Source organism: Prosopis cineraria, unplaced genomic scaffold, assembly GCF_029017545.1.
Source record: "Prosopis cineraria cultivar Desert tree isolate PC_DT_omini unplaced genomic scaffold, ASM2901754v1 PC3, whole genome shotgun sequence".
Taxonomy (NCBI): domain Eukaryota; kingdom Viridiplantae; phylum Streptophyta; class Magnoliopsida; order Fabales; family Fabaceae; genus Prosopis; species Prosopis cineraria.
This window is the reverse complement of record NW_026555334.1, coordinates 47,533,429-47,672,788: the sequence shown is the minus strand read 5'-3', so window position 1 is coordinate 47,672,788 and position 139,360 is coordinate 47,533,429. Positions and strand designations below refer to the sequence as shown.

General features: G+C 34.9%; 16 protein-coding genes, 1 long non-coding RNA gene and 1 pseudogene across 51 annotated transcripts in view; 7 read left to right on the top strand and 11 right to left on the bottom strand.

Annotated features, from left to right (window-relative positions):
- The window catches only part of LOC129306091 (cell division cycle 5-like protein), a 5,716-nt gene extending 3,128 nt beyond the window's left edge, over positions 1–2,588 (bottom strand). Inside the window, exons 1-2 of the mRNA XM_054946440.1 lie at positions 2,038–2,588; positions 1–1,123 (exon numbers count right to left, since the gene is read on the bottom strand). The exon at positions 1–1,123 is cut by the window's left edge and continues 596 nt beyond it. Of these exons, the coding sequence (XP_054802415.1) occupies positions 1–1,123; positions 2,038–2,214 (1,300 nt within the window). The 5' untranslated portion in view covers positions 2,215–2,588. The remainder of the gene's footprint in view (positions 1,124–2,037) is intronic.
- Positions 2,589–5,233: 2,645 nt separating this feature from the next.
- On the bottom strand, positions 5,234–10,493 carry LOC129307309 (uncharacterized protein At5g08430-like). Of its 2 annotated transcripts, XM_054948230.1 has the most exons (9): positions 9,784–10,493; positions 9,589–9,668; positions 8,778–8,965; positions 7,282–8,299; positions 7,053–7,138; positions 6,725–6,784; positions 6,372–6,422; positions 5,758–5,828; positions 5,234–5,619 (listed from the first exon to the last, which is right to left on the bottom strand). In XM_054948230.1, the coding sequence occupies exons 1-9, from the start codon at positions 9,882–9,884 to the stop codon at positions 5,469–5,471; spliced, it is 1,806 nt and encodes a 601-aa protein (XP_054804205.1). In that variant the 5' UTR covers positions 9,885–10,493; the 3' UTR covers positions 5,234–5,468. The 2 variants fall into 2 exon arrangements, with proteins under 2 accessions (XP_054804205.1, XP_054804207.1); XM_054948232.1 differs by lacking the exon at positions 9,589–9,668.
- A 2,936-nt stretch (positions 10,494–13,429) lies between these two features.
- Positions 13,430–18,529, bottom strand: LOC129306997 (peroxisome biogenesis protein 12). 3 transcript variants are annotated; one of them, XR_008592284.1, is made up of 11 exons: positions 18,162–18,529; positions 17,958–18,063; positions 17,332–17,480; positions 17,002–17,248; positions 16,598–16,707; positions 15,460–15,534; positions 15,137–15,223; positions 14,871–14,957; positions 14,448–14,585; positions 13,873–14,018; positions 13,430–13,657 (listed from the first exon to the last, which is right to left on the bottom strand). XR_008592284.1 is itself a non-coding variant. In XM_054947839.1 (10 exons), the coding sequence occupies exons 1-10, from the start codon at positions 18,267–18,269 to the stop codon at positions 13,947–13,949; spliced, it is 1,179 nt and encodes a 392-aa protein (XP_054803814.1). In that variant the 5' UTR covers positions 18,270–18,528; the 3' UTR covers positions 13,671–13,946. The 3 variants fall into 3 exon arrangements, 1 of the variants encoding a protein (XP_054803814.1); XR_008592283.1 differs by having other exon boundaries at positions 13,743–14,018; positions 18,162–18,528; XM_054947839.1 differs by lacking the exon at positions 13,430–13,657 and having other exon boundaries at positions 13,671–14,018; positions 18,162–18,528.
- Positions 18,530–21,514: 2,985 nt separating this feature from the next.
- Positions 21,515–33,720, bottom strand: LOC129305668 (protein PHR1-LIKE 1-like; annotated as a pseudogene).
- Positions 33,721–37,141: 3,421 nt separating this feature from the next.
- Positions 37,142–38,706, top strand: LOC129306553 (peroxygenase-like). Its single transcript, XM_054947216.1, has 6 exons — positions 37,142–37,356; positions 37,448–37,597; positions 37,746–37,831; positions 37,938–38,032; positions 38,103–38,228; positions 38,303–38,706. The coding sequence occupies exons 1-6, from the start codon at positions 37,242–37,244 to the stop codon at positions 38,457–38,459; spliced, it is 729 nt and encodes a 242-aa protein (XP_054803191.1). The 5' UTR covers positions 37,142–37,241; the 3' UTR covers positions 38,460–38,706.
- A 1,925-nt stretch (positions 38,707–40,631) lies between these two features.
- LOC129306915 (histone-lysine N-methyltransferase SUVR4-like) lies at positions 40,632–50,449 on the bottom strand. Of its 5 annotated transcripts, XM_054947726.1 has the most exons (12): positions 50,343–50,449; positions 47,358–47,638; positions 46,637–47,105; positions 45,088–46,013; positions 44,376–44,641; positions 43,985–44,051; positions 43,770–43,820; positions 43,529–43,622; positions 43,255–43,359; positions 42,809–42,866; positions 41,516–41,727; positions 40,632–40,901 (listed from the first exon to the last, which is right to left on the bottom strand). In XM_054947726.1, exons 2-9 carry the CDS (start codon positions 47,550–47,552, stop codon positions 43,331–43,333), a joined length of 2,097 nt encoding a protein of 698 aa, XP_054803701.1. In that variant the 5' UTR covers positions 47,553–47,638; positions 50,343–50,449; the 3' UTR covers positions 40,632–40,901; positions 41,516–41,727; positions 42,809–42,866; positions 43,255–43,330. The 5 variants fall into 5 exon arrangements, with proteins under 5 accessions (XP_054803701.1, XP_054803699.1, XP_054803702.1 ...); XM_054947724.1 differs by lacking the exon at positions 42,809–42,866; XM_054947727.1 differs by lacking the exon at positions 42,809–42,866 and having other exon boundaries at positions 40,632–40,898.
- A 5,203-nt stretch (positions 50,450–55,652) lies between these two features.
- On the top strand, positions 55,653–56,759 carry LOC129305667 (uncharacterized). Its single transcript, XM_054945637.1, has one exon. It carries the CDS (start codon positions 55,653–55,655, stop codon positions 56,757–56,759), a length of 1,107 nt encoding a protein of 368 aa, XP_054801612.1.
- A 1,828-nt stretch (positions 56,760–58,587) lies between these two features.
- Positions 58,588–62,033, top strand: LOC129305137 (hypothetical protein At1g04090-like). The gene is made up of 2 exons (XM_054945085.1): positions 58,588–59,129; positions 60,073–62,033. The coding sequence occupies exons 1-2, from the start codon at positions 59,027–59,029 to the stop codon at positions 61,668–61,670; spliced, it is 1,701 nt and encodes a 566-aa protein (XP_054801060.1). The 5' UTR covers positions 58,588–59,026; the 3' UTR covers positions 61,671–62,033.
- Positions 62,034–63,645: 1,612 nt separating this feature from the next.
- Positions 63,646–67,614, top strand: LOC129305138 (inositol phosphorylceramide glucuronosyltransferase 1). Its single transcript, XM_054945086.1, has 10 exons — positions 63,646–64,304; positions 64,741–64,861; positions 65,235–65,420; positions 65,557–65,720; positions 65,791–65,898; positions 66,006–66,143; positions 66,231–66,365; positions 66,448–66,727; positions 66,861–66,984; positions 67,256–67,614. Exons 1-10 carry the CDS (start codon positions 64,074–64,076, stop codon positions 67,395–67,397), a joined length of 1,629 nt encoding a protein of 542 aa, XP_054801061.1. The 5' UTR covers positions 63,646–64,073; the 3' UTR covers positions 67,398–67,614.
- Positions 67,615–68,843: 1,229 nt separating this feature from the next.
- Positions 68,844–81,540, bottom strand: LOC129305839 (myosin-11). 2 transcript variants are annotated; one of them, XM_054945984.1, is made up of 38 exons: positions 81,383–81,540; positions 80,338–80,466; positions 79,607–79,750; positions 79,369–79,514; positions 79,130–79,286; positions 78,943–79,001; positions 78,506–78,665; positions 78,278–78,427; positions 78,040–78,176; positions 77,800–77,946; positions 77,563–77,664; positions 77,359–77,416; positions 77,171–77,272; positions 76,924–76,961; positions 76,581–76,707; positions 76,330–76,500; positions 76,029–76,160; positions 75,796–75,905; positions 75,609–75,669; positions 75,175–75,352; positions 74,807–75,012; positions 74,589–74,708; positions 73,778–73,876; positions 73,360–73,581; positions 72,444–72,583; positions 71,970–72,081; positions 71,834–71,884; positions 71,488–71,742; positions 71,242–71,397; positions 70,956–71,156; positions 70,726–70,866; positions 70,453–70,523; positions 70,277–70,376; positions 70,130–70,186; positions 69,978–70,034; positions 69,815–69,895; positions 69,635–69,717; positions 68,844–69,415 (listed from the first exon to the last, which is right to left on the bottom strand). In XM_054945984.1, exons 1-38 carry the CDS (start codon positions 81,383–81,385, stop codon positions 69,292–69,294), a joined length of 4,587 nt encoding a protein of 1,528 aa, XP_054801959.1. In that variant the 5' UTR covers positions 81,386–81,540; the 3' UTR covers positions 68,844–69,291. The 2 variants fall into 2 exon arrangements, with proteins under 2 accessions (XP_054801959.1, XP_054801958.1); XM_054945983.1 differs by lacking the exon at positions 81,383–81,540 and having other exon boundaries at positions 80,338–80,493.
- Positions 81,541–83,716: 2,176 nt separating this feature from the next.
- Positions 83,717–86,856, bottom strand: LOC129304785 (GRF1-interacting factor 1). Its single transcript, XM_054944575.1, has 4 exons — positions 86,483–86,856; positions 85,316–85,392; positions 84,517–84,601; positions 83,717–84,425 (listed from the first exon to the last, which is right to left on the bottom strand). The coding sequence occupies exons 1-4, from the start codon at positions 86,561–86,563 to the stop codon at positions 84,084–84,086; spliced, it is 585 nt and encodes a 194-aa protein (XP_054800550.1). The 5' UTR covers positions 86,564–86,856; the 3' UTR covers positions 83,717–84,083.
- Positions 86,857–94,720: 7,864 nt separating this feature from the next.
- LOC129304818 (phosphoribosylaminoimidazole carboxylase, chloroplastic-like) lies at positions 94,721–100,425 on the bottom strand. 3 transcript variants are annotated; one of them, XM_054944627.1, is made up of 16 exons: positions 100,132–100,421; positions 99,747–99,962; positions 99,540–99,651; positions 99,267–99,329; positions 99,028–99,166; positions 98,777–98,832; positions 98,606–98,679; positions 98,300–98,447; positions 97,965–98,138; positions 97,477–97,564; positions 97,225–97,341; positions 96,523–96,620; positions 96,290–96,407; positions 95,844–95,938; positions 95,215–95,321; positions 94,721–95,123 (listed from the first exon to the last, which is right to left on the bottom strand). In XM_054944627.1, exons 1-16 carry the CDS (start codon positions 100,323–100,325, stop codon positions 95,027–95,029), a joined length of 1,896 nt encoding a protein of 631 aa, XP_054800602.1. In that variant the 5' UTR covers positions 100,326–100,421; the 3' UTR covers positions 94,721–95,026. The 3 variants fall into 3 exon arrangements, 2 of the variants coding, with proteins under 2 accessions (XP_054800602.1, XP_054800601.1); XR_008591788.1 differs by lacking the exons at positions 94,721–95,123; positions 95,215–95,321 and having other exon boundaries at positions 96,290–96,414; positions 100,132–100,425; XM_054944626.1 differs by lacking the exons at positions 97,965–98,138; positions 98,300–98,447; positions 98,606–98,679; ... (4 more) ...; positions 99,747–99,962; positions 100,132–100,421 and having other exon boundaries at positions 97,225–97,364.
- Positions 100,426–111,358: 10,933 nt separating this feature from the next.
- On the top strand, positions 111,359–115,243 carry LOC129305689 (protein WVD2-like 1). 2 transcript variants are annotated; one of them, XM_054945668.1, is made up of 7 exons: positions 111,359–111,578; positions 112,578–113,070; positions 113,623–113,711; positions 113,926–114,019; positions 114,113–114,184; positions 114,330–114,440; positions 114,628–115,243. In XM_054945668.1, exons 2-7 carry the CDS (start codon positions 112,582–112,584, stop codon positions 114,901–114,903), a joined length of 1,131 nt encoding a protein of 376 aa, XP_054801643.1. In that variant the 5' UTR covers positions 111,359–111,578; positions 112,578–112,581; the 3' UTR covers positions 114,904–115,243. The 2 variants fall into 2 exon arrangements, with proteins under 2 accessions (XP_054801643.1, XP_054801644.1); XM_054945669.1 differs by having other exon boundaries at positions 111,362–111,578; positions 113,929–114,019.
- A 703-nt stretch (positions 115,244–115,946) lies between these two features.
- Positions 115,947–119,081, bottom strand: LOC129305688 (receptor-like protein kinase ANXUR1). The gene has a single exon (XM_054945667.1). The coding sequence runs from the start codon at positions 118,846–118,848 to the stop codon at positions 116,260–116,262; it is 2,589 nt and encodes an 862-aa protein (XP_054801642.1). The 5' UTR covers positions 118,849–119,081; the 3' UTR covers positions 115,947–116,259.
- A 43-nt stretch (positions 119,082–119,124) lies between these two features.
- LOC129305691 (uncharacterized) lies at positions 119,125–122,899 on the top strand. 4 transcript variants are annotated; one of them, XR_008592005.1, is made up of 3 exons: positions 119,125–120,352; positions 120,431–120,813; positions 122,238–122,899. XR_008592005.1 is itself a non-coding variant. In XM_054945670.1 (2 exons), the coding sequence occupies exons 1-2, from the start codon at positions 119,875–119,877 to the stop codon at positions 120,508–120,510; spliced, it is 558 nt and encodes a 185-aa protein (XP_054801645.1). In that variant the 5' UTR covers positions 119,125–119,874; the 3' UTR covers positions 120,511–120,996. The 4 variants fall into 4 exon arrangements, 1 of the variants encoding a protein (XP_054801645.1); XR_008592003.1 differs by having other exon boundaries at positions 122,137–122,899; XR_008592004.1 differs by having other exon boundaries at positions 122,066–122,899.
- A 785-nt stretch (positions 122,900–123,684) lies between these two features.
- LOC129307180 (uncharacterized) lies at positions 123,685–125,545 on the bottom strand. Its single transcript, XR_008592304.1, has 2 exons — positions 125,273–125,545; positions 123,685–124,338 (listed from the first exon to the last, which is right to left on the bottom strand). It is a non-coding gene; the product is annotated as an uncharacterized LOC129307180 (long non-coding RNA).
- Positions 125,546–127,094: 1,549 nt separating this feature from the next.
- Positions 127,095–131,959, top strand: LOC129305701 (PRA1 family protein E). Of its 21 annotated transcripts, none has more exons than XM_054945709.1 (4): positions 127,095–127,879; positions 129,267–129,378; positions 129,925–130,017; positions 131,212–131,959. In XM_054945709.1, the coding sequence occupies exon 1, from the start codon at positions 127,250–127,252 to the stop codon at positions 127,868–127,870; it is 621 nt and encodes a 206-aa protein (XP_054801684.1). In that variant the 5' UTR covers positions 127,095–127,249; the 3' UTR covers positions 127,871–127,879; positions 129,267–129,378; positions 129,925–130,017; positions 131,212–131,959. The 21 variants fall into 21 exon arrangements, with proteins under 21 accessions (XP_054801684.1, XP_054801679.1, XP_054801680.1 ...); XM_054945704.1 differs by having other exon boundaries at positions 127,095–128,252; XM_054945705.1 differs by having other exon boundaries at positions 127,095–128,252; positions 129,260–129,378.
- On the bottom strand, positions 131,801–133,455 carry LOC129305703 (probable prefoldin subunit 4). The gene is made up of 3 exons (XM_054945712.1): positions 133,323–133,455; positions 133,119–133,229; positions 131,801–132,224 (listed from the first exon to the last, which is right to left on the bottom strand). The coding sequence occupies exons 1-3, from the start codon at positions 133,449–133,451 to the stop codon at positions 131,964–131,966; spliced, it is 501 nt and encodes a 166-aa protein (XP_054801687.1). The 5' UTR covers positions 133,452–133,455; the 3' UTR covers positions 131,801–131,963.
- Positions 133,456–139,360: the final 5,905 nt, after the last annotated feature.

Sequence of the window (139,360 nt, the reverse complement as noted above, 5' to 3'; positions counted from 1 at the left end):
CATCCCTTGCTGGTGTCATACCACTTCTAGGGGTGAGGCCTGCACCTCCAGGGGTTGCAGAGGGAGTCAACATAGGATTTGGAGTCTGAATTTCTTTTTTCTTAGGAGTGACCCCAGAAAAGTCTGAAGGATGCAACTCCGGGTTATCTCCTCCCAACAATGGCGTTTGAGACTCCCTCAACCTTGCCAAATTCTCAGCTTCCATCATGATAGCATCTCCTTTACCAGCTGGTGTTCTCTGAGGAGTTCGCAAGGGAGTCATTCCCTGGCTAGGGGTCTGAGCATAATTAGCCAGAAGAGCACGTGTTGCACCACTACCTTCAGTAATTTCATCACTCCCCACAAGGTCACTAGCATAACCCATCTTTGCAATTTCTTCTAATTCATGGTCAGAAATTTGGGGTGGTGGAAGCATCAGTTTTGACCTTTTTCTAACTGTTTCTGGGTCATTGAGCTTGTTGGCATGCAGTATAGCAGAGGGGGCATCTTGCCTTTGAGCAATTTTATTCTTTGCAATGTCTTGCTTTCTTAACTGAGCTTCCACATCAACCCTTCTTTTTCCCTCAAGTTCTTCAATTGTGGTAGGGAACTTGGGCTGTTCCACTGGTCTATCTTCATCAGTAACATCAAAAAATCCTGGAGGAGGCCTTTTCTCGAATGGGATTTCTGCATTGTAGTCTATTCCTTTCCTTTTCCTCCTCCGCTGCCTGATATCAATTCCAGCAGCCTTCAACTCTCTCTTCTTTTGCAAAGATGCAAGTCTCCTGGCTTCTTCTAGTTGTTTCTCCCTGGCTTTCCGTTTTGCCTTCTTACCCTTGGTGTTGGCTAACCTAGCTCGTGCTTCAGACAACATTTCCTTCTCATCCTCATCCATATCAACAGGATCTGGCCGTGCAGGCTTTGACTCAGGGTTTGGGTCAATCTCACCAGGTCGCAATTTCCGTGGGTCATCACCAGGTTCATAGTTCTCATCCTTAACACAGGCTGCATCAAGGAGTTTCTCATACCGTTCAAGGCACTGGGAAGGGGTACGGCCTACAATTGGAGCAATTGTTCTCCATTGTGTGGGCATAAGCTTAGCAAGATGAAGAAGCTTTTCATCCTCTTCTCTTGTCCATTCAGTCTACCATGAGCACAAAATGAAAAGGCAATTTCATAAACAAAAGGCTTGGATCAACATGACAGAGAGCATAGTGTAAAAGAATCAGTTGAAAAAAGAAAAAATAGAAGGGAAAAGATAACATCAAATAGATTGCTCAAGCATGGCAGAAGAATTGTTTTTCTTAAGGAATAACAAATTTAAAAAGAGGTGTCAAATTATAACATGATTTTCACGTATAACAAAACCAATCATTATTTGTTCTAGCCCAAATAAACAAATCACTGACATCCATAACCAACAGGGGCAAAAAGCACAAATGAAATAGCCTAATAATGCCCATTTGTCCTCGACCTTCTATTTCCAGCTTTTATAACCTAATCACATGATAAGATGAAAATTATATACTCCACTTCCACTACTTACAAAGAAAACCACAAAGCACAAGGCCGAAAGGAAACAACTAATAATATGGGTTAGGTTCAGCATTATCCATTTGGAACCCAGCCACTCCACGGCATAAAATTCAATCAAAATTTATACTCTTCCAGAATTAGTTTCATTCACAGTTCAAAGCATCATTATAGCTAAGGTACCCGCTTATTTATATTAATTCTCATGAGTGAGACATTATATTAATAGATATTAATTTTAAAATCCAAATAATAACTAAACAGAAAAATGATTGAAGGCTTAAATCATGTACAAGAGCAACCTTTAGCTTCCGGAACAAGAAAAATCAAGAAACCACCGAACGTCGCCAATAATTGCATATGTAATTGTAGGGATGCAGAACACCAGCGACATTGAGTGGTTCAACGTTAGCCAAACACCCATCAGTTACAATTACTGTGATCACACTTGCCCGGACTTACTAATAGCCAAAGGGTTAAAGGAAACGGACACAATGCTTAAAATATAATCGGGAAAAAGGGCACCTTTTTAATGGAAGGATCAAGCCACTCGTACCATCGAGCCTTACATTGCTTGGCGGATTTGCGAACCAGAAGCGAAGATATTCGAGCCCACTGGTTTTTACCATATTTCATAACAGCCGCTTTGAGGATTTCATCCTCAGTGTTTTTCCAAACACCACCCTTTATCATAATCCTCATCTTGACCGCTTTTTGATCGCTCCTACTCGCTTCAAGCTTAAATTGTAGGGTTCTCGAAGTTCAAGCAAAAATGAAGCTCACGACACAAATACAAGACAATTTTTCCTTCCGATTATGAATTCTTCTCTCGCTAATCGGCGCGATTCGGTACCAGGAGGTCTATCCTTTTCCCTCTGCGTCGAGTAATTCTTTCCTTACAACCTCTGGACTCCGGTGTTTCCTTCAGCAGACGTCAAATGCTTTGGCTTCTATCTCAGCCCCAAAGGTTGTGAAGCTTGCTTTCTTTGTGAGGCTGAAGAAAATCATGTAGATAGAGAAGGGGAGAGATTCAATGGGCGACGGCAGTGTTTGAAGAAGGAACTCATTGCAATCGAATGGAAAGCCAAAAGCTTTGAAATCCCCTTTTTTGTTTTTCGGTACTTGAGAGGTGGAAAATAAATTTTACACCAGACCCTTTCTCAACCATAAGATCAATCTCATGGCTACTGTGAACCTGAATCCGTTTCCTTGTATCATTGCTGACATCACCGCTGACACTATCCCACATGGATCGGATTTTGCATTTTAAAGCTGGTTTGATTAGAGAAGAGAAAAAGTTTTAATATTATTTTATTTAGTTTTATTAAAGAGAAAGAATTTTTAATAATTCTTTGTTTAGTTTAAAAGAGATAGGTACAAGAGGTAATAACTAATTTATTATAATATTTTTTATAAATTAGTTTAAAAAAAATTTAATTGTTTCTCATAGAAAATAATTTTACACTTTAATTTGAATTGCATGATTTTTTTTAAATTTACTCTCATCCTGTCATATTGTCAATATGTGAATAAAAAATTTAAATCAATGATTATAATAATAACAATCTTTTATAAAAAATAAATAAGTCCCCTAAATATATTATAGAATATGATGAATTGTAATTTTTTAAAAAAATTCAATGAGGTTAGTCAAGGTCTAGGAGTAAAGCATAATCTAATATGAAGAAGAGCTTTTTTAACTATGAGTATACTTAAAATATTAAAAACAGCTAAAGGCAAAATAGTCAAAAAAAATTAATTCTCCTCCAGAAAACCTCAATTTGGAGGGGAGCAATATGATGAAAGGAGAGGGGTTATTTTGACTCCCCTCCCCTCCAAAACCCCCCAACTCAACACACCCTCAATATTTTCCTTCCACAAATGTGATTTTGGTTGGAGGTCAAGCCTACTTTTAGGCTTGGCCTTCTGTGAAAACCCATTCATATATATTATTATTTTACCATAGACTCATTCATAATTTTAATTGAGTGTTTAGCAGTTTATAAGCATATCATCATTCTTTTATTTATTTATTTTGCTCAAGCTAGAGCATATTTCAATTTAAATTTTAAAAAAAATATTAGCTGACCATTAAAGCTACTTTACATCAAAAAAGATGGTAAGATTGTAAAATTACATTGTAATCCTTTAATATTTAGCTAAAAATAAGTTTTCGTGAAAAATGATACAATACTCCTAAAATTTAAAATAATGATAAAATTATTGGTAAAAGTAGGTAAGAGAGGTTTGATTCTATTACCTTTTGACTATCTAGAAAGCCTAGTAGTCACTAAACTACCAAGTCCATTTAATTAAATATGGCAAAAAAATATATATGTAATAATTCAAGTTTCTAAATCACTCATATGTTATAATATAATAGTGTATTGTTAATTTTTAAATGGTACTTATTATTTTACTAACGTTACTTGTTAGTTTGACTTGATTAATTACAAATTTAAAACTTTAAAAATTCATATATTTTACAAGTTTTCATTTGTAAATTGAAATTTAAATGTTATTAAAATAACATGTTCATATAGGTAATAAATTTAATTTCAAACCACTTGTTTTTTTATAAGATAACGATATGTTGTTAATTTCTGAACAATACTTATTATTTTACTTATGTTACTTATTAATTACAAATAGATTGTTATCAAAACCGAAATGACTTATTGTTAATGTATGGTAAATACTTGTTCTATTAGACCTGTGCTGTCAATTTTTTATTCTATTAAAATCTAAATATATTGTCGTTAATCATGAATGAATTATTATCAAAACTCAAATAAATATTTATTGATGAAATACCAACACAAGTATAATTAAGTTCATCTTATTAATTTTTCTAACTTGTTAAATTTTGAAAGGATTATTAATTTTAGATGAGTTATTGTTAAAACTCAAATGGATACCTGTTGTTGATAACTAATAGTATAAGTTTGATGGAATAAATGTTCACCTATTATAGACAACAAGTTATTCAAATTTTAATAATAACTCATTGTAAATTGGCAACCACCCATTTAGGTTTTAACAAGTAGTTTGGAACTAAATTTATTACTTATATAAATATATTATTTTAATGATATTTAAATGTTAATTTATAAATGAAAACTTGTAAAATGTATGAATTTTTAAACCTTTTAATTTGTAATTGATCATATTAAATTAATAAGCAACATTAATAAAATAAAGAGCGCCATTCAAAAATTAACAATATATAGTCATAGCATAAAAATGATTTAAAAGCTTCGGCTGCTATATATATATATATATATATATATACTGCCACATACGATTAAATGGAGGGCCCACCTTTACTAATTATTCATTAATAAAATTATCACCAGCACCGAAGCTCCGGCAATCTCTGCTTTGATGACTATGACTAGTATTGATGACAATGGGGGTGATTTTTTTTATTATTATTTTAAACCTTAAAGGTATTGTCATATTTTTTTATAAAAAATTATTCAGTTAAGAACCAACAGGTTGTAATGCAATTTCAGAATCTTACAGTTCTCCTTTGATATAAAGTAGTTCCAGTGGTCCTCAACTGATATTTTTCCTTTATTTTTTAACTTAAGTTTTCCCTCCCGCTTTAAGAAGTTACCTAATGCACTGGGGTTTCATGAATTAATGAATTGAAAAATACATATCGTTTCATTTCAGAATGCTTAAACGCAAGTAAAAATACGAAATTGTGAGTCTCAATTTTGGTACATTTCTGAATTTCGTAATACAATCTGCTTTACCTTACAGCCAATTCATTTAACAAATAATAATTGGGATAGCTCAATCTAACCATTGGTTTCAACAGTCATGATTCTGGATTAGTCACGACTAAGCAGAAGCAGCAAATTTAGCTGGACAAGTTTGATACACCTACCAAGAAACAATAGTCGTCAATGGTTGCTTGCAACATGAAAAAGAAATAACGAGGTTCTTCATCATAGACCCTGTTCATCTGGTTCCCGGGTGTCATCAGGATCGTATTTTTCCTGGATAAGTTCTGGGGAAACTACTGGCACCTGTCGTAACAGTTCGTCTCTTCTCAAAGGCCGCTCAAGATCTAACTTCTCATCTATCAATGCATCTTTCGTATGCCACAACTGGTCAAGGATAATGACATCATCATCATTTAAAAGCAACAAAAGCACCAACAAGTCCTAGTCAGTAGTCAGAAAGTGATGAGCTACTAATTTATAAGATTTGCAATATATATAAAGCAAAGGATATTCTCTCTGTCTCCCCTTGTCATTTGCATATTCTATTCGCTTTTCCAGATACACCAGGCGCACTGCAATCCACTGCAACAACAATTCCATGCAACAAACAAGGTTCAGCAAAATAAAAATAAGCGTACAAATTGTCTGATAAATGTGAAAAATACCAAAATAAAAGACACTATGAGAGGGTTATTCCATGGATTTGATCTGATAATTGAGATTATGGCAGAAAAACAATAAAACGACAAGATTGTAAGACATTCGCAAATTCAATTCTATAACCATTCTTCTTATGTTTCTCCCTCCTTTTCGTTTGCAATAGAGCTTAGAGGACAAAATTGCAGAGGATCACCATGACCAAGATACTCCTAAACTCAGTTTGACAACAAATCTGCCAATCGCGAAGAGAGTTCACGTTTCTCTTTGTTCCTCTGCGAGCTCTGAACTCTTTCATTAGACTAATGGACAAATGTCTCTCTTTCATGCAACAAAATTGAAATATTTGATAGAAACCAGAGCATAGCCAAATTAAGTCATAATTTTGAAATCTTTGAACAAGTAGATAAGCAAATAAGAGAAGTATTTCCTAAGATTTTTAAGTAGCATTGAGTCAAGGATCCTTACATGCTTTGTTATATCTTCATGCAGGTATCTGGCCTTCGCTTCAAGCTCCTTCTGTCAAATCACAGTACTAGCTAGATGATGCTCATGTTAAAGTGTCAATGGGAAAAACAAGAACGCAAAGAATATTTAGTCACATTTAAGCAAAATTGATTCACATTTTATACGCTACATCAAAGAGTAGAAAATGAGTGCTAGTAAACTACACCCAGTTCATTTAAATGGCTGAACAGTAAAAGATACAATTTCCTAACGCTAGTTAGCACTGCTTCTTTAAGTTCTCTCTTGATGATGGCCATCCTTCAAATGATAACACAAATCTTCTTATCCGTTTTAAAAGCAAAATTTTAACTTACAACAGTCATCTTTGGGAGCAAGTTATCTTTCACTTTTTGCTGCAAGGTCTCACATTCTTGCTGGAAGAAAGAAATAAAACAAATAAGAAATCTTGTAATTGGAGAATAGAGTTAATTAAAATGTAATTGAACTCCACAATCATATAATTTCTCCTGTAGTCAATCCAAACAAAAATAAATAAATAAATAAATAAATTAAAAGGATTAAGTCTTTCTAACTAGAGATACATAGTTGGTTCCAGGAAATGATAGGTTCGTTGCAAATCAATCCCTCAATAAAAACACACATGCTATCAAATATATGAAAACTTCAAAACAATTTGGTTACCTCAGTAAAGTCATCATCAGAAAGCTCAGAAATAGCAATAGCTTTTGGCATGAAGGAAACTTGCAAGAGAAATTCATTATTCACACCTAAAATTAAACCAAGAGAAATAATAAATCAATCTAAGACACTTTCAACAGCCTTGAGAATTACACAATGACATGCGAGAACTAGCAAACAAAAGAGGGTTGGGGCAGAAGGGGCAGAAAACCTGATATTTGAAATTTCTTACCTAGGACTCTTGCAAGATGATAATGATTTCCTTGCCTATGATCAGTGGGATCCGCTCGAATTTTGACAAAGGTTCCAATAACCTTATCTTTAAAACTTTCAGGCTGTTTTGATAACTCTAGCACCAGGCTTTGTTTCAAGTATATTAGTTTAATATTTTCAGCATTAATGGATGCAAAACAGCTTGTTCGGGTTATATAATCCCCTTTCTTCAACAGAGATTTTCGCAACAAGCTTGAAAGATTGTTTTCGAAGCATGGCAGACCACTAAGAAGCTTGTAGGAAAAATTGTCTTTGTTTTCATCATCATTTTCCTCCTCCGTTATTTGCTGTGAGTTTTCAACAAAGTGGGGCTTCAGCAGAGAATATATTTTGCTTACTGATACAACTTTCTTTCCTAATAGGGGAATCAACTTTTCATCAGGAATGAACTTCTCTTTGAATTTGGGGTGACCAAGGTCTTTTACGGAAACATATTCATGGATGAGATAAGTTACTTCCCATCGTGTGAATGGTTTAATTATATCTTTTCCAATAGATGCAAGAAAATCAATGACAGATTTTGATCCCCATCCTATGAATTTCTGTGATTCGGACCCCTTTCTTTTGGTCCCTGCCTTATGTTTCCAGGTATGATCTACATCACTACTATATGATGTCAAATCTTCTTCACTATCACCAAATCTTCTTTGATGAAGAGAATTCTTATCCTTTTTATACTTGGTCTGAGGAGATTTTGACTCCCATCCTATGAACTCCTTTAGTTTGGACTTGTTCCTTTTGGCCCCAAGCTTACCGTTATCTCTATCGTATGGTATCCAGCCCTCCTCCTCATCCTCATCTTCCCCCTCCCCCTCCTCTTCAGTTTCACTATGATGAACAGAATTCTGATCCATTTTATAGTTGGTTAAAGCATCACAAACATCATCACTAGTCAAACCTTCCTTTACCTTAATGATTTCCCAATATTCCTTGAATAGAGCTTCATATGTCTCTCTGTCAACCAAGCTAATTTTATTCTGCAAAGGATAAGCAATATATAATCAACGTATTACATGTCAATATCTCACCATCCTACCCTTAAATAAATTGAAAAGAAACTAACGCCGCCCTATAAATTTACTTGACCACTAGTAGCAAGCCGATTGCATCAATTTAATTGTAAAAAACTATAAACCAGAATAAAGTTTACAATTTGGCATTCACATGCAAATAATTGTATGTGCAATTGTAAGAAACTATAAACCAGAATAAAGTTTACAATTTGGCATTCACATGCAAATAATTGTATGTTGCACAATATTATCTGCTGAGCAAACTCTATCACTGTCATCTTGTTGCCAAAGAAACTTTTTTCGGCTACCTCCGAATAGAGAAAAATTATACTTGTCATAATAACCTTACCCAACTTTCCAATCCATCGATCCGCGTATACTCAACAGCATCTAGAGGAAAATTGGTAGATATCATACAGTCTACATTTTTATTTGCACCTACCCCCTCAGAGTCGCGATCCAAATTTTTTTCTATGATGAAAACTAGCTCCAAACACTCGCTGCATAATACTTTGCCGCCTCCAAAAGTAGCAAATTCTGAAACAGCATAGCACTTATTGCATACAGCACGCGGACAGCCAAGGCAATAAAACCTTGCGGGGTTTTGGCAGTGGAAGCAATAATGCCGACCTGAAAATTAAAACATGGTATCATATTTTGAAACTTCTCTCTTTGGTCTTGCAACTCGGCGGTTTATTTATGTAAATGACTTCAGAGCCTGACAACTTCCAGAAAAGATAGAAGAAGAGAAAAAGAATACTGCAGAAAACATTAGACAAGATTATATCACGCTACAAAACATGTGGGAGCCTCCGCTGGGATCTCATCCCTGGGTTGCGCAACGGCAAAAATTAATGAAAACACGTATTATGGTTAGTGATAGGCCAAATTTGTTGCAATGATGGGAGACGTACGCGGGTGCGAGTGATACTTGGCATGTAACGAGTAATATGAGCAAAAATTTAAATGCCTGTTTGGCAATTGGGCACAGATTTCCATCCTTCAAAATAAAAAAAATCTATTTAATAATGTATTTTTAAAAAATATTTTAAAAATAAAAAATAAAATATTATTTTAAAGAATAAAAAATAAAATTTTTTTAAATGCTTTAAAATTATTATTTTAAAAAATAAGAGTGAATGAGAAAAATATTAATTTTTATTATTTTTTTAATTTTAAAACATATCTTATAAAATATCAATTTTAAAAACAAAAGAATAAAGGAAATTTCAAGCATGCCCTAAATTGCTCACCACAAATCCAAGATTCTCGACTTGTAAAAGAGGATTCTTCCTCCTGTACACATTTGACGTGGTAAACCTTCCCACAATTCCTGTTTATAAAAAAGCAATTTGTTTAACGTGGGGGAGGTAATTTGCAGTGTTGTGCTAAATAAGGAGGGAAATTTTTTTTTAAGAAAACGCGGACAAGAGGCGGAGAAAACTCACTCATGATCACAAACAAGAAGATCTCCACCATCCTTGCATTCAAAACACCAATCTTCTGGTTCATCGGCTTCGCAAAGCTTTCTCTTTCCCGTGTTAGTCATGTCTTCTGGCACTCGCACAGGCCTCTGACTCGCGCAAACCGTTTGATTTTTGGATCAGTTTCAGTTGCTTGAACCACAAGAACCACCCTCCCATGCGCCATAAAAACAAGAAACAAGAAAGAGAAGCTGAACGGTCAAGGTGACAGTATTACGTCACATGCTCAACAGTACAGAGGAAAATTAATGATGAGTGATAAAAAAAAATCCTGAATTTTATAATTATTTAAATTAATATTCGAAACCTTTTTTTTTTTAATTTTATCAAAACCTAATTACCATTAATTAACTTGTATAGTTAACGGTATGGTGTGGAAAACGGAACTAGAACGGCCGGTCAGGCCAGCGACCTGATGAACTATCTAATTGTCCGGTCATATTTTTCATTTAAACCGGATGAAAGTTAACTTGGATCAACTCAAGTGACCCGGAACAAACTCAAATTAATCCGTAAAATTCAAAACTAGTTACTTTGAAAAAAAAAAATCAAATGCAGAATATTGTCGTTTCTTCAACTTCATAGCTCATGTTATTTTGCTCCTGGAAGTCTTCAGCATCCATCAAAGAGAGTAGAGGAAGAAGAGAGGAGCATATAAAAAATAAGAAAAGAAAAAGAAGGATGAATAGGAAGAAAGAAGAATATACTAACCAGTAAAAGAGCATTGCAGCACTGGAAAAATGAAATCTAACGCAAGATGAAATAGAAAACTGGAAGAGAGAACATGAAACCAGAAAGGAAGGAGAGCACGCGAGGCGAGTTTGGGAAGTCTGCGAGTGTAAAAATAGAGGAAGGATGAAGTTAAAGATTGAATATGGTTGAGAGAGAAGTTGCTCCTAGTTTTGAGAAGAGAGAAGAGATGTCCTTGATTTGAAATTGGAAGGAAAAAAAATTTGGCAGACATTAAGAAACATGAGTGCAAAAAAAGGCCTTCTAGACTTCCAATAAGATGTGAAGATGTAGTCTGTGCATAAATTTTGTAATAAATGAAAAAAAAGGTGACAAAGAAAACTTTTTTTTTTGATATGGCATTGATATTTTAGTCAAAAAAATATTTTGTACATTTTAATTAAATTTGATTATTTTAATAAATATTAATTTGATTTTGATTTGAGCCTCAATTAAATCACTAAATCTCGAACGATTGCTCAGATTAATTCAAGATCTAATTTTTGGTGCCTTGGTTAACATCATCATCATCATATAGGTTAGGGGGCCGCTAGTGTCCAGATTGTCAACCTTTTTGGTTCTTTTCCCCCCAAATAATCTCCGTATCAACCTCCCTTCAGTTAGTTGGGAGAAGGCGTCTGCTTTCTTAAAAAAACAAAAAGAATTATTTGAATAAAAATATGTTTTAAGAGATTTTTCCACACTATAGATAATAATATCCAGGAATTCATAGACCATCTAATCTAAATCTAGATCTAAATATGTTATATTTTTTACTAGAGAACCTAATTTAAATAAACAGTAATCATGTACGCTTTTTTATACATGATGATGATGGGTCTCACTTTATTTTGATTATTTGATATTTGATATAATTTGAGTTTAGAAAATCGGTTTATTTTAATGTTTGAATTGAAGTAAAATGATTGTCTTAAAATTTTCAAATAAAATGAAATAAATTAAAAAATGGTTACTTTTATAATGAATGTTTATTGCAGTTTTTCCTTCTATATATTAGAGTAAAATATATTGACTATTCCTATATTATACTCTAATTAAACAAGTCACCCCTCTATTTTGAAAACACATATAAACCTTTTTAAAAATTTAAACATATGTTGCATAAACTTTTTCTGTATATTTAAAATTTTACTTTCATCCATCCAACCTTTAATTGATTGTTAAGTTTTATTTTTAAACTTTCAATTTGATCAAAATGATCCTCTTTAACATAAAAATTATTTAAAAATTTATATTTGCCAAAACATATATTTTTTGTATACAGATAAAAAAATATAATAACTACATTTTTTAATTTTTATTATAGTATAAAATTTATTAGCTTTTATCATATTATAATTTTAATTTTTATCAAAATTTGAAACTTATTTATTCATTTTTTTAAATTGCTAAAAACATATTTCAAACACATATTTTTGTTCATCGCATAACATAAAATAATATAAGTTTGAGATAGATTTTATAAATGATTAAAATTTAAAATTTGTAAACATGTTTTTAATCATAAAATGACGTAACTATCAAAATAATATAATTTAAAATTTATTGGAATAAGGGGTCAATTCAGTAAATAAAATATGTTTTAATACACATTTTAATTTAAAAATATTTTTTTAGAATCTTTTTGGAATACTTCTAATAGAGTTAACAGATTGAACTACATTATGTGTTTTTAAAAGAGAGAGAAATCTCTATAATTAAGGCATAATAGAAGGATAGTCAGAATATTTTACTCTAAATTTTAACAGATTCAACATGAAAAATAGGTTGAACTCAAAGGAGTTCAACAATTTTAACTGGGTTGGATATGACAAATTAAACTTGTTTGATGAGTTCAATTCAGCATATTATAAACCATTTAAGAGATTGGTTTGAAGGTTAATCATTAAATTTATTATAAATAAAATATTTTATTAAACTGATTAAATATTAATTTATTGATTCAAACAAATGGACTCAAATTTTTATATTATGGTTTAGACTCAGACAAAAGTTGCTAGGGAGCTCATGGGTGATGAAAGAGAAAATGACAGAGACAGTACATAAAGCATACCGGCCAAAAGTAAAGGTTGTTGACACTAAGGATTTACGGGGTTGACTGTCAAAAATACGTTTAAATCATATTTGATATATGCTTTAATCAAATTTAATAAATAATTGAATTCTTTAAATACATTTTTGTCATATATAAACTGAAAATTAAGAGACGCTGAAATAGCATTTCTGAGTTGAAGCAGCAGATGAACAGCCTCGTTGAAGCCGAAGCAGATTCATTCATAGCAGATTTACAGCTGGAAGTGCTGAGGTCAGCTCGTTGTTTTCCCCCGTTCCATAGTTCATATACTGCAATTTTTAGGGATAACTTTTACTTCATAGAGTTAGATCCAGACCCCTTTTCAACCAAACAATATTTTCGCTCCTTCTAAGACAACTTGATGAATAATAACTGTACATTGCAAAGTATCAATAATATAAATTCAATTGTGTATGTTGAATATTGATTATGCCTAAGTAGTAAGCATACAGATTTAAAATTATAACAATCATTATTTCCAAAGACTAAAATTTTGATCATATATTTATTAAAACAAACTAAATACGAATAATAACTGTTTAAAATCTTGCAACAACTTTAAGTATATTAATTCTTTCCTTCATAAAATGTTATAGAATTCAGTAATAACTTTAATTGACTCTTGAAATTGATTATGATTTTTTTTAGGTTTTAATTTTTAGGGTATAGAACTATAGACTTAGTTCTTCGTAGAAGTTGACAGCAAACCTCGAGCGTTATCCGAGTCTCCGAGATGCGATTTTATCGTACGTTAATATTGACTGGAAAAAAAAAATGTGGATCAGGTTGACTTAAATAATCCTCTTTTTTTTTTTTAATACTGGGTTGGGGGAAAAAAACACTCTAAACAGAAATTATGTTTCGCCAGTGTACTTGATGAAACATGGCCATAAATCGGTACAGCTGAACTGAAATGGTCCCAAGTAGACGTCACAGAAAAAGAAGTGGACTCGAAATCACCACATGTCGGTAACCTCGAAGCTTCACGCTTAATGCATTACCATATTCATACTCCTGCAGCGATGGGTAAAAAGTCAATTTTGCTTCCCGTGTTGCATAACTTAAAATTATTAGTTCATTACAGTGAATGGGTAGAAACCTTCACTTAATTACAACGATGTATAATGGCGCCTATTGCCGAGCCCCTAACACTAGCAAAAGGAAAGGGGGTTGTGTGTGCATGCATGCATACATACATACATACATACATATATATCAACAGGATATACATTGACAAGTGGCTGGCGTCTCTGCTGATACGAAATGCCTTACTAACCAAGCCCCTTCTCATTGCCGGAGAACCCTAAACATCATGAAAGAGCCTCCGTATCTGGTCAACCGTCGCAGGCATCAACGTGATTGGGCAGCGCTTATACTGCAGCAAGGCAGCACAGAACAAGGGAGAAAATATTAACGTGGAAGATACTGGCTGACTTGACTCATGAACATCAGCGAGATTTAGAAAACTAAAACTTGTGCAACACTCCAATGGTGGTCAAATTGAGCAAGGCACATGTTAGGAGAATTACCTAGCATATAAGGCCAAGGCTAGATCCACCAACAAAAAATGAAAAAGACACCGCATGCATAAAATAATATTTATAAAAGTTGTCAATAGATCCTTGATATTCCAATAGGTTTGCTCTGCGACTGCTAACACAGATGTGAGAGTTTAATCCCAACAGCTTATTATAAGCATCGGCCCAGATGCGTGACCACGGAAACTCATATTATACTTTTAAGACCATGCTATCTCCTCTTAAAACATGCCAAAGATTATTGTTTGGGAGGTCAGTCGTCTTACCTGGGTAACATACTTAAAGATGCAGGCATAGCAGAAAACAAACCCCGAAACTGTAATGACAGATGGATTTGCACGCTTCTGCGAGCACAATGGACAAATTGTTCTGTCTGGCGGCAGCGGTATCCCCTCTCTTGCTACCTGTTTATTTCAATAATAAAATTCCAGAATCCCTTAGGCAATGAAGCAATATAACTTTTGACCACCGCTAGGGTGACAATTATAGAGGGTGCAAATTGAGCGATACTTGGAGCAAACACGCAGCTTCTCCCCTTGTTGATTCTCTGTGTCCCACATCTTTCACTTATTTTATCATACTGTTTTCAAACTTCAGATATCTTTTATGTTCATGTTCTGAACTAGGGCAAATCAAGAGATAACAGGAAAAGAGAGATGAGAGGAAAGCTTGCAAAATGGTTTTTTCACCTTTGGGGGAGGAGGGGGAGGGGGAGGGGGATATACTGTTGGTGCTGACATTCTCTCCTCAGCAGATTGGTACCACCATTCCATCATCTACATATCATTCAAAGAAGTCGAGTGTTAATGATTATGCTACTCCATAATTTCGATATCAAGCTACATATCATCCTATCATCTACTTGAAGGTCGAGGGAAAATGTTGCACTATTTTTGGCATATTGTTAGCACTTGAGAATGGATGAAAATTTATCAATAAGTCACATTTTACTCACTTTGAAAAAGAACACCGAAGCAATCAAACCAGTCTGTGCATAGTCAAGTATCGTGTATGTACAGCTAAGCAGCGCTCCTTGTAATGTCTGTATAAGACATATCACAGGTCAGCAATTTGTTAAAAATAGAGCAAAAGCACAGTTATTAACACAGCCAACATTGTCATGCAGTAACCATACCTGCAAATTGCACTATGTGACAGTATACAAATATAAATAAAATCAGCAGGTAATGAACTAACCCCCTGAGTTTCTTAATTTGAAAATGAAAGTTAGAAAAAGAAGATATTATCATCATGCTAATTTATAAACTCACTGCTTACCTTCAACCATTGAGGGCCACGAAGTCTCTCACGTTCACGGCTTCGAATCTTGGAAATTCTGGAAGATGTATCCATCTATCTTGACAATAAGGATTGCAGAGTCAATCTCATAAGAAGAAACAGTAACTCAGTTTTGAGATATTTGCTGAGAAAGTAAAATAAAATAATAAAACTACTGCATAATCATTATTTTGAAAAGCTTTCATGTTGTTTTGATTAGCTATTTGAATTTCACAAGTTCAAGGAAAATAACACAATGGATCTTTTTGGAAATTATCACTACATATATTTGATAGTTTTCAAGTACAACAACAACAATAAGAAGTTTTATCTCACTAAATGAGGTCAGCTACATGGTGATAGTTTCCAGGTATCATTTGACATAATTGTTAAAAAATCTGATGCAAGTCATTCATAGTGGATTATCATAAAAAAAATATAAATCTACAAAGTATCTTACAGCATCTAAAATATGATTTCCCCTCCCCTCTTTTGTATATTCAGTCATCCACTCTGTAGAGGGTAATGACGAAGTTGCTTATCTTCCATTCACATATGAATACCCATTTATATACATCAAGATGCTCTAGGATTAATTACCAAACAATTTTCTCTCACCAAATATTCACAATTAATGTAGATTTTCCACACAAAAAAAAGGTAAATTATTCTCTAACACAATCATTGACCACTTTAGCAAACAGCATTTACAAAATGGACATGCAAATGAATAGATTGGCTCTCTAATGCACACATCATAGAAAAGCTGTCAACCAGCCACAACAAGGATAGTGAGAGTAATTTTAAGCTAGGTCTGCTAGTGGTTGATTGCTTGATACAGAAGAAAAAGAACTATTTATTTCTAATAATAGCTTGCTTAAAACCAAAGGTGTTGCTAGAATTGTATTAAAGGTTAATTGGGCTCCTTTCATATATAGTAAAAGCAGAATACGATACAATGTGAGCAAATATCAATATTTCTGATTGATAACATGAAATGAAATTGACGGACAAATATCGTAGTTCATACTGCATACATCAGCTCACATGAATTCCACGATACATGTTTGTTATCTCTCTCAATTAATATATGCATTGTATTAAAGAGATTACTAAATGCAATATGTTAAATATCTACCAGCTCTTGTCCTGTAGCACGACAGACATGAATGCCAAGAACATGCAGTGCCAGTGAGTAGTATCCAGTGGCATCCAGCAGGTATAGCAACTGATAAGCAAATGACACGCCTGCATTGTTAATATTCTAAGTAAGAAGCTTATGGTTATTCAGACTGCAGAGAGGAATTATGGCAGATATCCTAAATCATCTCAAAGCAAATGGACCAGCAAAACAAGTTTCCCTTGAGATGCCAAGTGGTTCATTCTCATTAAAGTTATGATTTATGCTAACCTGAGCAAGACTCGCGATAAAAATCACAGAGTGAATGCAGATTCTATGTCAATGAATTGCCTATACAATCCTGATTCTCAAGTCCAAATCCTTCTCCAAATAAAGATGTACAATTGAAGAGTGTTACTTACCCTCGGTAGTGGCATGTAACCAAGGGTAGCAAAATCCTATAATTTTGTGAACTCTCTTTCTCACCCGCAATCCAACAGAGGCTTCAGCATTCAAAGTTCCTCTCGACACTTGAAAATCTTCTTCAGCAAAGCTCTGGCTGACATCCAATCCTTCACTTTCATCTCCCCATAGACTAGCTTGAAGCCTAGCTTCCCTTTCTTTATTGTACATTGAATGTAATTTATGTTTTAAATATGGAAGCACAACCTGAAAACATTACCAAACTTGGTTATACATTATCTAGTAATCATACAATGGTACCGCATAGTAAAGTAAGCATAACAGAGTACCAAGAAAACTACTGATAGAACTTTTTGTCGCTTCTCTAATCCAGAATGATTAGTGGCATCAGCTGATTTTGAGCTAGTATCATCGTTCTTTGCCCTGATATTAACTGCTCTTCTTCGAAGGCCATATAGAGATTCAGAAAAAGAAGCATCTATTGAAAATGGCAAACAAAATCAGAAATACAGTTAGAAATTTGGAGACGCAGCTTTCAAGATATATACGTTTAAATTGGAACATTCATTTTCCCGTTGCTTTTTGTTTACTTTGATTCAAAGTGCACAACTTTGTGTGAAATCAACTAATCAAGAAGAAGCAAGGAAGACAAAGCTAGCGAGTATGCAAAGGAACAAACACTTGAAATCACTATATACAAATAACTCGTATTCAATCACAGGGATAAATTTACACATTATCTGCTTTACATATTACATGGGAAAACATCCAACTTATAAGGTATAATATAGGCGGAAAAAACAAAAGAAAGAAGCAGGTGTATGCTTTGGACTTTTTTAATTAATGAAGGAGACTCGCGAGAATTTAACAACCCAAAGGTGCTGCATCCATAAACTTCGATGACGCCCAGTCAGAAAACAGAGACAAGAGTGGAAGGAATATGAGAATGAGGAACCTGTTGTTCGTATGCTGTGAGTTTCAAGAACCAGCATGAGCAAGGCGAAAAATTCATCTTCATAGTCCAAGACTCTGTGAAGGAATGGCCTTCTTAAGGCCAATACCTGCAGAAAGTCACAGCCGTACACTAAAAACCAAATGAATTTTCAAAGTGTAAATCGAGAAGATAGAGAAAAAAGGAAAGAGAAGAGCAATTGCATACACCAATTGAGTAGGTAAGAGCAGCACGGAGACTGACAGGAAGCTGTTGAGCCGCCGCCATCTCGAAGAATGTGGGACGAGTCCCTTGACCTCCCACCTGAAACAACATTTCTTTCTTTTTCACTTCCTCGCTCGTTCCTTTCCCGTAAAAATTCCCAATCGCCAAGCCAAAAGTGCTCAATCCCTAGCACATACTAAACCTGAACTCTTCAAACTCGCCGGCTCTTGTACATCGTCCGATTTCTCCGTCTGTAAGCAAAAAGGGTCGTCGAAATATCAATACCACAATCCGATATCGGAATTTTTTGGATCAAGCTAGTGAGAGTGAAAACTTTATGGATGTCCCTCATTCCTTTAAAAATAAAAATAAAACACCGAGCAGTTGTTTCTTTCAAGTTCTCACACCCTTTATTTTTCTTGGGCCAAAAGTTCTCGAGCCTCAATGCATGCAATCCCTTGGTTAAAAAATATATCACGTCCCAGTTAAATCTCACCCTTCAATTAAAAAAATTATTTATTTTTAAATTAATTTTATCTTTTTATATTTATACTTATTAAATATCTCATAATAAATATGAATTTATTCATTAATAAATATACTTTTAAAAAAATAATAATTATTATATTTTAAAAGATTAAAATTACTTTACACTTTTTAATATCTAACTCTTCAAAAAATGATTTACATTTTTAAACAGAGGGAGTTAAATTTTTACAAATAAAAATAATTTTTATATATGAGCATGTTAAATTGTATATTAACTATAATTTGTGTGGTTTAGCTTACGTGCTTTCTTAATGTGCTGTCATTTAATTTAAAAGTAAAAAAAAAAAATCAATCCCTCAAGTGAATTTTAGCTATAATTTTAATTTAATTAAAATTAAATCTTCATCTTATTTCAATTACTATTTTTTGGTTATGCAAAAAAAAAAGATAAATAATCCAATTAAAATCTCTGAGACTAACATTATACATCTAAATCTAATAGGGAAAATCACTCTAATTCCCTTATAAAGATTTTAATTACTGAGAGATTTCATGAAATATATATAAAATATTTTCAAATTTCAAATTTTACGTAATTATAATTTAGTAAAGAAAAATGATTATTTTCTTTTGCCAAGTTACAATCACATGAAATTTGAGACTTAATAGTAATTTGTACATTTTATGAGACTTTAAAATAATTAAAATTCTTGTGTGAGATTTCTCAATAATTTTCCCAATCCAATAATTAATGTATAATGATCATCAAAAATAAAATTTAAGAAGAATATCAATAATGGATCTCTAAAATGATTTCCTATCAAAAAAGGACTTCTAACAAATAAATATTAACAATTAACGAGTAAAGTTTAAGTTTTAATATGTATTCGATTTGTCCAAGTTTTTATGTAATATTAAGTCATTTCAGCATGATATTCTTTCCAAAATTTATAACAAATTACTTATCATGAATTGCGTTGATTTTCTTTGACACACATAATTTCTTGAATACCAAGGGTGTCCAAAATCCCCATAACTCTCCACCTAAATTCATCAATTTAGATATATTTTCAATAGGCAACTAAATATCAACAATTTGCAAATCATGATCAACAATTCTCTCATTCCAAATAAGTCCTAAGATCCAAGGCCGTGTGAAGGGATTTTGAGGCTTAAAATAAAATTATTTAAGAGACCTCGTGCATTATTTCCTCCAATTTCTATTATACGACATTTTGTAAAAAAGTTATCCAGTCCTTAATATAAAGTACATGGAAGAAGGTCATTTATTATTATTTTTTAATTTTATCCTTACTGTAAATTTAATTTTATGGCTCATCGTATATTATGTATTTATTTCTTTTTATTTTTAATAAGGGTAAAGTTAATTTTTTTTATTTTAAGATATTAAACAAGTCAACTATCATTTCTTAGTTGTTCAGGCAAAATTATTAAAAACATCTTATAATAGGGTCAAAAGAAGTATTTTTTATATTTTTCTTCATATCACTTTTTTTAATGACTAGTTACATAGGATATAAACGAGTAATAAATTATGAATAAAAATATATAATTAACATTAATGTTTAATGAAAAATATAATGACCAATTATAAAGGATGTAATATTTTTTGAGGCATAAGGCAAAACCACCTTATTTGTCTGAGGGCACACACGGCCCTGCTGAGATCCAAGCATGAAAATGTTATCTAAACTTCATGTGGATTGCGTTACAGTTATATATGTATATATATAGACACGGTTAGAACATCCCCGCAGGCCGCATCCAATCAAACTGTGTCCACGAGTCCCACATTTTCTATGTGTGTTCTAGACAAGTCCAAGAATATACGAGTGTCTCGGAGTAAAATTTGTCGTGCCCCAAATCAAAGTCAACAAATAATTAAACGATCAGCTCTAATCAGTGAAGCCATAGTCGTGGATGCTGCGCAAATTTCGAGTAAATCATCCTGACAAGCAATTCCAGCACATTAAATCTAGAAGCATCAATAATGCTTAGACAATGATTCTGCTGCTGCATCAACTCTTAGCACGTTTTCTAGGTGGTTCCTCAAACCGATCTTCTCCCACCTCCTGTTCAACCATATTGTCATCTGGTTTTACCCTGGTGCTTCCATTCTAGGAACTTCCTTCGGGCATGGTTTTTGCAGTTCCTGATTTGTCATGTTCCTTATTTGAGATTTTTGAATTCTCAACCTTATTTGATAAAGGAGCAGAAGGCTCATCTAAGCAAGAGGAGCCCTTGAGCTTGCCATCCTCCCTTTCTTTCCGTCTCTTAAACACCATCTGAAGACACTATCCTTGGTTTTCTATTTGAATATGCAATTTTCTTTGAATTTGCATCACAGATATGACATCAGACCAAGCCAACGTGCTAAAGCCCTTGCACACATATGAAATGCTGCTCACATGCATAAAAATTGAGGAGTCTGGGAAAAAGTCCATTTACAATAGAAGTAATAGCTTTATTACATATTTTTAAGACACAGTGATCTTACTCCTAAAACCTCTGGGAAGACACTGATTCTCTATTAACTTGTATATCGAATGTTCTTGCAGAAGTATATAAAAGTAAGTTTTAAGTATTAAGCACCTCAAGTTGTTCATGGAGCTCTTTTTGTAATTCCATTTGCAACCGCAGTGCTTTAGTGATCTTCATACTCCTGTAACCAAAGTATAATGCTTCTTAGCGTGGATGAGTCAATTCAACGCAATTAGGATGACACTCTACGCAATGCATGCAACAAATCAAATGATTGACACTAGATTATAAAAAGAAAAAAAGCTAGTCATAAATGTATCAACGTTATTGATAAAAAATTTATAACAATAAGTATACCAACTTTTTCAAGTCAGAGACGCCATTTCTTCAATTGATGCCAACTTTTTTCTCCGAAGTTCCTGTAGACAAGGAAGAGCAACTCATCATTCACATGATAATTCTCATGTCGAGACGAAAAGCATGTCTGTATAATTATTAGAAATAACTTAATGGAAATGTATAACAAGAAAGGGATCAATAGTTATGGCAAAAATTGCATTTCCTCACCTTAATAGAAATATGACAGACATGTAAATGTTGTTTGTTATATGAACATTAGAGCTGCTATTTAAGCTTTCACTTACCTTCGCATGACACAGGTTTGGATCTGGCGGTTCCATACTTTCTGAAATTGAAGGAATATAAAATTCATTGAGAACCTTAAATTGACTGAACAAAAAAGTGATTCATTTAATGTATCCATTTATACCAATTAAAACCTATTGAAGAAGGAAAACCATATATATACTTGTAGGTGGCTTTTCACATGATAGATGGTAAGGCCCTTGACTTTCATCAGGTTCAAGACACCCTTAGGAGCAGCCCCTGCATTAACATGATGAAATGAAGTGCAAACCTGAAGTATCACTGCCGGTGTGAAGGTCAGGAAGTACAAGAGTACGAAGAAGAAAACATTCTCCCTCTACCCCCAAGCTGATTGACTGCTTCCACAAAGGCCTCATGAAGTTCTGGAGTCCAACGCATTCTTGGCTTAGCTTGTGGTGCAGTTGACACAGCATTAACTTCTCCAGATGGTACATGCTGCTGCTGCAAAACCTGGGTCTCCTACATTGAGAGAATACGATATGTTTCCTTACTTTATACAATTTTTTTAACGCATAATAAAAGAAACCGGAGACTAAAAGTTAATTACGAGAAAACAAGGGATTCAAACAAGAATTACATGTACAAGGGAAAAGGCAAGAAACGATGAACTACGTACAATACCCAAAACCAAATGCCTATGGTGATGAAACAAACCATAAAAGGAATCAACAATCAAGCACCCAATGCACCTCACATATCATATCCATATCTGTTTTCTCTCCCTTCCACTGAAGTCCCAGCCTATTTGTGAGTGTGTAGTTATTGGCAAAAAAGGACATTGGAGGTAAGCTTAAGCCCTATAAGATCTTGCAGATCTCAATCACTTTGAGAAACAAACCTTTGGTTTTGAATCAGTTACATCATCACCACCAAGAAGCTGACTCCAATTCGGGTGCAGAGAATCATCGACTGATATAACTGGTCAACCCATTCCCCAAGATCAGTTTTTTCAGTATTGTCATTTGGTATGTAACAAGAACTACTTCCACCTGATCATTCTGGATAGAAACAATTTTAGGAAAATTAAGAATATCCTGAAGTGAATCTGGTCTCCAGGAAATTTCATTACTTTCCCGGGAATGTGGAATGAATGCTGTAGAATGCATTTCCGAACGGGAAAAAAGTGTTGATGGATGGAAAGGACCCGTTGTCAGTTAATTTATAAGCAGTGATGGGAGAATCATGATACTGTTTATCATGTTGTGAAACTAAGGAAAAAAGAGATGTCTTCAGGTCATTTAGCAGGAGTTGAGAACATGTATCCAACACTTCTGATATTGGGATTTGATGGAGCAGCTTGCATTAAGGCAGGATTTGCAGTCAGATCTTGGATGGTGGGTTGCTGAAAAGAAGCTGGGGGTGTCATATACTTGTCTTCAGGAGAATATGAAGAACGTGAAAAGATGAAAGCATGGCTATGAGGAAGCTTTAACTGACTGAGCTAGGTCAGACCTGATGAATTAACATGAAAAGTATGATGTGTGTTAGCAGCTCATCCGCTCATGCAAATTTTCTCTCTTACCAACAGAACCGAACAAAATGCACATTTACTAAGCCAATGCTGTCTAATTCCATTACCTCTATTCATTAGCATAAGCCTGTGCTCCTTTAAGGAGAAAATGGCTAAGTTGGCCATTGAAATGCCAGAAAGCAGATAAAAATATCGCTAGCAAGTTGAATATAAGCGTAACAATTCTGATAACTTGACAAGAACATCCACTTAACATACCAGAAAGAAAATATGAACTGCGAACAAATTGCTTTTTAAAAAAAACAGAGAGAGACACGAAACAATAATAGATGTACAACGTAACAACAGGGCAAAACTACCTATATATATAGAGTTGAGAAATAAGCGAGCTTGGTTCATATGGACTCGGCCCTTATGAGCGCAGCTCTTAAGGGCTCAAGCCCGATTTCCTTAAAACACTTAATTTTTCAAAGTCCGGCCCTTATATAAAGGGCTTAGGGCTAGGCCTATAAGCCCTTATTATTATCTTTTAGAATTTTTAAAAATTAAAATTTTTAATTATAATATTTTATATATTTTTTAAAAATACAAATTATAATGTTTAAAAATTTAAAATAAATAATAAAAATTTTGATTTTAAAGTATAAAAATATATTCTAAAGTTTAAATTCAATTTTAAAATTAAAAATATTTTATTTTTAAGAAAAAAATAAAAAAGGACCTAAAGGGGCTGTTCGAGCCTGAGCCCGTTTTTTCAGGGCCTATTGATACCGAGTTTAAAAGCCCAATTTTCTTAAAAAATATTATTTTTTTAAGTTTGAACCCTTATAAAAATGAACTTAGACGGGCGACTTTTTAGGTCCAGCCCTTATTTTTGACTTTACCTATATGGTGAGGGAGGCTACGCCCCTCGCCCAACTCTCTACCTCTTCCCATATTTCCATATGTTTATATGGATCTCCAAATTAAAAAGGCTTTAAAAAAGATAAAAAAAAAAGCTTAATATACCTAGATGCAATATATACATATACTTATGTAATATTCTTTCCTATTCTACTCATAAGATAGAGAAAAAATAGTTTTTGTTCTATTTATAAGTTATGTTATTAAAATTTTTATCATAATTTTTTTTTTATCCTTCATTAACAATTTACACATGTACATATTCTTTTTATTTAAAAGCATAAGACATTTTTTAGGTTAGATGTTAAAAAATAGGGAAAAACTTATATACTTAACATTATATACTTAATGTACTTGTTTTTAATTAAATTAATACACATGTATCTATTATAAATTATTTATTCTTTAATAAATTCTTGTTATTAATATTATTAACATATTAAAATTCATATGTCTTGACTTGATTGGTTAAAATTATTAAGTATATAAGGGTAAATATATAAGTCTTACCTTAAAAAATATAAAAAAATTTAATTTTTAATGTGTAATTAATAAGTTTTTTTCAAAAATACTTTTAATTAAATAAATCACTCAACCATTTACATTCAAAAGAGACATATTAAATAAAAACAAATATAAAAAATAATATTAATTTATTTATTTAGAGATATAATTCGATTAAATATGTCTCATATTTTTTAATAAAAGTAGAGAGAGAGAGAGAGAGTGTGTGTGTGTGGAGTAACCACTTACCATTTGCTATCAAAATATAAACAAACCATAAACTGACGAGTGGATCTAGTCGAAAGAAAGAACGGCTAAACAAGACCTGCTACGTTTCGAAGGCCATTCGCTAAGGAACAAACAAAGCATATGCCCAAACTATGAGTTGCTACGGAAGTAGATCTCGGTTCAAGAATATCAATTAGCTGAACTCCCAGGGCTACTATCTGATCACATGTTCTTCCCTATAGATTTATGGTCTGGACGTGGAGTCAGTGCAAGTAGAAATTAAGTGTGAAAGACTGGAGAGAAGGGGCGTGAGGGAAACGCCGCTGGCCAATTTCATGATGAGTGCCATTACTAGGGAAATTAGAATTCAGTTATCAATAAATTGGCTTAACATCTTCCAGACCACCGCCAACGTTGAAGGAAGAACATTGAACGGACGCAGTCAACCCCGTAAACCCCACTTAGAAACAAAAGAAGAAAATCATTTACAGCTTCGTTGTGGTTCAAACACATGACAAGTCAGTACCAGCAGGCCAAACTCTTCAATCATCAGGCTGAAGGAACTCACTAGAAAGATGCCCACTTTACCGAGCACTATTGTCAATTATTGAAGTGATTCAAGAAAGTACAGCAGAACGAATCAAAACTGATAAGGGAGTAAAATAAGATGTGAATATGTTCACGACGCGTCGAAATCTCAAGTATCTCAGTTGATGCAATGAAAAGCTATCATAAATAAGGGAGAGCACAAAAAAAAAATTAAAAAAATATCATATCTATTATTATTATTATTATCATGACTGCAATATATACAAAGAAAAATAATAACCATTTATAACATTATTTTATCAAATAATATTTTTCAATAATGACATGTCCCTCAATAATAGTATAATGAACAGTAATATAGTTTAAAAATATTCTAGATAGATAACATGCAGTGTCATCCAAAAAGCTCTCGAAGTAAGAGCACAGAAACGTTACTTATAATTGAGAATAACTAGCAATTGAATCTAAAAAAACTTAGAATCTGACCCAAAGGCAGACAGGTGGAGCCTATAGGAGTGCAGGGAGAGGACTGGGAACGATAATTTTAACGCGCACGTTTCGAGTTGGTCGTATCTCCAGAATGCAATCTTAGAAGCCAACACCGTCTGTCCCATGGTAAGGCCGAGAGGGCATACAAGGCTTTTAGCATTTGACTCTTTTAAGGCAAATTGGAAGCGAAATTCTGTATGGACAACAGGGAAAATACCAGGCACCACACTAGCGAAGAGAAGTGAAGGATGAATTAGAGCCGTCAGATTTGGATGGATGTTGTGCGATGGTATTTGGAATACCATTGCAAGTTGAGGAATTGAAAAGAAAACAAGTAGTATATAAAAAAGTGAGGCGCATGTTGGCTTTATTGTGATTGTTAAAGGCTACTAGCTAAATCGTAAATGTTCAGTGAAAACATCGACCTCCAATATGCCTTAATGACTGTCATTATCCTCATTTCTATTTGGGAAGCTTATTGTGCCATTTCCTTGTTTAACGTGTCAAAGTTTGGCTTCCGGAACTCACCAAGAAAATCAATGGAAATTCCGCTCCTCCCTCCCTCCCTCGCGAAGGTTCCTCTGTTCCCTGTCCCTGCTTCTTTTGTTCGTATTCATATGTTCCCAATTAAATACAGCCTCATAAATTTTTTTTATCTTGCTTCAAAACACCTTCCAAATATCGCATAAACTAGTTCTAAAAATTAAAATAGATACCAGACAGTATAATTAATTAGAAAAGAATGACAACAAAATATCTTCAAAATATATAAATCAACCTTATTATATGGTCAATTGTTTGTGATCCCTCATTAGACAAGCTAGAATTTTCCTCTCCTTATTGGATGGATTCATTTATTACATGGTCTATCTTCAACATAATGTATAATTTCTCTCTCTTTTTATTTCTCTCTCCCTTTTAATATTGTTCAACCGTTGCCCTCCTTTGCAACTCTCTATTAAAAAAAAAAACTCAAACACTCTGTCGTCTGTTCGGTTTTTGCCTATTCTTCTTTCATTTATTCGATCTCTTCCATTTGTCATGGGTGCAATTCTCATTTTGGTGTTCCATATCTTGCAACAGGTTTGATTCATTCTTTCTTGTGTTTCTTCTTGCTAGAATTTATATTTTTTTCCTTCTTCCTCCGTCAATTATCTTTCATCTTTCCATGATCTCTTCATTGCTTGCAGTGTGTATGATATCAGTAAGGGAAAAACAAATGGCTCATCTAAAAAAAAAGCATCACTTTGTACATCTCAACATTGCTAGATTCCCTCCATTCCTGAACTCAGTTAATTCTTCCTTGCTTTCTTATCTCGTTGTTATTTTACTTATGGACCTTAAAATTGAAACTCTTATCCTCACATTCATCTCTGCTTCCTCTCTTTTCATCTTTGTTTTTCTTTCTGAAACTGTCGTCTTTGCAATGCTTTCTACTCTGCATCTAGACCCAAAAAAGGTTTGAAATTGTAGGGAAATCCAACATTTGAATTAGGCCCATTAGTTGTCTTCATCAATTGGAAAAACAGAGCCACAAGCTTGATTGATGTGACATTTTCTATAACCCTAGATCAGCGGTGCTTCATCCCTACCAACGATGGGATTTCACTCCTTCCACCTCTTGATGAAAGAACAAGGTATATGTATTTTGCAATTTATTTGATTAATGTATTGGGAATCAATTTATTTTTCCATTTTTCATTTATTTTAATCTACTCTTTTCTTTCCACGAGAGCAATAAATTATAAAACGGGAGCGTTAATAGCCTACTTTGTCTATGGAATTTATTGTTTTATGATTTCTTGTGGTAAGCCTCTATAACAAGGAATCTCAACGGGAGGTGACAAGTCCAAGCCTAAAAAGTGCCGTCAAGAATGCAAGAGTTGTCATGTTGTGCGAATGGGTACTGTTTCCTCTGCTTTGGGTTGTTACTTGATTTTACTCAAAATTGCCTTTTTTTTCCTTGTGTTTGTTTTGATCCTATTGTGTTAGTTGGATTGATGGAAACTTCTTATTGTTTAGTAGAGACTTTGTGTTATAGAAAATTGGGCGCTTTAATTATCTTATATGACTCGAGGTTCTTAGGGGGTCAAGCTATTTTTTCATGGACAGGAACTTCCTCTTGCTGCTCACAGAATTTCATATCACAATTCATTGTGGGTAATCAAGAATGGCTTTGTACATTTCAATGTTGCTCGACTTTTCATCCTTTTCCTTCTCGAGTCCTTTATTGACTTATTTTCACTTCATCAAGAGCCTTGATGATAGGGAGACTACTAAGTTGTCTTTTGACTTTACTTGACTCCTTTTGTAAGTTGAAAGTTCCTTAAAGAACTAAATTCTTTAAATCTTGGTTGCAATATCAATAAGATCAACATATAATCTATTATAGGTTTATAGGCCATGTAAATTTCTATCTTCTATTATATTTAGTTTAAGTTATATCTAGCTATATAACTTGATTATGCTAACAGTAACATTGAAAGTTTTGGTGAAACTATTATATTTAGTTTAAGTTATATATAGCTGTATAATTTTATTATGCTAAGAGTAACATTGGAAGTTTTGGTAAAATTATTATACTTTATCACTAATTTACAACCATCACTTTAAATTTTTACAACTATAACTTCACATATTCAATAATTAAAAAAAATTAATATCTAATGTTAAAAGTTGAAATTACAATTGTAAAAAATTAAAGTAATAGTTATAAATTATTTTATTGATGTAATATTTGTTTAATATAAGCATTATTATTTCTGCACTCTAATTTTAAATTATATTTAGGTCTCCAAAGGAATCTAACAGTGGTTTTTAAATTTTATAAGACTTATTTATAAATAAGTCTACTCCACAGAACCTATATATAATTTTTTCCAAATTTTATCATATATTTAATTCATCACCTAGTTTGAAATTATTTTGAACTAAATTTTATGAATTATATTATGTAATTGCCTTCTCTTAATTGTAAGTTTTTTGGCCCAAAAATAACCACTTTCAATAGTCATTAAAAAAATAAAAAAATTAATCATTTAGTTCCTGTGGTTTTGACCCAGTTATAATTCAATCCTTAAGGTTTTGACTCAATTGTAAATCAGTCTTTAAACTATGCCTCTTGCAATTTGGTCCCTAAAATTTCAACCTCTTAAAAATTAAAAATATTTAGTTCACAATATTTTTAATTTTTATAATTTATTTTTTAAAATACAGGGACCAATATTTAAGAAGTTAAAATTTTAGGGATTAAATTATAAGAGGTAAAGTTCAAGGACTAATTTACAATTGAGTCAAAATTTTAGGGCTCAAAATATTTTTAATTTTTATAATTTTATTTTTTTAAAATATAGGTACCAATATTTAAGAGGCTAAAACTTCAGAAACTAAATTACAAAAGGCAAAGTGTAGGGATTGATTTACAATTGAGTCAAAACTTTAAAGACTGAGTTATAACGAGTCAAAATTTAAGGACTGAGTTCCAACTAAGTTAAAATTATAAAGACCAAATGATTAATTTTCTTTTAAAAAATTACAAACATCAATAGTTGAAGCCAAAAAAACACTAAAAAATCTAAATACAACATAATATATAGCTCACACAAAAAAGAAAAACAAAAAAAAAACAATCAAGAAAAAGAAACCAAACAACAGTCTAAAACAAAGAAAGCAACATCAACCAATTTCTTTTTTGTCCTATGAGAACAATAATAAAAAACAATAGGAATATTACTATTTGTCAACAAATAACCAAGCAACAAAAAAAGCAAAGAAGATGTAGCTTAAGAAGGCCATTTGAGATAATACATCTTTTTAGAACTCATCACTATAAAAAAGTTAACAGCTTCATTTTCTTGACTAGCTAGTAGCCACCAAAGAGAATTGAACACACTTGCTAGCTAGATTCAAAGGCAAATAAAATATCTTGCACTACTTCAAAACACTTCCAGTCATAATCCACATTCAACTTGCCAGTCGACATATGAAATAAAATTTCACAATCCATCACAACTAAAATCTGACTACAATCAAACTTACAAGCCACCGCTAGTCCTTCCAAGGCTGCTAAGCATTCAGTTTTGAGGGGAGAATCTGCAATCACATTCTTGCCAAGTCCACCCAAGAAGTGACCAAATTCATTCCTGCAGACAATGCCAATACCTGCAAAATTCAAGGAACTATTAAAAGAACCAGCAATATTAATTTTTATTTCCCCAGCCATAGGTTTGACCCAATGCGGCTTCCTGAAAACCTACCCATCTTCACTTCCCTGTTTCTTTTGCTTCCCAACAATTTTCAGATTCAGACATTCATCAACCATTTGAGTAGCAGACTCAACATCTCTTAATTGTAAGTTATTTGGAATTTAGTGTCCAATCAAAAAAGAGGTAAACAATTTTTTTTTCAAATTTATATAATTACACTGACTGTAATTCATCCCCTCGTCGGAATTTTTCACTTTCAATCATTGAACATTTTCAATGTCATTGGTTTAAATATAATTTAAAAGATGATGCAATCTATATTCGCTTTTTGCACATGAGACCATCATACGAAGCGAATTGATATTCCTAATGGAATTCATTGAAGAAAAAAAAAATACTAAAAAACAAGGAAAACTGAAGCGTCTATTTTTTTATGTAGCGCTTTTTTTTATCCTTTTATTATTAAAATCTTTCTAAAATATGTTAACATTTAATATTAAACTAAAGAAACTTCCTTCATAACTTGTCAGATGTTAAGTTATAAATGAGTAAAATATGAAATGCTTACGATTTTATTGAATTTATAGCTTCAAAATATTTATAGCCAGACTAACATTATATCATTCTTCCCATAACAAATTCTGAAGCAAATGTTCAGATATAAAAAAAGTTAGGCATGAACAGAAGTTATTTTGTCTTCAACAACAATGTTAAATTCTTATAATTGAATTGTTTTTAAAATACATTAATGAAATTAAAAAAAACAATTTTGTTTACTTTTTGGCAAAATATTTAAGTCATAGTTTTATCAATACAGTAAATCATTCCGATTACCATCAGAACTTTTGAATTAAATATCACTCTTCAACAAGTTGTTAAATCGTTAGCTTAATTTGTTTTAATTACAAATCCATGTAATGCACGAGATTAAGTCCAGCTGTATAATTTTATTATGCTATGAGTAGTATTGGAGGTTTAGGTTAGACTGGCTGTAACTTTATAAGTTATCAGTGTGATTATCATCTCTCCCTCATTGAAAATGACTCATTATCAAAATTTATTCATATATCTCCAACAATATATTCATATTTGTTCATGCAAAATGTTATATCCATCTTAATTAGTTATCTTCCATGCACAATAGTTAAATTGTTTTATTTATTCATTGAAATTATTTCAAATCTTCTATATAATTTAAATTATGAATGCACATAATTCATTTAAATTATCAATTGTAAAAGACTATATTTTCGTGGAAGAATAACATTAAAATCCCAAAACTCAAGATTTACAACAGTTAAATTCCTGACTAAATTTTTTGAAAAATTAATTGTAAATATTAATTTAAATAATTATAAATTTAGAATTTTAAACAGAAAATAAGACTTTTAAATTTAAAATATAATGTTCCGTTTGTAGTTGAAATTCTTGTTTGTAATTATTTGAATTAATATTTATAATTTATTTTTTTAAAAAAATTTATAATTAAACACCTTAAAGATCATTCATGAATGAACACCTTAAAGATTTATTTTGAATTTTGATACTTTTTTTTTCCCGTTCTAATCAGCTTTGGGGCTTTTTTTTTTATTCTCCCATATTTTTGTGACTTCAAATGAACACCTTAAAGATCATTTGTAAATGTGTTTTTAAAATATCTCTTGAAAAAAAATCTAATAACCCATTTACAACCTATTGCTTTTTTTCTTGAGATATTACTGAAGTTCTATTTTTTTTAGGGTACTTATTTTGTAACAGTCTTTAGCCTACCCCACCGAGGGTCTTTTAGACTGGATCCACCCATATCACTGCAGCGGAGGCCAACTTTCTTTAAAGTGGTGCTTGAGTTATTCTTCATCCCACCAAAGAGGTCTTTTGAAACTTTCCCAAACTTGAACCTCCAACCTTTATAACTTTAAGGAAGTTGAAGCTAAGTCTAATACCATTGGATCAAGTGCCAAACTTAGCCTCAACTTTCTTAAGGTGGTAGAGATTGGAGGTTCGAGTTTGGAAAAGTTTCAAAAGACCTCTTTAGTAGGGCGAGAAATAACTCAAGTATCACCTTGAGAAAAGCTAGCATCCGTTACAATGATGTGGGTGGGCTCAATTCAAAAAACCTCCGGTGGGGTAGGGTGAGGACTGTTACATAAAAAGGCATAAAAAGGCGCTTTTTATGTAACAGTTCTCACCCCACCCTCCTGGAGGTCTTTTGGACTGGAGCCTTAACTACTCGCGCAATGGGCCCAACTTTCCCCAAGGTAGTACTTGGAGTTATTTCTCACCCCATTCTCACTGGGGTCTTTTGGAACTTCCCCAAATTTGAACTTCCAACCTCTATCATCTTAAAAAAATTAAGGTTAAGTCTGGTACCATTGTTGACTCAATGATATCTAGTACTATTGTTGACTCAATAGTATCGGACTTAGCATCAACTTCCTTAAGGTGGTAAAGGTTTGAGGTTTGAGTTTGGGGAGGTTTCAAATGACTTTCGTGAGGGTGGGGTGAAAAATAACCCGAGTATCACCTTGGAGAAAGCCAACCTCCGCTATAGTGATGTGGGTGGGCCTAGTCTAAATAACTCTCGGGATGGTGGAGTAAAGGCTGTTACGTAAAAGGTTGTAGTGATGTGGGTGGGCCTAATTTGAAAGACCCTCGGGAGGGTGGGGTAAGGATTGTTACATAAAAGGCACCTTTTATGTAACAGCATAGCCCCTAGTCCCTTATGCTGGCAAATGTGGTGTTGGCATGTGTCCCCTCACAAGCCCACGTGCAACTTTTCCATTGCAGTACATGGGTTATTTCTCAACCCATCAAATAGATCTTTTGAAACTTTTCTAGAGATTGAGTCCCAACCTTTCCTACCTTAATGAAGTTATAAGAGCTTGATTAAAATAAAATAAATTACAAACATCTAATTTAAAATTAAATAAATCTGTGATAACATGTAAGTATATTTAAGGGAGGGAGGGAGGAGGGAGGGTCTATATTTATTAATTAATAAATAATTATTTATTAAAATATGATTTTTATGCCAACATTAATTCCAGACCCAACCCCTCCCAAACCCCCCAACGCTCCTATCCCCAATACCTCGCTTTCCCAACGACGATCACCACGATTGCAAGATGGTAATGAGTAATAACCCAAATAGGTGATAGTTAAATTGTAAATAAAAGCTGCAACATATATATCTCTGAATTTAATTTCTAGTTTGGTAACAAGCAGTGCCAAACTGATGAAGGAGGTAGAATACGAAATAGGCGCAACGGCCAAAAGAATTATAGAAGCATAAGAAAGACAAGTACAAAGAGAAATCGTCTGTTTTCCATATCAACAAAAAATCATCAGAAAAATCCAAAACCAACCACACGCGTCAACAAAAAAAATCAATAGATCCAACCAACAAATTCAAACACATTCCTCTACCCCTCTTCCGATCGAAAGAAACTATCGTTGCCGAAGTCTGTCGCATTGCATCTTCTCCGTTGCCATTGAAGCCCATCACCATCGCCGTTCCTTTCTCACTGCTGTCGTTCTTCTCATCGTTCGTGCCCATTGATCTGCTCGCCTCGTCGATCTACTCACCGTTCGCATCATTCGTGTTGGGTGCAGTTCTGCTGCTCGCCGTTCGTTTCTCTCCATTCATCAGAGTCGCTCACCGTCGACCTCATGAAAAAAGCAGCCATTCTTCGCGATAGATGAACAGTTCCACCGGCACAATTTCAGATAATTTGATAAGGGTAAATATTTTTTTTACCATAAAATTAATTGACAGCGAGGTTTTTAAGGATTAAAAAATAATTTTTTAATTTTATGATATTTATTTATTATTTGTATATTTTGAAGATTTTTTTTATTGTTTTTCTCTCATTAATTAAAGCGTTTAATTAAAAAAATTTTACCAACCGCCCCCGAGCCTATTCCCCCTGCTATCTCATTATTCCTCATTTTTTTAACAATTTCTTCAAGTAACGGATGGACGTGAAGTTTCAGCCACGTAATATTTGTTGGATGTTCCTTAAGAGAACATTTAAATTACATTTAAACTATATTTTTTATCAAGTCTAAAACAAATAACTGTGTGTTTGGATTACCACAAATAATCAATTTTTGAGTTAAAAAAATTAATTTTTTCACAAAATTATTCAAACACCAATTTTTTGTAGTTATTGATTATCGAGAGAAAAATTAATTATTTCACTAAGCTGCCTCATTGAGCTACTAAAATCAGCTGTACCGTTATAACAACAACAACAACAATATGTTAGAAATTTTACTTACCCATAATACCCTGTCTCATATTCTCATTCTCTTTTTTGGATCAACCTCAAGTTTATGTTTTTCGTCTCCCCTATCTTGCTATCCCGTGCTCTCCATCTCAAACGAAACCTCATCACATCTACCGTCGTTGTCACCGTCCTCCATCTCCGACTATAGCCAGCGGCAACAATCTCCGTGTGCTCTCTCCCACGTGCTCTATCTGGTGTGTGCTTGTTCTTCGCCTGAGTCGTTGTCCGCCTATCGTCAATCGTCGTTCACCATCTCCAAAGTACGGCAAGCTCTGGCCAAGTCAAGGATAATGAGGTGGTCGAGAAGGAGCTAGATTATGGAGGAAGGCAGGTGGATGGTAAGGATGATGGTGCCGCCGTTGTGAGCGATGTCATGGACTTCTTAATGATGCTGTGAGGGCTGGCGGAGTCTAGACTGGAAGTGGGCTCATCGACAAATAGAAGGGATGGTCCGTGGATGATGCTGACACCGATGGACACTCGACATCTCTCTCCGCCAGATACTCCTCTCATTCCTTCACATCCAATATATGTGTTTCGAGTTGACTGCATCATCAACGTACAGTCGGTGCCAAAGTTTAGAACACAGTGTTTAGTTGCTAAGTTTGACTTCTCCAACATTACATTATAATTATAATTATTTTATATAAAAATTTTGAAAAAAATATGATATACATGAAATTTACTTTTATTTCTTATACATTATACTCATTTTAATTATTTTCATAACTATTAAGGATTAAAATTTTTAGGGCCAAATGATGAATTCATATTGCTTAATTGCTAGCGTGCTACCTATTTCTCAATTAAATTGTTAATATTAATATAATTTAAACTTTTGTAATTAATCAAATATATAATTAAATAATATATTTTACTTCTTAAATAAATTTTAACAAATTTAATAATATTTTATATAAATTTATCAATAATTTAATTTTAAAAAGTAATGTTATTTATGGTAATTTGTACAGTTAAAATTGATTCTCACTCAATTATCTGAACATCTTTAATTTTATTAAAATCAATTTTAAAAAAATAATATCCAAACAGATTGGGTTATGATATAATTAATTATAATAAAAATTAATTATATTAATTAATTATATCTAATTGAAATTCAAATAGGCTCTAATTGAATCTCCAAATATGTTTTTACTAAATTAAATTAAAAACCTAATACACACGTAGCAGTAATCTCAATTAATGCAGCATTTTTGGAATTGTGTGTTGGAATCACTCTTAGCCAATAAAAAAAAGTGTACGAAACTATGAGAAAACAGAAATAAAAAATAGTTCTGCCAAGAGCCATTCAACCCCTACAGGGTCGATGAATCTTTTCATCTGGCTATCACACTTCAACAGTGAAAGGAATTTCAATCTGATGAGTTTAACAGGTCTTTTTGCGCTTTTGTTTTGCTGCTTATAATTTCAAGGGAGGACGATGTGGAGATATCAAAAGAATTAATTAATTTAAGTTAGATTTTAAATATTAAATTTTAAAAATTTGTACCTTAATTTTTTAATTTTACACATTTATTGTGATAAATTTATAACTTATATTTTAAATTTTAATAAATTTTTTATTTTTCAACCATATTAAAATTTAAAAAATAAGTTATAAATTCATCAATACACAATTATAAAATTAAGAGATTGAGTTATAAATTTATAAAGTTTGACACTCGGGACCTAACTTAAATTAATTGATCTTTTTCGAACCTTTTTGTCATTCTCTTGAATTTCAATCCTTACTTGCCAATCACGCAAAAGCAAGGAGATATAAGACACTGCCTCTGTCCTTATATATAAAGTATTTTCTAAAAGTTTATTTTATTTTTAAATGTAAAGAGTGACAATGATATTTTTAAGTAATTAGATAATTTTATCCTTATTTTAAAAAATGAGATGGATAATTAATTATATATTTTTCCTACAACTATCATGATATTATTAGGGATAAAACTAAAAAATTATTGTATTTTTATGTGAGTTTAATTAAATAAGAAACTTTTATTAGTATGCCAGATTCAGTTAAAAGCACTTTATATATAAGAACAAAGGGAGTATTTATGTAAGTGATGAAGTGCATCTTAAACAATAATTAAAAAATCAGACTGAATTGAACAATCAAATAGGTCACGCTAATGGCTCGGTTGAGTTGAAGAAACCATTGGGAGTTGAGCTAGATTGGCTTGCTTTAGATCGATGGTCGAATTGAGAATCGAGATCAAGCCCAAAACTGAATTTGATTTTCAAAAGTTGGACTGTTTAAAAAATGCCCTTTTTCTTTTTCTTTTTATTTTTTTTAAATTTTTTTAATCATTTAATATTATGTTGTATCATTTGGCTTATTAAATCATAATAAAATTAAAATGTTTGGTTTTATTTTTAAATTAAGTAATAATTTTATATTTATTTATTATATTTAAATTATTATTATATATATTTTTTTAATTTAATTATTATATCATCAATTTAATTTAACTTAATTAAATTATTACTGTTAATCTTTTCAGTCGTTGCATTCTTAAAAATATTGATCTTAAATTAAAACCAAACAATACACTATGGACCATGGAGTTTTGGGCCTAAATCTTAGGATGGAACGAGCTAGCTGCTTGGATGGGGACAGTTGACATTGGAGCATGGGCTGTGCCCAATTGCTCATCGACCGAGTAGGCGAGTCATTCGGAAACCGTTACTGTGTGTGCCTTGTTCCCTATAATCAAGGATCTCCAATACACCGACTCGAAGCGAAACCAGTTGCTTGATCCAACAGAGACTGATGGCTGCAGGAGAATCAGCCTGCGAATCCTTGGCAACGGTGGCCGACAAAGCTCCGATCACTGCTGAGAGGAATGTCCGCGTCGACTTCTTAGACATCCATCTCCCCAAACCCTGTAATCTTCTTCTCTTTCAATTTCGGTTTCAGACTCGACAAATTTTGATGATTTTGAACCATTTACTGCTGGCTTCTCTCTGTACTTCCAGATTTGCCTCGGGCCTTGGTTGCTCCTGATTCTGAGAACGTCAATGGCACCTGGGGCCACAGGCATAATAACATGTCCGTGCTTCAGCAGCACGTCGCCTTCTTCGACCTCGACAACGATGGCATCATCTACCCCTGGGAGACGTTCCGAGGTAATCACGCAGGCATCACCTTCTCGTCCTCCTCATCCAGCCCGACGATCGAATTGGTTAATTGATTTGATTTCTGTCTCTGCGATGCTTGTTTATCGCAAATTCGGATGTCCCTTGAATTTGATTACGGTTTTCCATCCTTGTGCAGCACTTGGCTCGGTTGGGTTTAATGTGATTTCTTCCCTGTTATTAACGTTTTTCATACACGCAGCTATGAGTTATCCTACTCTTCCGGTGAGAATCAGTGTTTTCACATGAATCTTAGTCTGTGATGATGTATTTTCAATTCAGTTATTATTGTTTATATAATGTAACCTCAATTGAGCATGCTTTGTCATAGACATGGCTACCTTCGCCTTTCTTCCCAATTTACATGCGAAACATACACAGGGGGAAACACGGAGGCGACACGGGGAGTTATGACACCGAGGGAAGGTAAGAAGTAAGAACTAGAGAATGACATGGGCTTGCTATTTCGAGTCTAGCAACATAAAAAATAGTGCAGGTTCATCCCGGCAAATTTGGAGATCATGTTCAGCAAGTATGCACGCAAGGTGCCTGATAAATTGACGCTGAGGGAGATCTGGCACATGACCCAGGCCAACAGTGTTGCATATGACTTCTTTGGCTGGTGGGTCCCATCTCTGCAAGTACGATTTTGTATCTGGCCTGGGGAATTTAAAGTAGTTGGGATGTGTATTGCAGGGCAATGAGTAAATTGGAGTGGGGAGCTCTGTATGTTTTGGCCAGAGATGGAGAAGGGTTCTTATCAAAAGAAGCCGTGAGGCGCTGTTTTGATGGCAGCTTATTCGAGTATTGCGCTCGCATGCACAAGGGAGCCGCCGCCGCAAAGACGCTTTGACATCACCATAGTGTTGTTATTTTCACGGATGTGAATATTGTGGCTCGGAGACCAGCAACTTGGTTATTATTCCAAATCTAGCCAACTATCTCACTGGCTTGCTTCAGCCCCTAAAGCAAGGACCATGGCTGGATGGCCTCGCTGCAATGATTTAAGTTTTAGACCATTACTTGCATAGTTAGTTATTGTTAAATAAATTGTGATTCATAACATCGCATAAAAAGAAGGGGAAAAAAAATTCTGCTTTTTTTGCCGCGCAGGAGGTAGTTAGTTAAATTTCGACAAAATAAATCATATAAATGCTAATGAACCGACACAAGTAGGGACGTATTGATTTTGAATTGACGAAAGGACGATAAAACTGCACTGGTTGATTCGACCAGAAAATTAATGGATTGATGGTCGATGGCCAATGAGCAACCAGTTCAAATGGGTCGTAGTTGTATCGATAGGATATTGTAATTTTTTTTTAAAAGAAAAATGTTTCCAAACTTTATTTTATACATTGTTTTGCATTATAAGCATCATGAAAAAAAAAAAGATAAATGAGAAGGTGTAAAAAATTCGCATACATATTATAAAATTAGAAGTTGAAAAATGAGTATATATACTATCGTAGAAATTTTACGTCCTAGATAATTATTTCATTTTTAAAATTATAAAAATATTTATTAAAATTTTAAAATATATTTTTACTTTTTTATCTCTACTCACTTTATGTTTTTTGTTATTTATTATAATATTTATTTGGAATCAATTATATATACTTTTGTTGTTATTTTTTGTCGTTCTTATTTAAAGAAGTTAGCATATATTTAGGACATATTAATCTTATCATGGTTCAATAGTAATATGATAATTGAATTATGAATTAGTACTTCAACTGATTTAATAATTAATTTTTTAACTACATTGAAATTAACCCAAGGTGGGTAATATATAATGGAAAAGTTATATAAATTTTTTTTACTGCATTTGACCTCTGTGCTTGTTAAGATTTAGAAATTGAATGAATGCAAAGGAAATAATTAATTACTTATAGTTTACACAAAAAAATGGGAAAGTTGATTCATACTTCCTCCATTTTTTTATATACGAAAAAAAATTTATATCACATAATTTAAGAAAATTGATTAACTATAATAATTATATTTAAAAATAAAAAAATTAAATTAAGATACTCAATATTAATCAACACAAGCATGCATTAATTGTTTCTTGTTAATGTACATTAGGATGGGTGACTTAGAAAATATAAAATAAATTTTTATTAAAATGGGTAATTTTGCCTATAAAAAAATATAAGTTAAAAGTGATAGTTTCTCTAACAATAAAAAATGGAGGGGGTGGGTCCTTAGAATTCTTTTTAACTTTAAATTATATTTCTATAATTTATTTTATTTTAATTAAACTCTTATAGTTTGATCTATTATATATATATATATATATGAGATTAACTTTTTAAATCAAAAACACTTTGAAATTTATAAAAAAATGTTATTTGATATTTTTGGAAAAAAAGAACAAAAATATTTTAACTCAATCTTATCACCCAATCTTCTAATAAAGTAATTACTTATTTTTAAATCAATACTATCTTTTTATATTTACCCATATCTAATAGAAATATTTCACTTTAAAATAAAAATAAAGTAATTTATTTACCATAGACACTTTTAAAAAAATGCACATTAATTACACCTGAAAACAATAAAAATATTTTATATTTTTTAATATTTAACTACTCAAGATATGTTTTATATATTTTAAGGGAAAGAATATTTATATACAAGAAAAAAACTATATTACACAATTTAAGAAAATTAATTAATTATGCTAATTTTGTTTAAAAATAAAAAAATTGAACTGAAATATTCTGTATTAATCAATATAAATATATATTAATTGTTTCTCATTAATATAAATTATGAGAGATAATTTAAAAAATTTGTAACAAATACTTATTGAGATATGTAATTTTGTTTATAAACAAAAAACAAATCAAAAGGGACAATTTATCTAACAAATAAAAATGAGGAAGTACACACACACGTTTTTCATCTAGACAATTATGTTTTTTTTCCCCCCTCAACCAGAAAAGAGCCTTGGTTTATGCTTGTTTGCCTGTGTGAACGAGGCATTTAAGTAGTTCGTGAAACTTCATTCTTTAGTTCAGTCCTCTGCTACCAAGAATTTTATTATAACAAGTTAGATCATACAACATGAATCAATTATCCATGTCTCTAATAAATGTCTTGAAAATATGTGATGTGAGTTTGCTATACAATTTTACAGGAATAAAAAGAATAACGAACAGTTCAAAAAACTCATAAATTGCCAAACCAGTGCGGATAGATACTGACAAATTTGACCATAATAGAGATAAGCTGCACCTTCTTGCAACTAGTCACCTGAATTTTATATCACACAAGGTTTTCCCTGCTGCAAAAAATAATGACAATGTTGTATTAGTGTGTAAGGGTGAGTTAATCCAAATCACTTGTAAGGAAGAGAGTGATTGGTCGTTGTTTTACGCATATAAATTCTACAGAAGTGATGCCAATCAGTTCCTTATTTCTCAATCCTCTCACTCCTTCATTTTCCAAGTCTAAGAAAGACGTAGTGATCAAAATTTTAAACAATAGACCAAATTCTACTGGCCAATCCAATATAACCCAGAAACTAGACACCAAGAAAATCGGTCAACAATTGAAGAAACGAGCCAAAACTGAACCGGCCGAATTGAAATAAAAAATAAAAAATGCAATGAAAATACTTAAAAAAAAAAAAAAAGACACATATACGAAAGATTGGGATTTGTTTGGGACTCGGGGTTAACAGGTGTAAATTGCTTTAAAATCAACCCAATCCCTTGCATGAGGGCCCACCGTCTTGATTGAGGTTCACCAGCTCAGGGAGATATATGACGGCCTCCACTCAGCGCTTTCAAATAAACAATGTGGTTTTTTCAAGTTTGTTAAATTATTTTGGTGAAAGCTTGCATTGTTTTTCAAGTTTGTAGCTCAAATTGTGTATTTATGTCTTTGTTTACAAACCTTGTAACAGAGATGGCTCTACAGAATGAAGAGAGAGCAGATTCTGCAAAAATGGTTGGTTCAATTATTCCCATGGCTACCACAGAGACCTCCAAACCCAAGAAGGTATTCATCTTTGGGTCCAAACTTCCCGATATCTACATCGCCAAACAGGGGTCCCACCCGCGCCTGATCTATGGGAAAAAGTGGAAACTTCAACCGAAAGATGAGATCTGGAGAAGATGAGAGAGGGAGAGAAGATGAGATGTAGAGAGAGAGAGAAGGTACAGTGAAGTTCGAGTGTCCCACGAGGAAATTTATGTCCGCTTGGTTAGATTTATGATAGGTGCTAGCCCTCTTTTAAATAATTTATAATTTATTTTACATTATTTTATAAATATTTTTTTAAACATAATTTTTGATTAAATTTATATTTTTATTTTTTATATAAGATTAATAAATAACTTAAACTTTAAACTATTATGTAAATAATATTTTTAATTTTAAACTTTTAAAATGTATAACAATTTATTTTAATTTTTAAATTGTAAACATTAGAAACCTCACAATTAAATTAAAAAAAAATGATCATTACTTTTAAAGTTATAGGATTCAGTCACAAGCTTATGTGACATTTATTTTAATCTTTAAAAATAATGATCATTTTATTAAATTTAACGACGAGATTTCATATGTTCGAAATTTATAAATTAAAAAGAATTTTTACACATTTTAAAAATTTAAAATCTAAAATATTATTTATATAATAATGTAAAATTCATAATGTTCATTAACTTTTTTATATATGACAGCCTCCTCTCAACGCTTTCAAATAAATGAAGTAGTTTTTTCAACTTCCTTAAATTATTTTGGTGAAATCTTGCATTTTTTTAATATAATCTTTTTTTGCCAACGTTTTTTTAATATAAATCATATATATATATATATATATATTTAATCTTTATAGTTGAAATTTTTTATTTATATCATTTTTTAAAAACATTGTATTTTTATTTTTAAAAACTTCATATTTTTTAATTTAGTCTAAATAAGCCTCCTAAAAGAGCCTCATGCTTTGTTAATTTTTTTTATATACGATGAATGTGTGCTCCTAAAACAAGTTTACAATAATTTTGGGCTATGAGTTTCTTTACTAAACTAAAAGAAACCAATCTCTGCTCTCTTGCTTTTCAATTTTATTTGTTTAATGAACCTTATAATATTATATAACATTTTATTTTTAATGTGAAATTTAACATCTAAAATTAAAAATATATTAAATCATGATGAGATCATTGATCCTTGAACCAATACCTTATCCAATTCAATGATCTATTCTTCTTCTCAAATCTTAGTGGTGATTGAGCAAGCACTTCAAAATAATAAAGAAAAATGTGAGACAAAATATAAATGATACCCATGACTTATCATATTAGTGTTTATGTTTTTCAAAATCACACGGCTTAATTCTCACTTTTTCAATTATTAGTGTTTATTTTGTTTTTAATACAATTATGTGATATTTGATACTATCATATCATATTTGAGTATTATTAAATCTAGACTGGAGATGGCTTTTTCCAAGCAATTCTATGACAACAAAATATTATGAAACGTTAGGAATTTTTGGCTTCAAAAAATTTGAATCCTCTTGCATGCAACAAAAGGAACGAACTAAGAAGGCTTTGACTCTAACAAGAATAGAAGTAAAAACAAGGGAAAAACAATTTGAGTACCAAATAAGCAAGTAGCGTCAGTACCTGAGGAACATTGTTTGAGTCCAACATTAGCTCCAATGGCTTCCCAACTTTCATCAGTTTAGAAGGTCCTCTCGCTTCATAGACATTTCGCTAATTTTCGCTTCCCTAAAAATTCCACCATAGCTATGAGGAAACTTAGGAAACAATCAAAAGCAGAATTCCATCTTATTCTTAATCAAATTTTGTTGCCATGACATTATCTCATGACACACTATCAAGCCATGAATTGAGATTGTGAAAAATAGACTCCACTAACTATAATTATTTAACTGACCTTTCCGCTTCTTGTCACGACAGAATGGGCTTCCACAGCAACATTGGAATGCTTTGATAGGATGATCATGATCATCAAAGTCAATACCATAATCCTGCAAGTAATTTTACACCTTTGTTATTACTGCGAAAATGGACAACCTCAAAGAAATTTGAAATAAGATAACATGCATACAAATAAAAAACTATTTGGAAAAGATGCAAATATAAAGTTATATTGATTCAGGCTCATGCCAACCCACCCATGTCAACTCCTCATAAGCATTCACTTTCCTGTTAGTAAAGAAGGCAAGCTGCAAGCAACAACAGGAAATCATCTCTCAATATCTCTAAAAGATAATTTCCTTCTTCCCCCACCAAATTTTGTAAATCAAACATCAAATATCTAAAAGAATATCCCCTTATAGGCTCATACATAACATAATGGTAAAATGTGAAAATAAAATCAAATATCTACATGGTAATAATGACGATCAGGAGTCTCTACTTCAACAGGAATGTCTATTAGAGTTGCATCTGAGCATCTGAAAGTAAAAAGCACACATCGTATTAGAAGATTTAGATGAAAAGAGAAAGAGAAGGGGGAGGGAGCATAAAAAAGAAAGCTACACTTGTTCATGGACTACAACAAATTAAAAACAACAATGACAGGATTGTGTCGATTACTAAAAAATTTTGAAAACACATTCCAATCCTTGCCACTTTCACCGATATTAAAATACGCAAGGTTTTACACCATGATATTCACCAATGAAGCTGTGTGGTTTGACAAATAAGCTATTCCATCTAGAAGTTAGAGAAAATATTATTGTTTTCCAAACGTAAATGTTTAGGCATAAAAACATTACCTATGATTGATAAACCTAGCAACATTTCCATTATATGTGGCATCTAGACACAATGCCTCCTCATCTTTTAATGCCCCTTCTGAGCCCCAATCTGCATCAAGTGTTACGGGATATGTATGCCTGTCATTTCCATTTTTGTGCACAATTCTTTCATACAACTCCATGTTAGTTAATATTTCTCCAGCATATTCACATATAAAGGATCCTTTAGGCAAATCTTCCAGTGTTCTAAGGCCCCAACCCTTTTTTTCACTAGTAAAGAACACCTGAGAATTTAAAGACAACAATGTGACCATTATAATAAACTAAAATACCATAACCATATGAACATAGGATATTATTAAAAATACATATAACAATGCAATTTAAACATAATTTCTTTTGAACAAAAACTATCACACTTATAACTAGATAACAAAATTGATTGTGAGTACCTATGATAAACCACAATACTAAATAAGTTAATTCAAACCCCTGTGAGATGCCTTTAAAGAGATAAAACAAGACTAAACTTCAAAAAATTATATAACATTAATAAAATTAAAAATCAAGACTTCCATTTTAACTTGTCTAATAAGACTTCCTTAAGCATATATTTTATTTATAAATGTCACAATTCTGTATACTTGCCACCATGGTAGATTAATAACAAACCAACTAGGTAAACCAAATTGCCACTAAAAGCATGTAAGAAAATTAAAGAGCAACTTGCCTGCAATTTACATCTTAAACCTCGTTGCACTATACGATTTCCGCATTGCATGTCACATCCACACTTCTTCCAACATTCTTTAATGAATTTCCTGATTAGATGTCCCTTACATTGCTCAGGCATGTATTCATTCTTAGACCTCTCTAGTGGACACTCTTGACAATATACCAATTGATGAGCTTGAGGTTCTTTTTTCATAGATATGCAAGATATTAAAAATTCATCTTTTAATAACCCCTGAAGCGTGTAAGCAAACTCTCCACCAGTTTCTTGAGCACATGCACAAGGTAATGATTGGGAAAGACAGTTTCCCAAGCAACTTGAGCAACAACCTTCATCCGCAATACGAGCCAGCGAAATATTTACATTAGCACTCTGATATATTATATTATTTGGTGTGTAATTAAAATTTGGAAATTCCCCATTACCATACTCATCTATCAATGATATCTTCACCTTTTCTGAGCCTTTTGTTATGTCACTAAGAAAATGAAATAGCTTTTTCTCATCTTGAGCAATAGCTTGTTGTGGCCCATTTGTTAATATATTTGCATTGTTAAACTCAGGATGTGAATGCTTTTGATTCACATGCATTCCTAATTTAAGAAAATTCTCACACAAACTATTTAATAAATTCACCATAGAAATTTGGGGTCCAACAATATTTGTAGGTTGAAGGTACTTCTCTTCCATGAACTTCATCACAGTACTTAAGTTTGGAATATAGAAATTTGGTTGTTCAAGTGCGTGGTCACAGTTTAAAGAAATTTTCACTTCTCCCAAAGTTGAAGAGGCAATTTCAATATTAGTCTTACTACTTGCAGGGTTGTTATTGTGTGCAGAATCATCAATGGCACTGTTTAGATCCATATACAAAGAAGACACCAACTTGACAGGATGATTTCTAGTCAAAACCTCATAAGAACCTAGGAAAAATCAACAAAAAAAATTATATCATTTTAGTGATATGGACTGTATAAAAAGAAATTAACTAAAAAGATGCTAATATTTTCTTAACTAAACCAATCGTATATATGCATTATGATTAAACTTTAGAGGCTTGTATTTTTAAAAAAAAAATGACACAGAAGAATGATTTTGCTCAAGTCAAATTGCACATTTTATTTTCCTAAAAGATTAATCCAAAATTGTTTTGAATACAGTCTTACTAACTAATGAATTAGTGAATAACATAGATGATAGTATTAATTTTGCTAGCATAGTATCAACTTGTTAGAAAGATCAGGTAATTACAAGATATTAGAGTTGGATTAAGTCCGCATATGTAGGAATGGGATTGTCTTCAAAAGCCCATTTTAGCTAGACATTTTCTTTTGCTATAAAAATAGGAAACATAGATATGACAAACCAACTACTTTGAGAATATTTCTTCAACCCTTCTCCCTTTGATGTAAAGGAAATGTTAAAAGAATGGTGACAATTGATGATTAATTCAAATAGATTCAGATTAAGATTCCACAGTTTATGATATGAAAATAATGAAAGAACCTAAGTACAAATTCCTGATTAGGAAGAGAAGCAACATTACCTTTGTAACTTGTTGAACTGGATTCAAGATGTAACTTATTGTGTTTGGTTTTTTGCTTCATTATCTCTCCCCTATTATGTTCATTTGGTAGATTTTCTCTTCGAATAAGAGTAAAGCTTGGCTCATCAACAAGTCCTTCGCCATGCCTTGTAGAAGATGTTTTCTCTGAATTTGATCTTCTATTTGTAACAGACATGCTAGGAAACTTTGATATCCTTTCTACCTCATTAATTCTTGTTCTCAATAATTGAGGAATGATTTTAGGTCTCGTATTGCTCATCGAAGGTTGAGATGTTTCAACAATTTCTTGTCCAAAAGTATTTAAAGGCATTTCATTATCTTTTGTGGATAATTTTTGTCTTGAGTTGTCCGTAGTTAACAAAAGCACGTCATCTTTATTTGCCAATGGTTGCATTTGTTTTTCTCCACCATGATCACTAGTGAGAGCTTTTCTCTTACCTTCCGCTTCCTATTTTAAAACAAGAGAATAAGAGATAAACTACAAAGTATGCACATAAAAGTATAGTTAAAGATTCATTGCAATAAAAAAATAGTCACTAAATTATAACTTTTAGTTTAATTGTCAATTCTTATCTGCGCTTTGCTCAATAGATGTAATATAAAACAAGCAATGATAACATGCAAATAGAATATTTAAAAACCTGAATGAACAAGGAGATATTTAAATGTACAGCAAACAAAAGATGTTTATAAGAGTTACCTTATCTTCCTTAAGCTCAAAGTATGCATCTATAAGTGTTCGATAGTTATCTTCTTCAATATATTCCCAGTTCTTGTCATACAATCTTAACAGCTTTTGCAGCACTGGTTTCACTTCATCACTAGAAATTCCCAAGTCCTTCATAGCATTGAAGGCCTTGATAACTCTTGAATTGGGAGTTGCATGGGAAGCCATAAGAGTTTCAATGAGTAATTATCCCCTAATTCAACACTAACACAAGAACCACTCGTTTGTTACGAAAATATACCCCTTCGCTGTACCTGCATTTCCCCCTTGTTAAGATTACCAAATCTTTATATATATATATATATATATATATATTTTAAAAGTTCAGATGCCCTAGTTATTAATTCTTCTTCGTGTATACATCTAAAAAAATTCAACAACTATGAAAGATTCAATACATTTATTTTATACTTTTTTTTAAAAAAAAAGGGCCCTTGAAGAAATGAGTGAAAGCAAAAGCAAATATTATAGAATTCAAAAATGGCCATGAAAATTATGAGATGTAGAAATTCCTGTAAGGCACTTTGAATGAGTTTGAAAGAAAGAACATGAAAGATAAGGAATGATCATTGTAAGAGGCTAGATGGCGTGATCCTCCATAAAATTGTAGGTAGTGTTTGGTTTGATGGATTTGAATTTGAATTTGAAATTTTGTATTTCAAATCTCACATTTGAAATCCATCTATTTAAAATCCTTTAATTGGGTAGTTTAAAAAAATTTCAAATGAAAACAAGAGATCAATTAAGATTCAAAGTGAAAATGAAAAATTAAAAATAAAAATTTTATTTATATTTTTTAATCGATAAGAGATAAAAAAATATACAAGTGTTAGAAATATATCAATAGTGAAAACGCAAAGAGAACCAGATGCTTAAAGTGATTAGAATTTTAAATGATTAGGGTTTAAAGAAAATTTAAAGTTACAAAGTAATTATAATTTAAAATAGATTTAGATTTAAATCAAATCTAAATTCATAAATTTTTATGTATCCAGATAAGAGGTTTAATCCAAATCTAAATTCTTATTAATTCAAATATACCATTAAAGAATTTTAAGATGTCATTCATAATTACATTGTCCTCCTAATAACAATGCATGACAATGAAACCAAGAGAAACAAAAACTAAATAAAAAAAGTTGGATATTATAGAAGGAAACTATATGCATTTAAGCTGGTTGGTTGTCAAGAGGCACAGGGAAAAATCGCATTCATTGCACTGTTCATCATATCTGGTACTATTAGAATTACTACCATTACATAATTGCAATGTGTGAAGTAAGGGAAATGAGGATGGCAACCACCTAACCTTACAATCAAAAACCATGACAATAAAAAATTAAACTCATAAAATAATTATCATAGTATAAAAATTTATAAAATAATTATCATAATATAAAATAGTTTGTGTTATCAATGTAGTTTAGTCTAGTTATTAATGGACCTTGCAGTAATTAATTCTCTTATGTAGGATCTAGCTGTAATTCTCTCATAAAATTCCTTGTGTGGGATTTTAACATCATTCTCCCTTCATTTAAGCAGTAATCATAGTAAAAAATAGTTAAACTTATTTTTAAGAGCTACCATAATTATAAAAAAGTTCATCTAATAAACATTTATTTAAAAATTAACATCAATAGAAAAAGATTAAACTATTCAAAAATGCTACAAAAATTATAAAAATTTGACCGATTATTCAAAACCACAATCACAAGTAATACATATCATAATAGATTAAAAAGAATCTGAAAATAAAGATTAAACTTCCTAAAACTTTAAAATAAATCTAATTATGTAATTAGAATAACTCCCTATCAACAAAAAGACCAAAAAATTAAAAGTATATCACATCCTAAATTTTACACAATCTAAAAATTAAGAAGATAAATAGAATAAAAATTTTAAAATACAAAGACTCGAATCACCCGAATCTGATTATGGAGCCTACTTAAAATCCGCTCGCTCGCTCACTATCTGTTTGCCGTCCGACGCCGCGGAGCTGGAGCTGTGTAATGATTGTGTTTGGGGCCTAGGTTACATTAAATTTTGGGAGTGGCCCGTGGGCCCACACCTAATCTTTTTCGTATATCTATATCGCATATTTATTTATTTAGTTTCATATTTCATCTATATATATATATATATATATATATATAATTTCAATCATTCGCCCTCTCTCTTATTTTTTTGTTTGAAATTAAATTTTTATAATTTATCCTATTTTGAGAATTTTTTAAAGAATTTATTTTATTTTAATTTATAGTCCTTAGTAAATATTTTAACAATTTTCTGTATCTCGAAATTCTCTTAACATTGCTTGTAATTAATTTAGAATGTTAAGAGTCTCCTCCTTTAAGAAATTTTACCCCAAAATTCAATACCTAATATAAAGAAAAATATAATAACAATATATTAGTGTACGTGTGTGAAAATTGACGCAAGCATGCTAAAACTTAGAAGCACCAAACGCTCTAAAACTAGTATCATCCATAATCCGAGACACATACTCATTTAGTGGCGGCTTCTGCGTTTATGCAATCCCTCCATTCCAGACTCCATTATATGAAGAATAAAGCAAAATCATAGAGAGAATGGAAATTGATTCTTCACTTTTGGTTCCGGACAATTGATTCCATTGATTACAAGATAATCAATACCACCATTTAGCTTCTACAAAACGACGGACTAAAATCACGCAAACACAACCATAGGAGAAACCACAACGTTTCAATACCAGAAGAAAGGTCTAACACCCTAAACTCCGTCATTCTATATCTACCCTTCATCGATCAGTCCTACTTAATTTCTAATCCAAAACATGTTATTCCGCATAATGAAAGCCCATATGCCCTATTCCCCTATATTAGTTCTTCCCTCTATATATTTTCGCACAAGACTTCGTACGAAGGGAAAGAAATCAACAATCTCAGCGCGATGACGAAAGAGAAAGAGACTTACCTGTTTCTTTTTCTCAGAGTAGCGCAGAGGTCGCAGAAGGAGATGCTTGAGCAACGATTACGAAGACAGGAGGAGGTCGGAGACGGCATTAGAATTTAGAACGATTGGGCTGGGAGTTCAATGAAGTATCATGGACCAAGGGGTTTTTTTAGGTTAAAAGAAACCAATTGAAATTATTAAAAATTTAAATGTTAACATTTGCACAGGGTTAAAATAGTCATTTTGTAAAAAAACAGTTTTAGAATAGCTATGGACCCATTTATCTAAGAGTAGGAAAAAAAAATACTCCCCTTTAAAAAATATAAGGTATTTTTAATTAAATTTCATTCTTACTAAAGTAGCTATTTGTCTTCAAATTAACTCTATCTTTCTATATTTTATTCTATTTAATAAGGTGTTTCATCCTAAAATAAATATAAAGTAATTTATTCAATAGAAGTACTTTTAAAAAAAATATAATAATTACACCTTAAAAGATTAAAAATGTTTTATATTTTTTAACATCCAACTCTTTAAAAAATATTTTACATTTTTTAATGAAGGGAATAAGTAAAATTTAAACAGTCTAAATTTTTTTAAAATATCTATTTTAGATAATTTAAATTTTATAATATCTTGTTTTATAAAAATAATTTGTTATTTAATTATTGTGATATATTCTTATATCATACATTTTAAATATATTTTCTCTCCTCTATTGCTCAAATTATTTTTATATTTAAAGTATTCTTAAAATAATTAAAAATATATTTTTTTCATATTATGATTATTTTCAATAATTTTAGCAAACAACATGAAAACTCGAAATAAATTTTTTAGAAAGATAAATGATTTTTTTTCATAAAAATAGTTTCTTAAAATATTTGGAAGGTATTTTTATATCATTTTTTCCTTTGTGTGTGAGAAATATTTATATTATATTTCTCACACACACAACCTCTTTTTTTAATCATTCCCCCCTCATATATTTTTTGGCTTGAAATTATATTCTTATAATTTACCTTATTTTGAAAAATTATTTTGTCAATCATTTAACTTTTTTTAATTTTCAATCCCAAATAAATACTTGATAATTTCCTATGTCTCAAAATTACCTATAATTAATGTATTATTGAACGTTACAAGGACAAAGGAAAAAATGAGTAGAAGCAAACATACAATAAGTAAAGCAAAAATAGACAAAAACCCATAGATAATGCTTTCTATGCATGAAAGATCCATGACAGATAAGTAACTCCAAGCAAACATCATTGGGAAGCAGTACTTTATAGGAGAAGCGCTGTTTTATAGGAGAAGAGATATCAGCCTAGTAAATATGATGCAAGAAGACAATCAACATACTTATGTTTTATTTTATTTCCAAAAATAACATTTTGGGCCTTAGTTTGATTTACAACTCTATTTATATATAAAAAAGAACTCCACTTATGTTTTTTAAAGCGGAAGTTTATTTGCACAGCATTCCCTTGAAAGCCCAAGAAAGTTAACTGTGTTAAAAATGCAATTTCTAATGTTTACATGTTTTCTCTAAAGTTCTTTAAAAAGATCACGATAATTGAATATATTTTACAGCTCAATATGTTATGATTGGGTATTTAAAAATAATAAATACAATACGTCTTTCTATTTCATATCAAATAATAACGGAAAAAGCTTAGGGTGTACTTTCCTAATTATTTCTAATTTCTAATCACACACACATTTAATATAATAAACCATATCACATTAAGTGAGGTTGGATTGCGTGAATTACATGATGTTATTATACTGTTTCAATAACAAAACCTTTAAGTATATCATTAACCAAAAGTTCAATGTATAAAAAGCACGCGATCTCGCACAAGATATGGACAACCATTACTAACCTAACCGTTAAACAGCGAAAATCAGTGAACAAATGAATAAAAAATGAGTGAAACTTTGACTGAAAACAAGGTGATGCCTAATAATCAACAAAACAAAAGAACTTTCTTTGTATAACATGGTAATAAATAAATAAATAAATATGCGATTTTACTACAAGATAATATATATTCAGCTTAAGTATATAAATTCAATGATCACATCAAGTGTTTAAACCATAAGCATTTCCAATTATTAACATTATCTCTCCATTTTCATTCTGAATCAAATACCTGTACTTTCTCTCTTTGGTCGATTACATCCTCCGATGATCAAAATAACTTCAGTAGTTTTATGCTCCGTCGTTTTCACTATGATAACAAAAGCACGGCCAGACGAGCTACTGTAAATGCTATAACCTTCACGTGGGGCACCTTTCAAATAAATGAAAAGAACAAAAAGAGGTTTACATACGATCATATAGAGTGGTCAACCAACGAAAATGAGAATAGAAAAGACGAAGCTCCTTCTTTATTGAGGATAAACTTTTAAAGAAGGAAGCATTTATCTAAAAGATCCAAACAAGAACAGTGAAGGACTAATTAACATGAGGTATGAAAAATTAGAAATTTAAACCTTCCTTTGAACTTCGGGACAGGTTAATAATCAAGTACTTCTCCATGTGAGAAGTTATGTGACTTTGGAGCCAAAATGCTGATCGTCACAAATGTGTGTGCTTGTTACTGTTATCAACGACATTAATTAGCCGTATCCAATTTTTGCGTACCCAGTGACATGTATGTCGAATATTTATTGGTCGGTACTTGCTACTATTTTTATCATTTTTTTATTTGCGGATGCAAACTTGGATCTTCATTAGGGCCATTTTGTAGTCTCACAACTGGAGAAGCCCAATTTAGATTTTATTTTTATTTTGAATTTCCAATTTTCCATGAAGGATTGGGAGTTACCTTGACTAAATATAATTTTTAAATTATATAAAAATTAAAATATTTTTTAAAAAATAGATAAGTATTAGTGCATAGAAATATAAGTCTCATACACTTTCCCATTATTCCATCATTCTATAAAGAAACAGACTTCATTTGTCACTGGAGAATGATACGCTTTCAAATGTGCATGCTCGCATAACATTTCGTTCAATGAATTTGACAGAGGGGAGGGGAGTTGAGGAATTTTAATGTCTCCCAATTTAAGGTAGAGAGTTAAATATACCATTTTGTTTTAACAAAAAAGATGGAAATATTTTTTCTTATTTTTTAACTATAACCTCTCCCTTCCATCCAAGCAAGCCATTAAGTTTGTGAGGATGGTAGAGGTTAGGAATTTGATTATCAGCTATATATACTCGAAGGATCTATCTATTAACAGGAGAAACTCATAATGTAATTAAGCCCTTTTCGTGAATTTTAAAATTTATTTCATTTTATAGAATTTCTAAATCCTTGCTACTCGTTCCTCTTTAAAATAATTTCATTTAAGTACACAAATATTTTAAAAAATAGTTATTTAATTACCTCCCATATATTCGATGTTCAAAATAATCGGCACTTCATAAGGGCACGACCGCGTGGAAAAATATGTATTTTATTAATAAGGGCATGAAGGCGAAAACAAAAATTACAATAGGTCTACTTTTACATAATATTATATATATATATATATATATGTATATATTTAATTGTCCAATGTCAGGTATCATCAAGTCTAATAGTAGTAAATATCATATAGCCATATATAAAAAAATTATAGTAACAATCGCTATTTTAAATAGATCGTGGAGTGAGTATGATGGGCCCATGCCATCCAATTCGTCTAATAATAATAGTCACGTTTTGAATATTGGGATCCGAGGAAGGACAATATTATTAAACCCACGCATGGCCACGCCCCCTAAATGTGTTACAGGCTTACAGCTTTTGGGGGGGGGGGGGATCTATTTTACAACTAAAAAAGATAGTTTTTTTTTTCTTTACCAAAAGCCGTATAATGTATGGGGCGCAAGAACCCCTCCTGGCTCCCAGATCTGTCACTGACTAAACCATCATTATCTTGAAGATAAGAGAAGCGAATTATATATGCTAAGAAGTTTATTCAATGCTATGTTAAATCAAACACGTGTTCATGAAGCGTGAATGATACAACTTATTTTTCAGCTGGAAGACACTAAAACCATGCACGCTATTTTTGAAGATAAGAAGCAATGCGTCGGTGCAACATTTTATAAGAAAAGGCGTGCCGAATGGCGGCACAGGCCAGGTTTCCCACCACACTCTTCTCTGCTCATACCCTCCCTGCACTGAGAGGGAAGCCACTGTTTGGGGTAGAAACATTCAGATGGGGCGCCGCTCCAGGCCGGTTTGCGACGCACGAATTTTGTATACAAATGAGCTCTCATCATCGGCAACAGCACAGGCTGGGCAGATGAAAGACACAACGAGAAAAGCTATCAGGACGAGGAGGCGGGTGACATGCTGAGAGCAGGGTTTCTGGTTGGTTTTCAATCCTAGTTGTGTCTACCCGAGGAATTACCAAACACACAGCATGCAATCTTGTCAAACTATATCATCCTTCCTTCTTCGTTTTCAACACAAGCGAACAAACGCAACGGATGAAACCCGATAAATTAATTGACTGAAGTTGTTGTATAAATTAATTTTTGAAGTACTTTTGTTGTCATATATATCCTGTAGAAAGATAATTATATTGCACTATTATATATCCTGATTAACTAATAATATAATTAGCAATGCAAAGATGGGTGGGGTGCAGGTAGGTGCTTGTTGCAGGAGAAAAGGAAGCAAAGTAACCCAGAAAATAAATTAAAACACAATTAATAAGCGAAAATTAGGAGGATTGGCAATCCGATCCTTAGAACTATTTTGACCAATATCTATGACTGTATGTGTATATAATAATATATAAACGAGAAAACCTAGCTATATGATTGACCCAGTCAAATTCAAGCTCTGCGACATATAACAGCAAGTGAGGGCGCCAAGAGATGAACCAACAGAAATTGGGAAAGATGCGTGCATGCGAAGTGGCAGTGGCAGGGTGAGACGATTCAATATGACATGATACAACAACTAACATTTGTGAAATGGCAATAATGGTGGAAGGGGCGTTCATTAGATGAGAGAATGGAGAGATAGAGTGTGGGAAGGGATAAAATTGGTGCTAAAAATGCACGGGGATGGAGACGGAGCGTGACAGCGCAACGAGGCAAGAAGCCGTACGTTAAGCACAAATAATAAAGCACACACGTGTCCTGTTTCGAGGAATAAGTTTCCCCGATGCGCCGGGACTGCACCTTCATCGACAGATTGATAATCCGAAGGATCTATCGCTGCACAGGTCGGGGGTCTGGAATCTCGTGGGTCCGGCGGCCTAGAGGCTCTCACCTTCTAGTTCTTCCGCCACCACCCGCAGTCCACCCGATCCAACATGTCGCTGCTCTCCGCCACCTCCGCCCCGTTTCAGCTGCTGGAGATCAATCTTATTTCTGCCCAGGATCTCGCCCCTCTTTCGAAGCCCACCAAGGCCTATGCCGTCCTTTCCCTCCCCCCTCACCGCAAGCTCACCACCCAGATCGATCACGACGGCGACACCAGCCCCACCTGGAACGAGAAGTTCGTCTTCCGCGTCGACCAACATTTCCTCCACGACGACAATTCCACCATCATTATCGACATCTACGCCTCCGCCTGGCTCCGCGACATTCTCATCGGCACCGTCGGCGTTCTCCTCCGCAACCTCCTCCCTCCTTCCTCTCGCTCCGGCAATCGCAAATCCAAGTTGCAATTCGTCGCCCTGCAGATTCGCCGGCCCTCGGGTCGACCCAGGGGGATCCTGAATATAGGGGTCAACCTCGTCGATAGCACCAAGCGGAGCATGCCTTTGTATTCGGAACTCAGCGCGTCCGCCGTCGGGGATTATGATTTCAACCCCGTCCAGAAAACACCCCAGAAGGACCTTCTCGACCCCGTCAAACCAAAGCTCTTGACGCTCCAGCGTTCCCAGAGCGAAAAGAACGACTCCACCATCAATGATTACGTCTATCATCCGACTCCTGCTCATAAGAAACAAGGTTCCGGGTATAATGAAGGATCCGAAATTGGGGTGCAGCCGCCCAGAGGAGTGATCGTGAACGCGAACGGGTCTCTTTGCTCGGACGTGGGGCCTTCCCCGTCGGTTGTTGCTGCCGCAATTGCGAAGGGATTGTATCCGGTGCCATTAACGGTTACGCAAAGCTCGGGATTGGACGAGTGGTCGGAAAAGAACAATACGGAAGGGATGAAGACGAAGATCGAGAGATGGAAGACGGAACTTCCGCCGGTGTACGATCACATGGAGTACCGGAAGCTGAAGCAATCGTCGAAGCGAAATACTAAAGCGAGAAACAGGAATGGGCTGTTTTCGTGTTTTGGGACGGCGATGGGGTGTGAGTTTTCGATTACTTGTGGAGGGGGTAACCGTAAAAAGAAATACGGGGCAGGCAAGAGCCAGCTAACGCAATCTGAGCTCACGTACGATGAATCTTCCTATATGTGATGGTCGAGAGAGCTCGACGGACGAGGGAAGACATGTAGATGCTCGGATCATTTTGAAATGACTCTGTTGCTGCTGGTGTACGTTGTAGGGACAGAAACAACATTTCAGTAGATCTCGAAGCTGCTTTCACCCCCACCTTTTCTCTCATCTCCCTCTTCTTGATTTATTATTTTCTTTGACTTTTTTTTTTTAAAAAAAGAGAAGCGATTTAAGGTAATATATATCATCAAATCATATTGATATCTCAAGTCGCTAGTTTACAGCGGATTTCATTGTTTACGGTGTTTCTTTGTTTCTTGTACGATTTCTATTTTCACGCACACGCACACTGGATGAAATGGATATGCGTCTGAAAGAAAAACTGAGCAAAACCAGCGAGTGGATCAGCAACTAATGATGTCATTTGTAGCACCCGAAAGAGGGGGAAAAAAACTGACCTTTAATTTGTGTATGCTGAAAAACGACGTGGATCAAAACTACATATTTGATATACGAAAAAATATTTTTTTAAAATGAGAAATATATCAGAGAGAAAATAAAATGGGCAAATTTTTCTATTTTATTTTTAGACATTATTTTTTTTACCTACAGAATATTAAATAACAGTAAAGTTGAACAGGGAAAAATTGACTGGAAAGGAAGAAAGATCGCAAAGGACAGGGTTTTGTGTTGTTTATGTTTGTTATTTTGGGCCCAGTAGCAGGGTGAACGGCTCAAAACTTAAAACAATCAGCCTAGAATGATGTACCAAAAACAAAAACAATTAAAGCCTAGAGTGCAGTTGTTGTTGGGCCACCGGGCCGTGGCTAAAGGAGGAGCTCTGAAATCCAATGGAACCCAAGGAAATAGGCCAAGAAACAAATTTTGATTAGACAAAAAAAGAGCGCAATGTCAGTTAATTGTATCGTCCAATAAAAAAACGGAGTCCTTTTAATTTCGTTCCTTTCTTGGAGACTCGTTTACCGGACAAGGGGAAGAGCTATGAGCAAGAGGGACCTATCTTGCACTGTTACTTACACTACAACACAGTGAAGTTAATCAAGTGCGCCTAGATCGCGTGCAAGTTCTGCATTTCCTTACCACTATTCATATATTGTTGCGTAAGAGCCGCGTGGCTGATATTCAATTCAATTCAACACTAATGGCTGGCTGACTCCGGGGTAGTTGGGCCGCCCGTACGCTGCTACCTATTTGCATATTGTTGTGGATTATAATAATTAATAAATAATAAATAAGCGTGGGTCTTGCCAGGTTTTGTGTTTTGACAGTGAATCATACTTTTCATGTCCTTTTTTTTTTTTTAATTAGTATGCTATCAATAACTAGCATGAATTTTATATAGGGAAATGTTAATGATTTATGCTTGAAATATCTTTTTTTTTTTTAATTAGCATGCTATCAATAACTAGCATGAATTTTATACAGGGAAATGTTAATGATTTATGCTTGAAATATATGATTTCTCCGCATGCATGGACGATCAACTAAACTATTCACCAGTGCGTCTCGCAGCCCTCATTTTAATACGAAACATTACATCTAGGCTGCAATTATTAGCAATTTTTTTTATAAAATTAAACTAATAGTTTGATGGAAAAAAAATTGTTCATTATTGTTAGAAGAATCAAAATCAATGTTTTCGTGGGAAGACCTAAATTTCTATTTAACTAGGAGAAGAGTACGGCAAGTTGATTTCGTAATTTACTCATTAAATTAAATTAAACTAAACTAAAGTTCACCAAAAAAAAAAAACAAAACCTAATAAAGCAAACAGTGAGGAAGAAAAAGGGAGGAAAAGAGAAGGGGGAAAAAATAAAGGACCAAAAGGCCGAACCAACCGGTGAAGCAAAGCAATTGAGCACCTTCGAAGGGAAGAGACCTCAATCTGCATTAGATGTTTATAACTATAAGACTGACCAAATTCAAAGCATAATCTTTCCTCTTGGATTATTCCACACTCTCTCTAAGCTTCATGCGGGGCGGGGGGAGAGAGAAGTTGACTCTTTCTTTCCGAAAGCGGTCTGCTCTACGTCTCTTTCTCCTTCAAATTCTGTGAAGGAAAGCCGTTCTTTTATACTTCCTGGTCCATCTGATGTGTCTTTGAGGGAGAAGAGACTCGCTTTCCTTCTTCAATTCCCCCCTTCTCCTGTCGGTGGGTGAAAGAGCTGGGTCCCGTATGATCATTGCTCTGCTACTTCTGCAAAGAGTATAATCGTGTACAAAATTTATAGAAATGTTTTGCTGAGATTGTTTCGTGGCTAGTGGAGATGTTTGGGTGCAAGTGCTTTTGCTGGAGCCGCTTCCCTGAACTCTGTTCGTCCGAGCCAGAGCTGTTCTCTCTGCCTTCACCTCTTCCTCAATGGCCACCGGGTATTTTTAAAGCATTATGGGATGATTATGGATTCTTTCTATTTATTAGTTCATGGTTGTCCCTTAATTTTGCCAGGATTGCTCGACTACATGGCTTATATACTAATACAATACAAGGATGTGTTTTTGGGATTGGATAATTACCTGATTTGTTTTAGGATTAATATAAGTCTTTTATTTTTTTTTATTTTTTGGGATCGTCTTTGGGGTTGGGAATTACGTTCGCCTAGTTTTTGAGCATTGTGTTTCTTCTTTCCTACTAATTTAGCGATCACCATTTTAATTCCTGGATAGCAATTTTCAAAATAGGAGCCAAAGCTCTCCCGTCTCATCCGGTATTTATTATCGAGTTCTCATGCGAATTTCTTAGATGGACTGAGTCCCATGGGGATTCTATATTGATTACTGCTTTGAATAGTTCCGTGGTTGGCTTGTCTCCTTCGCCATCGTTACCTATTGCTTTGCCTTAAAGTATGGTAAAGAGAGCTCGTGTTTGTTGCAGAAAATAAAACGCTTTGTCATAATCATTTCTCACAATCAAGTAAAATTTCTTATCTTGATTTCAAATGATGAATGTCTCTTGTGAGTTACAACTTACAACTGGGACATATTTTGTCTCGTGCTTCGAGATGCCCTTGATGAATGCCGTGTGATTGTTGTTTTAGAAAAACTAATTCTTTAATCCAGCACCAAATTAATTGGATGTTGGGTAGAATTGGCGATCGACCTCATTCTTTATCAAAGCGTGCAAACTTTAGTTTCTACCTTTGCTTGGTATAGATAAGTATGGGGCGTGGCTTTTGCCTTATCATGAAAACCTATTTCTTGCAATCAATACATCTCTGGTTCTGTTTGCTCCCATTTGGCTTTATGAGCCCATTTTATCAATTACTAGTTGATTGACTATGTAATTGATTAAAACTTTTCTGAATGATCTGGTCAGGTGGTGGTTTTGCTAGTGGTAGAATATGCCTTGGGGAAATAGAAGTCTTAAAAATAACCAAGTTTGAGAGAGTTTGGAGCTGCACTCATCTGCGAGGGGCGCCTCAGGGTTTCACATTTTATAGACCAGTGGAGATTCCAGATGGCTTTTCCTGCCTTGGTCACTACTGCCAGTCCAACGATCAGCCATTGAGAGGATATGTTCTTGTGGCCCGTGAAGCTGCTTCCCCCGAAACTGAAGCTAATTATGCCCCTTCCTTGTTAGATAATCCAGCTCTTAAAAGGCCTCTTGACTATTCACTAATATGGAGCACTGATTCACCGCATGATGGATGTGGTTACTTTTGGTTGCCAAACCCTCCTGTTGGTTATAAAGCCATGGGTGTAGTAGTCACTAGCAAACCAGATGAACCTCAAGTTGAAGAAGTTCGATGTGTGCGAGCAGATCTCACAGAAACTTGTGAGACTTATGATTTGTTACTAACAGTATACTCAAAATTTGTGAAAAAACTATTTCAGGTTTGGGACACAAGACCCTGCGAGAGGGGTATGCTGGGTAGAGGTGTCTCTGTTGGGACATTCTTCTGTAGTACTTTCTTTGGTTCTGAACAAGTGGTAGATATCGCATGCTTGAAAAATCTTGATTCCACTTTACATGCAATGCCAAATCTAAACCAGCTTCGCGCACTTATCCAGCATTATGGACCCACAGTTTACTTCCACCCTGATGAGATATACATGCCATCATCAGTGGAATGGTTTTTTAAAAATGGAGCACTCCTGTATTTGAAAGGCGGTGAGAAGGGTAAGGCTATAGATTATCAGGGATCAAACTTACCTTGTGGAGGAACAAATGATGGAGCTTTTTGGATAGATTTGCCAAGTGATGAGGATGCTGGACAAAATCTGAAGAAGGGGAACATAGAGACAGCAAAACTCTATGTTCACGTAAAACCAGCATTAGGAGGGACTTTTGCTGACATCGTGATGTGGGTTTTTTGTCCCTTCAATGGTCCTGCCACCATTAAAGTGGGACCGATGAATATTGCTATGAGTAAGATAGGAGAACACGTGGGTGATTGGGAACATTTCACCCTCCGAGTGAGCAACTTCACTGGAGAGTTATGGTCAATGTTCTTCTCTCAACATAGTGGAGGGGAATGGGTAGATTCATTCAACCTGGAGTATATTGAGGGGAACAAAGCCATTGTGTATTCCTCAAAAAGTGGGCATGCTAGCTACCCCCATCCTGGGACTTACCTTCAAGGCTCATCCAAACTTGGAATAGGAATTCGCAATGATGCAAGCAGAAGCAAACATTTTGTGGATTCAAGCATCAAATACGAGATTGTTGCTGCAGAGTATCTGGGTGATGGAGCCGTTGCAGAGCCGAATTGGTTGCAGTACATGAGAGAGTGGGGCCCTACAATAGTATATGATTCCCAATCTGAAATAGAGAAGCTAATTAATATGCTCCCGTTGTTTGTTAGATTCTCTTTGGAGAACATACTGGAATTATTTCCTACAGAGCTTTATGGGGAGGAGGGGCCAACTGGTCCGAAGGAGAAGAAGAACTGGAAAGGAGATGAAATATGCTAGTGCTCTGCTGCCTCGCATGACCATCTTCTTGTCTGTGTTACTGTTGTGCTGTTTTCCAGGTTTGTCTTTGCCACATGACTATGCTTGGCGCTGCCTTTATGAGGTCCTGTGATCTGTATCTGTGTACCGTGCTGGTGTTGCGAGTGTGTCAGGGTTTGTGTTCTCCAATCCTCGAGTGTGGATTCTGGATTCTGGCCGAGCAAGGACCGTGAATCTGTGATCACTTGATTTCCCTGCCATCGTTATCGTCATTGCTTGGAATCTTCGTTTATTTTGTGAATGAAGCATTTATGTCTTCCTAGGTTGATATGTGAATAAAAAATTATAAAAAATAAAAAAAGAGGACAACTACTTGACGAGTTACTGGCAGCCTGACAAAAGGAGCGTATATCACGTAAGAAGAATTATATAAACTATCGCTCAAAGATTAATACAAAAATCACCGAGGAAACGAATCTTCATTTGCAGGATTGTTGCCGAATCTCGAATTGTAAAAGATATTAGATTATGAGCATGATACGAACAGTAGAATAAACTGGTTATCAATGACTGTGGTCTGCGGAAGTTTTTGTTAACCCACCGAGAACGAGTACTTTTCCCCCCCCAACATTTTCTATCTGAGAAGACGAGGAAAACAATCATGGAAAGCCTGTAAACCTGGCTCAGGTCAGGTAGTATTTTGAGGAGTTCAGGTAACGACACCGGACCTGCATTTATATACTTTTCTCTTTCTTTTTCCCCGAGCGAGAAAGGCAACAGCCATATATCAGGTTTTGGATAAGGAACGTTTCCTTGAAGTACGTTGATGGCCTCCAGTAGAATATGCTGTATATATTTAATCTGCACCTCATATCATTGACAATTTATCGCAAGTGGCAAGAATTTGGCATCAAATTCCAAATTAGAGTTACATACATAAACCCTGTCAGAGTGGTCACCCTCACCCAGGCAGGATGCTTGAAGAGGAAGGAGGAGGAGGAGAAAGAGCCAGGGTCGCAGACTTGCCGTAATTCGTTTTGGCTGCCTAAGCCATTTATCTAACTGGAGCTGGCTGGTTCACAAGCCACCTCTCTTCCTTCCTATTCACATTTGCATGAAATTTCCACGTATCTGCGGTATCATGTTTGAAAGGGAAGAAGAAGGCGATGGAAGCGCAGTGATCCAATGAGGCACATTTATAAGGAGAAGGCGATGAATGGGGCGGACTGCTGTTAGGATAACTCTAAGCGAACAGTGTGTTATTTAGTTAATTAAAGAGGGTCTAGAGATGCTATTAGTTATGCGCTGTTTGCAGATGCTAAGTTAGAGGGCCACTTGGTTTGCCGCGTTACTAAATTTTGGGAATGTCCTGTAATCGTCAACTTTCTGATGTGTTTTGATCAATTATTATTAGAAGTCTTTGATCCACCTTTTTTTTATTTTTTTCTTTTTTTTGGTCTAAGTTGATCCACCTTCTTTAAAGCCTTCATATATGCTGGGTTTTTAATTCTCGAAAGAAATATTTGCTCAGAAACAGTTAACCCTGGTTCTCGTGACATCGTATTGTATTGTATGACCATCATCAATAAAAGACGCGTGTATGAGAATTTAAGTATTACTTTCCAGGCAACGTCTGACTTTTGATAACACCAACTGTTTATTGTTTCAAGTATCAAATAAACATTTTTTTATGCTTCACTCGGTAACAAATTGTTTACATTTTTGGCCTGAAAATTGTGTTTTCAGTCAGTAGCACCTGATAAATGTATTTATACTTGAATAAATAATTTGTGTTCAGATTTAAAATAAAAAATGATTTCCAAAGTTAAAAATTAATAGCATCATAAACTCGTGTTTATTTTCATTCTGAAAAAAGAGATTCAAATAAAAGGGTTTCATTCCATTAAATTGAAAAAAAGAGTTTCAAATTTCAATCATAACTATAAGAGATGGCATTATTAACTTATGATGGTTTTCTTTTTTAAGTGATTATCAAATGCCAGTGCGGTGGATGTGGTGATGGTGTTTTGGTCTTGGTCAGGAAGTTGAACGCCGCTGCACGGGATCATTACTGGGAAAATTAAATTAAATTCTTTAATTTCTATAAAATTTACAGTTGAAGATATTATTTCAATCATGTCTCCGGCAGATCTTTTCAAGAGTAGTGTTTCAAAGTTTAGATTCTCGGTATAATTCTCCTCTGGAAATTCCCGGGAAGAATCCCAGAGGAAAGGTCAGAAACGATAACTAAAAGGAAGACAATTCAGAACCATTTTTGTTTTTTTGCCTGAACGCTCAACAATTCAAACCCTCTCAACTCTTCTCTTTTCCACTGATAAAAACTGTCTTAGGGGGAAGCACTCTTTCTCGAGAAAATTTCTCAACTTTTCTCGAGAAAATTTTCAGCACCCTAATCGGATTATAATGAAACCAAATATTTGGGTATGTTTGATAATTTTATTCATTTCTCTTCGATCTGAAGCTTCTTTGAGATCTCAAAAGACAGATGAGGCTTATGTCACCCTTTTGTATGGAGATGAATTCTTATTGGGAGTTCGCGTTCTTGGGAAATCGATACGCGACACCGGATCGAAGAAGGATATGGTCGTATTGGTCTCGGATGGGGTGTCTGATTTTGCCAAACAGCTTCTCCGGGTAATCTCTTTAACTCTGATTGCTTCCGGAGTAGATTTGGGTTCACGGGCAACAATAATTCAAGTATCATGCCTAGTCCTTTTTGCATTTATCATATAATTTTCAAATTTTGATTAAGGAGAAGTGAATCATTTTTTTCTTTTAAGTTAGCGCCTATGCCGCCTAGAGTCCTGAGATTGATCTGAAATTGTTTGATCGAACTGACTATTAAGCTAGAGTTGGTGTTCGCTTATCTTTCTGGTTACCTTTTGTAATAGGGAGTGCAGTTCTTATTTTTGTAACACATGTAGAAGGAAACTTCTGAGCCTAATTTTACCACCCATTCTCTGTTTAATTTGGAACCAACCTTACTCAAGGTGATGTTAACATGAATGTCTAGCATTAAAATTTGGTCTAGTTTCGCACTTCTCTTTAAATTGGTGGTATTTTTGCGTAGGCTGATGGGTGGATAGTTGAGAAGATTAGTTTACTGGCAAACCCTAATCAAGTACGACCAAAGAGATTTTGGGGTGTCTACACGAAGCTGAAAATCTTCAACATGACTAACTATAAGAAAGGTAAATATTTTTAGCTATAATTGTGGGTGCATCTGGTTGTGTAAGTACTGGAGGACATCAACCATGAAGGTTCTGGCCTCCCAAATGGAGTAGATCTTCTTGAATATTTTCTTCCCTCAAGTAGGAGTGTTTTCAAAGTGATTGAGTTATTTCAAATGTTTCTTTTCGTTCCTGAATTGTAATGTTTTTCTAGTTGCTTTTAAAGAAATTCCAACTGCAGGTAACTATCTAATTTATGGGTTCTACCAACACCCCCCCCCAAAAAAAAACAAAAAAAAAAAGAGTAAGAAAGAAAGAACATCTCAGCCTCTTTTATGTAGGATACAGATTACAGAACCAGTTTAGTGATTTATTCGTGAATGTAAATGTGCAGTTGTTTACCTCGATGCGGATACTATTGTGGTTAAAAATATTGAAGATCTTTTCAAATGTGGAAAATTCTGTGCTAATTTAAAGCATTCTGAGAGATTGAATTCGGGAGTCATGGTAGTGGAACCATCTGCTACTGTTTTTGATGACATGATGAGCAAAGTAAAGACTCTACCATCTTACACTGGAGGTGAAACAATCTTTAAGCACTTGTTCCAAATATCATATGTTTGGTGCTTTTATATTTCCTAAGCATCATTTACCAGATATGATCCTCAAACTTCACTACTTCTGACTGCCTTTGTCTTTTTTGTCACCTTTGGCAGGAGATCAGGGATTTCTTAATTCATATTACTCTGGATTTCCCAATGCACATGTTTTTGAACCAAATTTGACCCCAGCTGTACTGAATTCTAGACCAGTTCCTGAAATGGAGAGACTTTCGACGCTCTATAATGCAGATGTTGGGCTTTACATGCTTGCTAACAAGGTAATGGAATATTTGTAACAAGGTATATCCTACGGTTCAATCATCTAACAATTCATGCTGATTTATCCAGTGGATGGTGGATGAGGATGAGCTCCGTGTAATTCACTACACACTTGGGCCTCTTAAGCCTTGGGACTGGTGGACAGCATGGCTGTTGAAACCTGTTGATGTCTGGCAGGTATTTGTGGAACTTAATATCCTCCATGGGCCTGTTAATGCCACAACATTTTGTTCTCCCCAAATTTTGTATGGAAGAGAAAACTGACCCAATAGGTGGTGCTGCAGAATGCAAGGGAACGTCTTGATGAATCCCTTCCTGGAACAGCAGGAGGCCGAAATCCCAGAGATGATTTTTTTGTGAAGTTTCTTTTTCTCCTACCTTTTTGTGCTTTACTCTTCTGCTGTTATCGGTCATTTATAAAGGTCAGCTACTATGGTTCTTATTATCCTCTATGGATTAAGAAAGTGGAATTTCATGTCTCAACATATTGTTATCTGTACTTGCTGCAGAGTCCAGGGTTCATTGGTTCACTTTGTAGAAGTTCATTATGGGATCATGCCAGACACCTTTATTATAGGATTAGAGCAAGTGGACCGCTTGTGTGTGGTAGTATTTCTACTACAACGATCAATTCCACTTACCAGGTTTGATTTGTCTCAGTCTTTTAGATGCGCACTCGCATTCCTTTTATTGTGCTGAAACTTCTTTTTCCATGATGTTAAACAGCTCTTAAGTAGTGCCCAGTACAAGATCCCGGCTTATTTGGGTAGCATATCTGTCAGCGTCTGTTTTCTGGCTGCAGTGGTATCTCTTGGGGTAGCAATTTTGATTGTACCTCGGCAAGTGACCCCATGGACTGGTTTGCTCTTGATGTATGAATGGACTTTCACGCTCTTCTTTGTGTTCTTTGGAGGCTATTTGCATATAATTTATCGATGGGGAAAACTCACAGCATCACGAACAGCATTGTCTCATTCTGAATCTTCTGATTATGATTCAGAAAAATGTATGTTCTTTGAGATTCTAGTTTATTTAATAGTTCTGTCTAGCAGTTAAATGTGACCTCGAGTTCATTTTGCTTTTTTATGTTGGTATTGTGATGTTGTCATCATTAATTTTGTCTGTTATCTGTTCTACAGTTCATCAGCGGCAGATTCCATCTTGTGATGTTGTTACATGGTACTATGGGTTAGGGATGGTTTTCTTGGCAGTTGCTGCCCCGTCTTTGCCTTGTATTTTTGGAATCACTGCTTTGTTTTTAAGGTAATATGAAATCTATTCATAAATAGCTCTGGTTGAAACAAAGCAAAATATCTGTATTGGCCTATTGGGTGGTGTTTTGCGTTTACAGCCTGCATTTTACACCATGATACCCTGCACTAGTCTATATAGATCATGTTAAAATCCGAACCACCGTTTGATGTAGTTTAACTTGAAGTGAATTTTATTGTGATTCTGTTGTGTAGTGTTGATTTTTTGGGTCTCCCTCAGACCTTTGTGTTGACACTTGTGATTTTTATTTCTGTGATAATAGGTTAGGTTTGATGGTTGTTGGGGGCATAATATTAGCTTCCTTCATGACATACGCGTCAGAACACCTTGCAGTAAGATCATTTTTGAAAGGCGTCGAAGAGTGGGATATTGCACGTGATAGTAGTCTATGTTTCTCATGTTGATTGAAATTTTTGACTGGCAATGTAAACTATACTAGATAATTATATTATAGTTCCTTTCCTTCTATTCGACTAACCTAGTGCTTTTCTGCTGGCAAATGTAATCTAGAAAGTTGTTAATCTTGAATATTTTATCCAAGCGGCTCTGTTGTAATATTATTATTATTCTTTCAAAAGTTGTAATTGTCAATGAAATTACCCTCATTTAATTTGTCACAAATCAACGATGCTGGTGCTGGCTGAACTTGAAGGAGCCATGGAATGGACGGGGTATCATATGCTTGGCGTGGCTGTCTTGATTGTTTTGTTACATCCTTTTTGTGAAGCAAATAAAGATTACTCAGGCAATTATATTTAGTATAAATAATGCTTATCCATGGAAGAGGGGACGTAATCCACATGGATAAACATGTTTGGACAATGATAGAGTTGATCGTTTCATCTTTTTCTTGCTACTCATGCCCTGACTAAGCCCTTTGGACCCCCTTCTGGTTCAATTCAGTCTTTGCGGCATGATATTGTATCCCTAGAATTTGTATCCATTAAGCTTAGTTAGTCTCTCCTCTTGTTATCAAAGAAAATAAAGTTGATCGTTGACTACAGTGAACTAATGAAGCCAAGTTGGCGATCCTATTAGGCGGCTGACTCGGAGGGACCCATCATGACTTGCTCTAATTTAATCATTCAACCATTCTCATCCTACGCTGGACAATGTTGGCCGCTGACCTACCTACGCGTGCACGCCGCCACCCAACTACAACACATACACCAGCTGACTACTCGTCCTAGTGCTTTTCTCAATTGAAGCAAGTGAATCCCCTTCTTCATTCGCAGGGTGTCGGCAACCCAACGCAGCTGTGATTCGTATTTAGTTGTTTAATATACGTTATGATATAATTAATGTGTACTTAAATGAAGGTAATTTTTTAAAAAGCTATTAGCTGGGTTTTTCTTTACATAAGCAACTAGAGTTAACTCTTTTTATGTATACATATTAATACATACGAGCCCGAAATGAGTAAGTCTTAAACAAGGAACTGCTAGTTAGCTTCTTTTACTTTTTATAATTTGATATTGATGGGAATTAAGCGGAAGGGATTACTGTATTCGAATGTAAGTAAATCAACGATATTTTGCAATGAAAAGCCAAACATGCACTTGGTTTTGTAAGGTTATATTTTCTATCATACTATTACTTATTATTATCACTTCTCTCTCGAATACATACACCAAAAATGAACAAATGAAAACTTGAAAGCTTCGACCAAAAAAAAGAAAAGAAAAGAAAAAGAAAACTCAAAAGCGATGGTTCTGAGCTCCAAATAATTTATCATTTAAAAAAAATAAAATATTACTTCATGGATGATAACGAAAGAAACTCAAAAAAAAAAGGAATGACAAAAACAAATAAATACGATAAATGGAACAACACCCCCCCCAAAAAAAAAAAAAAAAAAACCCTTGATACTACAATTCCAGCGAGTGTCCGGGGGCAATCTTCATCCTCTTTCCTATGGTTCTTCTAGTTTTAGGTACAAAATTTTGAATGCGTATTAATCAAAAGGGAAAAAAGATCTTGAATAAGCAGAACATTGTGGTGTGAAAAGTACCAGTAAAATGGAGGCGCTGAAGTCGTGGCACTTGCATGCATGTTGCTGGAATCCGACAGGTTAGTTTCCAAAGGGAGTAATAAGCCGGCCAGCCTAAACTAAGAAAGAAATTAAGAATGGCAGACTTGGAGAAGTGAATAATTGCAGTTGAGCATCCCGGGATGATATATATATATATATATATATATGAGTGAAGGGGGGTAAAATAGGACCTCAATATATGAAGTATATCTGAAAGGAGGGGTGGCTAAGTTAAATCAGTTGTTGTCCTGCTTCTAAGGAATCTGTCAATCTATGCGTGGCAACAAGAAACTAAAGCCAGAGTTCTCTCGAATCAGTGGTGGGGGTTCAATATCCGCAATATTTATTTGCTCCATTGACTTTGATATGTCATCAACCGAAAATGGAATACTGCCAACATTATACGTATCCAATTGTTAACAACACATCCATCCATGCACGCACTATCATTATATTCACAGCCATAAAAGCTACTATGTGCCTTTTTTCTTCCAATTAGACCAGACATGCAAATTTATAATGGTTTATTAGTGGGTGCGTGTGTTCCTGTTTTCTGGGTAAGGGTCAAGTAGAGTAGATTATAACCGGATCGAATAACATCCACCCTACCTGGAATCATCATCCAACAGGAAAGAATTACTGACTGCATTATTCGAATCTTCAGTCATCAGCACTCTCATATTGGATATTACCTGCATGGCAACATCCACAAGACAAAGCTCGTCATCATGCGGGTTTGATCTGTTGTGGATGATTTACTCAAGAACATGGTTTGAGCAACAGACTTACATCGGGGGACACGCTATGCGTGCCATACTTGTCATCCCAGTACATGGTACTAATCCGATATAGTTGCTGTATACTGAGGACCTGTAAAAAAGGAACTATTAGGATCGGTAAACATGCTTAAAAAGCAAACCTTCCGGACTCAACTGAGATTGCCTTCACTTACAGGGCACAGGTCATGACTTATTTCATCCAGCGTTTTCTTCGGTTTCTGATGTATGACCTGAATAGATTAACGACACAAAATATCATCAGTCCGTAATTTTAGCAACCCGACCATCAGAAGCAGAGAGTATGAAGCCAAAATTAGGAAGATACCAGAAATCCTATAGCCTGCCTAATATGTTTGAGCTCATCCCAGGATAAACCTGCATACTGCATTGGGGATGAGGGCGAGTCAAGCAATTAGCGATGGCACCCTACAAAACAAAACAGCAGGGTATTGGAGAAGGGAAATAAATGGACCTCATCCGTTGCTTTGTAACACCAGTGCTCCAATTCAGCCAAACCAGCTTTCACATATTCCCCATTGCTGAATGAGCAGCACTCCCGTCTTAAAAGAAGACTGCAACAAGGAAAGCAAACAAGTTCGAGATTTCCAATCATCCCTATTACAAACAATGCAAGGTAGATAGACTAACCTGTTGAAAAGCTGCACATTAATGAAAGAAAATATTTGAGTGAACACCTTCCGAACTAAGAATGGAGGAACCTGTCAAAGTGAAGCGCTGGTGAGGGAAATCAGGACAACATGTATTTTCAATCAAACAACGTTGGCTAAAAGAGAACAAAAAATTTACAAGAGTAAACTATATGCATGCTTGTCGTGAAATTTACATAAACTGATCCATTGCTGCAATGCTGATATAAGGAGACCAAAAAAGGACGACGATGTTAAATGAGGTTCTACTAACATGATTTGCTTTTAAAGTATTGAGAAAGTTCCCGAGGCTCTTCACTATCCCCTGCCAGTGAGCAATCAATGCTCGCTGGGCTTCCGTGTTTGCAACCGAGCGTGATCCTTTAACCAAGCTTGCTCTGGATGTTCTCGGTGCCTGTCTCGTCAATTCAATCAATTACGTGAAAAGGTGCAAACGTTAGTGAAAAGTATACTGGATAGGTAGTAATGAGCAAATTGCTGTACCTGGATGCATAACCCAAGCAAGGGAGATATTTCTTTCTTCAAGTTATCTCGGATCATTCCATATATCTTTTCCACATATGCCGTAAGCTGCTGTTTGAAAAGAAGAGCTGGGTACTTGGCTTCAACTTGTCGTAATGTATCAACTCCACCAGTACCGTTGATTAGGGCAAGGTTGACTCCGGATGGAGCTCCGCGGAAACTCTGCAAAAAACATTAAGGATGCAAAAGTTTAAGCTTATCTTTCTCCATGGTAGTTGATAGTTCCAAATAAGAAAATTATGTTTACTTGTGTCATCCTCCCAAATAGTGTTGCTGATGAAGAACGACGGCGTTGCGGAGCAATTCCAGCGGCACCACTTGCTTTGAGTGTGCGCTGGAGTAGCAAGAGAAGTGTCGAGGCGTTCGATAACCAGTAAGCCAAGATATCATTGTTATCCTGGGTCTAAACTCCAAATGCAAATATTTGAGTTAGAAACATAAGAGGAGTAAGAAAACTAAAACCACTTTCTTTCAAAAGTTGAACTTTTTTCACCTCAATTGCATGGCCAATAGTTTGAATAATACGATCAAAAACGCTAGTACGCTCTACTTCAAATGATCGCCAGTGCAAGAGGCATTTATATATGATACAGGCAGCAATTGGTCTGTTTCCAGCAAAGCCTAGATGTTGTGCAACACATCTGATGAGTAATTCTTGATTCTCCTGCTGTTTCTCATTTAGTGACTTTTGTGGCCTATCCTCCATTTCATAGTGTTCCCTCTGAATCATGGATGGGCTATGAAGATCCTGGTCAGCTCATCATCAAACAAAGAAACCATTAAATTCACGTATACAAACAAGGCACAAGTGTACGCTGATCTAAAATACGTTTAGTTACCAAGGGTGCCCTTGCTTCACCTCCAACATGACCTCCACCTTCAGCACCTCTCTATCAAGATAGAAAATGAAGTCTTTAATGCCATATTGTATCTTTGAATTATCATCATGGACGTAAGGTTTATGCCAAAGAGTACCTGAATAATAGATCTGGATCGTCCTGAAAGGAACTTATTAGGTGCCATGGACACAGCTTGTTGACGTAGAACCTGATTCTCCGACTCTAAATTAGTAATCTTCTCTTCTAGCCTAATTAAAATATTATGAGATCTGTCAAAAATCTAAGGAAATAGTGGCTATGTCAATGATATATTTTATGGACTCTTAGGGGAAAAAAAAAGGTTATAAATCATTGATTTTGTCAAATTTAGGAAGATAAAAATGGAGAAAAGAAAAAGGAATAAGCTCTGATCATGATCCAATCATATTACTACACTCTTCCTGAGGGGTTGAGACTCCACGTTGGGAATATAGTATTGTAAGAAGTTTGCAATATCAGAAATCAGTAAACTGTTGCTTAGTTTCAGTCCAGTATTTCCTAGTTAATCTTACATTAGCATGGGAAAAAAAACAACTGTCAGGGTTTATTATTCATTAAACAATTATGTCACCTGGTCAATGATTCCTGTAGCTGACGAACCTTTTTCTCTGTGTCCTCTAATTTTTTACCCTTTTCTTCACTACAGACTTGGGCTTCATTGTATTTTCTTTCAAAGTCATCTGCTCTCTCTTTTTCTGACTGGAGTGAGGTCTGTGTGAATATAAAGCAAAGGCAATATTAATTACAAGGGATGATAATCATATGCTTCTAACAAGATCACATAAAGCTCTAGAACAAACTGAAATCTTTGTCTGATATATCAGCAGCAATATATATATATATATATATATATATATATTCAGAAACAGCTAACTTCAAAGAAATATTGCTGCATTCTGCGATATCATTTAAAATACATCATCAGTTTATCTTGATGAACCGTACTTGGCCAGAAAAAAATTATCTATGTTATTTTCACCAACTATTGAATACTTTGATTTAGTCAAGTATTTATTTGACAAGAATCCACAATGATTAAATTTAAATTACTGACTTCTTCCAAGAAAAGGAAAAGGTAGGACACATGCCTTATTACATTCCTTTATATGAAGGAACTTTCTAAATATAGTTTTTCATAAGAGAACACTGAGGAGGTTTCCCTGATAGGTATATAAACATCTTTAAGAAGGTAGATGATCCATTTCTGTTTACAAGCTAGGTGTATAGCAGAACATAACAACTGTGAATGCATTGAAAATTATTTTTTGGTCCTCAATCAGATATGCCAAGTGATGATCTGCTTTCAAATTTTGTTCCACTTAAGTAGTCAAAAGTGGAAAAAGACACAAGAATCGACAATTAAAAGATTAACCACTCTAAGTAATATCAAATTGAAATTGTAATATCATACATGATATTCATATCAAAATATGCGTTATATGCAGAAAGAGATAGTAACTAGTTCTTGTTAGACTGGGCTTTCTCACCTTCAGGCCCTCAACTTCTGCTGTTAGTGATTCAATTTTTTGTGTGTCTTCAACAACAACCTGGGTTTCCTGAATAACAGGAGGTGCTTCTTCAATAACTTTCTTTGCATTCTCTCGCTCTTTGATAAGTAAAGCATTGGTTTCATCAACTTTGGCCTGCATCTCCTTCAATGAATTCTGAAGTTTTGCTGCCTCTTGTGCTTTGGCTTCTTCCAGGTTCGTCTGCACATGATTCCAGATGGTTTCCTTAGGGCTTACAAAAGTACAGGATCATGAACACTTGCAAGGATGGGACTTTGCTTCTCCATCATTTTTAGCCATTAATGCAAACCATTTTTTTCAAAATGCATGATTGCATATCAGATTGAAACCGCAAAACCTTCCAAAATAATAGGTAGCTGAAAAACATTTATGTTACCCTTAAACTTTTTTCTAGTTGGAGACGCCAAGTGAGTTCCTCCACTCGTTTTTCAAGTTTATCCTTTGCTTCTTGAAGTGCACCAGTTTCTCTCGCAGCCTAAAGCAACAGCAAACAGATGTTAATATAGAGTACAGCAAAAGAATTCAAGAAAACCAGTAAAAGATTATTATGGCACACCATACATGCCCGCTCATATCACACAATGACTCTTACAGGGTAAGAAAAAGATGCCTTGGGCACAGCTTTTACATTTGATCCTTTCTATATCAGACAAAAAGAATCACAGGAGTTGCTTGACTTTCAGCACAGGCTACATATTGATTGGATACTTTAGTGCTGTTCAGTATGGTTTATTTTGTATTGATTTCTCTTAACTATTTTCATTAGATATGGTAATTTTCACAATAAAAATGGTAAACAGAAGAGAGCAAAATTTTTGCCTCCCATAATCACAATTAAAGAATTAAAGCTTTTTCCAACTTGTATATTAAAAACAAAAAAAACAAAAAGCTAGATTCAACTTTGCAGCCGAGAAGATTTATTTCATTCATTCTGTCTTGATAAATATGATGGTGAACAAACAAAAGAAAAATTTAGCAATCCCTGGTATAAACAGAAATGACAAGTACATCAAAATATGCAATTAAAAGATACGATAATCAGATAACATTGCTTGGTGTGTGCGTCTTTAATTATGTAGTTTTGATACATAAAATTTTTGCTGATGTATTTTTAGGTGAGAGCTCCACTCAGTGGGTGGATGACATTATAAAACAAAATTTAGAAGAATCGTGGTAAAGAAACTTACCATTTTTAGCTTCCTAAGTTCCCTCCTTGCTACACGGCCTCTCCATCTGCATTGTGTAGTTACTGCAGCTCTTTTGAGCCTCTTATAATATGAGGAAGCTTTGTGGCATCTCCACCGAGCCTGTAATTTGAGAGAGAGAGAGAGAGAGATTATTCCAAATATTGAATACAATTAACTCTCAATCGGGTCATCCTAATCATATAGTACTTGACTATGACCTGAATAGCAATGGCAGCTTTAGACTGCTTCCTAAATCTGAATTCCTTACGTGCAGCCATTGCCCTTAAACCCGTCTGCAAGGTTAATGCTGTTGCATGGAGTCTTTTATAGGCCTTCCTAACTTCATATCGGCGTACATTCTTCTGAATTTTCCTAGAAGCAGCCACCTTTCTCATGTTGTCAAAGAGTTTGCATGCTAGCCTCCCTGTAGATCATATAATAGAGAAACGAAACTGATTAAGCAGCAGGATGTCCAACACCTTGATGCTACATCATTCTATCTAAAGGAAGTCCAAACTCTGAAAAAATGATAGCATTTATCTTTAAAAAAAAAATGATACAGGCTATTTCACTATAAAAATCTCACCTCTACACACAGATTGCATGTATATGGTAGTCATTCGCAAAGAAAGATAATGATTACGAGCTTGATGGGTTCGTATGCGCCGTTGGATAATTTTTGCTGCATTGCTGAGTACTTGAGCTCTCCGTGCATCCAGTTCAGCCATCTGACCAGCTCTCAAGAATACCTTTGTTTTACCAATCTACAATAATTAACAGCCAATATGAATTTTTTTTTTTTTGGCCACGATTATGATGGGGAAGCACATATGCATATTTCACATACATGCATGTGTAAGACTTGTAATCAATATGATTAATGCTACATGATGTCCCTGAATTAAGTTAACGCTGTTGCTAATGCCTTAAGAGCTTCACTGTGGACACAGTTGCATTCTATTTATGAACTAGAACACAAGAAACTGATCATTATTGATCATGTAGAACATTTCCAAGTACCTGATACCCTTTTAGCCCCATCTTTTCCAGAATTTTTTGGCAAGCAACCTTTTCTTCAATGCTGCCCACAAATATAACAACTTTGTAGATTAACACCATGTCCAAGTTGGGGACAAATACCTGATCACAACAAGCCAAAATTTTCTTCTCCTATGACAAATAAAAGATACTAGAAGTGAGTACTTACTTGCCTTCCACGGCCTCTGGGGCAAGGAGGCCAAATCGATTTATAAATTCAAAAAAAGGACGGCGAGTAGGATAGCCAGCACAACTGATTCTGATTGCCTCTAAAACACCCTGTAGGAGAAAATGTTAAAGACTGCCAAAAAGGGTTGAAGACATGAAGAAAATATGGGCGCACTTTTGTACAAATTATTGTCCAAAGAATAAGATAAGGGCAAAATTTAAAAGCACACTCACACCACATCGAAGTTGTTGCATGATGTTTGCATTCTCAAATATTGCAGGCTTGAGAAGGTTGTTTGGTTTCACACATCTGATGTAATGAGGCTCTGTAGAGTTTAGTGTATCCATTAGTGACTGTAGTTGTAGCTGCACCATTCAGCATGTGAAAACATGATTTGTCAACTTCCCTAATATTACAAGGCAGTTCAATTTTTGAAAATATAGTGATATGAGCATGCACATGTTTAAGAAGTTAATGGCCAGTGAAGGTGATGTGCACAAGTTTAGATAAAAGGACTGAGGAAACAACTTATACCTTAAAACGAGATGCAATTGAAGAAAATTTGGAAGACTTAGATGTCTCTTCTGGAAGTGGAGGAAAAAGTCCTGCTACAAAGGAACATTTGGAAGCACCCAACAAATCTTGATGTTCAGGAACCACATAATCCTTGTTTTTGTCTAAAAATTGATTAGACTGGTATAAGACCTGCAAAGATATAGGGTTAAGACAGATGAGAATATATATTTGCTTTTCTCAGCCGGTGTTACCAAAATATTTAGTTGTACCTCCCCAGCATAATGAGAAATTGTGAAATCTGATCGAGACAATTTTGGCTTTATAAAGCGCTTGTGATTCTTGAACGTTTGATAGAGCTTGTTAGCAAATGTTTCATGTGTTGACTTCGGAAACATGCTGAAAGACAACAGCAGAGAAGTGAAAGTGAGGATGGGCTAGATTCACTATGATACGTACAAGGAACTTTAGCTGTGAAGTGATCAGGCAAAAATTGAATCATGTCTGATCTTTCCGCTCAAAAGAAGAAAATTAAAGATCATCTGTCAAAGTGGGGGCCAATATTTCTACATGGGATAAGATCCTCCCCCCCCCCCTCCCCGGGCTATATTTTACCAAGCTTCATCAAGGAGAGCAATGATTCCTCCAGGTTTCTGCAAGAGAATAATCCAAGTAAAAGACAAGAAACATATAAGGTGATAAAGAAAACAGGAGGAAGTATCCAAACAAGGGTTTGAATTTTAAGAGATGGTAAAATAATCATATCAAGTTATTGAATATACTTGAGGGACTCCTGTGTTTCACTTCCAAAGAAGGGGAAAAAACCTCAATCCCTAAAAGAAAGTGAAAAAGTGGACAGAACCTTTTCAATGAGATCCAGAACATCTTGATTATCAACAAATTCAATATAGCTCCAATTAATCTGCTCCTTTGTATATTCTTCTTGTTCCATTTTAAAAACGTGCTGAAATTCATCACCAAAATCACAGTAAATATGGAAACAACATTTATAAGAAAACTAGAAGTGTTTGATGTGGTCTGAGACATTGCCTGATTGAAATGCTGCTGCAACTTCTCATTTGTGAAATTAATGCAAAACTGCTCAAAACTGCAGGGCACGATATGTTGAAATTAATTTTCAACAGATTGACAACAAGAGGTGGCTGCTTACAACATCTTCTGTTATGCATTCTCAAGGATTTACTTGTATGAGCAATTGGGCAAGCATGTATTTTCTGCTATACTAGAAGTTACCTGTTAGTTTTAAAGCTTTCAAAGCCATAGATATCAAGGACTCCAATCAAAGATTTGGAATTAGGATCTTGTCCGATTGAATTATTAATCTTATCCACCAGCCTGTTCACAAACAGTTAAATAAATGAATTTGGCATCAAAACTTCATCCCATATCCTTATTTCCATTGCTTACATTACTTGTTAAACGTTATAAAGGACAGAAAATATTGATTCACTTCCAACTTTGTCATCTTACCAGTCAAATAGCCGAGAATAAATTGTTTTAGCCAAGCCATCTCTACTTATTGCTGCACTTTGGGGATCAAGGCTTCGCTTTATTACTTCTTCAGGGGTGATCATCACACGTTTACATAAAGCATCTTCCAAGGCACCAGCATTACACCTAATAAATTGTGAAATCTGATTATGACAATCAACTTTAAGGTGAGTGATCATCATATGGATAATACAAGCCATAATATAATAGTGCCCACACATGAGAAGCTCAGCAGTTGTTGCCAGGTGGAATTTGGCTTTGTCATCTTTGGGAATTGATGAGTCAACATCTTTTCCTTTGGCAAAAACAATATTACCAAGATGAAGAATTGCAGCAACAACTCTGAAAATTGCTTCCTGAGCCCAGAAAGAGAAAAGAAAAGCTGAGGGGTAAGATATTAATCTTTCTATGCTTCAGAAATAAAGCAGTTAAAATACATACTCATGAAATAAAATACCTGATCTTTTTGGCTTATTCCAACAATGTCCATGGCTCTCCTGGTTGCAAGATACTCACGAGCATTACTTGAATCAACCAGTTCATAACAATTTGACTGGTTAAGGTAATGAAATGATTTAGGAGGTCCTAATTTGTATTTCTCAATTTCCTGTTCACAAAAGTTGCAATAAATTTATATTAATGGAATTAAGCAACAATAACTCGATAAGCAGATACAGCAATATACCTCCTGCGGTGCAGCACAAAGAAGATAGAAGCAGTGGTAGTTGCGTTCAGGATCATTAATTTGGCAAACTCGAGACCTCTCCAGAAGGTAAGTTCGAATTGCTGCTCCTGAGATTCTTCCACTTTTATCAAATTGGATCTCAACAAATTTTCCAAAGCGGCTGCATCATGTATTGAAGAAGAATTTGAAACCAACAGTTTTGTAATATCTTAAGTGCCAATTGTCATGTGTATATCAGAAATGGATAATTTTCCTATAAAGAAAATTTAATAAATTGAAATCTATTTGTTGACTGCCATTAACATCGCAAAGACTTTTGGCAGAATAACGGGGAATTCAAGGAATGCAGTGTGACAGAACTGAAGTCAAATTTATACCGACATGAGAAGGAAACAAGTGGAATGTTTTATTGCCACCATAATAATAAAAAGACTCACCTGGAGTTGTTATTCCTAACTGTTTTTGCATTGCCAAATGCTTCAAGAACTGGATTTGACTGCGCTCAGATCAGTCAATGTAGAAGTCTCATAAGAGTCTAAATCAAAGTAATATAAAAAAAAGTACAAGAATGAAAAGTTTGTCAAAACTTAGAAGTCCTAGAATAAGTGGTTTATCGACTCATACTTCAAGAACTTGTTGTTCAACTGTTCTCCCTTCAGTAGCAGCCCTACCACCTAGGTAAGCAAGGTATCTCATAAGCATTTTTGTAGTTTCAGTTTTACCAGCTCCACTTTCCCCGCTGACAAGAATTGAATTGCTTTTTCCTTCATTAACCATTGCCCTGAGTTCAATAAAACCACCAATTAGTTATTTGGTTCACTGATGGAAATGGAGTCTAGCTCGTTTAAAGAGAATAAAAATACCTAAATGCAACATCAGCAACTGCAAATACATGAGGACTTAGTTCTCCAAATGGTGCTCCCTTATATTGTTGCATCATGTGAGCATCATAGATATGAGGCAGTCTTTGGAATGGGTTTATTGCGATTAAAATATTTCCAGTATAAGTCTGACATGGAAATAGATATAATTAGTAAGTAACAACTTTTTAGTTGATAAACTTTGCTGAAATTTATCTTACGAAGCGGATGAGAGGCTTACATATATTTCATTCAATTCATATCTAGCTTTTAAGTTCTGCAGGACCCCAGGCTCGTGCAAATAGGACAGCTTAGTCATGTCATCCACTCCACCAGCTGGAGCTTCCATATCTTTGGGATATATTTTTGATAATTTTGCAACAACCTAAAAATAATGAAACACAAGTGCAGATTATAAACTTTAATCTTCACCCTGACATGCTACTGTAACCTTTTGCAATCTTTTCTAGTTGGCAGTACAACCATGAGACAAAACCAGTGCTTGCCGCATTATTATAGTTGAAAAATACTTATTCCTGTTCTTAATGCAGCACAAGATGTCCACCAGCGACAATTCAATCACAGAAAAAAATGCACGTGCTTGGATATTCCTTTGACATTTCTCAGTGTTTTTCTTTTTCTTTCCTTCTTCCATGATCTAAATGAACCTCAAACACAACTGATTGACAATTTTGAAGACGGTGTTTATTTCTCAGTTACTAACTATAATGATCACAATGAGAGGTTATGCAGTCTTGTCACTGTTACTTTTGTGCATTGATTGTGCCATATAAGCAATCAGAATTAAATGCTTATTAATAGTTTAATCTCACATGTGTCCCTGAATATGGAGTTCCTTTGGATAAATAAAACTGACTGCAAATCCATCAATCGATTACATATAAAAAGGGGGGAAAGCATAAACATAAAATATGAGGAAAAAAAAACAAAGTTATGTTGCAATATACAAACCTTTTTTCCATCAGGAGTTTCAATTTCTGCATCTTTTCCAGTGATTTTTGATACCACTCCATCGATCCAAGATACATCTGGATCTTCAACCCAGACATGAGAACCTACAATAATATTCACTGGTGTCCCCTGCAGATGGCAATATGGAATCACCATTTTGCATAAAATAAACACACAGACCAAAAAACATACATGCATTGTATATATATATACATATAAGCGCATACATGTATTAACTGATTCCATGTAAGTTCTAAATAAATACTTAGATTATCTTGTGTGCACAATCAGCTAAAGATAGTTTTAAAATATTTCCATGAATGCGCGTCTAGGAAGATTATAAAATTCCAAACAAATCAAATATCTTGTATTGATGCAGATTTTCTCCCTGTACTCAGATCCATGATATAAATATCCAACAAAGTATATTAGGACTTTCTCTTTTTTGAAAAAAAAAAAAATCACAAATGGTGACCAACACCCCACATGATAAGTGTCAAATTTTAGCTTCTTTGCTGACTACCTTTTTTTATTTTCGTGGGTGGTTATGTGCAAACATCTTCTGATATGTTGCTCTTACATTTTATGAGTGAACTCTTACCTCACTCACTAAACTTTTCCTAATTCCCAATGATGCCCAATGATTACGGAGGATCAATAAATTAGTCAGTTCCTTTATTTTCAAAGAATTATTTTAAAACAAAAACATTTAAATTGTAGCAGCGGAACCTTGCAATGGGATTTTGGGAAAAGAGTTAAAAGTTATCATCATTCTTTGAAGCGAACATCGGCACAAAAATAAGACTGTTATTTTCAAGGCAACAAAATGTATTCGAATAATGCTTCTATTAACCGTGCATGTTGCTGTATATGGAAAAAAAATGAATGACGGTAAATTAACATTATCAAAATTTGAACGTCTAGCTGTTTGGCGTGATTACAAAATAATAATAATTTGCATCGGTGATAGCCACGTTATAAAAGGTTGCTAAAGCAGCACGCAAATGCAGGGAAACCAAGAAGAATGAAACAGAAAGTGGCGTACCATTATTGAAATCTAAATTGGAAGGTTTTGGAGTATATCATGAAGGTAAGTAATTGAGGATCCGATGAAGGTTTCGGGTCTGCATGAACAGGTGTAGAATCCTTGATCACAAATGACCAGAAGGAGCAAAAAGGTCGAAAAAACAAGAGGCACAGGGAATCAAAAGGATGGGAAGGCCATTGTGCGGTAAGAGAAAAGAATGGAAAAGGAAAGAAAGAAAGACGGAACTGGAGAGGAGTGAAAGTTTTGTGTGAGGAAGTGAATGTGAATGGAGAAGGGGCTTCAGGAAGCGACATTCTTCAGGAGGGCCTGTAAATTCGGGAGCTTCTCTTCCCTTTGCTTTCGCGCCAACTCGTGGCTACTAATCGAGTCTCTGTTTCACTCTGCCTTTTTAACGGAATTCAGCATGTTCTCTTCGGCCTTTATTTTATTTTTTTCAATTTTTCCTCCCATGTTTTCTTTATCAGGTTAAAATGTTCATTTCATTCTCAAACTTTACATTATAAGATTTTAGTTTAACCTCTTAATTTTAAGAAAAATTACTAGTAATCTCGCATTGAAACTAAAAATTGTATTGGAGAATCAAAGTATTAGGATGCAAGCAAATGGATTTAGAGTGCAAGTATATAGTCAGAAATCTCAAGCCTATTTATTTCCTTTTTCTTTTATCGCTCAACACAATTTTGACTCCCAATAAAAGACCTGCTAGCAGTTTTCCCTTAATTCATAAAATATTTTTAAATTTAAAAAAAAATAAAAGCATTTGATAATATTTTTATTAATATTTAAAAATTTAATGCAAAAATTTTTGTTAACGAAACAAATGTTAATTAAATTAAATGATTGAATAAATATTTACAAGAATAAAAAATTAAAATAAAACATTACACAAAGTGAACTAAAACTCGATTATAGCCTTTTTATTTATATGCATGTTTGTGTTTTTTTTCTTTTCTTTCTTTTTTGGGGCCCTAAGGTTGCTGTTCTTTTTACGTGTCTTTAGTTAATTAGTTAACAGGTAATAGTTCTCAAATAATGGCAGCTAAATAGCCAACATTGCTTCTTCTTTTTTATTTTTTGTTTGGAGCAAAAGAATCAGTGCGGCTACTAAATACTACAAATTAAAGCACAGTTTTTTTTTTTAAAAAAAAAAAGCTACAAAGCAAGACGAAGATTGACCCCAACAAGGCCCAATAGATGAAACACGTGTGAGGCATGAAAGGCCGTCGTGTGAGATGGGAAAGAAAACGAGTAACAGTCGGAGACAGGGACAAAAGAGCAGGAATGAATTAATGGCGTTGGCATGAAATGAGAGTGAACAGAAACCCGGAGCTGGATGAAGGATTTCATCTATTGAGCTCGTAGCATTATTGGAGAGGAAAAAGATGCACCCTTCAGAGAGAAGAGATTTAAATTAGTGTAGCTTCCAACTAACAGATTTCCCATATACACACAAAACATACAAGAGGACGGATGAAAATCTTAAAACTGCTGTGGCAAAGTACGAATATACATAATTTAAACAAAGAAAAGAATAATGAAATTAAAATTTCGACAGAGTGACTGATTAGATTTAGAACATTAAGGAGTTCCGAAACGTGAAAGAAAAGAATGAAAGCGACGCGCCATGAATGGTTGAATGATAAAAATGTACACATCCCTTTGAGAATATGCACATGCATATAAAAAGTAGTTGCTACGTACAGTGGTGGTCCAAGCAAGCCTTGGCTCAGTCAATATGTTGATCTGTGCAACCATTGCAGAGTAGCTATAAGTGGCAGAACACAAAAGCAAACATTCAAAACTTGTATAAATGGAATGGAAATGGAGTGGGTGTGACTTTGTTATATTTTATGGATTTTAATCGTGTGTCGTCAAAAGTCTATCAACTAAAAAATTTTTAAAAAAAAAAGTTGTTAATATTTTTATCAAATTTTATTTTTAGTATTTATAATGTTTTTCGGTGTTTTTAATCTCTAAAATTTCAACAAAATTAAATAATATTTATTGCTCAAATCCTTATAATTTTGGTATTTTCAATGATTTTAATTCCTATAATAACTGAAAACACTAAAAACAAGCCACAAAAATTAAAAGTAAAGTCTGATAAAATTATAAAAACAATTTATGTTTTTCCAAAACTTTAACAAAGCTCCCGCAACACACACAGCTATTGCTCGTAAAGTTGTAGCATTTGCCAAGAACGGCCACAAATCGTCCGAAATATACGAAAACATAAACAAGACACTGCAAAAGAACAGATATCGTGTCTTGATAAATGTTAATTTTTAATCATGGTGGAATCATTCTGCTTTTAAAAGCTGGGAAAACATATCGAGGGTTAAAAGTTTTTGGGCTCTGAACCGATTTATCGATATTCCTTTCAAGCCGTAGATTGGCACATTACTTCCAACAGCCACAACAAAAAACATGAAATTACAGTAACGAAAAGCCGTCAACCAGGGATGTTTGGAAAAGGGACTCATTTGAGCAAGTTATAGACACGAACCAGAAGAGGTGCATTAACTAGTGAAGGAAACATGAGAAGCAAGGGCTTGTTTGGTAACATCCGACAGCACATTAGCATGTCCACGCAGATATATATATATATATATATATAAGCCAGCAGGGCCACTGAATATTTCCCCTTGCTCCAACGCGAGAGCCTAATTCTCCTAACAACTAATACGCGCTAAACTAGCTAGTTGGCATCATCGGAAGGTTTGAGGTAGAGGGTTTCACCGCCTTCGCCTCGGCCTTCAGGGCCGGAAGTGCCGATGTCATGCTTGGCGGCGCGAACAAATTCAGGAAATGCAGAAGCCGGTTCAGTTTGCAGCATGTGAAGGCCCGGGGGAGGGGCGCCTGAACTCATGCCAAGCTGGCTCTGCAAGGCTTGTTGCTGTTGAAGAGCTGAGTAGGGCTGTTGAGCATACAAGAGGGAGGATCGTGCCGCCATGAGTTGCTGCTGTGTCATTTGCTGCTGGGCCTGCTGACCCTGCATGTACTGCGTTCCCTGCTGCATCATCCCCCCACCACTAGGGTACTGCACAATCACTCTAACAAGCATTAATTGTGTGTTAAATTTCTTCTTGCTGCTATTCCTATGGAAATATATCTACAAGTTACATGTGTACCTGACTGGCCATGGTAGGTGGTTGAGGTTGAGAATCAGCGATTGCAGCCAGGTACATGAGGTTTCTCTGCAGCCTTGCTTGGTTCCTGTTCAATGATTCATTGTTCAATGGCGCCGCCATCATCATCGCACGCACTCTCTCTCACTCATGACATCAAAAGAATGTTTAACTACTACAAAGCTAGCCACAACCTGGCTCTCACCTACCACTTCCTGTGCACAACTAGATGCAACAACACTGCAAGCTCAAGTTGAGCTAGCAAAATAATAATATTCAAATATGACACCGTCTTGGGGGTAGCATGATCCAAAATTTATAATGAACGGTAATTAACTTCAATGAACGCCGCATGCTATATTATTTTGGAATGATCTAGAGCTTCTCAAAGTAACATCGATACTTTAAATTAACATTGATATTGATATCACAAACTACTTTATCAAGCAACTATAAGCTGATTCGTAAACAAAAGTTCCTGCATAAAACCTGTTGCAATAATCTATGCAAACATAACCAAGGACCTGGCTAGACGCCAATAGAAACTCTCACGACAGACATTAACAATGTGTTGCTGTAAACTTCAATGTCGTGCAGATATCATAAATCATGACTCACGAACGGCCATATTAATTCTTCTTACACATGTATCATAAGATCCTGCAACCTAACGATGAATCCGGTCCTAATGGAGCTGAATGGTTTGAATCTTTATTCAACTTTTATGGACATGCATGTTTGGAATTGGTAGAAAAACAAGACATAAGAAAATTGAAGGACGTTTAATTGGACTAGTTCTTACTCCGCACACTCGCTCAATTTGCCAGAATTTTGGCTTTCGACGATCTTCAAAATTAAGGACTTGTTCTCGTCCAAGTACTGCGTGAGGGGACAATAATAGTTAGAAAGGTTACATCGCAAGCACTTTATATATGGCTATACATTTATATACATAGTACCATTTATGTCACAGGTGTGACGCGAGAACAAACTAGAGTACGGGGAGGCAATACCATCAAAAACAAGCATAAGACGCATGTCAAGCATTTTCATTTTCATCTATGGCACCCAAGTTCAGCAATGGTAATAGAATCACGAAAAAACAAGCCGGGCTTCTGGATAAACTAAACGTCTCTATAACGCAGAAAGGAGTTATGACCTCATCAAATCTAAAAGGAAATCAGGTATCGGACGACAACGAAAGAACGAAGCCATCGATGCCAAGCAAAGGAGAACAAGACTCAGAGTTCAAGCGGTTAACAAAAAAGTACTGGTATGATAATTTTTTTTCTTTCAGAAACAAGAAAACGAGGAGCGAAATAGTGAAATACCAAAAAAGACTAGTCAGAGTAAAGCACAAATTCATTTTCACGGCTTCTGCCCTCCGAATAAAGCAAATAAAATACGAGGGTCAAAGTGGGATGCGACTAGCAGACACAGTGCAAATAGAGGCACAGGAAGAAAAGTGAGATACTCGTAAGGATACGGAAGGGCAAAAGAGGCGTGGATTCGGCAGAGACAGGGATCAAATAGCAGCTGTAAACAGTGCACATGATATAAGCAAAGAGCAGGCAGGTATTTCAAAAAGCAAAGAACTTGCCACTCCTGTAATGACGCAGGAGCAGAAACCGAATCAGGACTCAGAATCATGGCACCCACACACGCACCACAAACACCATCCAGTCAGCAGAAGTAACAAGGAAAAACAGCACAACCAAAGCCGCAGCAGAAAGTGACAAAGAAGAAGCAGAAAAAGAGAGGGGAAGGGTATGGCCAGAAACAATAAATCAGCGGAAGGGGGGTACTAAAAGTGGGGGTACAAGACCCACACATGAGTGGCGAAACAAAAGGCCCCGGAGCAGAGGACACGACAGTCCATTTGAACAATAAATCAGACTGAAGGGAAGACGGTGGACAAAATTATGGCGGAGAAAGGGGGCAGAGATAATGAGGGAGAGCAAAACCAAACCTGTTGAATGTGATCAGTGGTGACGTTGCTGGGGTAGTAAGCTGCCATCATGGGCTGCATCTGCATCAGGTGCTGCTGCATTTCTCACGCTCTCTCACACACACACAGCGTCTACAACTCTAGGTGACTATTGAGTCGAAAAAGAGCTGAAGGGCGAGCAGAGAGCAGAGACTGAGGAGGTTTGTGTGGGAAGAGGGGGTGCAACCGCAAAGAGAAGCAAAAGCCCTCTGGTTCTGTCCCCGGCTCTGTTCCAACCTTTTCACTCCTTGGTCCGCAGAGAGAGAGAGGGGGGGGTTATAGTAATGTTCGGAGGGGGTTATAGTAATGTTCGGATGGATATTGATTGGCTGCCTTGAGAGTTGGTCCTTTGTGTTGGTGTTGGTGTTGGTGTTGGTGCGGGAGACTCTCTCCTGAGTTCTCTAGAACTGCGTGTCAAGAGGAAGGAGGTCACGTGATGAATGAGAGAGAGAGAGGGATGGAGAGAATATAAATAATAATAATAACGAAATAATGATGATGATAATAATAGTTTTACCAGAAATAAAATGATAGTAATAGCAATGGTGAAGGGAGGAGAGTGGGAGAGGTGAAGTTGGACGGATTCGGCTCATCAGGGAAGACTTCTCTGCCTCTCTTTAGAGATAGAAAAAAATCTAAGTCATTTAAATTAATTTAAATTTATCCTTATCATTTTTATTTTTATTTTTATTTTTATTTTTAAATTAAAAATGTATAAAAAATGTTAATAAATATGATAATCAATTTAAAAATTCACATTTAATATAAATGCTTTAAATTTTATATAAAAAATTTAAATTAATTTTATAAATATATTTTGAATAGTATAAATATATTTTGAACAAAACGGCAAATTTATTAAAATAATTTATATTAAATTTGAATAGTCAGATTAATAAATATATTTATTAAAAAAATTAGAATTTTTATACATTTTTAATTTAAAAAATAAATAAATAATAAAAATATAATTAATAAATCTGGACCGTCCAGATGGTCCAGATTTTTCTCTGCCTCAGGAGAGGCAGAGAGAAGCCGACTCCAAGTTGGACAGGCTTGGTCTGGCTCAATAAATGGGGATGACGTCCGTCTGGTGTAAGAGATTCCGCGTGTCCTTTCTCCACGCGCTCTCCTCTGCACACGCTCCCCACATCCCTAGTAATCCCCGCTACTTGACGTTGATGTCTGCGCCCCCACTCTCCCCCACCCCCCCTCTCAAAAAACAAAAAAACAAAAAAAGGTCGATGTTTGTGCAAAATCATTGTCTGTCTTTCCATTTCAAATTTACCCCTCATCCACCTCCTCCTTTCCCACCACTCCTCTCTTTCCCTCCTTTTTTTAAATTTAATTTTTACTATTTTGTATATTTATTTATAAATAATTTTTAATATTTTTATTATAATCAAAGAAAATTTTAAATCTTGATAATTTTATTTAAAAATTAATTAAATTTTTAATTTTATCTTTATTAAATATATTTATTTTAAAAATAAAATATTTTATCATTTAATAGACTTCACAATATTTAGTGAAAACAAAATGATAAAAATAAATATAATAATTATTAAAATATTTTATAAAAAATTAAAATAAATATTCTCTTTATTTTATAAATAGGATAAAAGAAGTATTATTATTTTTTCAAAATGTACAATTACTCCCTCCAAATGATTATTTTTTCAATCATATCTCAAATTTATTTATTTATTTATTTATTATTATTATTATTAAAATAATGTATTGAAATTTTAATTTTCATTATTAAAAATACTTATATAAGGTATAATTGGGAATGTGCAATTTAAAAAAATAAAATTTTAATTAATATTTTTAAAAAATTATGAATTAATTATCAATGCTATATCGTAATATAAAGCAAATACAAATTATAAAATGCTATTATAACAATTTAATTTTCCATGTTATAACGTAATATCGTTATACAAATTTTCATTGTGTGTAATATACTATAAGTATATTAGATTAAATTATTTATATTTTGGAAAATAAGTAAATAACATCATTTCATGTAGCCATTTTTTTTAGATCAATTCTTTCTTTTTTTGGTTGCCAAGTCTAAGTCTTTTAACTCCTTTTAATGTTAAGATAAAATGTCTACATGTGTTTGATTCGTGATAATATATATACATATATATAAACATAGGTTTAGGATTTTGTTTTAGAGTAGAGAAAAATAATTTCATTTATATTAAATACAACTTTATAGAGATGTATAAAAAGCTTATTTTAAATTTCATGAACTCAAATTTTGATATTTTATTATAAAATGATATTGTTATATTTTATATCATGGCCTCTTCATGCTAATATGGATCTGTCATTGGAAATAATATTCATCGAATATTATGAATCAAATCTCGAACAACAGCAAACTATAATTAATTTAGAAAATTGTCAGTAGATCCACACTAGAGAATTTTATATTATTTCGATAGTGAAATAAGATACGAAGAGGATCATGTTGAAAGAAAAATATAGTGCTAACTCGTTCATTATTTCTCTCTCTAAAAGAAAAAGGTTATACTCCTTTCATTTTAAAATGTAAGGTATTTTTTGAGAAGTAAGATATTTAAAAATATAAAGTATTTTTAGTCCTTTGAAATGTAATCATTATCTTTTTAAAAAATATCTTTATTAATAATAATTTTATATTTATTATAAGGTATTTAATAGAGATAAATATAAAAATATGATTAATTTAAAAATAAATAACAATTTTATTAAAAAATAAAATTTAATTAAAAATCTTGTTTATCAGCGCTTTATGATAAGTTATTTTTCCATGTATGAGACCCAGGGGGCGCATGGGTTAATGATATGAGTAGCAATTTATATCTCGAGTGGAATGGTACAGAGTACAGACGGCGATGATGTGCTGCTGAATGTCTGACGATTTTTATAATATAAAATGAGAATTAATCGTTCTTTTAAAAATATAAAATATTTTTAATTAAATTTATTCTTTTAATAAAATAATTATTTATTTTTAAATTAATTTTAAATTTTTATCTTTATTTCTATTAAACATACTATAACAAATATATAATTATTACCAATTGGGACACTTTTAAAAAAATTATAATAATTGTACATCAAAAAATCTAACTTTTAAATGTCTTATATTTTTAAATATCTAACTTTTTAAAAAATACCTCACATTTTTAAACAAAGAGAGTATATAATTTTTATTATGTTATTATTTAATGTCTAAGTTTTAACATATTGCAATTTACTTTTTATAATTTTGACTTGGTTATAATATATTCTCTTACATCTGACTCAATATAAACTTGTCCCTATAAATTTAATAATTTAAAATATCTGTTCCTATAATTTTTAAAAAAATTTAATCTTTATTTTAATTACAATGTTTAAAAGTTTCATAATTTGAAATATTAATCCTCAAATTCCCAAATAATTTAAGTATTTATAATTTTATTTTATAAAATATAGGAACTAGTATTTTAAATTGTTAAAATCATAAGGATTGAGTTGTATTATGTTAAAGTTCAAAAATTGAATTATAATTCAGTTAAAATTATAAAAACCAAGTTATAATGAATTAAAATTTTTGAACTAAATTAGAACTAAATCAAAATTATTAAATCTAGATGATTAATTTTTTCTAATATAAAATCATATGGAAGGCACCTAAGCACTCTCGGCTCTTCTTATAGTTTAATAAATACGTTCCAGAACAATTGATGTTTTTTTATAAATCACTTCATACTTGATTCTAGTAATTTTATTTTTTCACAATTTTCTATTAATATCATATAATGTTACATATAATAATGGAAAAATAATTTGGGAAAAATTCCTCAAAAAATACCTCACCACAAATTTATTTACTAAGAAAGAATTGGGACAAATTCTGAAAATGGGTCCTTCAATAGCATTAATTGCTGAGGGCTAAACAGTATAAATGCCTTTGTTGTAAGGGGGAAAAAAAAAGTAAAAGTGAACCAAAGTTTTTTGTTATCAGTATTTCACATGAGATCCTTTACTTTTAATATGTCACAAGATCCTTCATTGTCAATATTGTTAGGTGTGATTTGCTGGAGTCTAGACAATGGCTAGCAGTGGCAAGACGACTCGACACAGGAGAAACCCCATACACCTTGGATATGCCCTTTTTGCTCTTCAATTTCCAAACAAATCTGAAGTGGAAGAGGAAGGAGAGGAAGAAGGTGGGGATGGAGAAAAATAATTAGGTTCGAAGGAGGAGATGAAGGACGAAGGAGCATGGAGAGGAAGAGGACTGTCAGAATCTCGATGGGCGCAGGCCACAGAGAGGAGAGGATGTGATCAAGATATTATGGTCACTTGACACTTTGAATTAATGCCAATAAAGGACCTCAATTTGGAATATCTTTCAAATCCTTCTCAACAAACTTAAATTTAGTCAAGTTTTTATTAGTAACTTTTTCAAATATTTTTTAAGATGATATACTTGATAAGGATGGGGAGAAATTTTCTCCTTTTTAAATAACATTAATAATTTAACCTTATCTCTTTAATTTTGGTAAATAATTAGAAATGACTTGGATAAAAATAAATAAATAATATGCATTTAATTTAAATATATTGTATTGATTTTTCTTTTATTTTCTATGCTCGGATATTTAGCTGGGCTCACATTATTATGTAAATCAAGTGGGTGAGTTGAAGATTGGATTGATGGAATATATATTGAAGTGCTAGAAATGAAAGAATCAAGGCATGCCTACTACTCAGTACCCTGTCTCTCAATGCTCAAAAAATCGTACAATGTTATGTTACTCCTTTATCGGTTCTACTCTACTATTCAACCAACTGCATCCATAGTTTACTAATCTCTATTTTTTTTTTTTTTTAAATCACACTAACGGGATCCTTTTATAGCACACTTCACTAAGAAAGTCAAGGAGCTTTTAAGGTAAATCAACCCAATCAATGCGAAATTAAAAGGGAAAACGCATGTAAGCACTACTGAAACATGTTATTTGCTATTAATAATTTAATAAGTTTGATTTCTTACATGATCGCATGCTTACACTAACAATTTAGACCACTTGAACTGTAATTGAAATATTTTTTTTCTTATTGTTGGGAATTATTATGAATTTATTATGATTATAAGTATTTTTATTATCTTAATTGAGTTTATTAGGTTAAGATTGATTATTGCCTCTTATAGAGGAAAAAAAATTGAGTACTATACTAATAGAATCAGTGTCTCTATCTTATAGACCAAGTCTGATCCTATTAATCTTTAGGTTATTGATGAACCAAACTAAACTATAGGTTGTCTGACCTAATTTTTTTTATGAAAGAGACTAAACCTCATATTAAGTCAAAGTCCAGTCTCATCCAATCTTTTGTACAACCGTACCTAGAACAAACAAACACGAACGCAACATGGCTACTCTATGTGAGTCAAATCTAATCCGTCTCCCTTTTCGTCAAAACCCATCACAAGAAATCAAAACCAAATCAAGAAAGCAATTGAAAGCCAAATCAAAATAAAAAAAATGTAAGAAACCATAACAATATATAGCATAAATTATTCAATGACATTGTCATTTTGAGGGAACCCAGCTCATGCTTGTCCAGCATCTTGTCCCTCCGTGTTGTCCACTGTTCTTTAAACCAAGAGATGGCAATGTAGTTATTTGATGAAAACCCAAATCCATATGAGAGAGAGGTGACCTAGATTCGTGAAGCCGTTTGGCGTAGCCTTGCCATTGCTAGATCTTTTGACAGCGAGGAATCTAAACTAAAGCTTTGCATTTCAAATCTATTGTGGGCGACACACCTCACCAAATTAAGATAAAAAAAGCAAGATGAGACAAGTGAGGGCATACTAAATTTGGTTGGGGTTTGACTTGAAAGAGCCATCGTGTGTAGAAATTGGACAAGTAAAGGGGTGATGAAGCTAAAGTTGAAGAGGAAGAGAGAAGATGAGGAACTTAGAGATTCATCGATGTCTTGATAAAGCGGAAAGCAAACAATGAACACTTAGATTTTTTTTTCTTAAATTTTAAAATAACCACGTGGGTAGCTTCAAAAAAAAAAAAAGACATGTAGCTGCCAACATAGCATTTGATGGTCAAACTAATGGTCAATATCCGAATCCGTTAATGTAGGGAAAATATATACAATTTTAAAAAAACATAAGGGCAAAATTATGCATTTAAATACTTTTTGATATCAATTGCATTTTCAAAAAAACTTTAAGAGCATGTTTGTTTTTTAACCCATGATTTTATATATTTTTGTTATTGTTGCCCTTGTAGCCCCCTCCTGAAGATCATTTGTAGTTATTGTATTATGTACATTTGACTTTAATTTGTAATTGTATTATTTCACTTTAAATTGTAGTTGTTGTATTTCAGTGATTGAATTTATATATTTGTATTGTTTTAATTCTGAACTTAACAAGTTATGCATTTTAATAAATGTTATTATTTAAATCTCTTTTTCATGTTTTGCATGTTTTACTGTTTCAATTTCAAAAGAGACGAAATGACTCGAGAATCCAATTAATTTTTTAGAATGGGACACAAAATAGAGTTATTTCAATTCCATCTCATTTAGTGAACACCCCTAATTAGAGGGGATATAAATGTCCATAATCAATACATTATTAGTTATTAGTTATTAATATATTAATAGGTTAATATATAATAAAAATTCATAACTTATAGTAAATCACAACATTATTTACAGATTATAAATGATATTCTTCATTTATCAAACTCCATATAATATAAATAATATGGGGGAAGTCATTAAAGGATGGAGATGTTGAATTAAACTCAAATGAGAACTAAAGGATTTGAAAATTCTTGTATTTATATTTGAGATTATATTTTTAAACGTTCTTATTATCAATGTTTGAACTTTTTTCCCAACGTCAAGAGAGAACTTTGCTCCTATCCTATTAATAATCCTTTATTGCCACCCGAAAATAAATATAATTGAAAAATTTTATTAAATGCACCTGAAAAATAGGTAGAATTTTCTTACTCCATTTGTTAATCCCATTTGTTATCATTTTCTGGGAAGCGCGAGGAGAAAACAACTCAAAACGCTGACCTGGATCGATACAAGCTGATGAACGACATAATCATATTTATTTAATTTAATATATTTAAACAGGAAAAAAGAGAGAGGGAAATGCCGACACTGTGATTGGGTTCAAGATTCCGTGTGTGTACGACGCATCATTGATGAGGAAGAAGAGTAATAAGCCCATAATAATGCGCGCTGACTTGCGTAACAAGGGGCGGGGCGCAGATGAATGACGGTGAAGGGGGACGGGGGAGCTTTGGCTCAGGGAAGGAAAGACAGCTGTACTGTACTGAATCCACGGCGGAAGATTGGTTGAGAGTGGGGGGAGAGAGAGCGGTGGGACCCAGAGGTTCACGTGCCTGAGAGAGAGAGGGGGGGGATGACACTGCATATCCAACTGGCACTGCGGGGTCAAACTTAGGCAGCCCCACTGGTCTAACAGGGAAGAGAGTGGAGTCAAATCGTGAAGAAAGTAAAAGGTAGGTGGTGCTCCCAGGTGCAGCAACATGATGGGTGGTTAGGGTGTCACAGTTGGTTGCCCTGATTCACGCGCGTCAACCCTGTCGCTTCTTGCTTGTTTCTTTCAAGTCTTGACACCCACAGCAACTACAAGCTTGTTCTGCAAAGAGTGGGTTCTGGTTTTTGGAAGGGAAATGAAATGATGTGCAGAGCAAGTTGGGATTTCCATCAAGGTCGACTTCAAAATCACAGCTCACACTCGTTTCCCTTGCTCCTCTCCTCTCCTCTCCTCTCAAATCACTAACATTTATCTATCCGGGCGCTCCATCGTGCGGTAACCAAGCCTACAAATCCACGGCCCGCAAAATATTCTTCTGCGTGGATACTTGAGCTACTTTTGTCCCGTAAAAGATATTTTGTTCCAAGACATCCCCCACCTGTCTTGCAGTGAGATTGACCACGTGTAGGGTAACTAACAGATGAAGTTAACACATGCTCGCATTGGCCGCTCTACTCTTGCTGCGTGGGAATAAAATAATGCTCCTGCAGTAAATTTAAAATTCTAGGGCATAACAAGCGTGCGTATTTTTCCTAATAAAAGACATCATGAGCACGTCATACCATTCAAATAATTCAGCGGGTTTAGTAAACTCGAATCACTACCTATTTTTATGACACTCAACATAAACAGGAAAATAACCAGTTCATGTTCATCAGATTCTGGATCAATTTTTCTTTTCAATAATCCACGGGTGTAATCCTAATAAATTACAACAACGGGGTGACATCACCCTAGGCTCCAATGCCTCGGTCATAATTCCTAAATAAATCCTTAATCATGCCCACCATCTATCTACAAATTCATTATCTCAATCCACCCTCGGTCATCTCTTCGGGCCTAACAAAAATCTCTCATCACAAAAATTTACTTGTGTTGTTAATCAATCTCTCGTAGTTGTACAAAACTGTCAGCAGGCCATGGGGATGCAACTAACCGCTGCTTAAATAGGATTCCCAACCATCCTTTTCTAATTTCGCAGCTTTCCTCAAGACAGTTTCTTTCTGGTCCTCTTGATATTGACTCATCCTGCACAGAATGGTAGATGTTGCATCAGCTGGAATGACGATTCAAAATATTTCCTGAAATTTCTAGATATCAAGAGAGGCGAGAGAGCAACCTTGACAAAAGACTATTATCAGCTACACCCAGCATCCTAACGGCCAGTAACCCAGCATTAGTTGCATTATTTATTGCAACTGTGGCAACGGGGACACCTCGTGGCATCTGCATACCCAATAAATATCATATAGGTTAGCCAGATGCTTACAAACACAGGTCAGCATGGAACAACAAATCATGGTACACCCAATAAGGCTAGAGAATTTTTTTTAGGCATGAAACCCTTCTCTCTCTCTCTCTCTCTCTCTCTCTCTCTTCATTTCCCCCCTTTCCTCTTGATGTATGGGGAGGAAGGGAGGAGTAACAGAAACTACCTGACAACTCTAGATCCAAAATGTCAAACCCATAACTCTTAACAAGTGTCAAACAAGAAAAATAACTCACATAAGATAGCTGTACAAGTATTCATTAACTCACTGAAATACTTGAGAGCCATTCTAACATTCGCAGGATCAGTGACATTAGAAAGATTTATTTACTGAATCAGACGTGTTGCAAAAGCCTTGATGCAGGTTGCAACACAAATTGGTGTAGAGCGATAATAAGAGACAGGTGTGTCACGCAATAAGAGATGTGGTATATAGTAATCCTTAACAATCATGTCAATAAATTAAAATAATAATATACCTGAACAATTGACAAGAGTGAATCAAGCCCATCAAGGGAAGAAGCACGGACAGGAACACCAATAACAGGCAAGGGACTAAGAGCAGCTACCATTCCTGAGATACAAGATCTTGATTAATGCTAGTAAGACGGTTAATCCTTAAGAAATACTCCCTTCATCCCAAATTATAAAATACTTTTAGGAAAAATTCAACGTTTCAAAATATAAGATACTTTGATAAAAATAAGGTTTCATTAATTATACTTTTCTAATATTACCCTTTCTATATGTTCTCTCTCTTCATTATTCTTTTATCAATAGAGTATTAAATGAAGGGCATTTTTGAAAGTTTATATTTTTGTCTTAAAAAAGTAAAGTTATAAAGTGTATTTAATGAGTTTTATTGGTATGTGAGATTTTGTTTAAAATTATCTTATAATTTGAGACGAAGGGAGTATAACTTTACCTGGCAAGTGAGCTGCACCACCGGCACCAGCAATAATAACCTGTATGCCTCTCTCGTGTGCAGAGGAGGCATATGAGAACATCATTTCAGGGGTTCGATGTGCCGAAACAATTTTTACCTGTGAACTAATGCAAACGGCTAAAGGAACAAAACAATGTCGTACAGGAACTACGAAACAAAAAAAAAAAAAAAGATAAATAAATATTAATTAATTAAACCACACTTGGTCTGACCTCATGAGGCACGCCATAGGTTTCCAGTATTTCAGCAGCACTTTTCATGACAGGCAGATCTGAATCAGAGCCCATTATGATCCCAACACGTGGAGCAACTATGTCCAACAAGTAATGCAAAACGGTAGACATAAGTGCAAGAAACATGCTTTCTGATCTTTGCTAAAGAGTTGAAAGCAAAATAGAGAATGATTAAAAGCAATTTAAGAATCAGCAGTGGGAGTTATTCTCCCTCTCAATTAATGTTTTCAGAACATAGTAAGTTCTGTTTTGGCAGAATCATAAAAACTGCTGCATACATTCAAATAATAAGAAATTCCTAAAGAAAAATTTAAGATAGTGAAACACATGGTTGCAAAATTTTCCCGGTTGACTCAAAAGAAGCTGTTTTATAAGGAAAAATAAAATTTCAAAGGTTTGAGTAGAAAACTAAATTCTATTTGAACAAGACGACAGGGGGATGGAATGTCAAGTAACAAGTCAATTACTAATTTTCAACGAACAACATTTGAATTGGGTGGTGCAGGGGCCAGACAATGTGAACTTGAAATGACAAGAGAAAAGGATACTAAGTATATTATATAAATATGAAGTACTTATTCTACGATCTATTAAATTAATGCAGATGACTTGAAATGACAAGAGAAAAGGATGCTAAGTACATGCATGAGATGGAGGAAAAGAGATATTTGAGCCACTAACCCGAAGTTTTGTCATCTAATCTCTTTCCTTCAACCATCTTGGCAAGATTTCTTTCAATATTGCTGAGGGAAGGCCCCACAATGGTTATATGTCCCATCTTCCTTTGCCTTCTCATTTCTAACATTGTCATTGTAACAATGCTTATTTGCAAGGTATAAATATGCATATACAAAGTACGAGTGATCCAAGTTCAGCAATGAAAGAAGTAACCAAGGTACCAACATATCATAAAATACATAAGCAGAAGTTCACCTGGCTTATCATACCAATGAACAGTAGCTCCAGGAATGGTCAGTGCTCTTTCAATCAATTGATGAGCTAAACGGAAACCAGGCTCCCCCTAATGATCAATCATTAAGCAAATTTCATCCACAATGTTGATAAACGATGACAACAAAAAATAAAGGAAATTTTAAAAAAATATATATCTAAGAGCTAAAGCAAGCGCTCAATAACACTTTAAGAGTATTCAGTATTTTAAATGTGAAGCGACATTTAAAATCTCAGCCATGATTGGATCCAAGATGACAAAGAAACTGTTACATCTAACTTGAACTCCGATGCTTTCTCTCCACCAATCAATTTTAGACTGACTCAACTTTAACGAAAAGAATTTTTTTTAGCCATAACAACCAAGTAGATTTAATTGCATTACTCTAGCAAACAGAGGCAGGAGAAACAAATCTCTCCTTCTAACTTCCAGTTAATACCCACCAAAAGGAGGGACATATAAGATATACCTCTTCTTCACCTAGAATATTATACATAACAGCCGCTGGAGTTTTCATTGAAGTATCACCAAGAGGAAGACCAACAATAGCCCGTAAATGCTGCTCAAATTGTGAGGTGTAGCAAGACTCGATTGTGTGATGCCCACTATTGTGAGGTCTAGGCGCTACTTCATTTAATAAAATCTGCCAACCACAGATTCAGTAACAGTATCAAGAGATGGGGAAAACAATCGTGATGCATGTGACATTATAAAATCTACTAATTAAGAGGAAGACATAAGTTCAGTAAAAGGGAAAAAAAAAAAATTAAGGCATGTCTAAAGTTGAAGAAGCGAAATCCCAACCAGTCCATCACTTGTCAAGAACAATTCAACTGCAAATACACCAGCACCTTCCAGAGAGTTAACAGCCTTGCGAGCAACTTCAGTTGCACATTCCGTAATCTGCCACTTCACATTAGCAGGAGCCTTAACTACGTGACATATGTTGTCCCTACAACAAACCACAAATACTTTAACAAAAAATAAGAGTGGTGACTGCTGCATATATCAGTGCATTATGCTAAAAGAAGAATTTGAATTTTATTTCCATGACAGAATTTTCAATTAATATCTTCCGTAGACCATAGTTGTGCTTATATCACATGTTACCTGTGAATGGTTTCAACAACTGGGTAGCATGAAATAGAATTGTCTCTTCCTCTAGCCACAATGACAGCTAACTCCTGCCAATTTTTTGAAGCAAAAACATAAGAACAATTAACTGGCAAAATCTAGAACTAAATCCATCACCAACTATCAATGCATAGTTTAGATGTTCACCTTGACAAAAGGTGCCCATTTCTCGACATATAAACCACGAACAAAACCACCAAGAGCTGCAAAGTAGGGAGAAAATAATTAAACAAGTGAAAAGCAATGTCTACTAAAAATGAGGTAGAATTTTTGTCTACAATTGACTAAAGCATGAACTTAGAGATAATTTTTCTTTTACTCTCTTTCTCCTCGGAGAAAGTAAAGGACAATAAAATTCACCTATCAACAAAAGAATACACCTGCTAAAAAATAATTACCATTTATAGCAGAAGGTAGCTCCTCTTCACTTTTAGCAACAGCATTTCCCCGCCCATCATAAGCTAATTTCCTACTCTTAATCATAAGAGGATAGCCAAAGATCTCTCCTGCTTTCTTAGCACCTTCAAGATCCTCTATCTATTTAATACATCATTGACATGTTCTCCAGCATTATTCTAAATATTCATTAAGTTCAATTACAGCCAATTATACCATGGAGCTTATAAACAGTACCAACCTGCGTAAACTCAGGAAGCGGAATGTCATGCTTGGAAAAATGCACCTTTTGCATATATTTATCCTGTAACATGTTGAAAAAGTCATATCAGGAACACCACAGACAAATTGCCAGCTTATTAAAGTTACAAGATATGCAAATCAAAAGGTCCATAGGTGTTGTTGGGACCCAGAACAAAAACAAGATAGAAACACTCAACCTATCCTTAACTCCTCTTAGAAGAATTAGAAGATTTTGTTATCAATAAATCTGCACAAACACGCCAGATAATACCTGAATAATTCGCACAGTAGAGGCTTTGGGTTGACAGTCAACTCCATGCTGTTCAAGCTTCTCCAACGTAGCAACATCGACATGTTCAATTTCAACGGTCAATACTCCACATCTAGATATCCATGTCACATCAGAGTACACAAATTATTTCCACGAAATGACTTAAAAAACAAATTAAAGATGTCTCTATTGCATACAAAATCTAACCTCTTCGCAAATTCCTCAACTGTAACACTATCATCAAAGCTTCCAACCATATGATCAAGAGAAAGTGAACTTGCTGGGCAGTTCTCCTGTGGATCTAAAACCATGACTTTAATGGCCATCTTAGAGGCAGCCTGGCACAGCATTCGACCAAGCTGACCTCCTCCCAGAACCCCGACAATCATTTCAGAGAGTCCATGGACAGGGAATTCATCGATCCTACATATACAACATCATGATAGTAATTCGTGAGATTCTTTTCCATAGATATTTCAGTTTCGGAAAGTTCATTCTGGAAAATGGTGTTCATTGCCATGGGCATGAGGCAACACCAGGCCATCAGAATCACAAAATGAAACTAATTGAAAATAGCGAATGACTTGCAAACCTGATAGAAAGATTATCCTGTGATGCTTGTGGAGGACGATTCATGAAGAGTGGCGGGTAATGCTTCTTTATCTTAAAAGAATAGAAAGAAGGAGGACGATCCCCCAGTGAGAACGATGAAGCCTTGAGGGACCAAAAGGACGGAGCGAAGATGGTGTTGTGAGGTGACAACACCGAGCGCGTAGTGTGAAGCATGCCCAAACTTCACTCTCGCCGCTTTCCCAAGTCTGCACACGTCGTCGAGTTCCGACCACTCAAACTGAGCTTATAACCCTCCAAAAGCGGTGCGAATTTGTTTTCGAGTAAACTATACGCAATTCTCCTTCATGTATTTATACTAACTGTTTACTCTTAAGGAAGATATACTTCAAATTACAGCTAATTATTTCAGCGTCTATGACACACCAAATTCAAGAGAATTCGATTTCAAAAATTAAAAAAAAAATCTTAATTATATCTTATATGATGATTTTTAATTATTCACTTCGTTTAAAATAAATATTCAATTCTTAATTTGCAACTAATTATTTTTTTCATTCCACTCTCAGTCAAGAGTTTTTGGGCCTGTTTACATAAAATAATAAATAAATAAATTTGAAATAGTTTAGAGATTTTATAAAAAATTATTTTATTAAATTTTTATAAAAAATAAATATCATTTTATATTTGATTACAATAAAAAAATAATTATTATTTAGTTTTAGATTTTATGATATCTTCATAAATATCTGTTTATAAAAATAATATACTCCCTCCGTTAAACAATGTAAAACATTTTTAATCAAATTTTATCCCTCAATAAAATAGTTACTTACTTTTAAACTAACAATATCTTTTTATATTTATCCTTATTAAACACCCTATAATAAATATAAAGTCACTAGTAATAGGGATACTTTAAAAAAAAAGACAATGATTACACCTTAAAATATTAAAAATATTTTATATTTTTTAACATCCAACTCCTCAAAAAATATTTTATATTTTTTAACAAAGGAGTATTATTTAGTAATTTTATAGTTTTATAATTTTTTCATATATTTTTGCATTTTCAGGACATTTTTCCTCGATGACTATTCAAAATATTTTTGTAATCCTATTTATAAGTTAACAGGAAAAATTTTAAATTTTTATTAGCTCTGTCTAAAAATTAAATAAGTTCTTAATTTTGTTCCCACTATATATATATATATATATATATATATAATATATTTTTATTTTTTCAACATTTAATGAAAAATAAGAGGAGAAATTTATTATGAAAATTTAAACATTTAAGTTATAAAAAAATAAAAAAAATTCTTCTCTTTCTACTATTTAAATAAGACAAGAGGAAAAAGCTTCTTAAACTAATCAATTTTTAAATTTTTGATTATTTTTATTTTTAAACAAACATCATGAAATTTCAGAAAATAAGTTGCTTCTAAGTTTGTTGAAAAATAGATAATTAATTCAGAATATATTTACTTATATTAAGCATTAACTAATCAACTTCCAAGAGTTTCAAAAATCTCAAAGATAATGAAAGTCTAATTCTAGATTAAACATTGTTTAAAATTTTGTATGGTGATTTTTAATTAATAATTTCATTTAAAACAAATGCTCAACCTTTGATAGTCCGCAAGACTGCAACTGATTACTTTTAAATTTTCCGCAAAACAAAAAAAATTCCGATTGATTTGCCTTGTAAAAATTTTACCCATGGTTTTGAATGTGAATTTTCATTGACTTCTTTGGTCAGGAACACTGTTGAATGCGAATTATCTTCATTTTTCTTTGTTGTAATTATTAAATTTACAGCAACAACCGGTCTACTGTGCAGGCGGGCATCTGGCTACTTTAAAGTACATAATATTTGCAATAAAAAAATAATATTATATATATTAAAAAGAAAAAATTGCTTTCTTGAAAAAAGAAAAATGTGGGCAGCACATATATTGCAGGGTTTTTTTTTAAAAAAAAAAAAGCAAAGCAAAGATTATAATTAAATTAAAATTTAAAATTAGCACTATAAATTAAGATTTCATAAAAACCCAACAAAAGATGTAAATTTGCTAATGGGAAAATTAAGCTTTAGGTCCTTATAGTTTTAGTGGATTTTTGATTTCAATCCCTATACTTTCATTCTTTTTAAGCGATTCTATATTTTGTTTCGTTATATCCGTTGATCCTTGCAACTTGAGAAAGTGAAGAAGGGCCCTTGATGCCATTAATTAATAACTAAAAATGTAGTTAGTAGAACTATTATTAACTAGAATGTATAAATATATGTGAATATGAACATGTCAATGTATATATGATTTGTTGTTGAAAACTTACTTATATATATGATTCTGCATCTCACCTAGGGTGCCATAGCAATGGGTGCATAGGTAGGTCTAGATGCCAATCAAATAAGTATATGTTATTATGTAGCTTATTTCATTTGTATTGAATATGATTTTGTTATGTAAAATTATGTGTATATGTAAGAACTTTACCCAAATGGTGAGGCTTGGCCTCATTTGTAGGAGTAAAGTATATTTATAATTTTCAGCCATATGGTAAGGCTTAGCCCCATATGAGGAAGTCGGATGATTGAAGTGGAACAAGTATATATATGTTTGTAGTTATATGCATTATGCCTCATATAAGCCCAAGTGTATAATGCAGTGTTGAGAGGTCAAATTAAGTATTTAATATCATATATGTGATTTGATGAGTTAATCAAGTGTAAATAGTTCTTTTGGATTTGGTTTAAGGCCCAAAGTGATCTAATAGGATAATAAATGAGAATTGAACACTTGTGGTGTAGGTTTTGAAAAAAAAAGTAACTTTGTACACCTTGAAGTTCAATTTTAAATCGAACCGATAGATCATATCCAAACTTTTCTCATTAAATAGTATATGTTGAAAGCTTCACGTGGATGTTTAAATCACTCCAATTGGGCATCGGGTGTGAAAATGGTGCCCGATGGAATTTCACTCCGCCAACTGTCACGTGACAGCAGAATTTGTTGTCACATAAGCCGAGCGCATTATATGTCACTCCATGATGCATGGCACAGAGAAAAATAGAGCATGTTATTTTGTACTATATGCCACGGCGTATGACATGTTTCTTAGAATGTGTCTCTTTAAGTCATGTTATCTATGTTTATGTTTCTGTTAGCCCTATTTTTTGAACATACTTTTTATGAAGTCGGGATCCCACATTTTAAAAATAAAATTAGAACTATTACTCTAATATTATATTGCAATTGTGTGTTTGGGATCGTAAAGTCTGAATTAGTCAAGGGACTTTGCAAAAACTTATTAGGTTTATGATAACAACTTGATAGGAATCAAGGAACAAGTTAAAATCTAACATTTAGTACCCTTAATCTATTACAGGGCATTAGAGGACTAATGGCTAGATCCAAAGCTACGATGATGAAAGAAGCCATAAGTTCATTAATTAAAGATGCTCTAAACAATCAAGAAGTCCTGAAGGCCGATGGAGTTTTAAAAGATCAAATAAAGACTCTCGACATATTAGGCCAAACCTAAGATACTCGAGCCCATGAACAAATTTGAGGAAGACAGAGTTGCATCTGTGGGGCAATGGACTTTCTCAAGTATTAGAAAAAATTAATGATAATGCCTACAAAATAGACTTTTCTAGCTCTTATAAAAATGTGTCAGCTACATTCGACATTACAGACCTTTCTTTATTTGATACATGTGATTTGAGGATAAATTCCTTTCAAAAGGAAAGGAGCAGTAGAAATCAAGGGATGAGTTATAATCCAATATTTAATACATTTGATTCATTGCAGGGTATTGGAGAACTAATGACTAAATCTTAAGCCAAGAGGATGAAAGAAACTCTAAATTCATTAATTAGGGATGTTCTAAATGATTAAGGAGTCTTGAAGGCAAATAAAGTTTTAAAAGATCCAAGAAAGACTTTTAATATATTGGGCTTAACCCAAGATGTTTAAGTTTATGAGTTCAATTAATTTAGTTATTTTTTCCCCTTAAATTTAGAAAATTAGTTTATTTTGTTTTAAATTCAAATAAAAATAAAATATATCCATCAATATATGATCTATCCATTTGGAATCTCAGATTAATTATAATTCAATATTTAAGTTTTTAGAAGTCTATTTAAATGGTTAAGTCATTGATATTTCTATTTTTTAATATCTTTTTGAGTAAAATATCTTTGTTCAACTAATTACATGGTAAATTTCAATTAGATGAAATTTTATTTCAATATTACTAAAATTTTAAAAATCAAATTGGAATATTACAGGATAAATGCAGTGGAAAAATACAATCCAAGGTAGTCATGGAAGGACAAGCTCTACAACTTATACACCGCCTGGAGACTAGAGTGGCCACCTATCATAATGCCAACTGTTCTTGTAATCTCACGAAGCCTTATCTCCCGAGCATATTCAGTATAGCAGCAATTGCCCATTGACTCCCCTGCTTGTCTCTCCCTCCCACTCTCCCTCTCTCCCTCTCTCCCTCTCTCTATCTGAATGCAAGCAGCGCCAAAAGAATCAAAATATTATCTACAACAGGTGCACATTGGGTCCTTCTCTCTACTGTGTCATTCTCTCCTATCAGGAGCAGCTGGTTCTGACTCAGTCTTGGCGGCACGAGCCACTAGATTGCCAAACTTGTCTGATTTGCCCAGCAACTAGAGACACACAAATCATCCTCAGCAACTACACACACACACACACACAAATCATCCTCAGCAACTAGACACACAAGCTAGCTAACACTGTTAGTTGGGAACCCATCTTGGCCTTCTGCACGAGACGGCCTCGATTCTCATCCTACATCCCAACTGTAGATGCCAAAACTTCTGTTCCATCCCATATAATTGGTTATATCAGCTACAATCCCCATCCTGGGCTACACTACAAGCTACTAACACACAAATCATACATACTCTTCTCAGTGGCGAGTCCACTGTTCTTCAATATCTCAGCAGCCGTGACAACTGTTGTGATCGCTGCACAGAACAGAGACTTGTCAACTATTGACTCTACAAAGGCATCTGCAAATGCATTGGAAACTGCTACAACTACAAGTAAGTAGATGGAGCGGGCAAACAATTTGTTTGATTAATCGAGGATATTGTATTAGCTTGGACTACAACTTAGATGGACAAGATATAGTATTTCAATTTTTAGTATCCATTTTGGATTTAATTAACAAACATGATTGTTTAAATATGTGACGAGAGATATTTTCAACTTCCAGAGTATATCATGAAGAAAAACATCAAAACTAAATCTACTCTTATGACGCGTCAATATCAGAAGTAAAACACTATTTACATGCTATCACAAAAACGATGCGTGTTTGATATAGCTAGTCATGTAGTGATTCTCCACTCGTCAGAAACAAGCATACACGCATACCAGCACTCGGTTGCCAAAATCTTAAGAACTCTCTAAGAATAAAGTAACATGTCAAAACTAATCAGACAGGAAATGGATAATTTGGCCATGCCTATGAACATAAATTTGATCTCATCACCGAATCGTATAGTTGAAATTGAAAGAAGCACATCTAAAAGACATGGAACATAGAATTCCACTCAAATTTTACATCCTTTCTCTCAGGACACTACCTATAGATGGACCCAAAGGATTAAAAGGAAGAAAAAAAAAGTTAATGAATAGGTTGGTTTCGGAAAAAGAAGTACCCATTCCCAGAGCAGAAAGCTCAACCTGATTATGCTGCTGTATATACCTTTGCATCAAAGAAATTAACATGAGATATATAAGCATCAAATCAATCGAGTGAGCGCTGGTTTTGAGAATATCTCGGGGGATTTTAACACAATGAATTTTCATTAAATTAATCCACAACAAACGAGTGTGGTGTGTATTTAAACTAACGGTATTGAATGTCCTGCAGAAACTATTTAATTTTGAAGACGAAAACCAAAAGCAGCTAAAGAATACGAGTTTTAAAAATCCAATTCTGTGTCAGAGAAATGCGAACAAAGAAAGTAATGAGAGAAGAGAGAGAAAGGGAGGGGGATATATACAGACCTGAGCAAGATTAACGTAAAAGACAAGAGGCTTCTTAGTGTTGGAAACTTGGATTCTGTTCTTCTTCTGGGTATCGGCAGTGGCGAGAGTGGGAGACGTCATGGTTAAGGTGTTGGATTGAGGAAGCGGGAAAGAACCATGAGTTGGATCGGAAAAGTAGGGGAACTTGTTAGTTAGAGGAAGGGTTATATAGACGAACGCTCTTACAGATTATAGCAATTCTTGGAGCACACGTGGCGGCCGTGGAAAGGGGCGTGGGCGGGGTCGTTGCATGGGGCAAACTAACCGGTTCCCTGAAATACGAGAGAAATAGTTCTGTTGATGGCAGTTATATCTCGTTATTCCCATGGGCCTCCTTTTCTGGGCTTCGTCCACTCATGGCCCACTCTCCCACCCCGCAATGTTCGCCCTCAGCTCCCCGTTCTTCTTTTCACTAGTTTATTCTGCCCCGTCCACCCCTCCATGCCTCACTTGGTAGCCCATCAATTTCAAGATTTGAACCCTTTTGCTTCAATAGTAACCTCCTTTTAAGTGCTCCCTAATTTTTATAAGCCTGAAGACATGCCTTGATCCTAATGAGCTTTTGAATCTAACTCATCTAAATTTTGTATATGGAAAAAATAGAAATATTTTTCAGACTTAATTGTGAGCCAAAACCTGAATTATTTCTGATAAAAATTCGAATTATAAAAGCGACAATGGAGGGTCCGCTAAATGATGCCTGGGCCAAAAGAAAAGCATCGGCCTCAACTTGCCGGCTAAATTTGAGATTTATAAAGGTGGTTCATTCATTGCACGCATAACAGAAATCAGAAGATTGCAAAATATCATTTGACAACTACTTGCCTGTGAAAATAGAAATCTCTTTGACAAGAGAAACAACATAATTGAGTCGGCCTTGGATCAATCCGTCGTGGAATAATAATTTGATCATCTTTAATTGACATTATTTGGTAGTATAATAATGTCAGTTTCGTTTGCCTTGGGTATAAAGATCATCACAGGTACATTCATGTCTTTTCTTTTCTTTTAGCATCGTTTTGGTGGAGAAAGTATATAACGTGTAACCTCGCATTTACGCCTGTCTCATCAGAAAATTGTGATAGGAGTAGTTCAGTTAAGCGCTGTCAAATTGCTATCATGGATAATGATGATCCCACCACCGCATTGGGCAAAAAAAAAAAAAAAGGAGTTAGGAATATGTAGGTCAACCGCCGGGGTCCATGTGTAGAATAGATGAGCAAATTATTAATAAGGTGGTATATAATGTCTGCTACATGGGAAATGCATATAGTATTTCTTGTATCCCCGCAGAAGGAATGGGACAAACGTGTGCGTTGGGTGACATGTATATCTCAGACTACTCCTATATCGCAAGGAATATAAAGAGCGGCTATCAGTTGCACGTACGTACGCGATGGCGTAGTTGTGCTAATTAATCAATTACGTGCCCGAGAGAAGTCAATGAAGGGAAAGGTTAGCAGACGCACGTTATTCACATATCCAAGCCAGGGAGCGATATGCAGTTCAATTTGTGGTTAGCATGTCGGTTCAGTCATATCCTGCGAATGATTCAGTCACCTACTGATATGCACATAAACAATTAAACATCACTGTCGTCGCAAATAAATGCAAGCATCCACAAGTTAGGATATACAAGGATGGAATAGGCATGGCTAGGGGTTGGGTGAAGTATAAATAAGGAATGAAGAGTGAGTGTTAATTGATGTTGTTGCGGTTGATTGCGGAGGAGTCTATTAGCTGAATTAATGCCCAAGGTTGGGCTTAATCGGGGTGACAGGGTTGGAATGACTTGGCGTGAGTGTAAAGGAGAAGTGACACAAAAATAGATAGAGAGAATATACTTCTATTTAATGCTGTTGAGGGCAGGTTCATTGATTGACGGCCGTTGATTCTTGAGTTACTATAAATCTGAAACTTGAGATTATAAAATCTTTGATAAGTTCACGAATTGGGTTCGGAGTCATTCACTTCAAAATTCAAACCAACCAACTACGCTCACGTGCTCCTTGTTCATTTCCACCTCACGTCGTTCCTCTCCCTTCAAACATGAACAAGATGATTGTTTTTTGTTTTAAAAAATACTTTAATTTAATATTTAGTGATTCAAATTTGGATGAGTTTATTATATGGTGGATGCTTACAGGGGAAGGAAAGGCTGGAAGAGAGTCATTGAAGGGGCCGGGGAGAGGAGTGTTAGGGGCAGGGGCTCACCGGAATTGGAAACGGAGGGGCAAGTGAACCAACACGCAATTTGCTTTGCCTTGTAACTAAAACTGCACGTTGTAGAAAGGGCGAGAGAGAAGCCGATCTGTGCAGAAGCAATATATTATGCATAGATTGAGAGATGTGAAACCATGAGAATGTGATTTTAGGAAAGAGAATTTGACCTGCCTTGAAATTCAAAAAAAGAAAATTGAGCGAACTGAGACTGAAGTCCATTCTGCTTCTTTTTCTTTTTCTTTTTTCTTTTTCCCTTTTAAGCAAAACAAGGCCATTTTATTAATCAATCAAAAACAATTACATACACAACTAATTCACCTGTCAAGAGAAAAAAGAAAAACACCTACAGTACACCCCATCAGCAAAAGCAAATAAAACCTGAAATACAACCTAAAAGGCAAATAAACAGTTAAACAACGTAACAAACAATGAACCAAAGGCAAACTGTACCGCAAACCAATTCCTTCCTTCATCTTTGCTTCAGCACCTCCATTCTGCATTTGCATATCTAAAACCAAAATGTTAACTAGAGAAGATGGTGGCTCAAAAAGCCATCCTTGTAATACCATATATGCTCCTCATAACCTGAGCTGCTATCCAGTAATCAGCATTATCACCTCTACATTTATTTTGTTTCAAGCATTCACATCATGCATTCAAACCTCTCTCCTCTGTTCACCTCCTCTCATACACACTCCTCTCTCCTGCCCCTTTTGACTCTACTTTTTTCCCTTTCCTGCTCCTCCCCTTTCTTTCATTCCTTTATTACCGAACAAGATTGTTGGCTTTTATATATTCCCTGAAAAATATCCACATAAAATAATACTCTCCATATATAATATGTACCATTTGATGCTGAACTTCATCGCTATGATTTATTTTAACATTCTCACATGACCGATGCTTCATTCGTGTGATTGGACGACACGATAAATAATTAAAAAATAAATAAATTCCCCTCACATGCAAACTCTCATATTTATGAACGATCTAATTTCCACAACAACTGGTATGACTCACTCCTTCAAGGACATCATTGATGAAACACTTACTATATCACAAAACTTGGACGCTTAATATTCAAAATGCATTTCGTGAATTTAATGTTTTTGCTGATTTTCTTGCTAGGTATTCGCATAGCTTGGAAAGAAGTCTTTGTATCTTCAATTATTTCCTTATCCCTTCCTCAAGAGAAGGCGAACGATGAAGGAAATCTTTTATTTAGTGGTAAGTTTGTTATACTCTTTGTGGACTGATTAATATGTGACTCAGTTTTATTCAAAAAAAAAAAAAAAAAACCCACAGCCACGATCATTCTTAATATTTCCAGGCCAGGAAAAAAAAAACTAATTATAATTAGAATGCAGTTTTTTTCCGGTTTGAAATAGAGGTTGAAAGATGGGGGTTTAGGAGAAGCATGAAAGTTGATGGAGAGGGGCGCTGGTGGTGTTTGTTTTTTATGCTTGGTTTTCACCATTTCCACAGACAATCAAATCCTGTATGCTCCATTATTAACGCCAACATGACTGAACAATGCCTAATTCTCTCCACTTGTTAATCACTGGGAATTGCGGGTGCAACCTGAGGCATGGGAACGGGAACCTTGATTGAGGTCACGTGATGTTGAAACTTGAGAGACACGTGGCGGCATCAAACTCGTATATGACATACATGTTGCATTGTAATTTGTATGCCACCTCCTTTTTCCTGCCTCCTCAATTGCCGCCCCCACCCCTCTGACTTCTTTAACAATAAGGTAACAAAGTGCATGACAGCAACCTAACTTGGAGGAATTCCTGAATCCCGCCCCCAACTTCATCCACAAGCTCACCTTCCCACTATTTGCTTCCTCAAACGCCTTCCCGTGGGATCAATGAGCGTTCCTGTCCTGTCCTCCCAAAAAGAAAGCCAAACACGCCACTGCCCTCCCACCCTCCTCTTTCCTGGGAATAATATGTCTCCCTCAAATTACAATGCTCTCCATCCCCTGAAAATCACCACTTTTCTTGTTCCCTCGTTGATAAAACTTAAATTTAAATTTGTATTATTTCTTTCAATTACACTTTTTCCCCCCGCCTTCCCCTCTCACTTTCATCCAAGACTATTGTCCAGATTCCGAATCTTAAATAATTTATCATTCCCCAGCGCATGTCGTCCTTCTCACGATGCGTATTTGTTCTTATAATACTCGTCGTATGTCTTCATTCTTAAGTTAACCCTACATTGTCAGTTTATTACCCAACTTCCCTTTTCTTTCTTTTTTTGGGCGGTACTCCATTTCTGTGGCCTAAACATTAATTGCAGATCGGTTGCTTCAGTTTCATTTTTCAACCCTCTAACTACCTACCTACCTACCAAGCTCTCCACCCTGGTCATATGATGGCTAATAAAGTTAATGCCACGTTTTATAATCATATATCTCCACAAATAATATTAATTTTCCCATCTAACGTGTTCAGCGCACAAACGGAAATGACAGATTTAAATTCTATAGACTATTTCAATTTCAATTTATATTTAAAAATCAATTGATGTGAATTAATAAAAAAATAAAGTCGCGATGGAGTATAATAATCATGAAATAGTGATATTCTGGGAGTGACATTTTTCCGTACAGAGTGGGGGTGGCGTCCAGACCAGCGGCAAAGGCGAAGTGGATTTTGCGGGGCTCATAAATCAAGTTGTCCAATTTTTATTTATTTATTTATTTATTTATTTTTTGGGTGGGGAGGGGAGTGGGTCAGACAAATTCCGAGGGGGGTTGAACGTCAAGTCTGTTCAAATTTCACTGTCCGAGTGTCCGTTATCACCGTCAACTCTTCGTCTTTGACAACGAAAATACAAGTGTTTCCCAACCGCCGTTTCTAACGTCCGAGTGAAAAAACCCCGCTCTATATATGTCCATTCTTACCCGTGAGGTGTACCGCTCTTAGGGGAAAAAAATATGTAATTAGCATTTAGCTCCCAAAAAAAAAAGAAAAAAGGTTTTTGTGAACCTCCCTCGAGAAAAGGAATATCATTTACAAATTTATTTGCTCTATTTCGCACGTCCAGAGAGAGAGGGAGGGAGGGAGAGCGGCGAGCAGGAGAGGAGGAGGAGGAAGGCCTCCGGAGAGATCTTGTCAGATCGTGAGCCAAATCTTCACATTCTCAGCTGACTGTGGTGCGCTTCTCGCTCTTGACGTCTCTAATTTTTTCAATCTCTGCAATGTGGGTGTCGATCTTTCCTGTTCCTTCCATGAGATTTAAGCTCCGTCATATCCTGCCTAGGGGATCTTTCTCTCCCTTCCCCCTCCCCTTTCTCTATCGAGTCTTATCCTCGTTTCCTTCTGTGGGGGCGGCAGTCTTTCACAACTCATGACTCTTCCGCCCAACAGAAGATTATCTCTTTTCTTTTTCTTTTCGTCTTTCGTCTCTGGCCACTGCCCCATTGCAGTGCTAGCTCCTTGTCTTGGGTAAAAGGATTTTGACATTATACGTGCCTCGTCTTTATTAGATGTTGAACTCATGGATTCAAACGCCAAATATTAGCCGTTTCCTTGCCAAATTGCATTTTGGGCCCAAACCCGAGGTTTTATTCTGCAGGGCGTCTACATATTCTTGATATTTAATCTTTAATGCGTTCCATATGTCCATATTTTTGGTTTTTTTTAACATTATTATTATTTTTTAAAATCCTTTGGCTGCCGAAAAAGAGCGTTTCATTTTAAAACCCGGCCTAGGGATTAGGATCATGAAATGGTTTTATGATGCTATGAAGTTACACAATCATATCAAAATATCTTTTCTGATGAACATAGGTTCTGCTGGAATAACTTTTTCCTTTTGAACCAGTTACTCTTTCTTATCTGTTAAATCTTATGTGCAGAGGAATCTACCTCATGTTGTACTTCCGCCCTTTATCTTTTATGTTTTAAATCTCTTCTCCTTGCTGCCTCTCTCGCGGTTTGGAGTTGGAGTTTTGGCACTCCGGACTTGGAAGTGTTATATGCAGTGGATTTTTTAAGTCGAAGTGCAATAATGTTCTATTAATCTTCTCTTATTGTTGTTTGAGAATACGTTTGTAGAAATTTTCTTCTTAAGTCAAAGTGATGGATTTTTTCAACCAATAGCAGCACCTTCAAACTATTATGTTGGTTTCCCTGTAACTTGAATCATGCAGTGTCATGGGGAGGGAAGTTACTGGCATTCATGTTGCGGCCTCGAGGTCAAATGGTATCGCAGCGACTTCAAATGGCAGTTCCAATGATAAAGTTCATGTTTCTCCAAGAATTGCTGGAGTTAAGGTTGAAACAAAGGATCATGAGGTAATGGAATGTACAGAAGTTAATTCTTGTATTAACAAATGTGATGACAAAAAGGATTTCTTGAGTGCTAAAAGCACAAGCCAGTTTGCTGACTTCACCGAGGAGAAGAATGAGAAATCAGAAGCACAGAAGACGGGTGACAGTAAAAAGCTCGGTTCACCTGCTACAAGATCTACAGCTGTAGAATTGGAACCTACAAGCCACTCTATTCCACTGTCATCTGATCTGGCTGCTGAAAAGAATGGCTCTGACACGCAGAGCGTTGGTACTGAAGCTCTTATGACTGGTTTGAACATGTCACCAAATGCTAACAACACACATTCAGCAAATTCAACAAAGCATTTGCGGGTAACTGGAAGTTTCAGTGGCTTACTTAATGTCATGCCAACGTTTTTTTTTTTTTTAAGAAATATATTAAGAACGGCATCTCTACTTTAGTGAAAATGTGGAGTTGCATTTCTATATTAGTGTGTTCGTGATTGTGCTTGAGAAATTTTGAAGGTGGAGTTGTTATTGGCTTATTGCATGATGGGCTAAGATTTTATATTATATATATATATATATTATGTATGTTCGATAACATTTCATGTGTAACTCTAACTGAGGATTTGTTTTCCCTCTTGCCATCATTAAACTGGTAATTCTGTTTCAAGAACCAGGTCAAAATTGATGATTGATGGGATAATTCATAAGACTTTGTTTATGTAGCAACTAATGCGCATTGGACTTTTTTAGAAATAAATCTTGAAATAGTCACTCGCTTGGGAAAAGCAACCATCCATAGAAATAACTGTTCAGGATATTGAATTTACCCGCTTATACAGTTAAAATTGGTATTTTTGTTCAGTGTTGTGTTTTAACGAGATTAGTGATGTGCAAAATCTTTATCTTTATTTTCAGACAAACTCAACTTTTTCATCAAGGAAATCCTTGCTATATGATGATAAGAAGCACCATGACGATGATGATAATTGGTCTGTTGCTTCCTCGTATCCTTCAAACTTAATAATATTCTGATGGTCATTATTTGAACAGGTAGCTTTAGATATGTTGCAAAGACCTAAGCAGCTGCCCTATATGATAACTCTTGTGGGTTTTAATTATAACTGTTGCGTAACTCTAGATAGATATTGCTGCAATTGACTAGACTCGCATCTAAATAACATGAAAATTGCTTTGCTATTTGTTCCTTTAACCACACAGTAGTGCTGCATCTGCCCAGACAGCTAGATCTAGGGTAACTGTAGGTTCAGCCCCTACATTTAGATGCTCGGACCGTGCAGAGAAACGGAGGGAGGTATGCATTTACAGAACTAAATTTGATATATGTCTGTGAGGTATGCTGCTTTTGAGCTGGTGTTATCATCTTCACTTTGGTTTTTCCGTCCAGTTTTATCTGAAGCTAGGGGAGAAACATCGAGCTCTTGAAGAAGAAAGAAACCAATACAAAGCACGGCAGAAGGTATATTGTCTTGCTCTTCCCTTTTCTGTAATTTTCCTCAACCGAAGCCTATTGTTGATAATGATAAGTGCACTGGTGTATTGTTTTCTGTCTCTCCTCCCATATTACCTTCTATGCATTACATTGATCAAATAACTGTTCTCAGGAAGAGGAAGAAGCAGCCATCAAGCAATTGAGGAAGAACTTGGTAATCAGGGCAAATCCGGTACCAAGTTTCTACTATGAAGGACCTCCTCCCAAGGTTGAACTTAAGAAGGTACTCTTTCCTATTTTCACCGTGCCCTTCCTGAGTAGGATGCGATATGAAAATTATGGGGGGAATAATATCCTGGAGAGACGTAGGTGATGCATTACACTGCAGTTGAAACGATGATAACATGCATGCAAGCCGATGGTGCTAATTCTTGAGTTCACTGGTCTTGTGCTCTTTTCTTTGATGGCAGCTGCCACTGACTCGGCCAAAGTCACCAAAACTGTCGAGGAGAAAGAGCTCTGGTGATGCTTTCGGCTCATCATCGGAAGTTTGCTCTCGGCAACAACGTCACAGCCTTGGTAGTCGGAAAGAGGCATCAAACAGCCCTGTCACTCCGAAAACTAAGGAGCAGGTTCTTGGACGTAAGAACAATGGCAGCTGCGAAAAGTCAAAAGTGGGCAAGGAAGCAAAATCAGCCCCTCCTAAAATCACCCAGCAGACAAATGCCGACATATCAGTCCACTGATGAGCGTTCTTCAAGTTTTAGCTGACCTCCCCGTTGAGGGGAAAATAGCCTTCATTTTCTTTTCATCCGGACTGACTTGTTAAGTGGGTTGTGTTGAATTGTATATGTTCTGTAAGTTATATTGGGACACATCTTGTTATATATAAAGATAGAGTTATGATCTAATATGCCCTGCATGTGATATTCCGAATACTGGCCTTGCCATTTGGTAAGTAGAGAGTAGTGTAAGAATATTCCGGATGCTTTAGTGTTATCTGAGTGCAAAAACTAGTCTGCGGTGTATTTTTCTTCGTGTCAGAAACTAGATTATCTAGAAAGGAGCTGTATTGGATTGTTATCATGTCGTGATAGTGAGCATTTCTGAGTTCGGATATTTTCATGTAATGGGCGACTTTTTTTTTTAATCTATTATGTTTTTGGTAACGATTGAACCTGGGATATGTCAAACACAACTACAATATTCTGCTATCAAAATAAAAAATGTAATTAGTATGAAATCGTAAGTTGTTGGATGAAGACGAGGCGTAATTTTAATTAAAAAGAAACATGGATATGGGATACATGGATTATTCTTCGTTCATCTTATTCAAAAGCACAATCGTAGGGAATCTGGGGTTTTTTCTTTTTCTTTCTTTCTTTTTTGTGGCAAGAAAAGAAGTGGCAAAATTATCAAGGAACTGAGCATTTTCACCTCGCCGAAGCCAAGGTCGCGCGTTTTCATCATGAATACTGCAAATGCTAGTAGTCCTTCTCAATGCTTTCCTTCATATCCTTTTTCATACACGATCTTTTTTCTATTTATTATTTCATTGTTGATTTGATTTAACAGTAGAAGATTACTGTCACTGGCAATAATTGGGATGTTGTTTTTAATATCTGTCAATAAAAGCAAATGTATAGCCAATCCAAACGACGGTAAAAATTGTGTACTGAGAGAGCCGTTGAGAAAAAAATATTGAGAAAATTATTTCCATTCTATTCCAAAAGCAATTAAAGAGCACCAACTGAAGTCGCGCCATTGGCTACTTCACTATTATCTACTGTACTTAAATTTAAATATATTGATGCACAGTACTGTTTTGTAGACAAACAAAGAATCACAATCCTTTCTATTTAGAAATATGGATACAAATATGTCACGGATACATATACAAATTTTGCTGGCTCCTTATCCAAATAATTTGCCACAGACATTATAGGTTGTCCAACCGAAAAAATAACGAACGGCAAGGCCCGAGAAATTATGAAAACACGGAAACAATCAAAGCGGTATATATTTTGAGCTGATTTTTCCATGGCATCTTAAACAATGAAGCTATTTCATACAGCACAAAGATTATATGAGCACCATTCTCTTCATCGTCCCTTGGGATTGACAATTTGTGAGAAGATGGCATTAGAATTCTCACCCGACTCCTTGCTCATCTCCTGCTCACCCCCTAGGCTTGGATTCTTATAATGTGTTGCTGCGTCGTTGCTTTTCAAGCTTATCTCTTCGAATTCTCCTTCCTCCGCACGCGAAGATGACTTCATTGAAGCATCGGGATTTTCCTGCAGCTGCAGGGCAAGTTCAAGATTCCATAACAGATCATTCATTGTGGGACGATGCACTCCATGATCTGACAAGCACTTTTCAGCAGTGTCTGCGAACTTCTTCAAGCTTCCTGGATGGATCTTTCCTTTGAGATTTGGGTCTATTATATCCTCTAGAGTCCCTCTTCTTTTATTCAGCAGAGCCCAATCTGCCAAGCTCACCTGTTCCTTGGAAAGGCTGGGATTTAGAGCAGGCCTTGCACAGAGTGCCTCAAATAGGACAACCCCGAATGAGTACACATCGGACTTCTCTGTTAACTGTTGCCTCCTAAAATATTCAGGATCCAAGTATCCAAAGCTACCCTTTACCACTGTACTGACGTGGCCGTTATTCATGTTTGGACCAGTTTTTGAGAGGCCGAAGTCTGAAACTTTGGCAACCAAATTTTCATCTAGAAGAATGTTAGTTGTCTTGACATCCCTATGAATGATGGTGTACCTAGCTCCGGTATGAAGGTAGTGTAGTCCTCTGGCAGCTCCGATGCAGATCTCCAACCTTTGCTTCCATGATAGAGCGTTGACAGGTTTGTTTCCCTTGTAAATATGTTCCCTTAAAGTGCCACGAGCCATGTAGTCATAAACCAGACACATCTCATCATCCTCCTCACAAAACCCGATCAATGAGACCAAATGCTTGTGCCTAAGCTTGGAAAGCATCTCGATCTCAGTCTGGAATTCATTGACGCCTTGTTCCGATTGCGGATTGGACCTCTTGATTGCCACTTTAAACCCATTATCAATCACACCTTTATACACCTTACCGAATCCTCCGACCCCAATAACGTTGGACTCATCGAAATTCCTGGTCGCGTGCTTTATATCCGGCAATGAGAAATACCTGCAGAGGCCTTGAGCAGTGGCCGATAAGGTAACACCAGCCGAGCTCCTCCCAGAAATGGTGGATTTGCTGGCATTTTGGGAATTCCCATAGAGCGGAAGCCAGCTTGATGTGTGCGACTCTGATCCTGGGACTCTCCTCTGCCTCTGGTAAACTGCAATGCACAGTGCAGCCAGTAAAGCAGCCCCTCCTGCAGCTCCACCAATTATAGCCGGATGATTATTCTGCTGCCCCTTGTTCGCGAAAGATTTTTGCTCCTCCTCCTGCGCCTTCATGAGCATGTCCGAAGGCTGAGGATTGGGTCCCGCCAAGGTTGTATCGTTGAGCTTGAATATTTCAACCCCGTTAAGAATGGCATCATAGTATTCAGGCTTGGTATCAGTTGCGGGGTGGAGAGCAAGCCAGAGTTGATCGGCGCTGGGCCCATCCTGTGCATATACCACGTAGTCCTTGTAAGTCGGCACGCCTTTCCCACTCGTCCATCCAATCACATCGGCCGCGGACTGGGCCGTTTGATTATTCACGTATATATTGAAGGTTATTTCGTTGATTCTGTCAAACGTGTAGTCGCAAAAGTGTAACCTCGTGAGATACATGGAATTAGGATCCACTTGGAAAATCCACGTAAGGTTATACCCCAGCGTCACGTCCTTGTCGCTTCCCATAGATCTGGACGTGGAGTAGACGGTAGGAGGAGCGATGTACTGCGGCATGTTTTGATAGTTGATTCGGACGCTCTTGTCCGCTTCGGTGGTGACACCCGTGGATGCACCGTAAAGATACGGGGTGTCGTCGTACCACGTTCTGGAGAGATTAGAGTCTTGGGATGGTGATATGTATTGTCCTCCAACGTTTAGTCTGAACATTGTCTGCGAATGCAAGCCGTTGGTATCCATCATTTGGTTAAAACCCACCAGCGTGGCCGAATCAAACAAGTTCGGCATCTCGACGAGTTGAATGCCATTCACGAAAGCGAAAGACCCTTTGTACTTGTCGGAAGGCTTGAAGGTGAGAGTGAGAGAATCCGAGTTCAGAGGGGCGAGGGAATATTCTCTGTCGATGTAAGCTTGCGAAAGGGCTTCGCAAGTAATGGAGGCGCTGAAATTGCTCAAGAGGGTGATCCCATTTGCAGTGACCGAGAAATATGAATTGGCAGGATCGAAATTTGAATAGACGGAGGGATAAAAGTGTAGCCTGAGCCAGTAACGCTTGTCGGAACTAATGGGAAATCTGTAGGTGGCCTCGGAAGTGAAAACTCGAGCCGTCATGTAAGGAACCTCGGACGAGAGCGAAGGATCCTGGTAGGAGGCTCTGAACGTGCTGGAACTACCTCCTGACAGGTACTTGTCATCGGGGCTCCATTGCCTTCCGTCTGTGTCTTTGCCTCCGCCGTCGGCCAAGCCACATCCCAGGATCAACGACGACGGGTTTTGGCTCCTTACTAGAACGGCATTGACGACAAGAGAGAGACACAGTAAAGGGAGCAGGACGCGGAAATGTATGTTGTGGGTCATGATGATTCCGGAGACGTTGGCTGGCGTACAGGAAAAAAAGGGAGGGTCGCAAGATTTTTCCCGTACGCCGAATAAGCCAGAAAACGGCCTTGTTTGTGTTTGGAGTGGTTTTGAGGCGAGAATGCAGCAGACACAACCATCTAAATGACCTACCTGGAATGGACAGACCAAACCAGGTTAGGAAACATGGCGCTTCTTTTTATTCTTCTGTTTGTTTTGAGGATGGCGACTCTTCTTTCGCTGCACTGCTTGCTTTGATCTCAGCTTCTAATTTTGGGAGTTCAGTTAAACTTTTATTGTTTGAGATGGGAGGTTGTTGGAAACCAGTGTTGACGAGCCAGCGTCGCTATTGAAGAATCCAAAATAAATGCACTAAATTTAGGAGATGGGTTTCATCCTGGTCCTCCCTGGTCCCCAAATTTAGCGTTCGTTCATTCCTTACAATTTTCTCTTTTCTTTTGAATTTCTTATAATTTTCTTATTGCTTACATTTACGGTTCAAATAATATTTTGCCCAACCCTTGGGAGGAGCGGACGACCATCACTTGTTCACTCACAACAAGTTCCATTCCACGGTGATCAACAAGAAGGGAAGCTAGGTAAATGGAGAGCGTTTGATTAGAGAAGACATACAGCGACAGAAATAGCATAATGGAATTACATGGAAAAGGCTAATTAGAAGCAGCACTAAATTTGGGAATGGCATCCTTAACTTCTCATCTTTCGCCCTAAAAATAAACCTCTGTTACCAATGGATGGTGGAATATGAAGTAGCAACAACATAGCCATAAGACTCATGCCTGGTAAACTCTCCCCTCCATCCATCCTTTAAATCATCCGCTTCCCCACCTCCATTCTTGTTTCTCGTGCCCCGCTCATCATTCTTCATTTCGTTCTATCAATCGTCCTACGTTAATCAATCATCCCTGCCTGGCGAGGCGGCTCTTGTTGCTGCCTCCGCCACCACAACCACGATATCATCACGTCTGTTTAATTTTTCATCTTCCTTCTCGCCTCCCAAACAGTATGGCTGAACAAGATCAGCGACGGCCTTTTCCCCATCCCCCTTCTTCTTCTCCGGAGGACTCCGGGGACGAGTTCGGCCTCATGTCGCTAGAGCCGCCGCCCTGGCATAACCGGAAGCGACTCTCCAAGCAGTTGTCCATGTGCGAGACGCGCCGGAACATAGCGTGGGAGAAGAGGCGCAGGCAGATCCTGGAGCAAGAGCGAAGGAGAAATGGGCTTCGTCACGATGATTGCGATCATCGTCTGACGGACGAGGATCTGAATGAGCTTAAAGGGAGTATAGAGTTGGGGTTCGGATTCACCGAGGAAGCCGGTCAATCGCTGACCCACACCTTGCCCGCCCTCGACCTTTATTTTGCCGTCAATCGACAACTATCTCTTTCCAGCCCCGGGTCTACTCCTCAAAGCCTCGGCGATCGCTCTTCATCATTTGGGAGCTCAAAAAGCGACCCTGACTCATGGAGGATTTGCAGCCCAGGTCATTTGCGATGCTTCATTTACATACTCTCATACATGAAACTGAACACTTAATGAATTTCTTGTGTGGCGGTTGCAGGGGAGGACCCCGAGCAAGTGAAAACGAAGTTAAGGCATTGGGCTCAAGCCGTTGCTTGTTCTGTGATGCAGTCTTTTTGAATCAAAGGTGAGCTATGGTGTGTGCAGAGGGAGCCTCCAGGGAGACTCACGTCCCAGAAATGCAAAAGAAAAGTTGGATCAATTATCGCATTAGAGTGCATGTGAAGGTGGGCTTTTTCGGAGGACGCAAGAAAGTGAGACTGTTGGCTCCAATTTTGGTTTTGGACGTATAAGGAGATTACGGTGTAACCATGTGAAGGCATGCGTGGCAGGGACTGCTCATTTTGTAAGTCACAGGAGGATGGTTGAACTCTCATGTCTGAACTATTTCCTCTCAAGATCATCAAGTCCACCTTCTCTAGGGTATCTAGCATTTTTCCTTTCCTTTTCCTCTCTCTCTCTCTCTGTTTTTTTTTTTTTAAATCCATTCATGGTTGTTGTCTAGCCATTTAGCTCACTTTGCTTTCAGTCTTTTACTTTCTCATCTTTTGTCTTGCATTGTACACATTACCAACAACCCAATTGCATCTCCACCTTTTGCTTCCATTGCTCCTTTTTTTTTAAAATATATATATATATATATATATATATTCATTCCCTTAGAAGTATAAGCAATTAAGCATTATTAATTAAGTTATATTTCTAATGATTTTTTCTTAATATTATCCCTTCTATAACATGGAAAAATCCAAACTACGTTCTCTTCACACATTGATGTTGGCGCACCAACACGTGCGGGTTGAATTGCTCTAGTCTAAATTAGTCACAAAAACTTTTCTCTCAATTTTTCCTCACAGCATATAAATACAGTAACCGACATGGTAGTACATTTTTTATTGGAAAAATTATGCATGTGTATCGTATAAGGAATTTATTTATACATAGGTCCGTAAATTTGGAAAAATACATTCTTTAAATTTTAGATAAAAAAACCTTTATAGCCCTGCTTATTAAAACACCAAAAAAAAAAAAAAACACGCTTTCTCCTTTAGGTTTTCTGAACGTGCTCGGTGCTCCTTCTTCGCCTTCTCATCCTGCGTTCATCCAGATCGCTTCTCCACAGAGCAACCGTGTGAACCCCTGTGCCGTCGCCTTCATCTGTTACCCTTCGCCGTCACTTTCCTTTACTTCCCTTCGCCATTGTCTTGATCACTTGCTTCCCTCTTCACTGTCGTCACCTTCCCTTTAATCGTTTTTGCTTCATTGCGCCTGAGCTTTTGCTCGACTCGACTCACTTGCATTTTTACTCTGTAATGTTAGAGTTTTAGTTTCCCTGTGTTGTTTCAATGCTGCTGAGAAAATTAAGCTTGTGAAAATTAATCATCAACCATCAATGCTACGGAGAAGAATCTTGTTCAGGTGCACCACGTGCTCTTTTCTTCTATAGTAATATAATCATTAAGATTTGCCAAGGATCTGTTCCCTTGCTTTAAGCTATTACTTATCACAGATTCAGTTATGGCCTCTTTATTAAACATTTAAAAAGAAGAAGGAGCATTTCTAGTTCTTAATTTGATGATAATAAATCATCTACTAATCCTTAAAATTTGGATTTATGCATTTTCCATAATTAACTAGATTATGATCATCCTATCCCTTAACATCACTTTTTCAGATTTTTTACTGCAAGGATGTCTTGGATTTGAAAGAACCCTCTGATTGTGCTGTGTGTCTGTGAATTCTCAGAGCATGACAAGCTAAGATTGTTGCCAATGTGTGGCTACGCTTTTTCACATCAGTTGTCTAGAAACGTGACTTTTCTCAAACTCTACACGCCCTCTTTGCAGAGCGACAATCTCATCAACTTCTGGTTTTTCTATGGAAAATCCATTATTCAATTATGGGAATTCATGGGTTTTGAATAGATTCAAAGGAGATGGAGAGAACATCAAATGGTGTTCAGATGGTCAGACAATACTAGGTAGTGAAGATGGAATTATTGAAAAGAGGATTTTTCTGTGAGACTTGGAAAGTTCGGAAACATCAAACGGAGGAGAACATAGGCTTGTGCAAGAAGAGGGTGGTAGTTGTAATATGGATGGGAGGAGATGATTCTCTACTTTGAAGTTTTGACTTTGGTCCAACAAGAGAGTTCATTTCCTTTAAGAATGAAACTGACTTTAAGAATTTAACTCTACTGTATGATGTATACAATTCAACTCTAGCTGAGTATGGTACAAGCTCGAGGTGCTGCTGTGACAAGAAATGAAGTTCTCCAGAAAACGGATTATGAGATCGAGATCCCGGTGGATGGTGCATATTCGAAGATGACAAATGAAGTTCCACTTCAACAAAGTGGTGTTTTGTTGTTTTCTTTTTCTTTTTCCTTTTATTTCTCTTGTATAAAAAAAGAATTATGAAATATGCTTGTGATGTATGATATTCTATGATTTATAAATTATAAATAATAATATATGATCTGTACAGTTTATGTATTCAATTTTAAGAATTATGAGTTCACTTTAGATTATTGTTTATAAAATACAAAATATAACTTGTAAATTAAGAATTTTTACTTTACAAGTAACAGTTATAATTTAATGATAATTATGACTTCAATTTATTATTTATAAAGTACGAAATATGATTTATAATTTAGAAGTTCTATTTATAGTAAAATAACAATTGTAAGCGAAAAATAAATTTACCTTCAATCTATTATTTGAAAAACATGAAAGATAACGTATGAAATTTGAAGTTTTTTTTTTTTAAATTGTGATGTAAAAATTGTAAGTGAAGGGTAAATGTAATTTGAATATATTATCTATAAAATAAAATATGAATTGTGAATTAAAAAAATTTACTTGTAAATTGTGAAATAACAGTTATAAGTGATGGGGAAAATATGACCTCAATTCATTATTTATAAAATACAAAATATAACTTTTAAATGAAAAGTTCTACTTGTAAATTGTAAAATTGCACTTGTGAGTTTGCAAAATTGTAATTGGTAAAAAACATATTGTAAATATGATAAAATGAGTGATCTATGACTCAAAGGAGTCGCATAATTACACTCAAATTCGATATTGTAATGACGAGTACTATTTTAACCTGTTAAAAGTACTAATCCTTAATTCCCTAATTTAATACTTGAAGGTGTCACATGTTTACAACTTGTCATGGTAGATTTACAATTCAAATTCCCTAATTTATACAGCTGGTATTTCTACAACTGCCATTTACTGGGCTGACATTTCATTTTTTACAATTTAAAAGGCATGAAATGAAATGGTGATAAAACCATACTCTTTAATAACTTGTGCTATCATATTTACAATTGTCACTTGAAAATTTACAACTAAAAATCAACATTGATATATTACATTAAAACTATTTTGTAATAGAGAGAAGCTCTACCATCTCTCTAATTTCCTAGAGAGAAGGTTATTTTTCCTCCTTGTTTTCTTTGACTTTTCACCATCAAATAGCCTGTATATGCTCCTTGTGCAACTATATCCAGATTTCAATACATTTGGAATCCATCAGATAACACCAAAGTGGCCACAATACCACTACGATGAAGTTTAGGATGACCCCCCAATTTATAGCGAATACCCAGAAAAATTATGATCTGTCTGACCACGAGAAACACAAGAATTTTGCCATACAATTGAGTTGACTTGACCATGAACGACCTCGACACTTGAAGCTTGACAAAAATGCCATGTGCTATACTTTGAAGCAGCACTCGTGAAGCTACTTCCCACCATTATATGGATTTAGTTATAATGGCAAAGCCAGCAACTGTCACAGGAGGAGTATACTCAATGAACCACGAAATCAACCAAAGGAGTCAATCTAGTCCCTAGATCTCCTTCCTCCAAGTTCCGCTCTGTTCATACCCATTCAAGCACAATACTTCAATAGAGGAACAAACAAAATCACCTGCATAACATGTTTTACAAATCAATGACTTGACAATCTAGGCCATCCTAAACAACGGATTAAAAAACCTAGAATTATCAATTCATAAAATCTTCTGCAAGGACAATCAAAATGACCGATAATTGCTTATAGTTACGTGACAACAAGTGGAAAAGCTGCTTCAAATTGGAGGCTAACTCCAACTATTAAATAACCTAATGCATCACTTATAAAATGTCACATGCCAAAAATGGCTAATAATGACTCTCCAACACTTTAATCGTTCTGGTCACTATGAAAAAATAGTATACTTATAATAATTATAATTAATCATCAGTATACTGAAGAAACAGAGAGTATTAAGTATGCTTATCATCACCAAGTATTGTCATAGCAACAATTCTCAATGCTATTGAAGTCAAGGCCACAACTGTCAGTGGGAATAAACTAGTGACTGCAGTGACACAGCAAAATTCATTAACACAAACAACCAAACATGAGCTTGATAACATATCCAGTGTTTAAAGTTTTTAAATCATGAGCTTCGAGTTTTTAAAGTTTCAAAAATTATGAGCTTCAATTAGCATCCAGTGACTGCCGTAAATCATGAGCTTCAAGTTTTTGAAGTTTCAGAAATTAGAAATGACAGACAAAGATTTCCCATTTCATATACCCTTGATAACATATCCAGTGTTACACGAGTTTCATAACCTTAAGCTTAAAAACAGGGCACCATGATTATCAAAATCAAACATTCCATCTTAACAACAAGGCATCATGATAATCAAAATCAAACATTCCATCCATCAATGTCCAAGCTAAAGGGTAGGAAAAAAACTGAAACATTTAAATGATTCACTTAGATACAAGCTTTAAGATTTCCACAACCCAATTTTCTAATTCATTGATCTATCTATAGGTTAATGATAATGGGACTTGGCTTATTAACACTTACCTCCAAAACCTGCACTAGCACCAGATTCATCCACCAAACAGGGATCCAATAAGAGGTGGGAGGGAAGACAGAAGACGGGCAACAGAGGATAAGGGAGGCGTCCCCTGAACAACGATCAACCAAAGAATAGGAAGGAGGAGAATGGAGGATGTGGGAGAACAATGTTGAACACGGGATCGACTGAAAGGGGAAGAGACGATCGGCTCAGATGAAGACGGTGAGGAAGTTTCCGAGGTTCACGACTGAGTGGAAGGCGAAAGCTTTGCGCTTAGTGTTTAGGGCTTGATTATTATTATTATTATTATTTTACATAGACCAACAAGCTACAAGTTTTCATGACGAAATTATTACTTCAGGAAATGAAAGTCTTAAATGAGCAAATAGTTAGATTCACAATAATTTTTTGACAAAATATTAATTTAAATAGTTATAGATTTAAAAAAATTTAATTTTAAATATATTACTTAGTTTATAATTCAGATTTTTATTTATAATTATTTAAATTGATATTTAAAATTCAATTAATATAAAATTTTGTTGGGACCTAATCATTATTAATTTATTTTTTTAAAATTTTATTATCATTCTTCCTTAACACTTTACTAATTATATAGTGATTTTTATCTAAATTATATTTAATAATGTAATGATACATTATATTTAAATAAAAAAATTATGTAGAGGTAGCACAGAGCTCCCGCAAATTTGAAAAAATACAATCAAATCTTACGGGACCTAATTGTAATTTATAGTGAGAGTGAAGAGATTATACTACTTTACAAAAGATAAGGATAGTGCAAGTAAATACAAATACCAATGTGTAAAAAATTAAATTAATTATTGAACTGATTAAGATAGTAGATCAAGCTGGAAAAATGAGGAAGTAGTACTAAAAGAAGAGAAAGATGAAGAACAAAAAAAGGGGGGGGGGGAACCAGTTAGATATTCCGACCCGAACCTTGTCATCCATGCTTAGCATCTTCATTCATTCTATGGTTGAATGTCGAAGTCCATCGTACTGTCTGAAACTTCCACGAACTTCTCTGTGCTTCTGTTTTGTAACAGCACTGATGTGAAAGCTTTTGAATTCTGAGAATGAAAGGGTTGCATCAGAGACAAAGATGGAAAGAGAGTTTAAAATACAAGATTGTACAAAGATGTGATATTGCTGTTGCCTGACACTTGCTGACCATTGTTACGCTTCCAGCCAAAGTTCATTGACATGTTTCGGCTTCCCAAATTTTTGCTTCCCAAGCACGTTAATTTTAAACATTACCACACAAGTTACTTTTGAAAGGGATAGGTTGATTACTACGACAGTTAAACTTTAGGAAAAAAAAAAAGAATAACAGTTAGGTTTTTAATAAAATGTTATAACAAATAAATTATGAATATTAATTTTAATAATTATAAATATTGATTCAAATAATTATAAATTAACGAGTTTTAATTGCTGATAAGATATTTAAATTTTAAATATAACTTTTAATTTATAATTGTGATTTTTATTTATAACTATTTCAATTAATTTTTGTTATTTATTTTTTAAACTTTTTTTTGCAAAGATGTATATATAATTATTATTAATTTTCTCTTTTAACACTCTGATGTCATCCCCCCTTCAATTTATCTCACATGCATTGCATTTCTCTGAAAACAAAATACTACATGCCCCATTGCACAAGGTGAGGCTTGAGAGCTAGTTAATTCATGATATGAGAATGAGAACTATTCATATAAATTAAATTATTTCTTTAATAAAATTAAAGAACTTAATTTAAAGTGACCAACTCTCCGCCGTAAATTTTCAGAGACAGCAAAAGTTGGCAGAAATTATGCAAGAGAGCAAGAACAAAAACGCATTTACCCTCGATCCCATCTTGGCACCATAATCAAACCCTAATTTTCCTTTCACTTCAGTTCCGATTTCTGTACCTTGCTCCACTGTACTTTCATTGTTTCATTCTACTCACTCCTATGTCCACCGTCACCACCTCTGGATACGGCACACTCACCTCCACCGCCACTGGTCAACCTAATTCCGCCTCCGCGTCCTCGGATCTCTCCTTCGGGTCCCGCCCCAATGTTGCCACTCGCCCTCTTGGTGCCACTCTCCGTCCATGGCGCGACCTCCTCGACTTCTCTGCCTTCTCCCGTCCTTATTCATATGCTGACGCCATGTCGCGCCTCAGACGAAACCTCTCTTACTTCCGATTCAATTACGCTCTCGTAATGCTCATCATTCTCTTCCTTAGCCTCTTGTGGCATCCCGTTTCCATGATCGTTTTCCTTATCGTTTTTGTTGCCTGGTTCATTCTCTACTTCTTCCGTGATACTCCCCTTGTTTGTTTCCACCGTACTGTCGATGATCGAATAGTACTATGTGCTCTCAGTTTAATCACTGTTGCTGCGCTCGTGTTAACTCGTGTGGGACTGAATGTATTGATCTCTCTCATAGTAGGACTGTCGATTGTTGGCTTGCATGCCGCTTTTCGACTTACCGAGGACTTGTTTGTTGATGAGGAAACTGCTGCCGGAGGCGGCTTGTTGTCTGTTGTGGGAAGTCAGCCTCTGAGACCAACCTATACCCGGATTTAGATTTACCGGGTATGGCCTTCGTTTGCAGCATTCAATTCATGTTTGCCTTATACCATGAAGTGAATTCTTCTGTTTTGTTTCACACACACACACACACACACATACAAATATATGCACATACACATGAAATGGTGCAGATTTCGGTCCAAATTCAATGTAGACATTATATTTGATACCATTGTTGAGAAGAAGTGCTGAAAATGATGATAAATGCTGCTGGTTTTTGGGTATTCTCTATCTGAGTCTCCGACTTGTATCTTGCATTCAAGCTGTTGTGACCTTGGATCATCTTCTGTGCACGGAGTTGTGACAAGTGATCAAGCATTTTTCAACAATGAATTGGAATTAGGTGTTTTCTGTTAATCCATGTCACTGATCGATTGTAAGTCATTACCTGCATTTTTTTTATCTTTTCTTTTTTTTTTGAGGAAGAGCTATGAAAAAAAATAGATGGTCTGTTTAGCTAGTTCAGTATTGGTGTTCTTTATCAGTTTGATGTTTAAATTTAACCTATTAATCTTGTGTCATCATCGTTCACCCGCAGACAGATGTTGTAAATATTTAAAGTGGGACTATACTCTACTAACTTCATTTTCAGTGTCTGTTTAACCTTGAATTCGTGGAGATATTCTATCTAAGTTTTTCCATATAACTGTTCATTTCCTGGAGTTTGGTTTAGGGCCCTATTCCATACTACGTACATAATTTGGCATGCCTCATAAATATTCCTTATCATGTACGCTAGTATTTTGCACTTTCTGTATTTCCCTTGATTTTTTCGTTTTAGCTGGAGAAGGTGAATCCTTTTGCTAAATCATGTTGATTGGAAGAGATGAGAACACAGAATGCAGAAGGGAATAGGAAGAAATTTTCAGAATATATTAACGAAGCTTTTCTAAAAGGATTTAATAAAGATGCAGGGAGGATGATTGTAAGCTGATTAGAGTAGATGAAGATAAGAATTAAGATTTAGAAGGGGAAGAGCTACAAGGATTTCAGATGCCACCCTTTTGGGGACGAAGTCGAAATGTGATGATCTGGACTTGCTTGTGTACAGGCCCCCTGGGATTGGAATTTAGCCTTACTTTTTTCTCGTTTCCTCATGTTTTATGCAAGAGAGCCTGAATGCTGTATTATATCTGGCCTAATAGTACGATAAAATTGTAACTTAAATTGATTGAGACATTTTTCTCGGGGAAAAGGGACGCTATCTTGTTATGAGTTGATCGCATTGCATTTGTCGTTTTCATCAACTTCACCGTGGAACTTGCGACAGTAGTTCTGGCTGTATTATAGCTTCCCCCCTTGTGCTTTACGCATGTTGATATTGTAGTCGGTAGTTATTGCATCATGATGGTGGTGGTGGTTCTGTTTATTCTTATTTCACAGCTTTCAGGTACAACAGTGAATACTGAAATTATTATTGGAAGGACTATGAGATCACCGTACTTCGTGCTTGTTGTTTTGGGAAGAGCTATGAGTGAAGGCAATTTTGCTCTGGCCTCTGGGTATCGATCTTGAAGTCTGACTCATCACTTGTCGGGGTGAAATTGTGCCTCTCTTGTTATGAAATTGGGATTTGTTTAGCTTGGACGAGCTCCTTTTTTGGGCAACCTTGTAAATCCGAGGATATAATGAGGTCACTGTTGTTGTCCTTACGCTGTTAGAAGAATCCGTCCAATTAAGATGGCTTAAGTGAGAGCATTTGCGTCCCGTGATAAATGATAAATCTGAGCTGTGTTGAAATTGAAAGCTGGAAAGAATGGTATTGTGTGAGCGGGGTAGGGGGAGCCCGCATGGTGAACTTAAATGAACATCCTTTCGTTTCCTTCTTTTTTTTTTTTTTTGGTGTCAAGAGATTTGATTCAAAAAAAAAAAATAATTACACCAACAAAGTACAGGGAAGGTTATGAGCCTAGGCAATAGTAATCGGGGCAACCCCAACAATGTACATACAAGGACATAATTGTCGATGCTTGAATGACCCGAGTAGCGTGTTGAGTCATAGCTTGAACGGTGTGTGATTCATAATTTTCTATACTTAAATTGCTCAGGTGGCGTGGCGTGGCTTGGCTTGAGGATAGCGCGGTGGGCAGCAGCGAGGAATATGGTCAAGGTCTTCAATGTCAGTCATGCATGCTTAACAGGTAACATCCTGCGCCATGTCCCCCTCGAGTCTCTAGTTGCTTGTTAGAGCAGCCTAATCTTGATCACCAACCATAGAAACGTCTTGACATGCCATTTCCTTATTAACTCCTACTTCCCAGCATGGCCTTTACCCCCATCAGAGAAATATGGCGGTTCGATTCCAGCTATCTTCAGTAAACCTTCTTTCAGGCTTGCGGTAGCATGTGTCGAACTTCGAATTACACCCAGTTACAAATCCCTTCAGTAGTGTGAATTCGTTGATTGGCTTAGGTGTTTTAGAATTAGGGATTCCTGCTAGGACAAGGTTCTTGACTGGACCAAAGTTCTGGTACCCAGTTGTTAAACGAGCATCTTATAAACTGCGTGCTTGTGGAAAAGAGAGAATTCAGATCCCGCCTTAGAATGAACAATTGAGTTGGCCTTATCGCTAAAGATTGCTGTTTGATCTGACTTTTAGACAACCTTGGTTGTCCTACACAATTCCCAAGTTTTCATTCTCAATGCACGAAATGAAATGGTTCAACTTGGAATAGCAACCGAGTACTGTAAGGTGATTCTTAGAACGAGCAAGTCTTTTCTCCATTTACAGAGATAGGCAGATAGCCGTTGATCATTGTTCAACCCATTCACCTCAAATTCTGTATCCAAAGAATAAACAAACAAAGATGCATGAAGCCCAAGGTATGGAAGGCCAACTAGTGACATGGGAAAATTATAATGCCATCACTAAAAACCTTAAGGGCTCGTCTGAGGAGGGTGAAAATGGAATTGATGGTGGAAATAAGATTTAGGCTTGTTTGGTATGATATAAACCAATTCTATATAAAAGCCATTTCTACCCAAAATGATGGAATTTTCTATAATAAAATCTCAGTTTTGCAATTCCATGTTCCATTTTTTATTTTTTATTCTTCCCTCTATCGTCTCTTATGAACGTTCCGACGACTTCTCATCCACTCCTGGCAAGTCGGTGGCAACCTCCTCTGTTCGCCATTGACCCCACCCCCCCGGGCTGATGACCTTTTGGCCTTACCCTCCCTCAAGGTCGATTTCATTAAAGGATAACCCAGCTTTTGACCAATCCTCCTCCTTCGTCACCCAGCTTTTTAAATTTGTTTCATTTTCAAATCTGTTTTGGTTTTAGATCTATTTCATTTTCACTTTCCTGTTCAGTGAGAATGTGGTCAATGCAGACTGAATCAAGGAGGGCGAGATTGGGCTACAAGAAGAACATATCGGCACTGTAAAGCCAGACGTTTGCGATGGTGGTGGACTACAGGAGCTTGACCGTCGCCTCAAGTAGTGGAAGATTGTCGGCAACCTGGTTGGCATTCACGCCAATGAACGCATATTAATTGGGTCTTGCTCAAGCAAATTTCCTTGATTGAGTTTCTTGCCTTCTACTATTTTGGATGGCGCCAACTCCACAATTTACAATTAACACAAATTTGTTACGCCCCCCCCCCCCCCGGGCCTTTGAATGAGTTTGGCAAGTGGGGCCTTCCATTTGGCCCATGTTGATGTGCACTATCAAGAAGCTTGGGGCAAAGGTGCTATTTTTTATCATTGTGATGGGATGGAGGAGAGATCCGTATTTTTGTCCCAGATTCGGGTGATGAGATGAAGATTAAAATCAATCATTTGCGTGTCAGTCATAACCGGAGTGAAGTTATAGAGGAATGGGGCGGCCGGATGACTGTCATCCATGATAGTTTTTCGAGGATATTTTGATCTTTTGAATACAAATTATATCATGATTTATAAACATAGCAAACATATCACTTCCATAACTAATTTCATATTTATCTCCACCTTCATATCCATTTCCATCTCTATCAAAACCAATTCCAATGGAGCAAACAGGGCGTAAGGTCCGACAAGAAGCATGGAAATCACATTAACATAGTCTACAAATCTACAGGAGAAAAAAAGAAAGAAAAAGCCATTAATCCTCCTCAAGATTGATCGAGTCCTTGAACTTTCCGTACAAAATTTTCTTCAGTTCAGCCATCTCTGCAAGCACGGATTCCTTCTCCTCTTTCAGATTTTCCAATTTCTCAGTTGTCACCGCCTTCATTTCCTCGATCCTGCTCTCAACTTCATCCTTTGGCACATGGGCAAACACCTCTCCTATCTGAAATCGTACCACCTCCTCATCTGTGAGAATCAGCTCATTGCTGGCATCCTCCAAGTTGTCGCAAGTTTCCTGAAAAAACAGATATCAGTCAGAAGAAGCCCCAAGACTGATAGATCAGTGCTTGAATATCACCAAGCCATACGATGGATCTCCAACATAGATGAACTAATAAACTCCGTGTTTGATATCAAAGCCAAATTAGAATCACATAAGCAGTCAGCACTGGAATCGTAGGTACTTCCTTGGACCGACTTTTACTTGCTCTCTCTTTTCCCCTCTTCTGAGCAGGAGATATGGTTCCTTTTTTTCCTCTTACCAAATATTGAACTATAAATATAAAACAGCCAATACGGGTGCCAGATTATATCGCATTGCTAAAGAGATTGGACAGTAGGCAAAAGCTCAGGCCTTTCCAAATGAGACACGTAATTCTAGACTGGTACCACTCATCCCATTCCCCGCTGTACTTTGTTCGTAATCCATCTAGATCCAGAGTCAAATCATGCACCAGAGCACAATCGACTTCAAGTCCTGCCACCACGCAATGGATGCAAATACAGGCAAGGATAGATATTGATAACATTTATGAATTATGAATTATGAATTTAATGGGATAGCCTGTAAAGGGATTTAGGCATAAAGTGAGATCGGCAAGCGCTCGAAAACATTAGAGAACAAAACCAGCAGTCAATCGTCACTGCGAGGATGGCTAACAGGTATTAAATTCTTGCTGGAACATGCATCCCTTTTGGATTTCTTCCGTGTCCAGTATTAGCATCGTAAAATCCTTTTTGAACCAGGCAATCTCACTAAAAAATAAGAGAAAAAATATAAACAAAAGCTGTAGGTTCCTTTTCACATTCCATCTGATGAAAGTACAAGGCAAATGACAGGAAGCCGGAATCAGGAAAGTAACGAGAAAGACGAACAAGTATGTATAAAGATGAAATTAGGAACTACGACCTTGGCGATTTTGATATCATCCTCGAGCTCGTGAAAGCGATTATTCAACCTTCCGAATTTGTTGATATTCTGCTGGTCCTCCCATGTGACTTCCGTGTCAGATCCTCCGCCCTGGTAGGAAGGGATTTCATCAGAGAGATCGGTAAGGACATTCAAAAGGACACGGCGAGAGTGAGAGAGCTTTCAATTAGGGTTTTGCATTACCTGCTGCATTTTTATGCCTAGAGACCTTCTGTTACGGAAGCGTCTCTTGTTTTGGCTATAGACTTTATATCTACTTTTAAGAGAGAGAGAGAGAGAGAGAGAGAGAGAGAGAGATGCCCCGAGAGCCATTTCGGACTAGGTAATTCCTTAAGACCTCAAGGCCCCGTTTGGTTCACCGGACGCATGCTAAAGGAGATGGGATTGGAAAATGAATTGAAAATGAATTAGAAATGATTAAGTGTGTGTTTGGTCTTTTTTTTATCAAAAATCAGTTTGATAAAAATTTATTTGATAAAAGTCAGTTTGGTAAAAGTCAATTATTGTAACGAAATTTGTGTTTGGATACATTTTTTCAAAAGTCAGTTTGGCAAATTAAAAGTTGTTTGAATTAACAAAATTTTGTACTTTTAAAATGTACTTTTTAATATATAATGACCAAAAAGAACATTAGTTTATAATAATTTATAATTTTTATTATATTTATTAGAAATGTTTCAAAAATGTGAAACAAATTTAAAATAACATAAAATGTAAAAAAAATATTGATTACTTTAAATTTTAAATTTGAAAAAATAAATAAAATTCTCCTAATTAATATTTCATATAAATTAGTTTTTATAACAAATGGACAATGATAATGATATTTTATTGTAACTTATACTAATATTTTAAAGGTCTAAAGTTTGAAACCTTATCAGCAATAAGTTGATTTTATTTTATTTTAATAATGAAAAAATTATCATAGATGCCCTTGTCTTTTATGTTATGAAAAGAAAAAATTTTGGAACTTTTTTGTAATTTTTTAACTGTTTTTTGTTCAGATCTTTTTCCCCTTAACGTGACACACACACAGAAGAGAGAATGAGGAGATGTTCTGAAAAGCACATTGAGCGAGCCGAGACGAGAAGACAAAACTGATGAGGGGTATCATGGTCATTTTAAAATAGTAGGTATCAATAATTAATGCATGTTGTTTGAATTTACGTTTCAAAAGCTATAAATCAGAGCTTTTGAATTTCTTTGTTGCAAGTCCATTCTCAAAGTCCTTTTCAGAAGTTAGTTTTATGTGATTTTTAGATTCCAAACAACATTTAACTTCATAAAAGTAAAAAGTAACTTTTTGAATGCCAAAAGTAGTGAAACCAAACACACCTTAAGACTTCCTGTTTGGTGTGCAGAAAAAATTCGATGGAATCTTAAAATATTTTTTATTTAATAAAATATTAAAAATAACATAAGACAATTATACCTCATTCTTCTTCTTGGTTCTTGCAACCTTATCTCTCACCTCTCTCTCTCTCTTCATATCATCAATTTTTCAAATTTAGTCTATAGAAAACAATTTAGCCATAACAGTAGCAAAAATCGATTCTAACCTATAAGCATGTAAGATTAGATTTGAAGGTTTATATTGTAAAATCCAAAAATAACATTTTGATTGAAAAAGTTTTAGCGTGGCCTAGTTCTTCATCGAGATTTGAAGGCAATATTTTGTTGAGTTTAGCGTTGCTGAGAAGGAGAAGCATTGTCACAAAAGGTAGTGCCACCAATGTTCAGATATGCAACCTTAACCTTTAAACTGGAACCCTAGCACCTTTGAACTTCTTTTCCTATGACCTTTAAACTTTGACAAAGAAATCAATATACAACCCACATGATAATCAGCGACACCAGCAAGGTTGTAGACATGCGATGGGGGATGATGTTTGATAGATGATGGAGTTTGATGGAGGATGCCAACGAGGTTAGGGATGATAAGTGAGGTTGGTGATGATGTGAAAGAATGTCTAAAGATAAAGTTGGGATAAGAAAATAATTCCTAAAAAAAGTAAAATTTTCCTTGGCCTCATTTAAAGAATCCAAATGCCACTCTTTTCTTTAAAATTTGATTCCAAGCAATTAAATTCTTGCCAACCAAATCAAAGAGTTTTCTCTTTCCTCTTCCTCTTCCTTTTCTTAAGTCTAAATTTTAGCCAACCAAACAAGCTCTAACTATTCATAGAGGAGTATGCAATGCCAAGTTGTTTTATGATATAATATTTTCCTTTAACAATCAAAAATGGGTTAAAGATTATTTTTATTTTTAAACTATTTTTTAAGAAACACTAAATATTCTACACCTCATAAAAAATTAATTCATAAACTAACAAAATCAAAGCATAGGATACCATCCATCTATTTTGAAGAAAACAATTGTTTATTCTACTGTGGAAGGCTGATACCTTTTATCAATTAAAATGGTGCAAGTTCAGAGGCCTCCACATCATTGTCATGGTTTTTGTCATTGCGGCTTCTACACTTCTAGACTAGACCCCATTAACTTCCCTCTTCTTCAGGATTCCAACCACTTTTTTACCAATATATTGTAGACACTAAAAAAAGTTACCTAAATTCTACAACATAAAAAATATTTACCGAGATGCTACACAAAAAATCTTTTAGAAAGAGAACAAGTTTGAGGTTGTGGACAAGTTGTTTAAGCCAAGAACAATTTTAAAGTTGGAAATTATTTTTTATTCAATGAAAAGTGAAATTGTTCACTAGGTAAATGATTTCAATTTTTTTCATTGATGCGACATTTTATTCACTTTTGAGAATCTCTACAGTGATATTGAAGATATATATGAAGATGGATTTAACATATTAGTAAGGATACTAGGCATGCGATAAGTTTATAAAAAAGAGCTTCCGGTATCATAGACTACCCCATTTGGATGTCAGATACAGAAATGGAAAACATCAAAAGTTGCCCCAATTTGCTGTCGTTTGATAGCAAAATTACTGTCTGATATGTGCAACAAACCGCGATGCCTTGCACCTACACTATAAAGGACGTCCTAAATTAGGACCTAGATCATCATACTAACTATGGTTAATCAAGGATGTGCCCAAAAGGATTATCCTATAAGAGATTAACCTAAGTAAATTCTTAACGTGTATTTTTACAAACGATTCAACATAAAGAAATTTTAAATTTTTAAAATATTTCAAGAACTCATATCATTCAATTAGACATATGCGAAAGTATGATAAAAGAAACACATCAACATGTGAGAAAAGCTTCCCCCTTTATTTTTTCTCTATGCCTTACTCCACAATACATATATATATATTTATAACATAACACTTGGCCACTCAAATCCTTCCATAACTGGCAGCGGGGGTCAAGGTTTTAATCACATTTATCACAATGACTATTACCTAGTCATCATACTTTATATATCATCTATTCATCAATAGCTCATCATATGCATGAATTTTTCTTTTTATTCACATATAATTAATATCAAATGCTCACCCTTGGACATCAAAAATACGATGGGAAACCAGAAAAACATTCTAGTTTTCAATCTAAGTAGATATTAATTATTTTCATTTACACAAATATTTTAGCCCATTAATCTAACACAAGCATCAAATCACATTCCCAAAAGCCCAAAATATATTTCCACCCAACACAAAACCCATAATGCAAGTGAATCAAGAATATATTATCTTAGTTGGCAATATCATAAACTAAATACACATATCAAAATAAAAAGAGAAAAGGCCTATAGAAGTGATTACTATCACTTGGTCTAATACTATTTTCTCTGTTCTTCTGAGATGAACTAGCTCCTGTACTATATTAAAAAAAAGAGGTGAGTACAATCACTTAGTAACTAAAGTATATCTAAGTTATACAAATGCATGGTAATTAATCATGAATGCAGGTGGCTAATAAATTTATCAAGGTGACCATGTAAACAATCACATTAATAACATGTTAATCACATTAACATCTAACTCATATGAATAATCTCAAAAATAAAATCAAGTATAAAATTTGCACAAATAACCACGTATACATTATTTGCATAATTACTACATGTTCTCATTTCTACAATTATAATCATATTCTCAACATAGTCATCAATCACTCAAATGGCATGATAATAATAATATGTATGATCAATCTCTTCTTTATATCCCCCTTATTTTCTCTGACATAAAATTTGTGGGCCAACAATTGGAAAGGATCGTCCATATGGTGAGACTGCTTAAGGCCTTAATCATATTGTGAGGGGCTACCGGGCCAAGATTACCTTACTTATAAACACGATTTCCCCTGAATCACACACTATAGGATGTCATACCCAAAACTAGCTCTATCCAAAACTCCAGGTAGGTCAATAGGGTCAAATCCCTTAATAGGAATAATGCTATGGTACCTTATAAGGTAAGTAGCGGCTATAACTCCTATGATTATTGGTTAATAGTTGAGTACCATATGGATTTTGCATAACCGCTAACTCCTTCACTAAGGCGAACTCTCGCTATATAATCACGATTATGAAAAAAATGCATTTCAAAAGCTCACATATATATATAATTCACAATTATACCACATGCTCATCAACTTTCTTGCTCAAGAAGTATCAAAATTCTTCATCTTTCAATCATACTTCTTGCATCAATTTTATATTACCACATAAACTACATTAGTATGATATAAAACTCAACATGCTCATATACAATTCATCACCATGCATAATCCACAATTTATAAGTACCACATCATCATCAACCATCAATCTTATTACTCACACCAAGTCACAATTAACTTGATCACAAATCATAGAGTCTCAACAAAGCCACATGCATTACAAACAATCATTTTAAAATTTAGATATATACATATATATATTCTCTTGTTTTCACCAACATAATTAATGAATTAACATACAAATGTATAAAATAGATTTTTTTTAATTACCTTGACCTTTGAAAGGTCAAAGGTTACCCTTTAAGTTCCAAAGCTTTTAAAACTTTTTAAAGCTTGAATGGTGTTAAAAGAAAATTAATCTACAATTGATCATATCCCAATGTGTTAATAATATTGTTAACACAATTTTCACTCATACTCTAACGTCTAAGTATTTATTTTATTTTATTTTATTTTTTTAATACCTTAGCCTTAGCCTCTTGAGTTTTAAAATTTATTTTCATGTATTTGAACCTATATACTTGGTTCAATAGTCTCATTCACAATAATTTCATTGAAGTTTGGCTAAAAACATCATTCAAATAATTTTCTAATATCAAAATTTTTCTTTTTATTCCAAATATTTGCACATAAAAAAATTCAAAAATTGTAAATTTGATTTCAAGCCTAGGGTCATTATTCTATAATTATAATAATTTATTTCTCATCTCAAATAATTATCTAAATATCAATCAATCAATTTATATTTTTAGGTTTAATAAAAAATTTACCCATAGAAATCTAGGAATAAACTCAAAGGCCTCAAATTCCAATTCTATCAACAAAATAATACTGTAGAATATTTATTACACTACCAACAATATCAATAACTATATTTACTCATTAAAAATTTATCTCTCTTTCAAACACTAAGTTTTTTAAAATCTCAAAATCTGTAATCTCAAAGGGAAGAACGACTAAGAAAAATATTTAAAACACTTATCTAATTTTAAAATATTTAAAATATTATTTAAAATATTCTATTATAAAATTTCACCTTCTAAATTAGCTCCTATAGCAACATCGCTCGCTCTCTGCGCGCGGATGCATAATCTAAAAGGAAGAAGAGAAATGAAAAGCCAAAAGGTTTTGTTAGCCTCTTTTTTAAAAATAATGTGGGTCCCACTACCTCTTTCTTCATCTATCTTTTTTTTTATTATATATATATATATATATATATATATAATATCAAACTCACACACACACGCATGTATGCCTGCGTTGCTGTTCCCTTCTTCTTCTTCTTTTTTTTTCATAATAATGTTATTATCATCTCTATTTTCAAAAAAATAAACTTAGGATTTGTAACATCCTAAAAATTTTAAGACTCAAATTTATTTAAAAAAAATAAATAAAAATAAAATAAAATATCTATAATTAAATTAAAATTTAGAATAATTTAATAGAGGCCCAGAGTTTGAATTTTACTAAGCAAAAGTTTGGTTTTATTTGATTTTTAACTATGGGAAAAATTACCAAAGTTGACCCGGGCTTTTGTGCAATAATAAAAAATG

Excerpts from the sequence above, each read along its gene's own strand:
- LOC129304785 (XM_054944575.1), bottom strand. The coding sequence starts at position 86,563 with ATGCAGCAGCACCTGATGCAGATGCAGCCCATGATGGCAGCTTACTAC. Across the intron at positions 85,393-86,482 it reads CCACTGATCACATTCAACAG|TACTTGGACGAGAACAAGTC; the intron begins GTTTGGTTTTGC and ends CCCCTCACGCAG. Across the intron at positions 84,426-84,516 it reads CACCTACCATGGCCAGTCAG|TACCCTAGTGGTGGGGGGAT; the intron begins GTACACATGTAA and ends GTGATTGTGCAG.
- LOC129305689 (XM_054945668.1), top strand. The coding sequence starts at position 112,582 with ATGGGGAGGGAAGTTACTGGCATTCATGTTGCGGCCTCGAGGTCAAAT. Across the intron at positions 113,712-113,925 it reads AATTGGTCTGTTGCTTCCTC|TAGTGCTGCATCTGCCCAGA; the intron begins GTATCCTTCAAA and ends TTAACCACACAG. Across the intron at positions 114,185-114,329 it reads AATACAAAGCACGGCAGAAG|GAAGAGGAAGAAGCAGCCAT; the intron begins GTATATTGTCTT and ends AACTGTTCTCAG.
- LOC129306553 (XM_054947216.1), top strand. The coding sequence starts at position 37,242 with ATGGCTGCAGGAGAATCAGCCTGCGAATCCTTGGCAACGGTGGCCGAC. Across the intron at positions 37,598-37,745 it reads CCCCTGGGAGACGTTCCGAG|CACTTGGCTCGGTTGGGTTT; the intron begins GTAATCACGCAG and ends ATCCTTGTGCAG. Across the intron at positions 38,229-38,302 it reads GCATATGACTTCTTTGGCTG|GGCAATGAGTAAATTGGAGT; the intron begins GTGGGTCCCATC and ends TGTGTATTGCAG.
- LOC129305667 (XM_054945637.1), top strand. The coding sequence starts at position 55,653 with ATGTCGCTGCTCTCCGCCACCTCCGCCCCGTTTCAGCTGCTGGAGATC.
- LOC129306997 (XM_054947839.1), bottom strand. The coding sequence starts at position 18,269 with ATGTTGTTTCAGGTGGGAGGTCAAGGGACTCGTCCCACATTCTTCGAG. Across the intron at positions 17,481-17,957 it reads TCACAGCATACGAACAACAG|ATGCTTCTTTTTCTGAATCT; the intron begins GTTCCTCATTCT and ends CATTTTCAATAG. Across the intron at positions 14,586-14,870 it reads CTCCCCCTCCTCCCCCAAAG|GTAGCAAGAGAGGGGATACC; the intron begins GTGAAAAAACCA and ends TGAAATAAACAG.
- LOC129304818 (XM_054944627.1), bottom strand. The coding sequence starts at position 100,325 with ATGCTTCACACTACGCGCTCGGTGTTGTCACCTCACAACACCATCTTC. Across the intron at positions 98,139-98,299 it reads TCTTGACAAGTGATGGACTG|ATTTTATTAAATGAAGTAGC; the intron begins GTTGGGATTTCG and ends TGTGGTTGGCAG. Across the intron at positions 96,408-96,522 it reads CCTATGGCGTGCCTCATGAG|GTAAAAATTGTTTCGGCACA; the intron begins GTCAGACCAAGT and ends ATTAGTTCACAG.
- LOC129305138 (XM_054945086.1), top strand. The coding sequence starts at position 64,074 with ATGAAACCAAATATTTGGGTATGTTTGATAATTTTATTCATTTCTCTT. Across the intron at positions 65,721-65,790 it reads TTTACATGCTTGCTAACAAG|TGGATGGTGGATGAGGATGA; the intron begins GTAATGGAATAT and ends TGATTTATCCAG. Across the intron at positions 65,899-66,005 it reads AACCTGTTGATGTCTGGCAG|AATGCAAGGGAACGTCTTGA; the intron begins GTATTTGTGGAA and ends GTGGTGCTGCAG.
- LOC129305688 (XM_054945667.1), bottom strand. The coding sequence starts at position 118,848 with ATGACCCACAACATACATTTCCGCGTCCTGCTCCCTTTACTGTGTCTC.
- LOC129305691 (XM_054945670.1), top strand. The coding sequence starts at position 119,875 with ATGGCTGAACAAGATCAGCGACGGCCTTTTCCCCATCCCCCTTCTTCT. Across the intron at positions 120,353-120,430 it reads ATGGAGGATTTGCAGCCCAG|GGGAGGACCCCGAGCAAGTG; the intron begins GTCATTTGCGAT and ends TGGCGGTTGCAG.
- LOC129305701 (XM_054945710.1), top strand. The coding sequence starts at position 127,250 with ATGTCCACCGTCACCACCTCTGGATACGGCACACTCACCTCCACCGCC.
- LOC129305839 (XM_054945983.1), bottom strand. The coding sequence starts at position 80,493 with ATGGTGATTCCATATTGCCATCTGCAGGGGACACCAGTGAATATTATT. Across the intron at positions 78,666-78,942 it reads GTTAGGAATAACAACTCCAG|CCGCTTTGGAAAATTTGTTG; the intron begins GTGAGTCTTTTT and ends TACATGATGCAG. Across the intron at positions 70,377-70,452 it reads AATGTGCAGCTTTTCAACAG|TCTTCTTTTAAGACGGGAGT; the intron begins GTTAGTCTATCT and ends TCCTTGTTGCAG.
- LOC129305703 (XM_054945712.1), bottom strand. The coding sequence starts at position 133,451 with ATGGCTCTCGGGGCATCTCTCTCTCTCTCTCTCTCTCTCTCTCTCTCT. Across the intron at positions 133,230-133,322 it reads TAGGCATAAAAATGCAGCAG|GGCGGAGGATCTGACACGGA; the intron begins GTAATGCAAAAC and ends CCTTCCTACCAG. Across the intron at positions 132,225-133,118 it reads ATGATATCAAAATCGCCAAG|GAAACTTGCGACAACTTGGA; the intron begins GTCGTAGTTCCT and ends CTGTTTTTTCAG.
- LOC129307309 (XM_054948230.1), bottom strand. The coding sequence starts at position 9,884 with ATGACTAACACGGGAAAGAGAAAGCTTTGCGAAGCCGATGAACCAGAA. Across the intron at positions 7,139-7,281 it reads TCATCTTGCAAGAGTCCTAG|GTGTGAATAATGAATTTCTC; the intron begins GTAAGAAATTTC and ends GTTTAATTTTAG. Across the intron at positions 5,620-5,757 it reads GACAAGGGGAGACAGAGAGA|GAAAGATGCATTGATAGATG; the intron begins ATATCCTTTGCT and ends GTTGTGGCATAC.
- LOC129306915 (XM_054947726.1), bottom strand. The coding sequence starts at position 47,552 with ATGGCTTCCCATGCAACTCCCAATTCAAGAGTTATCAAGGCCTTCAAT. Across the intron at positions 46,014-46,636 it reads CAGTTCAACAAGTTACAAAG|GTTCTTATGAGGTTTTGACT; the intron begins GTAATGTTGCTT and ends GATTTTTCCTAG. Across the intron at positions 44,052-44,375 it reads GCTAGGTTTATCAATCATAG|ATGCTCAGATGCAACTCTAA; the intron begins GTAATGTTTTTA and ends TTTTACTTTCAG.
- LOC129305137 (XM_054945085.1), top strand. The coding sequence starts at position 59,027 with ATGTTTGGGTGCAAGTGCTTTTGCTGGAGCCGCTTCCCTGAACTCTGT. Across the intron at positions 59,130-60,072 it reads TCTTCCTCAATGGCCACCGG|GTGGTGGTTTTGCTAGTGGT; the intron begins GTATTTTTAAAG and ends TGATCTGGTCAG.